This window comes from Callorhinchus milii, unplaced genomic scaffold, assembly GCF_018977255.1.
Source record: "Callorhinchus milii isolate IMCB2004 unplaced genomic scaffold, IMCB_Cmil_1.0 Scaffold3, whole genome shotgun sequence".
Classification (NCBI taxonomy): domain Eukaryota; kingdom Metazoa; phylum Chordata; class Chondrichthyes; order Chimaeriformes; family Callorhinchidae; genus Callorhinchus; species Callorhinchus milii.
The window spans coordinates 57,384,662-57,493,913 of record NW_024704744.1 but is presented as its reverse complement, the minus strand read 5'-3'; the positions used below and the strand labels follow the sequence as shown (position 1 = coordinate 57,493,913).

At 41.4% G+C, this 109,252-nt stretch overlaps 2 protein-coding genes and 1 long non-coding RNA gene across 3 annotated transcripts; 2 read left to right on the top strand and 1 right to left on the bottom strand.

Moving 5' to 3' along the window:
• Window positions 1-887: 887 nt before the first annotated feature.
• gtf2h5 (general transcription factor IIH, polypeptide 5) lies at window positions 888-1,252 on the top strand (the record flags this gene model as incomplete). Its single annotated transcript, XM_007893875.2, is given in 1 exon segment — window positions 888-1,252. A coding segment is annotated over 1 exon segment (182 nt), but the record flags the coding sequence as incomplete, so codon positions are not given.
• A 16,445-nt stretch (window positions 1,253-17,697) lies between these two features.
• LOC121848586 lies at window positions 17,698-33,083 on the bottom strand. Its single transcript, XR_006084969.1, has 3 exons — window positions 32,977-33,083; window positions 29,870-29,997; window positions 17,698-17,722 (listed from the first exon to the last, which is right to left on the bottom strand). It is a non-coding gene; the product is annotated as an uncharacterized LOC121848586 (long non-coding RNA).
• Window positions 33,084-33,850: 767 nt separating this feature from the next.
• On the top strand, window positions 33,851-85,038 carry tulp4a (TUB like protein 4a). The gene is made up of 14 exons (XM_007893876.2): window positions 33,851-34,102; window positions 55,789-55,917; window positions 57,220-57,381; window positions 59,428-59,608; window positions 61,181-61,315; window positions 63,812-63,978; window positions 64,418-64,642; window positions 68,553-68,787; window positions 69,968-70,112; window positions 71,145-71,289; window positions 72,506-72,599; window positions 73,627-73,770; window positions 77,511-80,005; window positions 81,691-85,038. The coding sequence occupies exons 1-14, from the start codon at window positions 33,851-33,853 to the stop codon at window positions 81,805-81,807; spliced, it is 4,626 nt and encodes a 1,541-aa protein (XP_007892067.2). The 3' UTR covers window positions 81,808-85,038.
• The last annotated feature ends 24,214 nt before the right edge of the window (window positions 85,039-109,252 follow it).

Below are 109,252 nucleotides of genomic sequence, written 5' to 3'. Positions count from 1 at the left end.
CCCACACACACACACTGCCCCCCCCCCACCCACACACACACACTGCCCCCCCTCCCCCCCCACACACACTCACACTGCCCCCCTCCCCCCCACACACACACACTGCCCCACAATGGAACACACTATCCACAATACACACACACAGCTCCAGCACTGACCCTCAAACACACAAAACCTCACACCAGGTCCAGTACAGACTATTCTTCCCACACACACGCAGTTCCAACATGTTCCTCACCCGCATACACACAACCAGGAGCGGCTGCAACATTTAACCTCATTTAACATTTAACCTCCATCCATCCATCCATCCGACTGTTGGGTCTTCAGGCAATCTTTCTCCGATATAGTGATTTCTGCCTAAACATGTCCTCTATCCCATTAATAATCCCCCCCCCACCCCAAGACTATAAGATAAAGTCTCGGTATTGCATTGCAATGTTGTCCTGATGAAAATCGAATCCAGTCTCTCACTTGCGAAGCGAGTGCTCCAACCACTGAGCTACAGGACTCCGAAATGCCACAATCCACATGACAGATGATTCCAGGAATTCTTTCTAACAACCTTATCTCAATCTCCATTCCCACGCTGAGGTAAAACCAGGAATATGGTCAAAGTTTTACTAAAGGAGATATTAATTATTTTAACAAGAGAAATCTGTTGATTACTGATTGTGCTTTGTAATTCATTTATAGTTCATGCAACATTTATTCACAGTAAAATAAATTTACATATTAGACTACATTGGAAAGAACGACAACCCATCTACCAAGGCTGACTATATGAATAACAGTTTGTACTATTTAAGAATGTTTGTTGGCTGCACTTAGAGTGGCATATTATGAGTGAACTCCAAATATAACACTTTCTTCTAACCCTTTGTCTAGTGACCCAGCCATGAAGCAGTTTCTCCTCTACTTGGATGATACGAATGCTTTGGGGAAAAAATTCATAATTCAGGACCTGGATGAAACCCATCTTTTTGTCTTGGCTGAGGTGGTTCAGATTTTACAAGAAAAAGTAGGGGACTTAATGGACCAAAACTCCTTTCCATTAACACAGAAGTAAATAAAGATTTTAAATGGATGAGTTAAATCCCACAGACTTCAACCATGAGACTTCACAAAGATAAATCTTTACTTTGACAAAGTGCTAAACAAATGAGCTGTGAAAGAAATGGACGATATCACGTGTTCTAAGCAACTCTTCTAGTTGAAAGCACTTACAATAAAGCTACTTTTGATATTTAAACGTGCGCCTCATAACTTCTTTTTGGCTATGGTATATTATTACTCTGTGCTATTTTTACATTATGTCAATGATAATATGACAATGTTTGCACTTGAAGTTATTTGCAGTGAAGTTCATATTTTAAGATTGGCTTAGAATATTGATGCATTTTACTGTGGGCTCACTTACATAAGAATATTGTATTCATTTACATTATAATGTTAAAAAAAGTATGGAGGAAGAATATTACTTCTCCCAATCAAGCCGATAACTCTCACAGCCTATCATGCAATCTGTCCTATCATGGGGAAACATGTCATATACATACTCCCTGAAGTCCAAAGGAGTGAAGCAAAACACAAGAATACGTCTTTGAATTACAGTATTCATCTGCTGTCCTCCACAGATTGCAAACCTGACATCAACAGCACAGAAATTATCTATGGAGTATTTGATTTGAATTTACCTGTCCATACAATCACCAATCCCTGCTCCTGTTCCAGATATTTATTCAACTTTTTGAACCAATGTTAAGTGCCTTTTCCTGTAGAAATTCGTTCTACATATCAACTACTGTGGGGAAACATTCTTGTCTCCATTGAGGCTCGTGAATTTTAAATGTGCCCTTGCATCATCCTGCTTTGGCCATGCCTCTTGATTCTTGCCACAATGTAAGAAGTGACCTTGGAAGGTTGATTGTGTGGGAAAAAATCAGTTGCAATTTGGAATTTGAGTAACACAGGATTTTTCTGTCCAGAGCAAGGTTTCGAGGAGATTGGTGAGAAGTAGTAAATAAGAACATTCATTTTTTTAAAATCCTGAACAACAACTTGCAATTATAATAGTGCCCTTCACATGGATAGTGTCTTGAAGTGCTTAAAAGCAGTGAGGTTTAATGCCGAGTCGGAAAGGGGAGGGAGGTGACCGAAGGCAAATTCTGCAAATACAACAATGTCCAATTCCTCCAGTTTGGAAGCATTTTAGTTTAGTAAAGAAACCTCACACTGCAAAGTTACAGTGTTAAGGCAGCAGCTGGAATTAGTGCTGGGAACTTCACTCAGGAGGAAAAGGTAGCCATAATGAGGTAAAATGCAAAATTCTGCAGATACTGGAAATCTGAAACAAAAACAGAAGTCGCTGTGAACACTCAGCAGGTTAGGCAGCATCGATGGAGAAAGGAAAGTGAGTCAATGTTTTGGGTCCACGACCCTTCGTCAGAAGTGAGGCATTTTGGGAGTGAGAGGCTTTTAAGGGCTAAACAGAGAGTGGGGAGGCAGGGCAAGGAAGGCAAAGGCGCTGACAGCATCACGATCCATGGCTGCACACTCCATATCGCTAAGCTGGGCCGGAACTTTGGCGTCTTGTTTGACCCTCAACTATCCTTTCTACCCCACATCTGCACCATGACCCGCTCTGCCTTCCCCCAACAACGCCCGGCTCCAACACTGTCTCACACTGCAGGCCTCCTAAACCCTCATACATGCTTTCATTACATCGAGGCTCGACTATGTAAACTCATTGCTTGTCGGCCTCCCCAACTCCTCCCTCCATAGGCTGCAGATCATCCAGAACTCTGCAGCCCACGTCCTCTCCCACACCAGGCTCCATGACCCTATCACCGACTCCACTGACCCATCACACAGAGGATACTGTTCAAGATCCTGGTCCTCACCTTCAAAGCCCTCCATGGCCTTGCTCCCCCCTACCTCTACAACCACCTAAACTCTACCATCCTGTTCACTCCCTCTGCTCAGTGGATTCCGGCCTGTCCCCCGCCTCACCTGCCCTACCATTGGCAAGTGGGCCTTCCGCCACTCTGCCCCCACCTCTGGAACTCCATCCCGCAGTTCCTCCACCCTTGCCACCTTCAAGACCCATTTCAAGACCCTCCTCTTCGACTGCTTTCAATCTCCCTGCTTCCCCCCACCTGTTCTCCACCCTCCCCGAACCCGACCCCCAGCTCAGGTCCGAATCTCTGTCTGTCCAGTGCCTTGGCGTGAAAGGTGCTATACAAATGTAATTTTGTTGTATGATGCAAAACAAAGGGGTGGGGGGGGATTGCAACAAAACAGGGGAATATAGGTGTTAATAATGCAAAAAAAGGGGGAGAAATTGCCACAAAATAGGCAGACCAGAGAGAGAAAAGGTGTGTCTGGGTCCCAGATGATATGGTAATAGTCACAGAAGAGGGGGAAGGCGAACAGCTCACCATTGCATTTGCCAAGCAGCATTGTGATGTTCGTGTTGAAGCATTGCCTGTGGTCATTACGCACTGCACCACTAGATTTATGGACTGTTCTCTTTCATAATCTGCATTAAATCGGTCAGCCATTTCCCAGCTCAGTATGCTCAGTTTTGAAGATACTGCCTCATTGGCTGTAATTTTATCCTGTAAGTTATTAGATTTCTCATTCTCTGACTCATGTAATTTCATTTTTTAACTTCTATACCATAAAACTTCCAAACTTCTTTACGCTTCACAATTTACTGTTCTTCACGCCTGAGGCCAGAACAGCAGGTATGGACTAAGATGCAGATGGACAAAATGTTCTTTTTCAAACATAAGATTGGGGCCATCAATTCCAGAACACTCTTAAGGTTTTGAACAGTCCTTTCTTAATTGAATTTCATTCCAATTGACTTCATTACAAAATCTGTGATGTTACTGTGTAGTTATGTAAAAAAAATAGGAATATTACATTTGTATAGCGCCTTTCAAATTCGGAGGATCTCCTAAGGCGTTGGACAGTCGGGGGTCTTCATCTGAGCTGGTGGTTGGGATTGGGCGGGGTGGAGCGTGGGTAGGGGTAGGAGGGTGACTGAAGGCAATAAAGCATGAATCAATCAAATCAATCAATAAGTAAATAAATAAATACACAAATAAATTAAAATAAAGAGGTGAAATGTAATAAAGAGGTCAAATGTAATTTGTTCTTATTGTGATGTTGAAAAGACACATGGATCAGTGGACCCCTGACCTTTGCCAGTTAGTGGAATACCTTTTTTTGTTGACTAAAGTAGTTCACATTGAATCTGCCTGTACTAAGTAGTTACATCAGTAAATTGCAGTGAAGCAATCTTTGAAATGCTCCTGTACTTTACATGGTAGCCAACTGTAAATATATTAATAATTGATACAGAAATTGTCTGTATGAATACTGTGAAATACAAACACAATTTACACTTATATGATGCCTTTCACACAAGGGAGGACGTTCCAAAGCACTTGACAGTACTGGCTGGGTGACCAAACTGAGGGTGTGAGTTGAGGAGCGCGAGGAGGGCAAATACAATAACTGCTTTGCACGTTCACGTTACAACTCCCCGACCCTCTTTGACAATCTGCACTTGAAAAATGTCAATGATAAATCATAATAATGTCCACCAGAAACAAAATCTGCCTTGTACCCTTGACACAAAGATCTGACAAAGGACTGATTGTAATATTGCAACTTGCCATCCCTATTCAGTATTTAACAGAACAAGAGATGTATTCCATTAAAAAGAAACAAAAACTTACGTTCTTCTGCCAGCTTCACGTCAACTTCTCAAATCATTTGAAAAGTAATTACTGTTAGTGACTAGTTTTGTAGGCCAAAGTGGCAGGAATTTATGCACTCAAGACAATGCAAACAGCCAAGAGATGAATGACCAATTAATTTGTGGGATTGTTGGCCAGGACACTGAGAAAAACTCACTTATTTTTGAATATTCTCATGAGATTGCTAACGTCCAGCTGAGCAGGCTAATTGTTAAATCCACTGCTTAATATATCATTTGAAAGATTGAATACAATATTTTCTGGTGAAATGAAAAATAGTGGAGAGCTAGATTGTAAGATAAATATTACATATAATAAATTATATATATATATCACATATATATTATTATCTTGAAGTCCAGGATTACAGCAAGCATCATGGAGTGAAGAATAAAAAGGAGCTGGTAAATTCCTACTCTCTACCATGCAAGTAAGGAAAATAAAAGAAAAGGTTGCAAAAGTGATTTTACCCCTATTCTCTAGCGACAAGTGCATCCTGCATTATTTGGTGCCTATAGGGCAAATATATGCATCATGCAATATATGCTCTGGACGTGTTTTCTTGTTACCAACATGTATACAATACAATTTACATTTTTATGGTGTGACTATTATCTTGTGGGCGAACGAAACAGCCAATTTCTGCACATCAACGTTTTATCATCTCATCTGGAGGATGAAACCTCTGACAATGCAACACCCCCCCCCCCCAATACTGCATTGGAGTGCAAGCATAGACCATATTTGTTCCAAATCCTGACATGGGGCTTGAACCCACAACCTTCTGACTCTGAAGCAAGAATGTGACTAATAGACAACTGAACAGAGAGACAGTTTTTGTCTTTTTGTTCTCAAATGCACTGTGCTGTGAAGCGCTGGGAGACAGGTCTATTCCCACACTTCTGTATAGAACACAATTGTGATGTCGGCCATAACCTTGAGGAGAGGCGGTGAGTGGTGCGCTCCCCTCAGGGAAGAAGGGAGAAGTAGTGAATGAGAAATCAAACATTACTCGAACCATCTGAACAGAAGAGCTGAATAATCAATCCCTGAGTTTTAAGAGTTTGAATAGCTTCATAAGGTTGAAAATATTAGCATAAGGTACACACCACTATTCTACAGTCTTATGGTGTTATTAGGCTCCCAGCCCTCCAAATATTATCACAATATCATTAAACAAATATGTCAATAAAGTTTCAATGGATGCACATTGATTCTCTTCTCAGTTGTTTTGTCATTGGGAGCTATTTTCGGAACACCACAATTGAATTGTAAGCAGCTGAAATAGGTGACTAAATATAGCAGAATAGCATATAAATTACTCTTTCATAAATATTTTTATGTTGTACTGTTGAACTGTGATAAAATATTTTCCCATTATGTATTTAGTATAACAAATTTAATCTTCCCCATAAACATTTCACTTTGTACATTATTCGCTTTGTACTCCACGTATGATATCCAATTATCCTAGTTACACGACATGCCAGACATTACCCGGTTTACATTGCACCATATCCATCATATAATGATATAGTGCTAGATCTTTGCCTACAAAATACATAGTCATTACACCTTACACTATATCTTGTGAAGTATTTTGAAACATACTCCCTAACTGAAAGGCGCTATCTTAAATGCAAGAATATAATAATCCTTGCATTTAATATAGCAGCATGTCATGTCCTCGAAATTGTCTCAAAGTGCTTCACGGGATTTACTGTAGGAGTCATTGTATTTTTAGGTGAACACAGCTACCAATTTGCACATCACAATATCTCAAAAAAAACTATGAAGTGAATGACCAATTATATTCGGAGGGATTATTGGCCAGGATACAAGAAGAAACTCCCTTCTCTCTTCAAGAAGTGCCATGAAATGTTTAACTTTCGCCTGAACAGGAGGACAAAACCTCAGCATAACATGTCATCTAAGCAATGGGATCTCCGACAATGCATTCCCCCCAGTATTGTGTTTGCAATAGACTTGGATTTGAATTTAAAAGTCTTATTGTCATGGACTTCAAACTATCACAACAATTTACACTTATGTAGCACTTTCACATCAGGAGGATGTTTGATAGTGCTAAACACAGCCGGGTATGGATTAGATATATAAGTGCCCCATGAATGGCTCCTGATGGAGCACAAGGAGTAGCATGGAGCTGCTTCATGCCTCCTGCTTGCTCCATCCTACCATTGGTGAACCAGCCTTCAGCCTCTTTAATTCCTCCCACTTGAACTCTTTCCTGAAATCCCTCCACCTTGAACAGTCCCATGGGATCTTTAACAACCACCTGAACAGGCAAGATCTCTCAGTTTAACATATCACCTGGAGGACAGTAAATACAAAATGTGGTGCACCTCCACCTTCACTGGAGCATCAGCCTGGACTATGAATGACAAAGCATTTCAATTGGAGAATGCTAGATGGCCCAGGGAGGTCAAAAGTGACCACATAAAGCATATTGTTTTAAGTACTAAGTCATAAATATATTATGTTACAACATTCTCAATATTAAAGGAGCTATATAAAATGCAAAGATTGGTATTATTGACCTCAGTGTCCAGGCAATGAGATGGAAACTAGCCAGAGGTTCCTGCTCGCTATCTAGAGACGCTCTGCTAAAATTAAACCATGTTAGTAGATGTCAGGTGAGGATAGGATCAGACTCAGCTGAATAACCTCCAGTCAAATAACCTGTAAGAATCACATGAATAATGGCCATTGGCTGAATATGACTATTCGTAACAGAAAGAAAAAAAGCAGAGAAACCCTGAAATGGAAAGAAAATTGGCAGAGAAAATAAAATATGAAGGAAAGTGCAGAGATTTTATTCTGTCAAATGTAAGGCATTAAGTGTCAACTCAGTAATCATACAATTGTTGGTACTTTATTTCTGTATTTGAAAGGAATTCTGAAATTGTGTTGTCATGTTTCTTCTTTTCATGAATTTCATCCTTAATGGAATGTGCTCTAACACACTGATACAGAATAAAGGGATGTGGGGTTGCCTCTGGGATTTCCCATTGATGTCCTTAAGTGTTCCATTAACAACACTGATCCTGTACGCTGTTGACCTGCTGTCTTAGTATATCTGAAATAATTATTCTGGGAATACTTTCCCTGAACCATTAAGTATCTTATATATTACTCCCATTATAATACTCACTTGTTCACGGTTCTTCAACATACAGTATGTCTATGGTTTCCACGGGCAATCACAATGAGGTATTTTTTTTCAAAGCTGAAGAATTGTCATTAAGGAGAACCCAAGAATACAGGTCTAGTATTTCTCAAAGCTTTGAGAGAGTTCATTTCGACCAGAGGTTACAGTGGGCTGCTCCTGTGCTTCTCCTAACAGTCAGCATTGATAAAGTCCTGGGGCAATGTTGCCTTTACACCCTCTTCAAGACAAAAGGTTCATATGGAATGGAAACTTAAAGAATAGGGAGAAAATAAAACACAGATACACTGAAAACGAGAGAAAAATAAGCCATAAAGTCACTGATCACTGGGGACAGCAATTCCAATTAGTAATTACTCTCAATACATTCTACGGTCTGGTGGGACAATATTATTTTATATAAGATGTTAATGGAGATTGCATTTAGGTGATTACAATTTACTTATGCAATTTATGGGGTTCTCAATATTGTCGAGTACTTGGTTAGACAGGAAGATGCAGGAAATGAAGACAGGTTGTGAAATATCAGTGTTATATATGTGCTGTGCTGGTGTATTTACGGGCAAATACAGATGTCAATTAACTCAGTGACCCACCTGAAAAGTAATAGATATAGACACTATTATTGACAGCATAACCACAGGGATGGAACAGAGTGTACAGATAAAAGGTGTTTACAAGTACTAAGATGCTAGTTCCTGTATAATTACAGTGTACTTTCAGAATTAGCATAAATGCAGAGCTGAACTTACAAGATTACATAATACTGATTATTTGGGACAAGTTTCCAGTAGTTTTCAGTTTTATTCATTTATTAAATTTGGGTCACATTCCACTAGTCAATGGGTCTGTCTATCTGTCTGTCAGTCTGCTGAAAGATTATCCCAAACTGTGCCTCAGTGTTATTCCAATTGTTAGTACAGTATCATGCAATTTTCCACATTGTGAGTTCTCAGATTCACTGGAGAGGGCCACAGAGTGAGGGCAAGATGAATATTTATATATATAACAATAATAAATATATTTACATTTGTTATAGAACCTTTCACATCGGAAGGACATCCCAAAGCGCTTCACAGCATATACTGTAAAGTGCAGTGACTATGTATTTGTGGACACATGTCTTCAATTGGGAGGGGTGGGGGGGCATTACATCACTTCTTGGTATATAGCACATTTTGTAATCACTATTTTATACTCTCATCCTTTCTGTACATTATAGGAGACATCCCAAAGTTAATTGTACTTGTCTGCCCCCTCATTCACATCATCTGCTTCAAGAGGTGAATATAAATAAATAGCCTCTGAGACAATGGTGGCATGTACTAAACCACCATTACCAATGGTAAATGGTTACAGACCCACTGATGTGTGCTACATACAGGACAAATGTGAACAGCTAGCAGTGGGGTGGGTGGGAGAGGGGAAACCCAATAATAATAATAATAATAATAATAATCCTCGCATTTGATATAGCGCTTTTCACGTCGGGAGGACGTCCCAAAGCGCTTCACAGAACACACTGTAAAGTGAATTGACTGTATATTTGTGGGCGAACGCGGCAGCCAATTGGGCACAGCAATGTCCCACAAACAGTCGTAGATTGAAAATGACCAATTTATTATTGTTTTTGGTTTTGGAGGGATTATTATTAGGCACTGTGTGGAGTAAGGAAACTTGCCCAAGGTTTCGCCCTCTGCCTGGAATTGAACTCAGGTCTCTCACTTGCAAAGCGAGTGCTCTAACCACTGAGCTACAGGACTCCACTGACAGACAGTCCAGTAATTTGCTTCACTGTTGTAAGTCTTCATCTTTTGTGGAGTCCTGTAGCTCAGTGGTTAGGGCACTCACCTTGCAAGCAAGAGACCTGGGTTTGATTCCTGGCAGGGTGGAATATTGGGCAAGTTTCCTTACTCCACATGCCTCTGTTTACCTAGAGTAAGTAGGAACCCAGTTGTTAGTCGATTGGCTGATTGCTTTTCTGGGATAATAATCCTTCAAAAAAATCAATAATAATTTGGTCCCTCAATCCATGACTGTTTGTGGGCCACTGCTGTGCGCAATTGACTTCTGCGTTTCACCCACAAACATACACTTTACAGTATATTCTGTGAAGCGCTTTGAGATGTCTAGAAGAAGTGAAAAGCGCTATATCAGATGCAATGATTATTATTAATATCTTCAGATGCATGAAACAACATTATGAAAAGAAAGGAAAAGGTTAAAGCTCTGCCCTTTTTCTCAGATAAGCTGCCTCTGGCAATACGCTCAGGACTGGCTGCTTCTTGCAATATTTATGCAGAATAGAAACTGCCTCATTTACAAGGAAAAAATACTTACTAAATGCAAATAAATGGGCAATGTATATTTCAAATTCTTTTGAAAATAACATTGATTTTGCAGCATCTCAAAGCCTGAAGCCTAACATTGGAGATGGAGATGGAGGGTAACAGGCAGGAGCTGGTTAGTCACGTGCCAGCATGTGCAGGCAGGTCCAGGCTGAGGTTTCTGTGTGTGTGAGACGGAGAGGGAATGAGAACTGGGAATTGTATGTGAAGCAGGGCTGATGACAAAGCCAGCACTCTATGAGAAGCACTTGCTTGAGTGACCAAAGCAGTTTCTCTTCCATTTCCAGCAGGTTTTCGTCAATTGTTATTCAGGAACATCTGGAGAATTTCTAGCAGAAGCACAGTCAATGGAAAACAGCTTTATTGGGAAACAGAAAAACAACAACAACTTGCACGTATATAGTGCCATTCACATGGGTACTATCTCAGAGCACTTAACAGTGTGGCTTGACATCAAGTTGGAAAGGAAGGGAATGTATCCGAAGGCACAGTCAAAGAGGAAAGTCTTCAGGTCTAATTTGAAGACAGGTAAAGGGGGGGAAAGACAGGGATCGAGGCAAGAAGTTCCAGAGATTTGGGGTATGAAAGCACAGCTATCAATTGTGGAGGAGAGGGGTTGAAAGACATGAGAAGACATGAGTCAGCTGGGTGAAGCAGCAGTTAGTGGAGTGGGGTGTGACCAAATCAGAGAGGTGGGAATGCCAGAGTGTGAAGAGAATTGAAAGTGAGAGTGAAAATCTTGATATCAATCCATTCTGCAACAGGGAGCCAGTGAAACCTGGCAAGAACTCGGGTGATGGGAGTACGGAGCCAGGTATGGGTGAGGACATGGGCTGCAGAGTTTTGAATCATTTGGACCTTGTTAATAGTGAGCTAGTGAGACCGTCGAGAAATGCATTGGAAAAGTCGAGCGGGAGGTGAAGGCATGAATGACAGTTTCAGCAGAGTTTGAATTTAAAATCTTTCATGCACACTTAGGCAGAATGATAGACCAGGGAGGCATGCAAACCATTAATTTCTGAATACCAAGCGTAGTTCAAGGTGAATTATCTGTGAATTAGATGTATTTGCTTTGTTGCATTAAATGAGACATAAGTGTTAATTACAGAATTAGGAAACCTGCAGTTCAATCCTAACTTGTATAGGTTTGATCTCCACCCACCACTTATACAGTCTGCCTTAGTTGGTAGCACTCTCAGCTCTGAGTCAGAAGGTTGTGGGTTCAAGCCACACATTGGGACTTTGAACTCACAAAGTGCAGGCTGGCACTCCAGTGCAGTGCTGGGGGAGTGCTGTATTAACAAAGTGCCATTCTACAGAAGATACATTAAACCAAGGTCCCAGCTGCCTGTTCAAGTGGATATTAAAGATCCCATGGTACTATTCACTTAGAGAAGGGCATGAGGGTTAGGTCAACAAATCTCCCAGATAAAATTGGTCATTCACTTCATGGCTGTTTGCAGTCCATTGCTACGCACAAATGAGCGATTGTGTTTGCCTGCAAACTACACAGTCACTACACTTCAGTAAATTCTGTGAAGCACTTTGAAACATCCTCCTGATGTGAAAAGCGCTGTATCAAACGCATGGCTTATTATTGTTATATATATTTATATAGTGTGGGTTCCTGTAGCAGAGACGAAAACTTTACCTGAGACGGCAGAATTATTAGCAGTATAAAATTCCTTTTGCAACCAACAAGAGAAAAATTAAACTGAAGTAAATTGCATCAGCCGGAAACAGCAAAGGGAATTTATTTGATTCATGGAGCTTGAATTGATTTTGTTATTATTCCATTTGTGTGCCTATTTTAAGTCAATGTTGTGCTTCTGGCTGTTTTAAATCATGTGTAGCTGATGTGCTGAAGTGAATAATGAAATGCATGAAGTTTAGTAAATATAGAATATTTAAATTTTATCATTGCATGAGGGATTTTAAATTCAATTTTAAGTACTTCATCTCTTTCATTACCTCCCAGATTGCATGTCATGTACTTATGAATACATCTCAAACCCAGGCCTCTGAGTGAGACAGCAAGCAGGCAGACAGCCACAGGTACCTCTTCGCCACAGTAGAAGCCAAATTAGTCTACATGTTTTTAAACCAAAATTGACCTCACCTAACCAATTCACCTTCTTTTACTCTACTCAGCCTTGGTGGTGATCTGGTCAGGTTGGACCTTTTCTCCCGGAAGATGAGAGGATTGAGACAGGATCTGATGGAGGTGTTTGATTATGAAGGGGTTTGTTCAGGTGATGATCTGTTTCCACTTTTTGGTGAACACAAATGAGGGAGCATACATATAAGATAGTTGCAAAACAAAATCTTTGCATTTGATTATTATTATCAAATGCAAGGATTATTATTATTATTGATACAGTAATCCATGCATTTGCATTCTTGATATGCTGGCTTTTAAGATAGGGAGGGCATCTCAAAGCAGCTCACAGGATTTATTGTGAAGTGCAGTGACTGTTATTCTCTAGGCAAATGAGGCAGTCAATTTGCACATATCAATGTCCCACAAATAGCCATGAAGTGAATGATCAATTCCACTGTTACCTTTTCTCTTTCCGTTTCTCAATTTATTCTGATCTTGCAGTTTCCTTCTTGCTGTCTCTTTGGTATCAGTCACTGATGGCAGAGGCTCTTCCCACTCAGCTCCCATTAAATTTAAGCCCAAACTCTAACGGGTAGGGGATCTCCTAACTGGTCAAGCAGTGGGAAGGCTTGCCAGACAATGCTTTCAATGGCAACCTATGCACTTTTCACTTAGATTCCAGCAGTACCCCAACGCACACTCTGGGGTCCCCAAACCTTGGCTCTTGCCAACCTTTGTCTGATAGTCTCTGTATTTAGGTAATCAGGATGCATCCCTCCAGGAAGAGAGTGCATATTCCATTACAATAGATTGCATGTGAATTTCCATGGATAGGTAATAATAAAATTGAATTTTATTTGGTTTGGATACTCTTAAGCCTGGTGATGGGTTTTCATATGTGTCAGTTACCTGGCTGACCAAAAAAAAAGTCCCACAGTTTTATCTGGGTGATTGTTGGGCAGGTCACCAGGAAAAACTCCCTTGTTTTTGAAGTAGTGCCATGGGACTTTAAGGACCACCTGAACAGGCAGATGAGACCTTGTTTTAACATTTCTTCCGAAGGACATGATAATGCAACTTCCCCAGCATTGAATTCGAGTGTCGGCCTAACCCTAGACTATTTGAGTTCAAGCTTTATATTGGTCTGTGGAGCTAATTGGGGATTTGGGGGAGGGGGGGGGGTTGTATGGGATTGGGACAATAATGTATTATTTATGATCTAGAAGCTATACAGAGGGGAGTTGAGCTGTGTGCTATAAATACATAAACTGTCTAAGTTTGTTTCTACCATCCAGATTCTGTCTGTCATTCAATTTCTGATCAAATGCAATCCCGCTCGGCAATGCATTTGGCCCAGAGAGTCACTGAGTTACATTTAGCTGGTTTGCTGGCTAGCCTTGCAGGACTAGAACATTCAATCTCAGAGAAGGCAGAAAAAATGTCTAAAATAGGAAAAAATATTACAAAAAGATCTCTAGGAAAACGGTGCAGTCATGTAAATATTCTCCACAAACATGGTTTCAATTCATAAAGCCATTTGGAGGTATTGGGAAGCTGCTGTCAGATAATCAGACTGATGGGAACTGTAATTCTGCATCTCTTCTGAAACATTTAATAGATTGTTGCTCATCCTTTTACCACCTAGTCATGGTGTACCAAGGCTAAATAGCACTAGTGACATGATTCACGGTGATAATGACAGTACTTAACAATCTGCAAACTGTGTGTTGTATTTCTCACTCTGAATTCAGAACGACACAAATTATCTCCAGTGAACTATGACAGAAGGGAAAAAGGCTGCCAATATTGTATCCTGACTCAGCTGCTAGCACTCTTGCCTCTGAGTCAGAAGATTCAAACCCCACGTCAGGACTTAGAACCATAGAAATTAACAACAAAGGAAGCCATTTGGCCCATCATGTCAGAAATATGTCAGACCAATATGAAGCTTGAATGATCTTCCATCTTTTTAACCCTAATTTTAATATTGTGCCTTGTAATACTTTTCTATACTATCAAAACAACAATGTCTGTCTGTCTGTCTGTCTGTCTGTCTGTCTGTCTGTCTGTCTGTCTGTCTGTCTGTCTGTCTGTCTGACTGTCGGTCAGTGTATCTGACAATCACGCAATAACCGATTGACGTAGGGACATGATTTATACCTCATCGGAAAGGCCTTGCCTCTGGCAGTGTCCATGGGTATATATTTGGAGCGGGGGGAGGGGGAGGGGGGAATCGCCTCTCGTTGATGAACTTTATTAAACGTTAAGCCCCAAAACACGAGGCGTCCAAATCATCTCTATGTCAATCGGTTGTGACATCCTCCAGTGTGACATGTCCGTTGTGATAATACAGTATAATAATGGCTTGCAGACAAAAAACCAGTGACTGTGAGAGAGAATATAAAGTGTAGTGACTGTGTGCTTTTTGGGAAAGAGAGAGAGACTGAGAGACAGAGAGAGAGACAGGCAGAGACTGAGAGAGAGAGAGAGAGAGAGGGGGAGACTGAGAGGCAGAGAGAGGGACTGAGAGAGGAAATATATTATAGGAGTCCTCCTAGTTGAGTATAGATAAAGATGAAATGTCTGTCTGTGTATCAATCTACATTCCACATTGGATCCTTTGGTTGCAGGTGAAGCCGCAACAGGTACAGCTAGTTTGATAATAAGCAGGTATAGAAGTTAAAAATTTAAGGCAGGAAATCTTCCTTACCCTTGCTGGCATGCTATTTGGGACATTTTACACGGTCCGTCTCAGTATTTTTCTACAGATCAGGAGTGAAGGGGGGGGAGAGAGGCAAAGGAAACAGTGTGTCAGCAGCGAGTGGGGGGAAAAATCCCTGTACGCAAGCTCAACAGGTTTATTGAGTGAGTTTTACAGACCAGGGAGGTTTCATGTTCAATTCCCAGTGTGTTAGATGATCTTAGTAAGGGCAGTAAGGTGCTATAATGGTCGTGATGAATTCTGTATTAGGTTCACATTCCTGACAGCTGTCCAGAGGAGGCTCCCAGCTGGAGTTGCAGGACTGTGGATATGGAGTGAGAAAAGGATCATGCTCAGCTGTCATGCACTCATAACCTGCCAACACTCACTGTTGAGTCTCACACATGATAATGGCCACTTGCTCAATACACTGTTAAGACAATTTGGTGACAGTGGAACTGTAATACTGTATCACAATAAAAGAGGAAAATAATCAAAAGTCTTCAGAAAAGAAGTGAAAATCAGTAAGAGAAAACACTTAAGTGTACATGCGCTGGATTTATTTTGTAAGAAGCTTGTGCTTGTGTTGTAATCTCTGATCATAAGAGCACCAAAATGTACTTTCTATGACCACCATTGCTGTATTGTTCAGTACATGAAGACATAATGCAGGTTTCAGGTTCTCTCAGACTTTTCCTATCACGTGAGGAAATACTTCGCTCAGAGGTAAGGCAGAGGGATTGAGGAAGAGAGTTCCATAGCTTTGGGATGTAGTGGCAATTTCAGGACAGATAGCAGGAAGTTTTTCTTTACCAGATGATAATTAACCACTAAAACAGATTGCCAGGAAAGGTGGTAGAAGCCAGGATGCTGGACTAATTTAAAAAATCAGCTTGATTCAGTGATGGGGGGGATGGTAGGGTGGGTGTTCTGGAGAGATGAGATCAGATGGGTTGAAGGGCCTTCTTCATCCAGATCAATCTTGTGATCTTGTGTGATATTTGGTACACAAGCTTTCATGTCAAGAGGACAACTCAAAATACTGTTTCATATTTGTTTTCAACCTTCAAATAAATACACAAAATAAACAAAATCCATGTTATCAGCTGGCACACTTTTAAAGATTTTCTGTGTGTGGATACATGTGTATGTGTACTTGCATGAGAGAGTGTGGCCTCTGGCATAACGCCTTCTGATTTTGTATGACTGAGTTAACCAACAACTACATTGGTTGGATAATTTTAATAAAACATCTGGGGTATAGCAATCATACAAGTGTTTAGTAGGAAATCACATTATTTTATGTTTCATGCTGTATCTCTAGAAGTAGTAAGTGTTGTTTTAAATGACTATAATAAAAAAAACAATCCGTACATTTTATATATATATATATATTGCTTTTCATGTTGGGAGGATCGGCAATAGTCTGTTGTCAGATATTGGTATTTGTAATTTGTTGTTCCCAGTTATTCTGCATTAGTACTGTTCCTAATCAATATGTTACTGGAAAATGTTTTTTTTGTATCTGATCACTGCATTGTGTGGAACCCATTATCCCTGCACATTTGTATTAATCTATTGCTTTTTCATTTTGTGACTTCTGCTTCAATACAACACCTAGATACTTTCTCCTTGGTCAAATTGCAATGGATATTAACCTGGCTGGCTGTCAAATGTTGGTATGTTAGATCTGAAATTCTCCCAAAATTAGCCTTTGGACCATTTTATTGTAAAATTTAATAACATTCAGAAATGTACAAAATCATTAACCCAGTTTCAATTTTGGAAGCTCTTTTTGCAGTTTTTTTTTAAAAAACCTGCCAAATTAAGATTGAAATTGGAAAATTTCCACAATCCTGCACACCCCATGCCTCTTAAACATCATGTGTTAGATGTCTCCACTTTATTCAACTCATTTGAAGTGCACAAAACAGAAACCATCATATGAAGCTCCTGCTAACACTCCTTGCCTCTGGCTTTCATTAGCTCAGTCTTTTTGACTGCTCGCTCCACCTCACTGAGCTTATGTACAACCTTGCTGTTCTATTTGACCTTGAGATCTTTCTTTCCTTACATTCAGTCCCAGGTCAAGCATACCTGTCTTCATCTTCGCCATATTGACTGCATCTGTTTCTATCTCATGCCTAATCTGGTCAAAATGTTTCCATGCCCTTATAATCTCCAGACTGGACTTCTTCAATGCCCTTCTCGGTAGCACGACTAATCGTAAAACACACAAGCTCCAGCTCATCAACAGTTATGCCACCCATATACTTATCTGCACTAATTGTTGCTTGCTGGTCATCCCGGGCTCCCTGTGGATTGATGTCAAGATGTTCACATACACCTACAAATCCATAATGCCCTTCCAGTTTCTTACCTCTGTGACCTTCTCCAGCCTCCCTCTCCTGCTTATCCCCGCCACTCAACAAACTCAGACATGCTTCACGTTCCTTGCCCCTGTGCCCCATCAATGGCAAAGCTGAACTCACAGATCCAACCTGACACTCCAATTCAGGGGGTGTTCCATTGTTGGAGGTATTGTCCTTTAGGTGACACATCAAACCAAGGTCCTGTCTGCTTGTCCAGGTCCATGTTAAAGATCCCATGGCACTATTTGTAAAGAGAAAGGAGTGTTTCATGATATCCTGGCCAACAATTCCCCAAATAAAATTAATTACTCACTTCATGGCTGTTTGTGGGACATTGCCTTGTGCTGTGTTCACCTACAAAATGAACAGTCACTACATTTTGCAGTATATTCTGTGAAGCATTTTTAGATGACCTCCCAGCATGCAAGTGGATATCAAATTATTAAGGATTATTAAAAAATATACTCCTAGGATGCCGTGTTTCATTAAGGAGAATGTGACGTACACTATTATTAAATAATCATTAAATAAATTACCATGCCTGTCCACAGATGTTTCACAACTGCACAGATCTACTTTGCTTCACTGCAGTATGACAATATGTGCTCCTGGGTATTTGGGAAAATTAGCATCTAAGGATATAAGGATGTGTTGTTCACATCTAGGCTCAACTTAGCCAACTCCCTGCTTATCGGCCTTCCTAACTATTCCCTCCACAAGCTGCAGATCATCCAGGACTCTGCAGCTTGTGTCCTCTCCTGCACCAGGCTCCATGACCCTATCACCCCTATCCTTGCCAGGCTCCACTGGCTCCCCATCCCCCAGAGAATAGAGTTCAAAATTCTTTAAGGCCCTCCAGGACCTTGCTCCTTCCTACCTCCGTGACCTGCTAACCCCATATCAAACTGTCTGCTCCTCCACTCATCAGGCTGCGGCTTGCGGCACATCCCCTGCTCGGCCTGCCCCGCCATTGCTTTTCGGGCCTTCAGCCTCTCTGCCCCCACCATTTGGAACTCCACCCACATTCCCTTTGCTTCCCCCCCTCCCTTGCCTCCTTCAAGGCACATCTCAAGACCCTCCTCTTCAGCTGTGCCTTCAGCCACCCTCCTACCCTACCTAATCCCAACCCCCATGCTCGGTCCAAATCCCTGATAGTCTAGCGCCTTGGGATGTCCTCCCTCACAATGTAATTTTGTATTTTATTTGTAGTGCTAGTAATGCTCGGCAAAGATCCTGAAACAAGTAAAATTGGGCCCAACACCACTAATAAACAGGGAACCTGGTCATAAGACTTGGAGATCTCCTGTACGATCTCAACCCAAATCTTTCAACCAGCTACCTAACTTGAATGTTTGAATAGAGAAACTTCTAAATAATGTTATTGGAAAGATAGAAGTATTTGAGTTATTGGTGGTTGCTAGAAGTAATTTCCCCTATAAGGATTTACCTGGTCTTGTTGCCTCCATTAGTAGAAATGAACATAAATCTTATGGCACAATTCTACCATGCTGTTAATGACTTTAGTGTTTTTATTGTGTTGCTAATGCTATCCAGTGACATCAATAATGTGGTCATATTATTGTTTTTTTCAATTATGTGATCAAATCAAGCAAAGGTTTGATATTACAAAAAGGTTTTTGTCATTTACAAATTAAAGAAATGTTGTCTGTAACTCATCTATAAAAGGATTATTCACCAGAAAGCATTAAATGTACTGGCAATCTACAAATTGAAATACTCATGTTAAAATAGGCAGAATTATTTCTATTAACAAATTTGATATTTTTATAGAAAATTATTAATTAAGTATGATATAATAGAGAAGTGGGAATGTTACTGTCTTGAAATTCATTCATAGTCATTTGTTCTTTATTCTGTGTGCAAAGGCAAAATAATTACCAGATGATGAAATTCAGAAGTGTGGGAGGTAATAGAGCAGAGTAATAATTGTTGGATCTGAAATTCAATTGCAAATGTAGCACACAACGCAAACTTCAAGAGATTTTCCTCCTGTTCGTAAAATGATGACATGCAGAACGACTACAGAAAGATGGATGTATTTCATGAGTTAAAAAATAAGGATGTCATTTTCCATCGAATGGTACACATGACTAACAGAGGTTAGCGAAGATGTGAAAATACATTGAAGTCACTTAATTGATCCTAGGAGCTGATTAAGTTGGGAAATATACAATTTTCATGCAACATTAATCATGATCTGAGTAGGTGTAATGTCTTGGTGCAGCATACTGCAGCTTTATCAGAGTACAAGCACCTAGACTAGAATGGCAGAAATATATCTCTTTGGGGAGCAGTATACCAGTATGTTCACAAAGCATTCCAGAAATGTCTTGCAATCACCTACAAAGTAGTCATTGGTGACTTCTGGTAAAGATAACCCCTCATCTGCTAAAGTAGTGCCTGCAGAACTGACACCACCTGCATTTACACCTGCTCGTATCTTCCTTCCTCTGACTTTCCATCGTGATTTACTATCCAGTAAGGAACTATTAGGTCTGGTTACATACCAGCTGCAAGGAGCATGTGTGTGGGAAGGAACATTTGACATATTTTCTGATTTTTGTGTAGAAATAGTGTTTAGTGAAACAGTAAACTTGCTTGTGCTGGCATAATAAAAGAGTGTGCCATTTGAATAGGTTTGCAATCTCTTGTAAGCAAGGCAGAAATATGATAAATAATTCTGTCAGCTACATTTATAAATGTCCTCTTGCCAGCTGGTCAGGATCAGACCTTTCTTCCTCCTCTATTACATCCCTTTGCTCCACAAGTTCTTGAATCTGTCTTATCAATGGCCACATGGTTTCTTCTTTCAGTTGCCATTTTGTGAGGAATACAGCAAAAAGCATCAATTTTTCCAATTTGATTTGGTAATCAGTAGAAAGCTTCCTAGAACAGTCACCCTAACCCTAACCTCAATTTTAAAAATCTAAACGTTTCCTCTATTATCCTTGTGTGCAACTCATCATCTGATTAAAAGCTATATCTGTTTATGCTCCTGAAGTGGATTATAGTTGCAGTGGAAAACAATACAAATCCTTCCACACCCTCCATATGCTGCTGCAGTGAGCCTCACTCTTCTGTTTGCCCCTTCACTCGGCCACCTTAGACCTGCTGTGCATCCTTCACCTCCTCTGCCACACCATTGGCAGAAAAGCCTTCAGTTTCTATGCCCCTACCCTCTGGAATGTCTTTCCCAAATCCTCCACCTCTCCATCCATCTTTAAAAACCTTCAGAAAACTTACCTCTTTGACTTTCCCTACGTCACCTCTCTCTTCCTCCCTCCCTAACTTCTCCCCCACTCCCCGGTCAGTTTCCAGGAATGACTTGGTGAAGCACTTCAAGTTCTAAACAAAATCCAAGCCAATTCTAAACATCCCAAACAAACATAACTTGAAATATAACTGTTAAACATTGTGGATCCGAATCACCAGATCTCTTTGCTGGAACACTTTCTTACTAAAAATAAAGAACTTTATGAATGTTTAAGAATTAAAATGATTGAAAAACACACATAATTGAGGCTTATAGTACTTTTTAAAAAGAAACATTCTACTTTAATAGTAATAGTGCGGTAGGATAATCTTACCAAGAGTTAACTGTGCAAGAATTCCAGAGATTGTAACAAATCTGGCACATACAAGGCTCAGAGAATGAAAGCATTATTCCCCTGAATATTTGGCATTGATATATTTTATCCTCTGGCGATAGTGACAGATCATTTGGACATTAAAAGAATGAAATTCTTCTTCATATGCCATTTGGATTCCTATAGCACAATGTACTGGAATTGTGCTCTTGTTAAACACTTTGGCACATCCTCCCAACGTGAAAGGTGCCATATAGATGTAACCTTGGCGGCTTGTTTGACCCTCAACTATTCTTTCCACCCCACATCTGTGCCATGACCTGCTCTGCCTTCCCCCACCTCCGCAACATCGCCTGGCTCTGCCACAGTCTCGCACCGCAAGCCGCCAAGACCCTCATACATGCATTCATAATATAGAGGCTTGACTATGCAAACTCCTTGTTGTTGGCCTCCCCAATTCCTCCTTCCATAGGATGCAGATCATCCAAACTCGGCAACCCGTATCCTCTTCCGCACCAGGCTCCGTGATTCTATCACCCCCATCCTTGCCTGACTCCTCTAACTTCCCATCACAGAGAGGATACAGTTCAAGATCCTGGTCCTCACCTTTAAAGCCCTCCATGATCTTGCTGCCCCCTACCTCTGTGACCTCCTAACCACCTACCATCATGCCGGCTCCCTCTGCTCAGCATGTCCCCCGCCTCGTCTGCTTTACCATTGGAGGGTGGGACTTTAGCCACTCTGCCCCACCCTCTGGAACTCAACAACAACAACAAGATTGCATTTATAGAGCGACTTTCACATCGGGAGGACGTCCCAAGGCGCTGGACAGTTGGGTCGGGACCCGACCAGGGGGGAAATGGTCAGGGTGAGCGGAGGGAAGGGAGGGAGCGAGGAGGGAGTAGAGAGTCGAGAGAGAAGGTGAAGGCATGGTTGAAGAGAAAGGTCTTGAGACCGGCCTTGAAGGAGGAAAGGGAGGAAGCAAGGTGAAGGCACTGGGGGATAGAGTTCCAGAGCTTAGGGGCTGAAAGGTTGAAAGCCCGGCTACTGATGGTAGGGCGGTTAGGGCGGGGGGTGTGGAGCAGACAGGAGCCAGAGGAACGGAGGGTACGGGCAGGTAAGTAGGGGGATAGTAGGCCGGAGAGGTAGGAGGGAGCAAGGCCGTAAATGGCCTTGTAGGTGAGGATGAGGATCTTGAATTCGATCCTCTGGGGGATGGGGAGCCAGTGGAGGTGAGCGAGGATGGGAGTGATGTGGTCGCGAAGCCTGGTGCGGGACAGTACATGAGCTGCAGAGTTCTGAATGACCTGCAGCTTGTGGAGGGAGGTGCCGGGAAGGCCGATGTAGTCCAGCCTTGAGGTGATAAAGGCGTGGACCAGTGTTTCATCAGTGTGAGGGGTGAGGTAGTGCCGTAGTCTGGCGATATTCCGGAGGTGGTGGAAGGCGGTGCCAGTTGTGGCGCGGATGTGGGGAAGAAAGGACAGCTCAGGGTCGAACAAAACACCGAGGTTCCTGATTGGCTTTGAGAGGTGGAGAGTGCAGCTTTGGAGGCTGATGCTGTCCATCCCGCAGTCCCTCCGCCTCGCCCCCTCTCTTGCCTCCTTCAAGACCCATCTCAAGACCCTCCTCTTGTACCGTGCTTTCGATCACTCTGCTTCCCCCCCTGCCCTCCACCCTCCCCAATCCCAACCCCCAGCTCGGTTCCGAAACACTGACTGTCCAGCGCCTTGGACCACCTCCCAATGTGCAAGGTGCTATACAAAAGTAATTTTGTTGTTGTTGTAAATTTGTATTGTATACACCCTACTCCTTAAAAAAACCTACCCTCAATCCCTCCAACCTCGGCCACTACCGCCCTATCTCAAACCTGCCAAAGCTCTAGAACTCGTTGTTGCCAACCAACTTGATGCACACCTCTACCTCCACACACTACTTGAACCCCTCCAGTCTGATTTCTGCCCTGCCCATAGTACAGAGACGGCGTTCGTGAAAGTCACAAATGATATCCTCTTTATCTGTGACCAGGGCTCCTTCTGCCTCCTCGTCCTCCTGGACCTCTCTGCCGCATTCGACACAGTCGATCACGCCATCCTCCTCTACCGCCTTTCCTCCATCATCCACCTCAGTGGGATCGCACTCGCTTGGTTCGAGTCCTACCTTACAAATTGCCAGCACTACATTTCTGCAATTGGCTTTCCTTCTCGCTTCCACCCGGTCACCTGCCGGGTACCCCAAGGATCTATCTTTGGCCCCCTTCTCTTCCTCATTTATATGCTCCTTCTTGGTGATGTCATCTGCAGACACGGGGTTAACTTCCACATGTATGCGGATGACACACAACTCTACTTTTCCACCTCCGGCTGCGACCCCCAGTCCTTTGATGTTCTGTGAGCTTGTCTGTTGGACATCAAGAGCTGGATGAGCACAAATTTTCTGCAGTTAAACGTCAACAAGATGGAAGCTATAGCCTTTGGCTCCCGTCGATGTCTTCTGTCCCATGGTTTTGACCTCCTCATCCTACCCGACCTGTCCTTAAACTCTCCAAACCCGTGCGCAACTTAGGCATCAGGTTCGATCCCCAATTATCCATCCTTTCCCACATCCGGTCCCTGACCAGCACCACTTCCTTCCACCTCCTCCACATTGCCCGTCTCCGGCAATACCTCACCCCAAAAGCTGCTGAAACTCTTGTCCACGCCTTTGTCACCTCTCGGCTGGACTACTCTAATGCTCTCCTCGCTGATCTCCCCTCCTCCACTATTCACAAAATTCAGCTCATTCAAAACTCTGCCGCCCACATTCTCACCCGCATCAAACTTCGTACCCTGATTACTCCAGTCCTCGCCAAACTCCACTGGCTCACTGTCACAGAACGGATCGACTTCAAGATCCTCACTCTAGTGTTTAAATCCCTCCATTCCTTGGCACCCCCCGTATCTCTCTTACCTCCTCTCTCCCCAAAGCAGTACCCGCTGCCTCCGCTCTACTGGGTCCGGCCTCCTCCCCAAATCCTCCGCTCCACCATTGGCGGCCATGCCTTCAGCCACTACACCCTGAAAATTTGGAACTCCCTCCCTCAACCCCTTAGCCACATCGCCCCCTTCTTCCCCATTTTCAGGTCGCACCTGAAGATCTTCCTCTCCAACCGTCCTACGGTCACCTATCCCCTCCCTGGCTCAGCGTCAGGCTTCGCCATTATTAAGCGCTCTGAGATGCCGCCCAGCGTGGAGGACGCTATATAAATGCTAGTTGTTGTTATAATAATAATCCTTGCATTTGATAGAGTGCCTTATCACATTATCGAAACATTATCACGTTATTGAAACATCTCAAAATGCTTCACAGGAGTAAATGTAATGTAAAGTGCAGTGACTATGTGTTTGCAGGCAAATTTGTCAGTTAATTTGACCACAGCAATGTCCCACAAATAGCCTTGAAGGATGACAATTTGAAAGCTGAATCTATCACCTATTGCACCTGGGTATGGCAGCTATTAAGTTGTTGCTGCCGCTCCATTATTTCTGCTAATTTCTGCCAAAACAGATGAATCTGGCTTCGGTTCTGAACAACTGTCTCGCTAATCTGTTCAATGAACCAGCAAGCTGGTGCCTGGTTAACAGTCAGAGTTCTCAGCTGGTGCTAGGAATGGCTCGGTGGCATAAAATGAAAGGTTGAAGCTATTCACAAAGCTTCTGGCAGCACCATTGTCATTTAGTAGTCCTTAGCTAAATCATTGCTAATTAAATTACTTATGTCTGGACGCCTAAAATGGTGCATGCGCATGCGCCTTAGTTATAGAAGTGATTGACACCCATGTCTGTAAATTCCAAGCCCAAGGAGCCTACGCCAACAATCTGTCTATTCTCCTCTCCTTTTCCTTTAGGAGATTCAAGCCACTAACATTGCTCCCAAAATGTGTGTGAAAAGCAAAGTAATCACAGAATGAAAAATGCACCCAAATCAAATAGGAATTCAAATACTTTATCAGTTTTGAACCACCCTTCTGTGATACATCACAGCAATACAACTGCAGAGAAAACGTTTAAACATATCCTAGAAAAGACATTTGGTAGTAATAGGGAATTCAATCATTAACAAACACTTGGCAATTAAAATGCAATTAACGGGTTTAATTCCCTTTTCAATGCACAGCGGCACTTCCCATTTTAAAGTTCCTTGTTCTTGGACAGAGAATTGGGAGTTACACTCAGAAGTTTCAACCTGTTTCTCTCTCTTATTTAAGTCTGCTGAGGTCCTTAACACTAGTGCTATACAGAGAATGCTACCTGATGGTCCCGTATTGACTTCATCCTTTAATGGTAAGTCATTCATTTCAGTCGGCAATTCTTTCTGGAGGGTAATCTAGTCCTGGATGTTGACAGGTTAACTTTTATAGCTCAAGGATATACTTGTATTTGATGATAGGCTGGGTAAATTTATGTTGTACATTGTCACTGACATTAATTTCTTACTCAAAGGGGATTTGTGTATTGTGGTGGATATCTAATGTCATTGTCATGTAGAATTCAACCCTCAGACGGTACCAGATATACTAAATAACCCTTTTAAATGAACAAGAGAGTACGCCTTCTTGATTATTTGACTACTTCATCCCAAGGATAGTATATTTTGATTTGCACCCTATTTCTACTCTTCCAGTTTTTTTTTGTTATCCTTCCTGTTCTTAGTTCATATATCAGTGACAATTTAAACAGTCCCTGTCTCTGATCATAACATCCCTGCCTCTGTCATAATAATAAGTTTCGCCCACAAAGTATACAGTCAATTCACTTTAGGGTGCATTCTGTGAAGCACTTTGAAACGTCTTAGCAATGTGATAACAACAAGATTACAATTGTATAGCGCCTTTCACATCGGGAGGATGTCCTAAGGTGCTGGATAAGGCGCTATATCAAATGAAAGGATGAGTATTATCATTATCTCATGTTCTTGATCATACATTTTTGTCTCTGTCATAATCGCCTGTTCCTTAGGTCATCCAAAGCCAAAATGTTGAAGCTGAATTTTGAACTGAAGGATAATAAATTGATGGATTTACTGAGATGACAGACTTATAGTTGTTTTAATGTAGTTTGGAAATAGTCTGCTCTTCAACGCAATTTTGGAAACTCTAAATTTACCCAAACTAAGTTTGGATAAATTGTTAACTTCACATTGAGGAAAAAAAGTAACTAGAACTGAATGGTTAAGAGCAATAGTAAAAGAGGTGAGAATGGTGCAGACACACAGGGCATGGTGAACCTGATTTTATTGCATATGGATCTGTTAAAGCTAAAGTTAATTTACGAAGCCATGATTCAGGAGGTAAAATTCCATTTTGCAAAGTCTGACAAAAAGGTTTTGGCCATAAGGATTATGTAAGTACAATCCTAGGTTTTATAAACAGGGGAAAATAATATACATTAAAGAAATAATGTTAAATTTGTATAAATTATTAGTTAAGACTACAGTGAGAATATTGTGTCCCGTTTCGGTCACCCACTTTAGAAAAGTGGTCGAGGCAGTATTGCAGGAGAGGTTTATTAGGATGATACCAGGGATCAGTAGTTTAGTCTATGAGCAGAGACTGGAGGAACTGGGACGTTTTGGTTGGAACAAAGAAGGTTGAGGGGTGACTTGATAGAGGTCATTAAAATTAAGCAAATGGGGAGGTTTGTAGAATTTTTTTTCTTGAATAGTTGGATAATAACACGCCTAATAATAATCCCTCCAAAAACAAAACAATAATAAATTGGTCATTTTCAATCTACGACTGTTTGTGGGACATTGCTGTGCGCAATTGGCTGCCGCGTTCGCCCACAAATATACAGTCAATTCACTTTACAGTGTGTTCTGTGAAGCGCTTTGGGACGTCCTCCCGACGTGAAAAGCGCTATATCAAATGCAAGGATTATTATTATTATTATTATTATTATTATAATGGATGCCCTGCCAGGAGTGGTGGTTGAGGTGAAATCCGTATTATCTTTTAAAAGTGAATGAGATAAATACCTAAAAGGGAGTAAGCTACAGGGGTATGGGGGAAAGTCACGTAGGTAAGACTGAAAGGATTGCTCAGTCGTTAACCTAGTTTCCTTTAGTGATTACATCAACCGTTAATGTTATTTCTGCTCCCTCATAATATGGGATTACTAACTCCTGGATCAGTTTTGGCTATTACATCACCAACTAACATAAAAAGACATGTAGATTTGTGATGGTTTGATCATTGAAAGGAGTGCTTTTCGAGTTATTATAATTAGTTCACCTCAGTGAGACACACAACTGTAAAATCCTTCAAGATCAATGCTCCATCAAAAACTTTTTGTGAAAATGTGTGTGCAACGTTAAAGCTTACAGATGCCTGGCATGTTTGCTGCATGGGCAGCACACTCAGATGTGCACTAGTACTCTGTCCCTGCCTTTGATATAGGTGTCTTCAGGTCTTTCAAGTAGAACCTTTGAGACATTTTAATTACCAGTCCCCAAAGAAATGTTAATTTGTATACTAAAAGTAAACTTTCAGAGATAGAGTTAAAGGTATACATGAGCTACAGCCAGAATAAAGTTTTTTTAAACTTCTTTTATTTTAGTCTATGATCAAAACAAAACTGTTAGTCATTTGTATTTTATGGGTTAGTACTTGTATGGATAAATACAATGGTTATTCATTGTTAAATTCTCTTCATTGACTTTTAAGCTGCATTGGTTAATGAGGAAAATACTGCATATCTATAACCACATTGTACTTGAATACCATATAAGAAACTTTGAGGCTTTTTAAAGTATTTGAAGCTATGAAAGGAAGCCATTATTGAGTTTGTGATCTTAACCATCATGAACCCAAAACATGCAGTACTATAACACAGGCCATGACATACTGGAGCAATGAACTTTAATGTGCATGATTAATTTCAGGACCCCATAGATGATAGGTGTGGGTTAGACATTTTTCCCAATTCATGCCATTCAATAAGTTATCAATGCTTTGCATATCTGATAAATTGAACCCTCTCTCAGGTAAAATGGAAACAAAAGGATTTAAAATTGCAGGATTTTCTTTACTGAAAGAAGTCATTGACTGCAATCAGTGTGCCGAATTGCAATCTAATAGAAAAGCTGAACAGAAAAAGGTTTTACTCTGTGAATGTAAAATTTTATATGAATTTGAAGACAAGCTTTTACATGTTAATTGCTGCTATCCTTGTTCCATATCTGCATTGTACGTTAGTGTTTGGTTGTGTTGCTTAGATCACACAAGCTTTGCTTTACAACATCACCTCAACACACTCAGTAAAATATATATCATAATGTAAGCAGCATAACATTATCAATTGTAAAGGCCTGGATTCGATGATCAGCAATACAAATGTTAGTTGTACAGGGTTAAATGGGTAATCATGACCATCAGTCTGAGGGTGATCACATAGCATGTTGTCAGGCAAACAAATACAGAAACAAAAACAGAAGTCGCTGGGAACACTCAGCAGGTCAGGCAGCATCTGTGGAGAAAGGAAAGTGAGTCAACGTTTCTGCCGAAGGGTTTTGGACCCGACACATTGATTCACTTTCCTTTCTCCATAAATACTACCTGACCTGCTGGGTGTTCCCAGCGAGTTCTGTTTTTGTTTCAGATTTCCAGCATCTGAGTATTTGAGTTTTGTTTAAACAAATACATTTATCAGCTTTATGTGCCAATTGTTTGCTCACTTTATGTTAGTCTATGTTGACATTTCTAATTTATAACCTAATTTCGATGCTTCTCTCCTCTCCCTCATTATTTTGCATCTCTATTGGTGTATTGAGTTATTTCTTAGAGAAAAGCAATAAATTGGTGATGATACTGGTATCCAGTGATGAAAATGAGATTTATTGTTTCCAATGTTAATGTGTAATCACAGTATGTTATTGTTTTTGTTTTCTTATCTCCAACTGTGTGATATACTTGTGTTTAGTTTACTACCTTGTGCTCCCTTAGGATTCTGCAACATACTTGGGAAGTTTGATAATCTTCCCAGATTTGGTAGAAGCAATTCTTTCTTCACAACTTAACTTACTTCGGTGGTCAACCTCTGATGATTCTGGCACAAAAGTCAGAGTGTTTTTTATGCTTTGAGAAGGCAACAGCAGTAGCACCCCTGTATCTCTCCAAACTGCTGTCTCTGTACACTGCTACCCGCTGCCTCCACTCAACTATCTCCGGCCTCCTCCTTGTCTTCCAGACCTTGCAATCCACCAGCTTCAGCCATTCTTTCAGCTACTACGCCCCGAAGCTATGGAACTCTTCTTCAATCCCTTTGCCTTGCCCCTCTTTTCTCCATTTTTAGTTTGCGCTATATAAATGCAAGTTGCTCTTGTTGTAGGATCATCTGCAAATTATATTTTTTAAATTTTGCAAGTGTGGATGCTTGTGACATTTAGGGGGAAGAGTTTAATGTGGAGCACCCCCCACCCCCTCAAAGTCCTCTGGGACGCTACACTACGTGAGGGGCGCTTTATAAGTGCAAATTGTTGTTGTGTTTGGAGCACCTCCATTAAACTGTACTATTGTATATAATTCCCTAAAGGGGGCCTTGATTGTACCAGTGGGCCTCAGAACAACTGAGACATACGCTGTTGTGCTGTATAAATTTTAAGAATTGGACTAGTGCATGGTTGTGGGAAGAGAAAATTGCCAAGGGAAATCTATCCTAATCCATAAAATGCATATTCATTATTAATAATATTAAGAGTTTTTTCAGTGAGGCCAGCCAGATCTTGTCTACACTCAAAACACTTACTGCCAACAGGTACTGAAACAAGCCGAGATGTGATGCTGTTGGTTACAACTCTGCTTGCTGGGTTGAGACTGCCTTTCACTCTGCATACTCTTCAAAATGTGTCCCTCCAGCTGAGAAGCAATATCATACTGGTGAGAACACAGCAGGGAAGAAAAAAGGCAAAAATTAGACATAGAATGTACTGGCAAGGAGTGTCCACTAATTGAATGTAATACTTGGCAGAGATGAGAAATGCAGAATGCTGATATTTGTAACTGAGTTCAGAGACAGACTAAAATGGTATATAATTGGGAAATACTACAACAGGAAGGATCTAATTTACCTTGTCGTCTTTTGGGGTAGTCAAATGAATAGTTGTTGCTAGAGTGACAAGCTGTCTACGCCACTCCCAAACATGTTACAAGTTTTCTTTTCATCTCTCATTTCATTGGGGAGTTTTTTAAAAAAAGTGACAGTGGAAAAACCACTTCATTAACTTGCCTTCGCTTGCCCAATCAGTTTAGTAGACAAGACAAAGAAAAAAAGTTACTGCTATCAAGGCTACCTGAATAGATTTTTGGCTACTCATTATTAATATTGAATTGAATACAATTATTCCATTATTAATAATGCAGCTGTCAAGTCTGACTCATTTTAAAAATGAACTCAGGTCTATATGTTGAAATGGATCTACAAGGTTCGTCACACTCACCGATCATAAATGTTACCTCTTCAGCTACAATAGTTTACATTTATATAGCACTTTTGACATTGGGAAAACATCTCAAAGCGCTTCACATAATTGACTCAGAGCCTGAGCTGGGGAAGGGAGAGGTGGCCAAAAGCATGGTTGAATAGAAAGGTTTAAGTCTTGTTTTGAAGGTGGAGAGTACAAGGCGGAAGGACTCTAAGATGAGGTTCTTATGGGAGTAGGAAAGCTGAATGCTCACCGACTGATGGTAGTTAAATGACATGAAACAGGTAGGTGTTAATAATAATAATAATTCTTGCACCTTTTACATTAGAAGAACATCTCAAAGTCCGTCACAGGATTTCAATAAGAACAATCCTTAAAATGCTTCCATTGGATATAGCATCTTTGACATTGGGAGGATGTTCCAAAGTACTGCACAGGATATACTGTGAAGTGGAGTGACTGTGTGTTTTGTGGACGAACATAGCATCCAATTGGAACTTTTATTTTAAAGTGTAGTGACTGTGTATTTTGTAGGCAAACACGGCAGCCAATTTGTGCATATTAATATCCCACAAACAACCAAGAAATGAATGACTGGTATTATTTGGTGATTGATGGCCAGGAAACTAGGATACACATAGTGCTATGGGAACTTGAAAGTCTACCTGAACAGACAAACAGGACCTTAATATCTCCTCTGAAGGACGGGACCTCCAACAGTGCACCACACCTTAAGCCCTGCACTGGACTAGTCCACAGAGTCCTAAGGTGGACCTTGAACCCACAACCATCTACCAGGACTGTGGAGTCCTTTAGCTCAGTGGTTAGAGCACTCGCTTTGCAAGTGAGAGACCTGAGTTCAATTCCAGGCAGAGGGCGAAACCTTGGGCAAGTTTCCTTACTCCACACAGAGCCTAATAATAATCCCTCCAAAACAAAAACAATAATAAATTGGTCATTTTCAATCTACGACTGTTTGTGGGACATTGCTGTGCGCAATTGGCTGCCGCGTTCGCCCACAAATATACAGTCAATTCACTTTACAGTGCGTTCTGTGAAGCGCTTTGGGACGTCCTCCCGACGTGAAAAGCGCTATATCAAATGTAAGGATTATTATTATTATTACCAACAACGCTAATGTTTGCCTCAGTGCAGTAGTAAAATACAAGTCAGTGAAAAAATCCGAGCCAGTGAAATAAACTAGGTTGTGCTAGAGTATTAAGACCAGCATCACAAAATCCACACGACGTTCATTCATAAGGCCTTCAAATACATATTTTACCCTCCGACATGGATTGACCTGGGAGGAAAACCTTTTCCTTTTTTTAGAATCAAAATGTCAAATCAAGAATTGTATTTTCTTCGATCCAATCAAACAGTCCCTTTTATATATATATATATATATAAAACAGGCAATGCTTAGCATCAGCCCAATCTGCTGCCGGTCTCCCGAGGCGATCCCTTCGACAGGAGAACAGCAGCCCCTGAGGCTGCGGTGGGTAAAATAAAGTGGGCGGCTTTTGTTTCAGAAATCAACACAAACGGCCACCGGAAAACTTCTGTCCCGATATCGACAGTAGCACTGATGTCGTCGACCCCGCCTCGATATCACTGTCTTCGTCCTCCCTCCTCCTCCTCCTCCTTCCATCTTCCTCCTCCTCTCTGTCTCGCTCTCTCCACCTTATTAACACGCGCCCCATCTCCTCTCCCCCACTCCATTCACCATTACACTCCTCCCTCCCTCCCTCCCTCTCTCTCTCTCACCCCCTTTCCTCCTCTTGCCCCCCCCCCCCCCCCAGCTGTATATGCACAGAAACCTGAGCCCATCCTCACTGAAGTACACACAGGGTTTTTGTCAGGTTTCTGGCCCAAAGTCAACCGAATGCTCGCCCAAAAGTAGCCCAATATTATGCGCTCCTCCTACAGATTTAGGTCAGTGCTTTGGAAACTTGTGGGTTTTTTTTTAAAAAAAAGGCCTTCAAAGGGGTGGGCGGGTGTGGGGGTGGGGGGGCACGTTTTACGGGTTTAAATTAATTTTTTTTAAAATGAAGCAGCCCCCCCCCCGTCCGTCCGGAGCCGTTTTTTCCCCCCCCCACCCCGCCCAATACAACGCAAAACACGCCCAATTGGGCGGGAACCAGCCCCAACCCGGCAACACTGAGGGCAGGAGCCAATCACGGTGGTCCTTCCCTCCAGCCTCATGACGTCTGGCCCAGACGGGGAGGCTGCGCGCGCACCACCGGTTGCTGCCAAGTGTGGGAGCCGGATTCCGGAGCGGCGTTTCCCAGTCCCCCCTCTCCCCCTCCCTCCCTCCCTCCCTCCCGCCTCTCTCTCTCTCTCCTCTCTCCCCCACCGCCCCGAGCGCTGCTTTCGTGACAGGTTTGACAAGTCCGTTCAGAATAAAGCGGCGGCAACAATAACAACTACTGACCGCAACCAACACCGCCGCTGAGCCGAGGCTCTTTCACGGAGGTGCTGACAGCTAAAAGCCGTTGTGGGCACAGCAGTACACAGAGGGTGTTTATTCCTCTCTCTCTCTCTCTCGCTGTGAGGAGGAGGCGGTGCTTGTGGAGTACCGGAGGCGACTGGGACGGACGGACGGACGGGGGGTGGGGGAGAGAGGACCGGTGCGGTCGGCGAGCGCCGGCTGAGGGAGACGGTTGGCGGCGCGCGCAGGCTGGGCTGGGCTGGGCTGGGCTGCCCAGGGTTCCCGCCTCGCCTCTGCCGGCGGCTCGAGCGGAGCCCGGGGTAACGGGCAGCGGCGGCTCGAGCGGAGCCCGGGGTAACGGGCAGCGGCGGCTCGAGCGTTTGCTCCCGGCGGCGGCGGCGGCGGCTTCGCATGGAGGCGCGCTTCAGTTCAGCATAAACCGCCTTCCCGTCTGTACACCCAACCACCGTCAGCTACACACTCTCCCCCCTCACCCTCACCCTCCCTCCCTCCTCACCCTCCCCCCCCCCCCGCCCGCCGGGGCTGTACGAGCCCCGGAGAAACTGCTGAGCGGCGAGCTGACAGCTGGACGGAGACCCAAAGCGCCTTCGCTCACTCCCCCCCCCCCCCCCCCGCACCTCACAGCCCTCCCTCTCTCCCTCCCTCCCGCCCGCCCGCCCGCCCGCCCCTGGTGTCCCGGCTACAGGTGTGAGAGTTAGTCGCCGCTTCCCCGCCGCCGCCTCCCTTCCCCTGGTCTCGGCCCCCGATGGTTTCGCCCGTGTGAGCCCGCGGTCGCCTCCTCGGGAAGGCGCCCCCGGACGCGTGTTTGATGTCCGGCCGCCCCCCCGCGCGCCCGCCGGGCCGCGGCCCCACAGGGATGTTCGCGGCGGCGGAGCAGGGCCCTGTGCTGTGCAGCGACTCCAACATCCTCTGCCTGTCCTGGAAGGGCCGAGTGCCCAAGAGCGAGAAGGAAAAGCCCGTCTGCCGGCGCCGTTACTACGAGGAAGGCTGGCTGGCTACCGGCAACGGCAGAGGGGTGGTCGGCGTGACTTTCACCGCCAGTCACTGCAGGAGAGAGCGCAGCACTCCGCAGAGGATCAACTTCAACCTCCGAGGCCACAACAGCGAGGTGAGACTCGGGCTTCAAAACGCTCTGCTGCCGGAGTCGGTGGTGGGGGGTAAACGTTGCACGGCCCTGACTTTTGGACCATCAGCGGTGGGCGGTGGGGGGTTCACAAACAGCAGCGGCGGCTTTCACGTTAGATAGCGTTGCCCCCAATCGTCAGCGGGTGAGAGGCATTGACTCAACCGATGGTGAAGAAGCCCGAAAGCTGCCGTGTCACCGGCACAAACGTTAACATTTCTAACCTTTGCATCCTAACAAAACCGTTATATTTCCACATTTCTTGCCCCCCTCCCCTCCCCTCCCCCCAGAAATCCAGTCCTTTTTTGTAAAAACAAGTCTTTGGTGGTTTGGGTGCTGGTGGCTCCTCTTGTTAAACAAACCAGGTGCGTCTTCTTTCCGACTTTACATGTAGATATCTACCACAACTGTAAATTGTCTTATCTGCTACTACAAAGCAGATCCTACAGTAATTCTGAACCGATAAACTTTCGTTTAAAATAATGTTTCTTATCCAATGCTGCCTGGTACTATCTTACAAAAATGATTATTCCCAGGATAGTTGTCATTTGAAGACATTTTTTAGATATTGCTCAGCCATTAATTCAACCTCTGAGATTGGACGACAACACTGTCAAAACTGCTTGAATGTTTGGTTGTTTTTCTGTTTTGTGGCGCTTTTTGAAACTTCTCCATTCAGTTTCTACTTTCAAAATTCACTTTGAAGAATCAATTATCTTCTATCATTCTTGTTTTTACCTTTTGCTTGTTATTTTGACTTCATAGGTGTTAAAGTGCAAGTCCTTACCAATAGTGCATTTAAGTAAATGAATCCCAGTATGACATTGGTTATTCAGTTAGCTACACGTGTAGAATCTTGTACGGTATCATAATAATCCTTACATTTGATATAACGTCTTTCATGTCATTGAGACGCCTCAAAGTGCTTCACACGATATAGTGTAAAGTGGATTGACTATGTATTTTATGGACAAAACGTGGCAACGTTGACACAGCAAATTCACACAAACAGCCATGGAGTGAGTGACCAATTTTATTTGGGGACTTGTTGGCCAGGACACCGGGAGAAATGCCCTTCTCTTTTAGAATAGTGCTATGGGAGCTTTAACGTCCACCTGAACAGGCAGCTGGTACTTCGGTTTAACAAATCACTCAAAGGACGTCACCTCCAACAATGCAGTACCCCCAGCACTGCATTGGAGCGTGAGCTTAGACCATATGATTCCAAGTCTCGACATGGAGCTTGACTCAGAGGCAAGAGTGCGCCAGACTGACATATAAATTATGGCCATATAATTGAACCCCATGTTGGTTCAACCACTGTCACAAATATCTGAGACAATAAACAAGAAATGAAAGAGCTGTTTATTGATGAAGATGACACAGACAGAAAGGTTACTGCGATTATATAGTGGATGAATTTCATGGAAATTTACAATGACATGATGTTTGGGGCTGCAATGTTTGCTATCATCATGGTATATCTGTACTTTCAAGTACATAAATCATTTTGCAGAAGCCTAAAAAGATGAAAATTGAATGATGACATAGCAATATAAATGCATCAAACAGATCAAGCAGCAGTCGCAGAGATCTGGAGAAGGTTTCCCATTTCCACTTGTGTCTGGGAAGTGAAAGAAGCTGAAGTGTCTTGTTTGGAAATATTGACTAATATTGAATGGATAACGACATTGGTAAACTCTGCCATTATTTGTTTACACAAGTTAAAATGTTTGTGGTGAGACCATAATCCATTGGTTACTTAATTTTGCAAATTCAGGATTTAAATTTCATTAAAATGGTCTGTTTTTCCAAACATAAATTGTATAAGAAACACTGACTGTCCAGCGCCTCGGGACGTCCTCCCTACGTGAAAGGCGCTATACAAATGTAATTTTGTTGTTGTTATAAAGAGACATGACATCTATCACTTTTTGCATAAACTTTCTTTTGCCAAATATTTTCATTTTTGTATGTGATATGTTTTTATTGAAATTGGGGTCTCAAGACAGAGATGTGTAATATGTGTGTGCATTGCATGCAAACATTTTAGCAAAAATGGATTTCACACTTAGTTTCTCATTAAAACTTAGTAAAAGCTGAGATGTGTTATAATGAAAAATATTCAAACAACAACAAATTACAGTTGTATAGCGCCTTTCACGTCAGGAGGACGTCCCAAGGCGCTGGGCAGTCAGGGATTTGGACCCGAGCAGGGAGTTGGGATCAGGAGGTGTGGAGGATAGGGGTAGGTAGGTGACTGAAGGTATGGTCAACTAGGAGAGCAAGGCAAGAAGACTGTGGGATGGAGTTCCAAAGAGTGGGGGCAAAAAGACAGAAGGCCTGACCGCCGATGGTCGGGCGGGCCGGGTACGGGACGTGGAACAGGCTGGCTGGAGCCTGCTGAGCAGAGGGAGTGGCAGGTTGATTTGGTGTTAGCAGGTCACAGAGCAAGGAAGGAGCAAGGCCATGGAGGGCTTTGAACAAGAGGTCGAGGATTTTGAACTCCATCCTCTGGGCATGGGGAGCCAGTGGAACCGGGCGAGAGTGGAGGCGATAGGTTCACAGAGCCTGTGCGGGAGAGGACGTGAGCTTCAGAGTTCTGGATGATCTGCAACTTGTGGAGAGAAGAGTTGGCAAGGCCGACAAGCAGGGAGTTGGCGGAGTCGAGCCTAGATGTAATAAATGTGTGGATGAGGACTTTGGCGGCTGAGGGGAGAGGCAGTAGTGGAGTTGGGCAATATTGTGGAGGAACTTGAAAAGGATGAGAATTGCATTTGTGGGAGCTTCAAAGTACTGTAATTAAAACTGGAAACTTTTTGCTTGCTTGGGTTGTAAATTTTTACTCATTTTCCAAATGGCTATTTTGTTTAGCCTGATTGTTTTTGGTTAGCCAGGTGTCTGACCCATGCCGAAACTCATCGCCATGCTTAAAGAATACCCGAACCAGACTGAGAGTACTGTGCCTGCATCCACCTGTGGAAATTCTCATGTCTGGAATGGAATACATGCTCTCTCCCCAAAGGGATGTACCTACCTTGAGGTTGGCAAAAGCCAAGACTTGGGGAACCGAGATTGTGTGTTCCAGTGTCTGGAGTTGTCAACTTTTTTTCCTTATTTTCCAGATGGCTATCTTGTTTATTGTGATTGATGTTGCAAAATTGTTTGAAGTAATTGGTGGTTTGAATGTATTATGAGGTTGATAGGAGTGTTTTAACTCTTCACCTTTCTACTTTATTAATGCCCATGATACTTCATTACAACAAAATCTAACTCGCCTATGAATATAATATATAGGGTGACTCTGTTTTGTCATCCTGTCAAATCTGGCTACATGTACTTTTTTTAAAAAAAATTAACCTCACCACAATTCCTGGTACTGGGAGTACTCGAGAAGCTTGGTAGATTAACGGCTGTGTTTCTATGATGAGTTATTTATTTTAGTTTTTATTGTTGCTCAGTTTGTTGCTGAACTCAAAACCAGGCAAACTTGTCCAGGGTCACAATAACTCATCCCGGGACTGTCTGCGGTAATCAGGGATGTATGGTCATCCTACTTATGGAGCCAGTAGCTCAATTCCGTTTTTCAGACCAGATACAATGGTGCACATACAACTTAGGCAATTATGATTTATAACGGGACGACTTGGGCGGTGTAACTAAGACTTGGCTTTCAAGCACGCTTGTTAATTTTTGTTTGCCAGAATATATTGAAATAGGATAGAAAAACAACATGGCAAGAATAGTTAGTAAAAGCTTTGGGACTATTAGAAAATTGCCCTGTATGTAAACTAATTTGTGTTGGATAATATCTGTATGATAAATTTAATATTGGGTGACTGTTTGTTTGGATATAACAAGTTCTTTGCTTGCTGCTGTATATTTTTGTAGTAATAAACAAAATTTCAATAGCAGAGAAAAGTAATGGATGTGTGCTTGTAATTTTGAAGTGCAATGTTATTTGGGGGCTTAAACTGTTCTTAGATTAAATATTTAAACTCTTGATGAGTCTTTGATGAAATTACTGTTTCTCGATGTGTATTACTATTTCTTGTATTTTGCTGCCACAAAATAAATGTCCTCATATACATCAGTACTACAGGTAAATTCACATAAATCGTATCAGTTGACTTAACACAACTTGCGCGGAGTTGTGTAAAGTTTGCCTTTTGTGGTACCATGATGGTGCTTTCAGAGCCAGTGCCTCTTTTAGATTTCTATTTAAATTTCTACATTATTACAGACATCCACTTGACATTTTTAAGCAAAGAATAAATCCAGTACCTCGAGCTGTCTTTGGGCCTTTACATTGTACAGTACCATGATGACGGGTCATGACCTCATTTCCCGCTCTTGTTTCAATGCAGCACTGCACCTATGGTACATCATCAATGCAGCTTGTAAGTGCAGTAGTGACAATATGAGTTGGGAGACGATTTGCATTACAATTTAGGATTAATTGGGACCAAAAAAACCTTATAATTAGCTGTTTATCCAACTTGTAAAATACAACTAGTGCAAAAAATCTATTTATGTGTTTTTTGGTAGGAAAATGAATGGGACTTGGGTGCACGTACAACTTCGGCAATTATATGATTTATAACGAGGCGACTTGTGCGGATTTATCTGGATTTAAAAGATGAATTATGAGTGGGTCACTTGTCTGCATTACATTGTCAACCAAGTTCATTTAATAGCACTTTCGCTTCTCAATCAGAAAGTTGTGGTTTGAAGCCCCGAGTTGGGACTTGAACTGACACTCAAGTGCAGTGCTGGTGGAGCACTGCCCAGAGGTGACGTTCTTCAGATAAGATGTTAAATTGAGGTAATCTTTGATGTCCGCTTGATTGTTCAAGTGGCCGTTAAAGGTCCTCCATGATGTAATGTCACCCTTTCAGGACTGCCAGATTGATCTGGATGAAAAAAGCAGTTCAGCTCATTTGATCTCATTCCTCCGGATCACCCACCCTATGGTCCCTTCATTACTGCATTAAGATGGCTTTTAAATAAGTCTCTACCACTTCTCCTGGCAATGTGTTCCAGTTATTATTATTATTACATAAAGAAAAACATTCTGGTATTTTTTCTGAAATTGCCTTTTGCAACTCTAAACCTTTGTCATCTTGTTTTACTGTCTTGATACATCCTAAACTGTTCTTCTATTTTTTTTCAACCTCATTTAAAATTTGTAATAGCTCTATGAGGTCTTCTTTGAGTCTTCTTAAAACTGAAGAGTCCGAGCTTGTCTCATTATATCTTGATGTAAAAAGCGTATCAAATACAAGGATTGTTACATTACGGAGTCCTGTACTTTAGTGGTTAGAGCACTCGCTTCGCAAGCGAGAGGATCTGGGTTTGATTCCCAAGCAGAGTAAAATGTTGGGCAAGTTTCCTTACTTGGTTTACCTAGCAGTAAGTAGGAACCCGGTCTTTAGTCAATTGGCAGATTGCTTTTCTGGGGGTTTAAAAAATGTGGTCACTCATTCCACAACTATTTGTGGGACACAGATGGCTGCCCCGTTTCACCCACAAAATATACAGGCAATTCACTTTACTGTATATTCTATGAAGCACTTTGAAGACATGATGATAATAATAATATAATCCTTGAATTTGATAAAGGGCCTTATCACGTCTTCAAGGTACGCTTTGTCAAATATAAGTATTATTTATTATTATCATCACATGGATCATTGGCAAGCTTTACTTCTCAGCAGATGAAGAATACTATTACGAAAAAAATGCTAGTATGGTATCACAGTACAGCTATATGTTTTGGTAGATGAGCACTACATCGTATGTGTAACGTATAACAAAATATTGTTATTAGTGAGAGTTGAGTCAGTAATTTAAGATGTGGTTTCCGTTATTGAAAAGCCAAACTCTCTTGGTTTGTTTATAATACCCCTTGATTCAATTACTGCTTATGTATTACTGCAGGCCAACCACAGTATTCTCTATGGATCCCTTGGTATGGATACTTATAGGTATCCCTTGTCCTCAATGTAAAGAGTTATGAAGCAGATTTTTCCAGAAATAATTAGTTAATTTTTTCACTACTACTGTGACATTTTTTTAATTGAAAAGTTGTCGTGTGTGTGTAGGAGGGGTGTATAGGTATGTGTAAATGACATTTGGCACAGTGGGGTGAGGTCAACACTTAAGTGGGCAATGTTCAGAGATGGAAAAAAAGTGATGTTAGCAATGTTTGTGGGACATTGCTATGCGCAATTGGCTGCCGCGTTTTGTCCACAAAATACATGGTTAATCCACTTTACAGTATATTCTGTGAAGCGCTTTGAGATGTCCCAACGCTATATAAAAAATGCAAAGATTATTATTCTCCTATGCATAATCAGGCATGTACCCATATCCATTGAGGGTTGGTTCCAACAGTTGGAGATGAAGTAGTAGCCTTATACAAATCAGCCCTGAACATCTCTTCATAAACCCAGACTCCAGGTATGGTGGGATTAGAAGTACGTACAGCTGATTAAACAATAAGATAAGAGAGAAATATTCTAATTTTCTAATATCCAAAGTAAAGCACAAGGTTATTTTTTAAAAACAAATATACGAAGATTGCGGTGGACCATATTATAGAATATAAAATCTGTTATAATAATAATAATCCTTGCATTTGAGATAGGGCTTCATCGCGTCTTCGAGATGTCTCAAAGTGCTTCACAGGATATACGTAATTTAAAGTGGATTGACTGTATATTTTGTGCGCAAAACGTGGACAATTGCACACAGCATTGTCCCACAGTCGTGGATTGAGTGACCAAATTTTTTTTGAAGGGATTATTACCCCCGGAAAAACGATCCGGCAATCAACTAACAACAAGGTTCATACTTACTGCAAGGTGAACAGAGGCGTATGGAGTAAGGAAACTTGCCTAAGGTTTCGTCCTGCTCGGGAATCGCATTAACATTAAAATAATGAGAATAGCATTCACAAAATATTTTATAATAATAATAATCCTTGCATTTGATATAGCGCTTTTCACGTCGGGAGGGCGTCCCAAAGTGCTTCACAGAACACACTGTAAAGTGAATTGACTGTATATTTGTATATTGGAAGAAGTTACCCCCACAATCCCTAACCGATGCCTTGGAGTCCTCTGAACTCCTCTCCCTCTGGCCTTCAACCCTCACTGACCCCTCTTCTCCTCTCTCCCTCCTCCACAATACCCTCTCCTCCACACTCGATACTCTTGCCCCCATCACTTCCCGCACTGTCTCCTACTCCCGCTCCTCCCCCTGGTACACCACCCACCTCCGCTCACTGAAAAGCCAGGTGCGGGCTGCTGAACGCACCTGTGTCAAATCTGGCCTAACGGTCCACCGACAAATCTGGCTGGACCTCCTCAAAATTTACCGCTCCACTCTAGCCTCGGCCAAGTCGTCCTTCTACTCTCCTGGAGGCGAAGAACAACCCCAGGCTACTGTTTTCCACCACAACCCGACTCCTCCGTCCCCCCCGCCACCCCGCGCAGGTCATCTCCTCCAACCTTCACTGCGAGGAGATGCTGGATTTCCTTGAATCCAAGATCAAGGGAATCCGCTCCGCGGTCACTTCCCCTCCAACTTCCACCCACCACCCACCCCTTCCCTCCCACACTCCGACTCCTACCCATCCTCCCCTACACACCTTCGTACCCGTTTCCCCACCCTCTGTCACTGAACTCATCCTATCCCTAAAACCAACCACCTGCTCCCTTGACCCCATCCCCACTCCACTCCTTATCTCCCAGCTCCACTTTCTTGCCCCACATATCACTGACATCATCAACCTGTCCCTCTCCTCTGGCTCTGTCCCCATTCCATTAAAAACTGCCATCATCACGCCCACCCTGAAAAAACCCTCCCTTGATGCGTCGCAGCTATCAAGCTACCGGCCCATCTCCAACCTCCCCTTTCTCTCCAAGGTCTTGGAAAGAGTTGTCGCCTCCCAACTGCGCTCTTTCCTTTCCACCCATTCTCTTTTCGAACCCCTTCAGTCAGGTTTCCGTGCTGCCCATAGCACAGAAACTGCCCTGGTCAAGGTCACCAATGATATCCTGACCATCTGTGACCAGGGCTCCCTCTGTCTCCTCGTCCTCCTCGACCTATCGGCAGCATTCGATACGGTCGACCACGCTATCCTACTCCACCGCTTGTCCTCCCACCTCAACCTTCAAGGCACTGTCCTTGAATGGTTTAGGTCGTACCTTTCTCACCGTCTTCACTTTGTCTCAACGAATGGCTTCTCCTCCACCCCCCGTACTGTCTCATGTGGTGTCCCTCAGGGCTCTGTCCTCGGTCCCCTCCTCTTCACCCTCTATATGCTCCCCCTCGGTGACATCATCCGCAAACATGGGGTTAACTTCCACGTCCCCCGCCCCAACCGCCCTACCATCGGTGGTCGGGCCTTCAGCCTCTCAGCCCCGAGGCTCTGGAACTCCATCCCCCAGTGCCTTTGCCGCCTCCTCCCTTTCCTCCTTCAAGGCCGGTCTCAAAACCTTTCTCTTTGACCGTGCCTTCAGCTCCCCTCTCGACTCTCTTCCTCCTCCTCGCTCCCTCCCTTCCCTCCCTCACCCTGACCATTTCCCCCCTGCTCGGGTCATGACCCAACTGTGCAGCGCCTTGGGACGTCCTCCTGACGTGAAAGGCGCTTTATAAATGGAATCTTGTTGTTGTTGTTGTTGTATTTGTGGGCGAACGCGGCAGCCAATTGCGCACAGCAATGTCCCACAAACAGTCGTAGATTGAAAATGACCAATTTATTATTGTTTTGTTTTGGAGGGATTATTATTAGGCTCTGTGTGGAGTAAGGAAACTTGCCCAAGGTTTCGCCCTCTGCCTGGAATTGAACTCGGGTCTCTCGCTTGCAAAGCGAGTGCTCTAACCACTGAGCTACAGGACTCCACGTATGGAGTCATTTTACTTGAAAGTTTGATTTTCGTCTGCTCTATTCAGGTGGAATACAATACAAAATTACATTTGCATAGTGCCTTTCACATCAGGAGGACTTCCCAAGGTGCTGTTTTTGAAGGAGTAAAGTGCTTCAAAATATCATTGAACATGCCAAATCTTGAGTCTGTTAGGCAGCTGAAGCTTTTGTACAGTACCTGGAAAAACAGGAACATAATGTTCATTCTAAGTGAGTAGGAAGTAGCAGGCAGCTGCATATTCAATGGCTATCTAGTGATGTGCTAACTTTTGTCTACTTTTTTCTGTTACATTCTTACTTTTCCTTATCAAAAGGCTTGACATCTTTTCTTTGTGTTTTAACAAGAAGCTATGCATGATGTGCATGTCCAGAATATATTATGTTTTAGTGATGAGAGATAAAGGAATACAGTTGAAGATTCTGATTTAAGCAATCTCAAACAATTCTCAATGTCAACAGACCCCCCACCCCCCCAAGATTCAACTGTTGGCTTGCATCTCAGATATTTGTTAATAACTACCAAGTAGAAATTCTGCAACTAGAGCTCCCGCTGACTCCTTGTCCTCCTTGACCTCTCTGCTGCTTTTGACATCATCGACCACTCTATCCTCATCCACTGCCTCTCTTACCTCAACCTCCACGACGCTGACCTTGACTGATTCAGATCGTACCTCTCACACCGCCTGCACTTCATCTCCTCAAACAGCTTCTCCTCTAGCCCCCGGACTGTCCCGGGCGGCGTTCCTCAGGGCTCTGTCCTTGGTCCCCTCCTCTTCAACATCTATATGCTCCCTCTTGGTGATGACATCATCCGCAGACATGGGGTCAACTTGCACATGTATGAGGATGACACCCAACTGTACCTCTCTGCCTCCACCCTTGACTCCAGGACCACTGCTGTAATGACAGAATGTCTGACAGACATCAAGTCCTGGATAAGAGCCAACTTTCTTCAGTTGAACGTTCTCCTGATTGATTCCCGTCAGCGCCTCCTCACCTCAGGCGCTGACAGCATCACCATCCATGGCTGCACACTCCACCTCACTGAGCCAGTCCGGAACCTTGGGGTCTTGTTTGACTCTCAACTATCCTTTCTACTCCACACCTGCGCCATGACCCGCTCTGCCTTCCCCCACCTCTGCAACGTCGCTGGCTCCGACACTGTCTCACATTGCAGGCAGCCGAAGTCCTCATACATGCCTTCATTACATTGAGGCTCGACTATGCAAACACATTGCTTGTCGGCCTCCCCAACTCCTCCTCCACAGGCTGCAGATCATCCAGAACTCTGCAGCCCGTGTCCTCTCCCGCACTAGGCTCCCCGACCCTATCACCCCCATCCTTGCCCAATTCCACTGGCTTCCCATCACACAGAGGATACAGTTCAAGAACCTGGCCCTCATCTTCAAAGTCCTTCCCAGTCTTGCTAGCCCCTACCTTGCTGACCTCCTAACCCCCTACCATCCTGATCGCTCCATCCACTCAATGGGCTCCGGCCTGCTTCATGTCCCCCGCCTCGCTCGCCCCACTATTGGCGGGTGGGCCTTTTCGCCGCTCTGCTCCCACCCTCCGGAACTCCATCCAGCAGTTCCTCCATCTCGCCCCCTCCCTCGCCACCTTCAAGACCCACCTCAAGACACTCCTTTTTGACCGTGTTTTCGAACTCCCTGCTTCATCTGGAACCCACAACCTGAATCTCGCTGCCTTGCTCCTTCCTTGTCGGTCTGACATGTAATAATAATAATAATAATAATAATCCTTGCATTTGATATAGCGCTTTTCACGTCGGGAGGACGTCCCAAAGCGCTTCACAGAACACACTGTAAAGTGAATTGACTATATTTGTGGGCGAACGCGGCAGCCAATTGCGCACAGCAATGTCCCACAAACAGTCGTAGATTGAAAATGACCAATTTATTATTGTTTTTGGTTTTGGAGGGATTATTATTAGGCTCTGTGTGGAGTAAGGAAACTTGCCCAAGGTTTCGCCCTCTGCCTGGAATTGAACTGAGGTCTCTCACTTGCAAAGCGAGTGTTCTAACCACTGAGCTACAGGACTCCACTGGTTGATCTGTGCCTCAACTGTATCTCTGATTGAGAAAGCCCTTTGAATTATGGCATTCTCGTTGGATGCCATTCGTACTTGTCAAGTTCTGATATACAATTTACATAGTTCCAGCTACCCTCTCATTTTTGCTTTGAATAGTTTTAACCTTAAAAAAGATGTCATTCAGTTACATTTTTTTTAAACTGAATGTTAATGCAAAAGTGATGGTAATTTTGTGGACAAGAATATTTTAATGTCTCCTGGCAAAAAAAAAACCTTAAACATTCCTAGTTACAGATTGTCATTTCTAGCATTTCACATGAATCTGTTCAAAATTAGATGCTTCAGGAATGCACTCTTTATGTGCTACCTGGAACATTTAGAAATCAGCTAACAGGTTATCTTTTTAACTACTGTCTTGAGGCCTTCACTAGGGAAATACTTCCTGGGGAATTTCTGAAATTAGCTTAGATATTCACATTTTAATTGGTTGTTACTTGAGTGTGTTTATGTGTAATTAATTGTTGTATTCAATGTGAGGGTCTCAGTGGTGGGTGGTATGTATTATAAGATTCAGAAATGCAAGGAAATGATGCAGGATTTATGATATTTTCCTCAACTTTTCTGAATAGTATGACAATGTAACATTACAAAGTGCCATACTGGAGAATGCAGCACATGCTGCATCTGTTTATTCAGATCAATTCCACAGTGATTCGAAACTTCATGAGAGAAACCCTCCAAACCATTCTTAACAATTAGTTCTGCAGCTGCTTAATGAGCCAGAACATTTAGTGCAGCAACAGGACAGGAGCAATTAACTATTCACAGAAGTTGTGTTTTCCTTCTCTTTAACTTTGTATTTCTGCTTGTAGCGTTATAGTACAGTGGGATTCCCATTTCAGCATCAAATCTTAACTACTGTAGGCAAAAAATAGAACAAGATCTTCCTTCATATGGTTCCTTAACCTCAGAGTCCTCAGTGAATATTTTTTTTTCCATTTCTCCCTCAAGGCATCATCATGTTCTCTCTGAAAGATTGCCATTGTGTGCCAAATTATGACTCTTTTGTACTGTTCGCTGATGTCAACTAGCATTGGGATTGAGACTGTTCAGGCTTTTTTGGGCTGATTCGATATATGACAGGAATAGTAGAATAATCCTACTATAATCATTCAGTTTACAAGGTTAAAATAAGAAATTGTTTTGGAAAGCAGTGGGTACAGCTAAAATATTTGTAAGTTTAATTTTTCATTCAATTTATATCTGATCAAGTGATCATCTGATCTGATTATATGATGAGTACGTGAGTTTCCATTCTGAAAACTATTACTTGAATTCTGTGAGACCCCTATAGTCCTATTGTTCTGAATCTATGTACTGAGGGCTAAATTTAATCGAATGAGGGAATTAACATGGAATGTAATATTTGTATGTTTAACTACAATAACAACAACTAGCACTTGTATAGCACCCTTCACACGGGGTAGCATCCGGGAGTGCTTCACAGTGGCGGAGTCTGACAACAACTCAAGGAGAGAGGGAGGTGGGAGGTGACTGTGAGCACAATCAACAAGGATGATCTTTAGGATTGCAGGAGTTAATACAGGATGACTGCTTTAAAGAACAGAGTTTTGGTTCCATATTGTATTATGCGGCTGTGGNAAAAATAGCTGCAGTTTTTAGGTCACCACAAACATCACTTCTGGTGCAGACTGACTGGCTTCCTGTGTATATACATTGCTGCACACAAAGCTATTGAGCTCTGGAAATGATTAGGAGAGCGGTTGCAGTGAACTAATCAATCCTTGCCAGAAGGCCACTCTTCCAGTAACCATGGGTCCACAGGACATTCGAATCATAAGTGAACTGTGGGGGGCCCCCCTGTAAATCCAAGGTGAAATGCAATCGCACGTTATTTCATGGCTTTACTAGCATTGTTTCACAGCCAGATAATAAAAATCACTTTGTGTTACAACTTCATTATAGAACGGGTTGAAAAGCCTGTTTATGTATGAAACTTTTATCACTTTATTATGTAAATATATTTTATGCTTTCCCATTTTAAACCATAATTGTTTTGTATTTGTATTATTGGTAGACATGGGGTCAACTTCCATATGGATGCGGATGACACCCAAATCTACTGCTCCTCCCCCTCCACCTGTGACTCCCAGTCCACTGATGTCCTGTCAGCTTGTTTGACGGTCGTCAAGGCCTGGATGAGTGCATATTTTCTGCAGCTGAATATCGGCAAGACGGAAGCCATACTCTTTTGCTCCCGTCAACATCATCTCACCTGTGGGTCTGAACTCAACCTCTATGGGCGCTCCCTCAGACTTTCCGGACCTGTGCGCAACTTAGGCATTGGGTTCGATTCCCAGCTTTCATTTCTACCACACATCGGTTCCCGGACCAGGACCGCTTTTATCCATTTCTGTCACATTGCCGGCCTCCGTCCGTACCTCAACCGAAGCAGCTGAAACCCTTGTCCACGTCACTTCCTGGCTGGACTTTTCCAATGCCCTTCTCGGTGGTTTCCCCAGCTTCACCACACACAAAATCCAATTAATGCAAACCTTCATCACCGGGATACTCAACTGCACAAACTCCATACCCCCATCACACCAGTCCTTGCCGGGCTCCACTGGCTCTCAATTGCCAAACGGATCTATTTCAAGATCCTCTCATACCCTGGCACCTCCCTATCTATCCGATCTGTTTACCCCCCAGTCCACCACCCCATACCTCTGCTGTGCTGGCTCCAGCCTCCGGTTTGTCCCTCTTTGTCTCCGTTCTACCATCAGTGACTGTGCCTTCAGCCACTACGCCATGAATTCTGGAACCCTCTCCATCAACCCCTCTGCCTTCCCCTCTCCCTCCCCACCTTCAAATCCCACCTAAAACGCTTGCTTTTTGATCATGCTTACAGTCCCCTACCCCTATGGTTTGACATCCGAATCTGCCACTGTCAAGCGCTCCGGGACGCTAACCCCGTGTGAAGGGTGCTATATAAATTCAAGTTGTTGTAGTAAGAACTCATTACTGAGTTTTACTGATAAAAATCACAACATGTTTAAGATGAAGAATGCCCTTAGGAAAATTTGACTTCATCCTTCCAGAAACCGAATCTACCATCTTTGTGTGACAGCATCAGAGCTTTTCAGATCTTCTTTGCCCTTTGAACAAACACTTCCTGGTGTCTGTCATAAAATTGACCCTCACCTTGAATTACCCTGTGCTTTGGCGTATCCGAAGATCTCAGAAGACGTTTTAGTGGCATATGCTAAATAATAATAATAATCCTTGCATTTGATATAGCGCTTTTCACGTCGGGAGGACATCCCAAAGCGCTTCACAGAACACACTGCAAAGTGAATTGACTGTATATTTGTGGGGGAACGCGGCAGCCAATTGTGCACAGCAATGTCCCACAAACAGTCGTAGATTGAAAATGACCAATTTATTATTGTTTTTGGTTTTGGAGGGATTATTATTAGGCTCTGTGTGGAGTAAGGAAACTTGCCCAAGGTTTCGCCCTCAGCCTGGAATTGAACTCGGGTCTCTCGCTTGCAAAGCGAATAGAGAAAGTAAATCCCTGACAGGTGATGTGCGTTATTTATTTTCCTATCCTATTAAATGTATGCCTCTAAAAGGCCATTTTTTGAGTCTTTCAAGGTTGAGTGCCATACTTTATCATGGATCAACCCTCGAACAATGAGAGCAGCCATCAAATCAAAACATGTATCTTTAACATTGACACTCTGCTCAGCTGTCAGTGAAATGTTGTGTCCAATGAATTTCCTGTCCGTGTAAACAGTTTTGTATAATGAGTTCTCCTGTAGTCTGTTAAAATCCGAATACTCCAGGTTTTGTTGCATGATCTAATATACCTTCAGATCTATGACACTAGTAATATTTTGAGTAATGCTTCATGATGTTTCTCTGAAATTTACCTTGGACACTCTGTCAATCAAAAGGAAGTGAGAAATTTGTATTAATAGTAGGAAAAGGAAGGTGGTTCTTAGTCCTGATTAATTTGGAATTAAGTAATTGTATGACATTTCTTTAGTTTTTGGTTCATGTAACATTTCATATATAAAGATTCAGCAAAACTAATTTCATAATTGTGAGTGAGTATCAATTTGGCATAGTGAATTATAATTTATTGAGTTTATATAATCAATATGCTTCAAGTGCTGTTGCCAAGTGGGATCTAACAATGTATGAGCCATCGGTTCATTGGCCAGCAGGTGAAATGTATTACACAGGAGAAACAGAAAAGCAGCAAGAGACTCAAATCACACTGCTTACTGCATGTTGGCCTGCTCTGATTTACTGCTGTTTTTTAAAGTAGAAATGTGTGGTGTACGTTTTGTCCCACAGCAGGAATTTGCAGCAGTGAATGTGAAGTGAGAACAGCTGTTAATTTGGCACAAATAGAGTTAGCAACTTGTATAGAGGCAGGCACAATTTGTATAGCAGTGTGACTTCTTGTCCGTAACTGCATTACTATTGTTGTATTAATCTTTTTGAACCATCTTCCAGTTCAGCAGGTTTGAAGGCCAACCCTTTGAAGATGCAGTATACTTCCTAGCACAGCATAGCACTTTTCTAGATAGAAAACATTTGGTACTGTGGCAAATCTGTAGAGGAACAATTAAAAACTTTATTTAAAATTACTTATTCCAAACAATCTTTCACTTAATTGTCTTTGTCCAAGATGGAAATGTCAGAGATGGCAGCATCTTGGGCAAAGACGTTTTTGACCCTTCTTAATTTCACTCAGAACTGTCCTCCAAATTCCTGCCCAGTGGCCCTCAGTCCACTGTGACCTTATGTCCTCCATCGACCTGCACAACACCCTCGCCACCATCCTCAACATCCTCATTCCTATGACATCTGGGACCACCTATTTCCTCTGCACATTCCCCCATGTAGGGCAGTCACCTCCACTCTATAAAGACGAAGGCCTGTGTTACTGTAATCTGACCTCCTAGTGCATCTTCTGATTTGACTACACCAAAGTCTACCATTGTGCTCTCACCTCACACAAATCAACTTTCAGCTCCAATATCATCAACAATTAAAAACTTGCATTTATTAAAGGAGTCTTCGTGTGGAATAGTATCTTCGAGTGCTTGAATATTATCCTGGAATCTAAAGATAACCCTAGGCTACTCTTCTCCACCATCAACCTCCTGCTCTATTCACCCTTGCATGCTCGCTATACCCTTGAGTCCAATTCCAAATGTGAGTAGTTGATGGGTTCCCTTGAGCCCATAATCAAAGGATTCACTCAGCTGTACCTCTGCCACCGGCGTCCACTCATCCATCCTTGGCAGCTCCCTCCACTGTTTCTTCATCGCTGTCTAACCCACTCCACCAGATGGGCAAGCTTGCAGCCATTCTGTCTGCTCTGGAATGCCAGTCCCTGTGCCTTGTCTCCGTGCCTTAATCCTGCCTTCAAAACCAAACACCCTTGTTTTTGGCTATCTTTCTCCCACCTCGAAAAGTTGGGCTCCCAGTGTAGTGACTATTTTGTAGCCGAATGCAACAGCCAATTTGTGGACATCAATGTCCTGCGTATAGCAGTATTCAACAGACAGCTGTGAAGTGTGTCAGGTTCGCTCAGTTGGTAGCGCTCTCGACTCAGAGTAAGCAATTTGTGGGTTCCAACCCCACATCAGGACTTGGAACTCGTACAATCTAAATTGATACTAGTGCAGTGTTGGGGGGTTTGCTGCATTGTTGGAGGTGCCATCCTTCAGATGAGCCTGAGACTGCCTATTGAGGGGGGACATTAAAGATTTGTTTTCTAACAGTGCCATGAGAACGAAGTTTCTCAGTGTCCTGACCGACAGTTCCGCTTAAAAAAAGGTCATTCGCAAAAAATTGGTAGATGCTTCTGGTACAGGATAAAACACACTTTACTACACACACAATACAACCCCTCCCGAGTACTGAATTACGGTCACTTATGTGCTGTTGCTGAATTCTCAAAACTGGAACCCACACAACTTGCAGAGAGGAACTTTCTTCCATAAATCTAGGCTCGATTCATAGCCATATACCAAGAAGAAATAAAAGCCTAGTGTTCTAATTCACTGACATTGTTTTTATAGGACAATGTGTTTCCAATGGATTATTGATTTTAAAAAAATTGATAGAATCATAAGGCACGACCTTAGCCATGGGTTTTGATAAATGACTGCGTGATGATGGCAGTTGGTGAATCATGAGTACTGAGAAGCTATCACACACATGAAAAGAACATTGCAATGCTTTTGGACAAACCTTTATTTGGATATTATTTTACTTTGATATAAAATTTGCTATTAGAATAGATCATAAAGCAGTTCCCCAACATTGCACTGTCGCAAACTAGTTTAAATTTATAATTCCGTGACCAATTATTTAAATGTGTAAAATATAAATATAAAAATTAAGGCTTGTGAGCCTTAATTACAACCTGCTTCAGTTGTGATATGCACAATTTGGCACAAACCTGTTTGGAGTTTCCAGGTTTGACTAATTCATCAGTGTTTTTTTTAAAAAGAGGGCCTTTAAGTTGAACATTGATGACTTTTATTACCTTTTTGGCAGCAATCGGTGGTTTAATTTGATATCTCAACCGATAAACGACACATCTGTTATTATCCAGAAAGAACTTTCACAGTACTGTATTAGCCACTGGAAAAAAATAAATTCAATTCCTGTAATAATAATTTGCAACCCAATCCACAAAAATGCCACACAGGGTGTTTTAAGTACCCAAAGATGTGGATTAAGTGGTAAGCCTAGTTTGTGGTATTGGACTTGGACCTCCAACATCAACGTGGCTGGTAATAATAATAAATAATTCTTGCATTTGATATAGCGCTTTTCATGTCTTCGAGACGTCTCAAAGCGCTTCACAGAGTATACTGTAAAGTGAATTGATTGTATATTCGTGGGCGAACTGCAGCAGCCATTTGCGCACAGCAGTGTCCCACAAACAGTCATGGATTGGAGTGACCAATTTATTATTGTTTTTTTTCTTGAGGGATTATTATCAGGCGTGTGCCCAAGGTTTCACTCTGCCGGGAATCAAACCCAGGTCTCTTACTTGCAAGGGTAGTGCTCTAACCACTGAGCGACTGAACTCCACAAGTCCTATCCTGTAAAGATCCTACCACCATACTGAAGGCAGATATTTGTTGAATAGCTGATGAGGAAATTCAGACTGGAACGACAGTGCTGGAAAACATTACTATCCTCCTTGGGGAGGGCATGGTTCTAAGTGGGGTCTCCTTGGAGCTGAACTGGCTCCAAGGTGACATGCCTGGCAGTGGAATGTTGGAATGAAGCCAACCCTCTGTGGCGGTCTCGCTAGTCCGATTCCTGAGCCAGACGGGTCCGCAGTATTCCAGGGCACTGCTGATGACAGCACAACCAGCCTGGCTCATCGGCAGGGCCCGGTAGGACAGGCCGGTCAGGGAGTCATCATGCTGAGCTCCTGTTAATCCTGAAAGCCAAAGCTCTAACGGGTAGGGTGGTCCCAGCTGGACAAGCAACGGGAAAGCTTGATGGACAGCAATATCAATGGTTGCAGCTGGTCAGATTCCAGCAGAACCCCAACCCACACTCTGGGGTCCCCAAGCCTTGGCTCTTGCCAACCTGTACCTAATACTTTCCAGAATTAGGTCAACAGGATTCATCCCTCCAGGGAGAGAGCGTGCAATCCAATCCAACAATCTATCTCTGGGATTTCCATGTGAGATCCATGGAAATCTCAGCGTGATTTGGATACTCTTAAGCATGGTGATGGGTTTCCGCATGTGCCAGACACTGGGCTGACCAAAAAAATCGCATTACTTGGAGTCCGAGTTTGTGAACACACTCATATCCAACTCTTGGTATTCACTTATATTGGAAAGCAGCTGATACTCAAGTTCTGCAACTGGTGGAACAATCACTCAATGGGTAGGGATGTGTATCTGACCTGTGAACAAGAGGATGGTTATGATGCTCTTATACATTTCATTCTGAGGAACACACTTTAGAAAACTTACAGGAAATTCTTGGTACCTGCTATCTATGTAGTAAGGGCTCAAACCTGCACGTGTTGGATGTCAAATGACGAACTAATGACCGTTCTCCATGGGGGTTAGATAAGTGTGGTCTCCTTGTAGCTGAGTTGTCTCGGGGTGATGCTCTTGGCAACAGAATGTTTGAATCAAGTCGTACCGCATTTGCAGTATATTGTGGCCTTTCACGGAAGATAGTGTCTCGGTGAGAGAACTATTATTACAAGGATTGAATTTTGTAGCAATAAATGTCCCTAGTCCTTTTTCTTAATTGACAAAATCAGTTGGAACGGAAATATTTTGCTGTTGAGTAAATGAAGTTACTAAGCATAATAATAATCCTTGCCTTTGATATAGCGCTTTATCACGTCTTTGAGATGTCTCAAAGCGCTTCACAGAATATACTGTAAAGTGAATTGACTGTATATTTTTGTGGGCGAAATGCGGCAGCCAATTGCGCACAGCAGTGTCCCATAAAAAGTCAGGGATTGAATGAGCCCTTTTTTTTAAGAATGATTGTAAAGTGCAAATTTTCATGACTTGCATAATCATTACTTTTTTTTTTACCCGGATTTTCTGATTGTGCTCAAATGGATTTCTTACTTCAAGAAACTGTTTTGAACATGACTGTAGCTCTAGCAGCACACACCTCTACATTTATGACTATGTATGTATGTGTATTTCTAGCAGTAAGGTTCTTGTACAAATTAATTACCATTTATGACCCTGAGTGCACTGTACAGTTGTTTTTCTGCCCTCTGCAGTGACATTCAGACAAACGGTCAGTTATGCTGCTGGTATTTTCTGTACAGTGCTACAAACAGCTGATTCCAGAGCTTTAAAGCAGCTGATAATCAGTACTGCTGGGCGTGGAGCAAGGAAAACTCATGAATTGTTTCCATGTGATGTAGTATCAGACTCTTACAAATAAATGCAACTTTACCTCAAGTTTTACCTTTAACTCTCTCCCTCTGATCAGTGTGTGAATACACTGCACTACTCAGGTCCTCCTCCTGTCATTTATTAGTGTTCTTCTTGATGCTTTGGTAAAATTGTGATTTTAGTTATCCAGTTTGTGCTACAATTGGACTTGTGTTTCTATGTCTGATACTTCATATTGGACATCAGACACATTTAGACATTTAGTACTGCAGCTTAAAGCCCTAAACAAAGAAAATGTACTTAAATAATACAGGTATCCAAACCATATGAACCTATAAACAGACACATTTGAAAGAGAGCAAATGATTAATGTTACAAAGTCTTATCTTCTCATAGTCAAAGTCCAAAGTAATTATTTTTAGGCTATTGGTTTACTGCAGCTTTATTTGAATACTACAGAATCCTGCAGCCCTCTTATACTCTCACTCAAGAGTCCCCGAAGCTCTGGTACAGTGTATTTGTGTCTCTATTAATCTCTAAAGTTCAGCTACACAAACGCTTTCTCACTCAGCAGACAAGGCCTCTTTGTACAATGGATCTCCTTCCTTGAGTCCCATAGCAAAGATACTTGGGGGTGAATTGGCTTATAACGTTATATCCCATCCACTCCCCTAGATTAACTTGTTTGGTCAGCCCAGGTGTCTGACACATACAGAAACCCATCACCATGCTTGAATGTCCAAACCAGAATGAAAGAGTTCCAATTGAGTGGGTAAATATCTGCTCACGTTGAGCCCTCACTAGGTGGATAGGAGGTACCAGGAGATCTCTGAAATTCCTGGTGAGCAGCACAGCTCAGCAAATGAAATGTGTGACGATCACCATCCTCCTGCCGCACACTTCCCTACCCACTGAGTGACAGTTCTACATATTGGAGGTACGGAGCTTGTGTAACTCTGTTTACCTCTCCACATTCCAGTCATGCTGAGAACCAAGCTTTGGACATATGAGTACATGTTCATATGTACTGGGAGGAGCGGTTGACTGGAGGAGCAGTTGACTGTCACAAGACTGTGTCCGACACCCATCTGACCAAATCAAATCTCTCGGCTTTCAAAATCTTTCTTAACGAAACTTTCAACTTCAGTCACCTCCATTTCGCATCCTAGTCAGGAGTTACACTCCTCTGTAAAGCGCTTTGAATGCAAAAGGTGTTGTATAAATACAAGCTGTTGTATGGAGTGTTATGTTGACTTAGATGTTGAAGAGTACAATTGGGACTGATTCAGATGAGGACCTTCCTGTAAATCTGCCTTAAAAAAGCATGACAGTTGGGTTGGGGGGGAGAAGACCTAGAACAAAACCCAGCAGGGCTCACAGTTGGTGCCTGCCACCCCTCTTACAAACCTATGCACTTGTAATGCCCCTCTTAGTCTGCTCTTACTGTTAACCAACCTCGGGCCAGCCACATGGCCTCCGCCTCATGCTTCCTGGCCCTGAGTCAGCCAGGGTTTCCACAACTTTCTTAGCCCAGAACGCAAGAGACATGGAATGTCATCACTCCTGAAGAAGGTACAGGCTCCACACCTTGAGCGTTTTTGCCCTGCGGTCCTAGTACCCGATACAATAATTTAAAATCTCTAAAGCTTTTTGCTAATTTTTTATTTCAGATTCAGTTCTGATTATTGCAAACTGTCATTTTCCCCTGTCATTTTTACTGTTACCGTCTTGTTTTCAGGTAGTACTTGTACGATGGAATGAACCCTTTCAAAAACTAGCGACATGTGATGCAGATGGAGGAATCTTTGTGTGGATCCAGTATGAAGGCAGATGGTCTGTTGAGCTGGTGAATGATCGTGGAGCCCAGGTAATTTTTAAAATTTAATCAAAATAACAAAATTCAAAATGAGTGGCTTGTGTTGGTTGTAATTTCGAAAGCGACACATATCAAAAATCAGCTTTCTTCAAAAATGTTCTTTTGAAGAAGGCTGGTCAAATATATATATCATCTGACAGATTATTGTGTCAGACGATATGTTTATTGGGATTCTTGAATTTGTGCAGGAAATAATGCAATTTTATGGAGTTGACTCAACAACAACAAAATTACATTTGAGTGGAGTCCAGTAGAGTCGAGCAAGGATGGGGGTGACAGGGTCATGGAACCTGGTGAGGGAGAGGACACAGGCTGTAGAGTTCTGGGTGATCCGCAGCTTATGGAGGGAGGAGTTGGACAGGCCGACAAGCAGGGATTTCGCATAATTGAGCCTGGATGTTATGAATGCATGTATGAGATTTTCGGCGGCCTGCGGTGTGACGTGGCGGTGCCAGGTCATGACACGGATGTGATGTAGAAAGGATAATTGAAGGTCAAACAAGATGCCAAGGTTCAAGACTGGCTCAGTGAGGTGGAGTGTGCGTTCTTGGAATATGATGCTGCCAGTGCCTGAGGAGTGGAGGAGCCAATCAGGAAAGCCTCAGTCGTGTTGATGTTCAACTGAAGAGGAGAGGACCAAGGACAGAGCCCTGAGGAACGGCGCATGAGACGGAGAAACCCTTAGTGGGGATGAAGTGGAGGCGGTGTGAGGGGTACAATCCGAACCATTTAAGGACAGAACCATGAAGGTTGAGGTGAGGCAGTGGAGGAGGATAGAGTGGTTAATGGTATTGAAGGCAGCAGAGAGATCAAGGAGAACGAGGCAGCAAAGGGAGCCCTGGTTGCAGATGGACAAAATAATTTGTCACTGCCCAAAGCTGTTTCTGTGCTGTGGCGGCACGGAAACCCGATTGGAGGGGTTCATGAAGAGAGTGGCAGGAGAGGAAGGAGTGAAGCTGGGAAGCAATGACTCGTTCTGGGACCTTGGAAAGGAAACGGATCGTAGAGATGGTGCAGTAATTTGAAAACAGGGATGGGTCCAGGGAGGGTTTTATAAGGATAGAAGTGATGACAGCCGTTTTTAAAGGGGTGGGAATGGTGCCAGTGGACTGGGAGAGGTTTATGATGTCTGAGTAGAGGGGTAAGGAGGTGGACTGGGAGGCAAGGAGAGGGGTAGGGATGGGATTGAGGGAGCAGGTCAAACCATAATTGTGCAAATAAAATTCGGATTTGGCAACAAAATACTTAAGGAAATAATATTCTAACTGGAAATTTTTATATTTTTTCATTTAGGTAAGTGACTTTACCTGGAGCCATGATGGAACGCAAGCACTCATATCTTATCGAGATGGATTTGTGTTGGTTGGATCCGTCAGTGGACAGCGACACTGGTCCTCTGAGATTAACTTGGACAGCCAGATCACCTGTGGAATATGGACACCTGATGATCAACAGGTACTATTATATCATCTATGGTCCTGTAGCTCAGTGGTTAGAGCACTCGCCTTGCAAGTGAGAGACCTGGGTTCTATTCCCGGCAGGGCAAAATGTTAGGCAAGTTTCCTTACTCCACGCCTGTTTACCTAGCAGTAAGTATGAACCTGGTTGTTATTCGATTGGCGGATGGCTTTTCCTGATATAATAATCACTCAAGAAAAAAATACAATAATAATTTGGTCACTCAATCCACAACTGTTTGTGGGACACTGCTGTGCGCTGCTGCGTTTTTCCCACAAATATACAGTCAATTCATTTTACAGTATATTCTGTGAAGCGCTTTTAAAACGTTTAGAAGATGTGAAAAGCACTATATCAAATGCAAGGATTATTATTATTATTATCTGTTAATGTCTAATATTGCCTGTCAACAAGAGAACCAAAAAATTACTTCATGGGATATTTTGACTTTGAGGGAATTAAAATTTAAAAAATTACCATATGAGCTGTGTCACTTTATTATATATTTGAAATTCATTCGTTTTAAAAACAACTTTAAAGAATGGTCTCAGCTACAGTTCTCGTAGCACATTGTAATACATCATAAACATTCATCATGTTTTGGAGTAGTATAATTGTGAAAGTGTGCTGTTCCCCATACTGTGTTCCTGGATATTTTCTGGTAGAGTTTGAGTACCACTATGAACTTGCAACCCAGGCTGACACCAGTGCAGTTCTCTGGGTGTCCTGCATTGTCCTTCGGATGAGACATTAAACCAAAATCCGGTCTGCCTGTTCAGGTGGATATTAAAGATCCTATGATACTATTGGAAAAAAGAAGGGATTTTCTCCTGCTGCCCTGTCCAACAATTCTCTCAGATAAAATTTGTCATTCGCTTTATGGCTGTTTGTGGGACATTGCTGTGTGTGATAGTCTGCTATTTTTGCTTATAACCTGGGCCAATAGAAAAGCGCAGAAATATTTGCCAAAAATTACAGGACATTTGACAAATTTTGCGGAACATTTTGGAGGGTTGATTAGTGCTATTGAGAGACTCATTTTGTGAAACAACCCAGATTAAATCTATAGACATATATTTCCTGAACATGTAGTTATGTTTAAAATTAAAATGTTAATTTGAATAGTACAATACTTCCGAAGAATTCACCGCAGGAGCTCAGTTTAGCTCATGTTATACCAAATGTAATTTTTATACATGATGGCTGTTTGCAACTTTTATGATGAAACCAAATACTTTACTCCACGGATGCCATTTGTTTGCTGAATTGTGGAGTGGATATGCATTGAATCTGTGTAGAGCATCAGCAAGTAGCCATGTGGAGGCAGGAGGAGAAGCTGTTAGAAGAGATATAGTGAAACAGTTGGGATAGACAAGAATGGAACCTTGAAAATGCGGAGCTGCAAGTGGTGGACCAGGGAGGAAAGATGGTAGAGAGGAATGGAGGGATTGAAGGCTTTAGAGGGGTCAATGAGGACAGGGACACATTGACAGCCCTGGGTACAGACAGGGGAGAATAAAATCAATCATTGGTGTTTTTTGGCCAAGGCTATTTTGTTTGACACCCAGATGGGAGGGACATCTCCAGGGAAAGGTAGGAGTGGATTGATTACAGCTGAGAGGGGAAAGTCAGGTAATTGGGAAAGTCTGGGTTCATTGTTTAACTTAAACCCTTGCATAAAATCAACTCCTCTCACAAATGTCAAATGAATTGAGGTCCAATTGAATACTTTTCTTTCAAATGTTTTCCCCTCGCTTGACTTGGGTCGCACACACATCCACGGTTAAAAAAGATGTGGAATTACTTTCTTTCACATTCTTGTGCTGTTCTGAATCTGCTATGATAGTATCTGGAGGTAACATGTCTATGATCTTTTCCCTCTAATCCTGCTTAGTTTGTGGGGTTGTGCCTGGCTCACTCCCAGCACCTACCTGCAATGATGTGGTTTTGTTCCAAACCGATTATCTCAAACTTGCTTTGTAATAAAACTTCCAGTATGTACTTTCATTTTCTTACCTTAGTTACTATTTATTTCTTTTGCAGGTACTTTTTGGTACAGCTGATGGCCAAGTGATAGTGATGGATTGCCATGGACGTATGTTGGCTCACGTGTTACTTCATGAATCTGATGGTATCCTGGGAATGTCTTGGAACTATCCAAGTTTTCTGGTGGAAGACAGCAGTGAGAGTGATACTGACTCAGATGACTATTCTCCGCCACAAGGTATTCATACATGTATAGAAAATGACATTCGTAATCTGACAGCTGTTCACAGTTGCTATATTTTCTGTCAACACTGAACATTTGCCGGATTGCTGTATTCCTATATTTATAGTTGTGCCTGTTGTATAGGAATAAATGGAACTTTTTGTTCTGTACCTTGAATCTGTACCGTGTTAAATTGTAAGAAAAACATTAGATACTATAGAATTGCACATTGCATCCTGGTTATCTACATGGCCATTTATCTTCATCTGGCTCAATGTGGATAAGCTGCGATGTTGGCAAAAGATTTAGTTGCATACAAGGTTACCAAATTGGTGATTTATCTGAGCAAAACTGAAATTTGAAGGTAGGGAGATCCATTCCAATTCAGTACAGGATTAAGGAGACACAAATACACAGTCATAGAGAGAGAGACACACACAGCGCACATATGTGTAAACCCACATTGACTTTATCTGCACTGTTTTCATATCCATAATTCGGCCAGTTCCAATTTATGTGGATATTGTGAGGGGGATATCAAAGAGTTACCCATGCTTCCTGATTAGTACAGGTCTCCATCTGACGGAGTTGGTGGTACAGTAATCTCTGGTTGAGAAAGGGTTCAAATCCCATGTTATGGTGGATGGTATTGTTTAAGTTTTTTGGGGCATATTGCTGTTTGTAAAATAACTGCCATGTTTGCCTGCAAAAGTAACAATATATATCCTTTGGCTCATTCATCAGCCTTGAAAAGAGATCTTGGGAGTGAAACTTTTATTGGGGTAAATAAATGTTAAATGAGAGGCAAATTAAACCCTGAACACTATTTTCAGATATGCAAAGGCAGCAAGAGAAGAGGGCACCGAGTTTTGAAGGACAATTTTAGAACAGACAACAGGAATATTTTACACAAAGGATACCAGAAAGATTGGTTGACCCTGGACATTGTGTCATTATTTTTGCTGTTACCCACGTTCAATGCATGGAGTCCTGTAGCTTTGTGGTGAGAGAACTCACCTCACAAGCGAGATGACCTGGGTTCGATTCCAAGGCAGGGCGAAACGTTAGGCAAGTTTCCTTACTCCACACTCCTCTGTTTACCTAGCTGTAAGTAGGAACCCGGTTGTTAGACAATTGGCAGATCGCTTTTCCGGGGGTAATAAACCCTTTGATAATAATAATAATAATAATTTGGTAATTTAATCCACGGCTATTTGTGGAACACTGCTGTGTGTAATTGGCTGCCGTGGTTTGCCCCCAAAGCATACAGTCAATTCACTTAACAGTATATTCTGTGAAGCACTTTGAGACGTCGAGAAGATGTGATAAGGTGCTACATCAAATGTAAGGATTATTATCATTTCACAACACATAGGAAATAATAGGACAATAAGCAATCTACAAATTGATCTTCCTCCTCAGTGTAAATTTTATTTCATACTTTTAAAATGTTTGAAATCATTCTACTGGTTTAATCAGGTTTTTGATCAATGCCATTTGGAGTAGTTGAACATGAAATTTGGAAACCAGCCTAAAAATCTATTTTAAATTAAAATTGATGTGTGTTTGGTGCTTATTTTGTTCCAGATGGTCCAACAGTATACACATTGCCAATTCAAAACAGAAAACCACTCCTAACTGTCAGCTTCACATCTGGGGATATCAGTATGATGAACAACTATGATGACTTGTTGCCCACTGTTATCCACTCAGGTTTAAAAGGTGAGCACTTCAGTTTTAGTAAAATTAGATAAGGCAACTGGCATAATCCTCTTAGTGGTATCACCTCCATGAAATGCTAAAAATCGCTTTGAGGAACAACGTAACACTTGTGATAATCATGCATGCAGTTGGTAGTGCTCTCGTCTGAGTCGGATGGCTGTGGGTTCAAGCCCACGTCAAGTCTTTGATGTGACATAGTATAGGCTGAAACTCCAATGCTGTGCAGGGGGGAGTGCTGCACTGTGCTTTGATGAGACATTGAACCAAAGTCTTGTTGTTACCTGTTCAGGTGAACTTAAAGAAATGATGGCACAATTTGAAAAGAAACTATGCCCATTGAACTGAAAGGCACTGTGATCAGTTGCAAGGATTATTATTATATTTTTCCATTCCAAACTATTTTTGTGACATAATGTCCTTTTGAAACATAGAATCATAGAAAATTAAAGCACAGAAGTAGCCCATTCAGCACATCGTGCCTGTGCTGGCTCTTTGGAAGAGCTACCCAATCAGTTCCACTCCCCTGCTTTCCCCATATCCTTGCAATGTTTTCCTTTTCAAATACCTATCCAATCCACTTTTGAAAGTTGTTATTGAGCTTGTTTCCACCAACCTTTCAGGCAATGCATTCCAGACCGTAACAACTCTTTGTGTAAAACAAAAAAACAATTTCTCCTCATTTACACTTCTGGTTCTTTGCCAATTATCTTGAATCGTTGTCCCTGGTTACCCACCCACCTGCCAGTGGAAACAGTTTCTCCCTATCTATTCAATCAAAACCCCTCATAATTTTGAACACCTCTATTAAATCTCCCCTTAACCTTCTCTGCTCTCAGAAGAACAATCCCAGCTTCTCCAGTCTCTCCACATAACTAAAGTCCCTCATTCATGGTACCATTCTAGTCATTCTCATCTGCACCCTCTCCAAGGCCTTAATATTCTTCCTAAAGTATGGTGCCCAGAATTCAGCACAATACCCCAGTTGAGGCCTAACCAGGGACTTATCAAGGTTTAGCAGAACTTCCTTCCTTTTGTACTCTATGCCTCTATTTATAAAGCCAAGGATCCCATATGCTTTTATAACAGCTCTATCAAACTGTCCTGCCATCTTCAAAGACCTGTATATGTGAACCCCCAGAACTCCTGAACCCCCCTTTAAAACTGTACCATTTAGTATATATTACCTCTCATTCTTTCTCCCAAAATGCAACACCTCACACTTCTCTGCATTAAACTTCATCTGCCATGTGTCTGCCCATTTGACCAGTCTGTCTATGTCCTCCTGCAGTCTGCTACCATCCTGCTCACTGTTTACTACTTTCCTAAGTTTTGTGCCACCTGCATCTAAAATTTTGTTCTCTATACCCAAGTCCAAGCCATTTATGTATATCAAATAGAGCAGTGGACCTAATACCGACCCCTTCAGTCTGAAAAACAGCCATTCACCAATACCCTCTGCTTTCTGTCTCCCAGCCAATTTTGTATCCATGCTATATATACATCATGTAAGTATATTAAAATAGTCCTAAAACATGATGTGATTTAAATCTTGTTCAACATTCTCTAAACAATGGTAAAATATTTTAATTGATAGTAACATAATAATCTATAAAGGGAATTTGAAATACTGAATAGTGAGCAACTGGTTCCTCTGGCAAGAGAATTGAGGACTATAGGCCATTGTCTTAAACTTGAGGCTAAAGTTGTTTAAAAGTGAAATAAGGAAACATTTCTTCACACAGCGGGTGGTAGGAGTATACCTCTTTAACAGTGCTTTCAGATTGTAATATTGTATTATATGAAGTTCAGTAGTGAGTGGAAATACTGTACCTTATTGTTGAAGCTTGTTAACAGCAGAACTTACCTAATTATTGAGTGATTCATGTATTTTGTTTCCTCAGGCCTAGAATGATTTAATGGCAATTTTCAATACTTACTGCAATATGTCGATTACCTACCATTGGCATGTTTAACTACAATTTGTTACTTTCCAGTTAATAGCTGATGTATTTTAAGCAGAAATCATAATGAATGTTTATTGTTTGATTCATGAAAAAAATCCTAAAAATGTTTCTATTTTGCTTCATCTTAAATGTAGTTGTTTAACAAAACGTCTCACTTGTAATGCACTCAATGTATACAACATTTTTTCTTTTTTAAATTTACAATGTGCACTTTTTTACTGTGGCTGTGAAGCAAAATCAAATCCAAAGTTAACCATATCCATTATATATGGTTAAAAATTAATTGTTTCCATATATTGTAATGTGCATTCACATGTGCAGTTTTCAGGCCAATTATTTATAGTAAATGTATTTGCATTAGGTCTAAATAATCATCATTAAAGTCTGCATAAGACTTTAACTTTATACCTTTTTCTAGAAATATTCTAAATTTTCAAACGGTAATGTAAGAATATTTCTACATAAACATTTTATTCTTGTTTCATGATGGCTGATTACCTGCTCTGACGTGTTGTTTGTGCCTTATGTTAAGATGTGGTCGTACAGTGGAGCACCCAGGGGGATTTGTTAGCAGTAGCAGGCATGGAAAGACAGACTCAATCTTGTGAACCAGGAAATGTTCCTATAATGAGGAATGGTGTTGTTAAATTCTACAATATTCATGGGGAGCACATTTACAGACTGGAAAGTCCTACGCAGGTAGGAAAGTGTATCAGTGTTTAGCAGTCATTGTGTTATGAATATGGTAATAAAACTGATTTAAAGAACTCTATCGTCATTTTGCAGAAAATTGGTGTTTAATGCACTACTTTATACATGTTTTGCCTCTTTCTCATGAGATTTTGTCAAGGGAAGTATGGTAACTTGTGGTTTGTCTTTGCAGCTTCTGATAGTAAATGATATGTTTGCTTTAAGCAGAAAAGGGGGTCAAATGGTCTAAATTAATTAATTTAGTTTCAGCTGTCAGGAATGGGATTCGTACTTGAATATTTCTTCATTCTCAATGAAGACGATTTTATTTCGTCCTTTGGACTAACTTGTGTGCCATGCACTTCTGAATGAAGTAATAACTATATTTTATAAGTTCTATTGAATATGTAAAGTGGTGCCACAATAATGTATGTTTATATCTTCACAGCGTCACATTACAGCTATTTGCTGGGGCCATCGTGACTCGCGTCTGTTTCTTGCCTCTGGAACTGCATTATATGTTGTTCGAGTGGAGCACAGGATCGCCAGCTTGCAATTGCTATGTCAACAGGCTATAGCTGTAGTTCTGCGGGATGACAAAGACTTTAGTAAATTAACGTTGCCACCTCGCCTTTGCTCATACCTCACTGCTGCCTTTGTATCAACAATTAAGGTAATTTGGGTTTTTCCCTCCCTGAAAAGCATAAAGATCCAAGAACTTTTATTCAAGAGCTGAATATTTCAGAAAATATCAACAGTTCCGTCCTTAAGGCAGGCGTGATGTGAGATTAGCTCATTGTATTTATTCTTCCTATATATACAACTAAGATAATGCCCATTTTCCAAAGGTCAGAATTGTGGAGACATCCTTCTTAAGACCTTCTCAATCTCTTTTGTGGGAAGATTCTATACACACTGTAAGAGATTAGGATGGAGACGACCAATATGGTTGTGTAATAATCCAAGGTTTTTTAAGTAATCCAAATAGCTTAACTTTATTCTTAAAACTGAGACCATAGATACAGTAGAATCAATATTGATTCCCCTGGGAAGTGCACTGACCCTCTACGATAACTCCAACTTTTCAAAGTTACATCTTTTATGTGTTTCTAACTCCGCCTCCCTTGTCTTAGAGATAGCCCCCACCCTTTGCAGGTAGCTAGTGATCTTTGAGCGGGCTCTTTTGCATGGGAAAAAAATTGATAAGAAGAAAGAGACATGGACAGCTAATTGTGAGGATTCCTGTTTCTTAGTCTTGAGCTAATCAGATGTCTAAGAGTGAGCTTTTCTCTCTGATCCCCCTTGTTTTCACATTTGTGCTCAAGGGCATGATTACTCAATTCTTAGATGGGAGGATGACAATGGGACCCAGGCACCGAGCAAGGAAAAATTATCAGAGCCTGAACTCAGCCGGGGTCAAGCCAATATATCTTTAACTTTGCTAACGCTAATTGGCACATGTACCCTCTCAGGAGCCCTAAGTTAGTTGCTAAAAACCCATAGCCTTGTCTGTGCCCTAATAAGTAAGGAATGCTATACTAAATGGATTATAAGTGTTTGGTTATATTTTGTTAAAGTATACTAATTAAAAATCTTAAAAACAGGAATCACAAATATAATCTCACAATCCTCCAGAATAGCATCACTTCCTCCCCAATGCTATATTAGGCTACACCTCTGCAGCTTTCAGAGTTGATGGAATTGGGCTTAATTGATCCCATTTTTTAAATGAATGTTATTTTCATCTTCAGTATTTTATAATGAGACAAATTCAAGCTCTGTACCAAGGCGAACCTAGATAGCTTCTGTACTCTCAGTGATGATTCTCACTCTGTATACTTCCTCCATAAAAACAATACATTGTCATACACATTTCCTGCTGTAACCTTTGGCCACTAACACAGTCAGATTGTCTCATTGCATGGGCAGCCATTTTTAACAATACGTTGTTGATCTAATATTAAAAATATAAATCCAAGAAAACTCATTAATTGAGGTCACTGGAAAAACAAATTGAGAGAACTTCAGTATATTGTAATTACAGGATCTTACTGTGAAGGAGTCTTTTTCAGTGCACTGATAATTATACAGCTTCCACGCAGCAGCAATGCGCTGTGTGTGTATCTGATAGCCGTATGAACAGCCAAATCACAGACAACAACAAATTACATTTATATAGCACCTTTTACTTTGGGAGGATGTCCCAAGGTGCTGGACAGCAGAGGGTTTACAGTGAGGTAGCGGGTTGGATTCAGGAGGGGTAGGGCCCAGGGGGTGAGGGGCGGAGGTGGGAAGACGAACAGGAAGGTCTTGAGACAGACCTAGAAGGAGGCGAGGGTAGGGATGAGGCAAAGGGACTGCGGGATGGAGTTCCAGAGAATGAGGGAAAATAGGCTGAAGGCCTGACCACCAACAGTGGGATGGGAAGGGCAGGGATATGAAGCAGGCCAGTGCCTGCAGAGCAGAGGAGCAGCTAGTTGGGAGGGTTTGAGGGAGTCGCAGAGATAGGGTGGGACAAGACGCATGGAGGTCTAAAATGTAAGGACAAAGATCTTGAATTCGACATTCATTTGCTGTCATTTTTCTGGCTTTGGATTTCATGCTTACATGAGAAACTTTAGAGTTGTCTTTATAACAATGGCTAATTATTTGGTGATAAAATGGAAGAAATTTAGGAACCCAGCATTCTGTCAGGGTGCAAGTACAGCTTCTGTTTAATGAAATGAACAACAAAATGAATCCACACCCAAATTATACTTCAAATATGCTGGAACCACCTGAGATTTATACAAACCTGTGTAACCAGGACTTGCACAAATGTGAGTTCCATTTGCTGCTTGTTAGTATATTGTCGGGTTATTCAGTTCCTGGTGATGGACTGACACTACTTCCTGTGGCAGGCTATTTGAAGATTGCAGCTTTATGAACATCATTCAAGTTCTGTTTGTCTCAAGGTTCCCTTATTTTGCTGTCATCTCGCTCTTTGGAGATGAAGATGGATTTTTATTGTGTTGACGTTGATTAGTTATGGGTTTTTTCTGTAAAGGTAGTCAAGGACTTCTGTAAACTAGACAATTATTTTGTTTTTTATGAAAGTCACACATTAGTTATCTATCGCTGAATAGATATAAATTACTAAATCTATTCTCAGTTGCTATCAATTGATGGAAAGAAAACCATCTCAGCTATTTGTTTATTCTATCAATGTTTCACGTTGTGAGGTCTTCCCAAAGTATTTACATTTTGTATCTTGATATGTTATTTCTCAAGAGAATGGCTGATTCATTGAACTTTTGTCACTTTTCTGTGCTGTAAAAGGAAAAAGCTGTGGGATTGATCATAGAATCAAAAAACATTTTCAGCACAGAAGAAAGTCACTTACCGCGTCATGCCTATTCTAGCACTTTGTAAGAGCTGTCTCTTTATTCCCACTCCCCTACTTTCTTTCCATGTTGATATCTTAAATATTTGCAATTTTTACTTTAACCTGAGATCATCCGAGTGGTATGTGAAAGATACCTTCTGTTAAAGGAAGGAAGAAAACTCAACTAGATGAGTAATCCAACCCACAATCAATATTTTTACAAACAAAATATTATGTAGATAATTTTATACATTAAGGCTTTACCTAATAATACTAATTATTGCTAATGACCATTTATGAAATTGTTATTGCAAGGAGATACTGCATTTGTACACGCTTTATTTTGTCATATTGCATCAATGCAATGAATTTAAACTATTGTTTAAAATTGCAGCTAATCTTTAACATGTTCCCTAAATTTGGATTGCTATTTTCATTCCTGTTTAATTTGAATTTGACAATAATTATGCCTTTTAATTTTTCAAGCTTTGTTGGATTGATACAGTACCACTTAGTTTGAAGTAAAAATGAACAAAAAAAATCTAGCTGTAATAAGGAGCTGAATTTCAAATTCTCAAGCAATTTACACAAGTTTACTTAATGAACCAATTTGAATTAACAGTGTGGAGAAAAAAAGCCCATATATTGCTGTCAGTACATATGTTTTTTGTAGTAGTTGCCACATGTTAGAAATAACTTATGGGACTTCATCCCAGTGCCATTGGAGTGAATAAGGAAATGAACCTATTATAAAACTACCTTTTTTTAATGAGTAGGTCAACACCAGTTTTAGAGGCTGGGTTTGGATACATCCCAAACATGTGGGATGAAATTCTTTTTTTCTCTGATACTTTAATCATCCTATAAAAAGTTGCACTTTGGTACCTGTATTCGAGTTTGGTGGGCATGGGGCCTTAGTGTTTAATGCTGAAACTGCATCATATATATGGAAAATGGCTTCACACTGGCATTCCTCATAGAATTACATAGACTGTCACATCACATGAACTGGGCATTCATCTAAACCATGCTGGTATTTATACACCACATGAGCCTAGAACCCTCCTAATCCCCTTTCCCGTACCCCTCTCCCCCATGTAGGCATTTTGACGAGCACAAACCAATCCTTCAAGTGTTTTAACTTTGATGCATCAACTAAATATGGGTATTAATAGTACATGATACTTGTGAATTAAGTACTGCCTATATCTTTATTTAGCCTCCCATCCCGGATCCAAATAACATGCGGGACTTTGTCAGTTACCCGACAGCAGGAAATGAAAGACTACACTGCACCATGAAACGTACAGAAGATGACCCTGAAGTAGGAGGCCCGTGCTACACACTGTATCTGGAATACTTAGGTGGTTTAGTGCCAATTTTAAAAGGAAGGAGGATAAGCAAACTTCGACCTGAATTTGTCATCATGGATCCTAAAACTGACGGTAAAGCAGGTATGAACCTTTTCAGATAATATGATTTAAAATTGACAGCATCTTGAGATTTGAACTATTGTCTGTTTTGCACTTCACCCATAATTTACTCTTAAATAATATGTTCAGAATAGATTTTTTTTAAGTGTATGTTATAAGTGATGTTCTTGCTTCAGGCTTCTTCTACACACACTACTAAGTTCTAGCAGCAATGAGTAAATTCTTGATGAGAGAAAAATCACAAGAGATGATGTGCCTTTGACAATTAGCATTGAATTTTGGAATGTCACTTTTGTGATCTTTATTCTCCTCACTCTATTTAAAAGGCATCCCACCTCTCTTCTCCTGTGAGTTGTTGGTTTGTATGTTACTTTCTCTTTCTCCTCTCTCCCCCGCCATCCCATTCAGACTTAAATAGCATAATCAAGTCTGTTTTTGTGAGCAAAATTGTCCCTACTCACTTCCCACTAAGCTGAATTAAATCGAATCATGCTCCTCAGACAGGAACATAGGTTTCCCCCCAGGCAAGCGTTTTCCCCCAAATTTGGGTCTAAAGACATTCCGGACTTGATTCCTTGCTCACAACCACTCGAATTAGTCAAGTGACTGGATTGCCTCTGGGCCAGACGAGTCTAGCCTGAGCCTGGTGACCAAAGGTCTGAGCCTGGTGTGAGGGCAAATCAAACTCCTCAGGTGTTCTGATCCTGATCCCTGCCAACAGGGCCGAAGGCATAGCTTTCCTAGCTGTAGCTCCCCTCCCCACAAATAAATCACGGGGACGTTTGGGTTGTGCCATCTCTACCTGGGAGAGCCCTGCCAAGTGCACAGCCTGAGGTGTAACTAATAAGAGTACACTTGGTCTTATCCAAAAGAGAATCAATTCTCTAGTCTGTGTAGTTGCTACATCTACCTTTTAACTGTCTCTGATAGCTTTTCTTTCTCTCATTACTCTCCTCCTTCCCCCCATTCTTTAACATATTTTCTTTCTCATAGTCTTTGATCCCAAGATGAGCAACATATTCTACAGTAAAATAATGTTGAGCTTCTTGGAGAATATAAGCAATTTCACAATTGTTTCCAAGTATTTTTGAGAATCATAGTTGTTATTTTCATAGTTTGTATTGTTCCTGAAAATTCTACTATGGACAGTTTTTGAATTAAAGATTGTTTTCTGTCTCAATTGTTTTCATGTTTCTGTTAGATGAAGTATATGGAAACAGCTTGATTTCCACAGTTATTGACAGCTGTAACTGCTCGGACTCCAGTGACATAGAATTGAGCGATGACTGGGTTGGCAAGAAATCTCCAAAGATCTCCCGAGCAAGCAAGTCCCCCAAATTGCCCAGGTACACAAACTACTCCAAAGTGCAGGGTTTGACAGTCGATGAGAAGAAATGTTGATGAAAAGAAATTAGGTTTCAAAAGTTCTTATATCTTATTGATGGTAGTGTTGCTTATATAACTGTAAAATCTAATGCTTTGCATTCCTGTTTAAATTCCTTCAACCCAATCATCTAAAACGATCAATTCGTGCTTTTGATACCAATTGTATGTTTATCCTCATCTAGTCTTTGATTGGCTTCTGAACCATGAACTGCACAAAGGAGTAGATGTTTGTACAATATCCATTAATGGGTGCCTAATAACAGCTGTTGAAGTTCAGCTCAAGGCAGTACTCTGCTTATCTTTATTTATTTCCTTCTCATTGCATAGTGAGTCTGCTCTCAACAATGTGCCAGAAAATCTTTACATGATGAGCAGCTTGCTGTCAGCAGGAAGCTGTTCACATTAGTTTGATTGAAATATTTGAAGCACTGAATACTGTATTTACTCAAATCTGAAATACACAATTTTTCATTAGATGATGCCTCCAAAAGCAGGGTGCAACTTAAAATCGATGGAATCTTAGAACTGAAGTAAAGTTTATTTTTGCCCTAAACCCTCAAAAATCTGCCTGCATTTTGGATTCAAGTAAATAGAATAATGACTTTCAGAGTCGACTTGGGCCTAGCAATATGTTATAACGCAGAAGTATAACTGAAGACTATTTGAAGTGTTTTAAATAATGGTGAGCATTTGACTTAATGTCCCAGTACTACTGAGTACCATCCCATTTCCATTTAAAAATGAGTGTCCATTCATTCTCTCAAATATTGCATTCATTATTTCAACTTTCTTGAAACAAACTGAAAAATGATTGTCTTTAATGAAACAAATGTAAGTACATGGAAACAACACAAGGCACAATTTTTTGAACAAGGTATGTCAAAGGTTTCCACTGTTTATTTAAAATGGAGAACACTGGAGATATTGTAACGTTTTCATTGTATTCGCCCATTTGGCTAAACAGCTTACTAATCCATGACCTTTTTCACCAGAATTAATCTTGATGCTAGAAAATCACCCAAACTTTCTCGTGCTAGCCAGGAGATATCCAGGTCTCCACGTTTACCAATTAGGAAGCCTTCCATTGGTTCTCCAAGCCTGACTCGCAAAGAGTTTCCTTTAGAAGATATCACACAGGTATGCAGCTATTTGGGTTGTCTTTACTGACTGACTGGTTTGAAATAAAATGTTTAATGCAATATCTTTTCACAAAATTGTGCAGTCTTAGATTTAGTAATTCCATTGCCTTTATATCAAACACCTGATACAATGGTGTTTTCAAAAAAATTTAATTTTTAAAAATATTAACTACATGACTGAAAGCTCTTAACCTTTGCAGTGAGTTTTTTTTGTTAAAGATGATAGATGTCAATGTTAGGGAATGCATCATTTCATCACCTTTTAATCTAGTGTCAGAGATTGAGTTAGAGCACTTGTTAGATATTTGAGTAACTTATGCCTTTTAAAGAAAGTATCTTTAATCCTAACCTTCAGAGAATACCCAGGAGTCTGGGTTCATGAGCACGATTGTACAGTAAAACTCGCATAAATCATATCAGTCAGGACCATGACATTTAATGACTTATGTGAAGTATGAGTTACAGGCAGACTTGTATAAGTCATATTTTATACGACTAACACATAACAGTAAACAAGTACTATACCTCGTTTTTTGTGCTTGTTTCAACGGAGTACACAGTTGGGAAGTGAGGGGGGGAAGATAAGTGGTGTCTTCGGTGGGCTGAGCTGACTCTTCCAGAAAATCGGAATGTCAACCCTCTTGCTGATTTCAGTAACCAGTTCCTGAACCAAATGGATCTGCAGTACTCCAAGGCATTGTTGATAACCGATCACTGAGCCTGGTTCGCCAGGAATACTTGGAAGGGCAAGCTGGTCATAGGAGGCAGGGATTCTGCTCTGTTGTCTCCTTTCCACTTTGCTTTTTGCTGTTAACCCAGCAAGCCAAAGCCTTAATGGGCAGATTGGTCCGAGCTGGACAAGCAAGGCAGTAAGGCAAAGAATGCAGTTGTAGCTGGTTAAACTCCAACACATGCAGGAGTCAGCAAGCCAAGCCTGCACCTAATAATTTCTGGAAATAGGTAAGGAGGGTATGCCCCTCCAGGGAGAAAGTGTGCAATCTATTTCAGACACCAGAGAAATTTCTGTGCGTAGGTGAAGTATGTATGTGTAATTTTGTTTGGCTTGGATACTCGTAAGCATGGTGATCGTTTTCCACATATTTCAGACCAAAAGAAAACAAAAACTTTGTGCTGCATTAGTGTGAAATAAACTAGTAAAGTACATTATATCTTAAAATAATATTTTATAACTAAGCAAATGTGTTCTGTTTCAGCACAACTATCTTGCTCAGGTTACTTCTAATATCTGGGGGACAAAGTTCAAGATTGTGGGTCTGGCTTCATTTCTACCAAATAATCTTGGTGCAGGTATGAATTCAGGAATTTCCATTATCTCTACTATCCCATGTATTAGTGGGTTAATGTATACAATTGAAATGGATTTTNAAAAAATTCTCACTTCCATGACATTCACAATGTCTCATCTTAAAATATCTTTACTCTAGTAGCAAGGTGGGTCAAACTTCTAATGTCCTATGTGAATATTTTTATGGAATTAATCCACTCAAATCATTCCACTCTAGTGCAATTTCATCAAGTCTAAAATATTCAACATCATTTATATGGGGCTTTGTTGTCTTAATCATAGTGGCATAAATAAGGATAATTGATTTCAATTTGCATTACATTCTTCACGTTAGGATTGCTGGATGACTGACAGTTCATCACAAGACAATCTAGTTTTGTCTTTCTGATGATGACAGTAATGAGAATAAAGCTTGAAATGGTTCATTCATTAACTGAGCTGCAGATTCAGAATAATAATGTTGTCTTGCTCTTCGGTACTTTCTCTCAATCGTGTAAACCTGCAGAGACTGTTAGGTCATCCCTTTTCCAATACTCCAAGGATACTCAGCTACTTACTTGTTTTAAAGCTAAAAATGTGTTTCTGTTTAGACCTTGAGATTTTTATGTGTCTGGGAGCATTGAGTTTTCACAAGTATTTTTTTAAATAATAAATTATTCAAATGTAATATATGTGGATTCAGAATTTGCTCCACATTTGTATTTTTTTTAAAAAATCATTCATATTTAAATCATGTTAGGCTTTCCTGGAATGATGCTCAGTTCAATCTCAGAACAAGGTCTCCGTGACATTCCCAATGGTATAAATCACAATTTCTTTCAATTGATGGAATTTGTTTGGTTAATGATGTATGTTGCATTTTTTGTGTGTAGTATCCTTTAAAAAGCATTTACTTTTGCTTCCTGGTTTGGTATTTATTGCCTCCTGCAACATAACACCTACTTAATTGTTGGCTATAGCCTCAGTGTTGTTTTCCAGGATGTTACTAGTGCAGATTATAAATAATGATCCTCATCTTATCATTTTCAGTAATTTATAAAACCAGCTTGCTCCATCTTCAGCCCAGGCAAATGACTATTTACCTACCAGAGGTACGCAAACTTTCAATGGACTTCATCAACATGTCTATATTCAACCCTAATGTTTTCAGTGAAGATGAAGATGATCTAGCAGGTGAGCTTGGACTCTGGTTCATAATATGTTTGCAAAATAAGTTGATGTAAAGAACTAAAGTATATAATCAGCATAATTTGTTCCCTGTCCATTTTGGTAATGCTTTTATGGACCTGCATTAGACCATTCAGCTTTTCTGGTTAACTTATGATACCTAGATTTGCTTTTTTACTTTGGACAAGACAATACAATTTACATTTATATAGGGCCTTCACATTGGGAGGACATCTCAACCCTTGATTCCAGATCTTTTAGCGGTATGTTGGCTCTCTGTTGGACATTGAGGCCTCCTCAACCTCCCTGGCCTTTCAAACCCATCGAGTAATCCATAACCTTGTTTTTTTTCAGTTCAGTCTCCACTGTCATTTCTTAATAATGTTCAATTTCTGCACAAGATCACTTTTTTCACTTTCCCCATATTGCCCCCCTCTCTCCGTTTCACACAAAAGACCACCAAAACCCTCATTCAGGTTTTCCTTGCATCCAGACTCGACTCCTCATCGGTCTTCCTAGTTCCATCATGCACACGCTCCACCTCTACAATCTCTTGTGATCTTACTCCCCTGCGCACCCCCAACATTGATATACAAGTCCCCACTCTTTAGGATTCTTCTGAAATCTCAACTTTGCTCCCCTTCCCCAGCTGATTTCAAAACCCACCTAAAATTATCTTCGACTGTGCCTTCAGCCACTTTCTCACTAGCTCCGTCCAAGCTCAGACTTGTAAAGCATGTTGAGATGTTCTCCTACATGTAAGGTACTATATAACTGTAAATTTATTGGCTTGCATCATGTATGTTTGGCAAATCTTACGCATTTCTTGTTGTGGATTTGCCCACTATGCAAAATTGTCTACCTACTTAAAAGACAACTGACCTAGGAATGCTTGATGCTGGCATTGGATGGCTGAAATAGGAAAGTGAATATCTCGGTGTACACTCTTCACACCTTATTAAGTATACATTCATTAAAACTACTGTACAAAGAGTCATATCCCTAGATTTTTTCTGTTAAGATAAGGGGTCAATTCATTTATACATGGAGGAGGATAACGGTGATCTGAAGTGGATAATCTAGCCATCGTATGTACCCTAAAATCCTAATTTGAATGAAGGGAATGATTTGCCTATAATAATTTTATTAAAAGGAGCGATTTCCATAAAAACACATAAAACTGTTTTCTCTTGAGAAACTTTCAAGATTTGGAAGAAAAGTGATAACTTGCAATGAAGCATTCTATTTATAGAATTTAAGTCTTTATTGTCGCAAGAAGTCCAATTTAAAAGCTCTTGACATGCACACACACAATGGGGCTAAATTAAATTGTCTAGATTATCTGTCTGTCTGTCTATCTATCTAAATGAAATTGCCTTTTTGGGTGATTATTTTGCCTTATATGATGTATGAATCATTGAGACATTGATCTGATGCACCATCATCCATTTTAACAATTGTAATTTCAAACAATCTATAGCAAGCTATTGTAAAGTAATGTCTAAGCAGTGTGCTAGCACCAGTGAACCTTTTTACACAGAGCTAATGTATTGTGGATGTAGCTAAAGACCACTTCTAGGTTCTATAATGATTTGTGTCACTTATTGCTAAGTGGGCTCTGTCACAATATTTCCTCTTTCATAGTTCCTAATGGAGCCGTATTTGTTTAGTCAATTGACCAACACTAATAGTAGGCGTGTCACTTCAATTGATTCATTTTACATCAATTGAGACCCCAACTCAGAGTGTTTCGTACTTCAGGTGGGTTCATGGTACTAACGCCGATACTATTTATTCTCTGTGTTTTATTGTAGCAGAACTCGAGCAGACTTTATAGAAATTCAGAAGTAGTTTTCATTAATGCCCTTGCCCTGGCTTAACTCAATCGCGATAACATAAATAAACTGTTGCAAAATTCAACAGTAAAAATTTCTATCTAAGAACTAATATAACACGCTCTGGGACGCTATCCTGTGTGAAGGGCACTATATAAATGCAAATTGTTATTGTAACTCTATACTCAAGACTAGCAGCAATTCCCAAAATAATAATTAAAAGAAACCAATCTTAACTGGGAGTTACTTCCCAAGTCAAGCATACACTTTAATCTCGATGTCAGCAGATGGAAATGACCAAAAAGAATCAGCAACCTTGATCCCTTCCAATCCACCTAATTTATACCCCTTTAGTCCCCTCCCTCTTTTGGCTTTTTCCACACCAAAAAGACTTCAGACTCCCAACTGTCTGCTTAATGTATCGTTAGACAAAGCCCTGGCCGGAATCACATGTCTTCCCCTTGCTTTTTGTATCGATTTTACTTAGACGGTTCCTGCCTTATTGACACCAAGATTCCATCTAGTTTTGACCCACTCTAATTCTCAATTCCCGCTCGATTCAAGTCTTTCCTGCAATTCACAGCAACCAATCCATATATATTTATATGGTCTCGGGACTGAAAGCAAAACTGCTGCGCAATATCGCTTCAAGTATTCCACCGCGCCACAGCTTTTCCTGCAGTTAGAATCAATCAGGGACTGTAACCATAACAGAATCAATATTTACACTGCAAATTGTAACACGAAACACATGATAGGTTAGTGTGATCCGTCACAGTTCCCACACAACACATTTGTTCACAGTTTTCACAGGTCATAATAGAACAGATGAAAGTTGTTAAACACTAGTTATAAAACCGATACCACCAATCTGTCAGGGGAGAAAATTAAAGGAAAAGTCAATAAACTTGGATTTATTTAAAATGTCCGTCAATCCTTTCTTTCTACCTCCAAGTCTAAGACTTCTTTCTGATTGCTATCCTTTCTCACACTAACATTTTACGGTCATCTTTGCTTCAATATATCTTGTGCGCGCTTTATTCTTTGTTTCGCTCACAAAATATACAGTCACTTCACTCTACAGTATATTCTGTGAAGCAATTTGAGACGTCTCGAAGACATGATAAGATGCTATATCAAATGCAAGGATTATTATTTATTATACTTTCCTTCACGCACTGTTATCTGATTGAGACTCTGATCAACTTGCACTTTTTTCCATAAGCGTTGATGTCCTTCTACACCTCACATCCAGGTGCCTCGTGATCAAGATAAATTATCAAAATTATAAATAGAATGCTTTAAGGGTCTAATGTTTGAACAACTCTTACTTAATTCTACATATAACACTTGCAATTTTGAACACTGCCACACATGCTTGTTTAGTCAGATCGACTCATTGATACAAACATCGGCGGGATCTGTGTGATAATATAGTAGTACAATTAGAAATGTTTGTCAGCCCAGTTTGTTAAATTTAAATGCAGGTTTGACACTCTCCCTCAATCTCTTCGCCTTGCTCCTTCTCTCTCCTATTTCAAGTCCTGCCTGAAAACCTTCCTTTTGACCGTGCTTACTGTCACTCCCCCGCCCACCCCCCCCGGCTTGGAGTCAGGCTCCGCCACTATTGGGATGTCCTCCCAAAGTGAAAAATGCCATACAAATTGACTTTTGTTGTTGTGGTTAAGTGCTTAAGTGCAACGTGTTGTCTTTTCAATATTCAATGATATTTTAATCCTATTTTAGTCTAGAAATATGTCCAAGGTTTGTTTTAAACTTTGAAACATTTTTTACAAAAGTGAACTCAAGATCGAAGTTTCACTTAATTTTTTTTGTGTGAAAATTGTAATCCTTGTTTTTGTGTGTTTGTTTTTAAGGACTTTTTTTTCTCTCCCCCCCCCACAGTAACAGGTCCATCTGGGGCTCCTGAAAACAACCCTCCTTGCACTGTTAATATTCCTATTGCACCAATTCACAGCTCTGCTCAAGCAATGTCTCCCACTCAGAGCATTGGGCTTGTCCAGTCTTTGCTTGCCAATCAAAATGTCCAGCTTGATGTTTTGACTAATCAAACAGCTGTTGTGGGAGTTGTGGAGCACAGTGGAGATGGTGCCGGCCAATATGCAGCCCCCAGCAGGTATTCTAATCCAGGACAGGTTATTTTTGGCAGTGTGGAACCTGGACGTATGACTAGTGGATCACAGCAGCCATCACAGCAGATCCAAATTGTCCATTTGCCTGTGGAGCATGTTGAAAGGGACACTGAACACCCTCAAAAAATCAAACCTTTACGGCCAGTGCCACAGTTGGCTGAAGGGGATGCAGTAGTTTTCTGTACAACTCCTGAAGTGCAGTTGACTAAATTAAGTGGACATCCACCTCCTCCATACCCAGGGACTACAGCAGTAACAACTTCTGCAGCCACATCTGCTCCTGCTACACCAGTAGATATTTGTCTGAAAAAATCAGATTTCTCCCTTTTTCCTGCTGGACACTTTCAAACCCCATTGGGTTATGAAAGAATTACAACATTTGACAGCAGTGGAAATGTAGAGGAAGTGTGCAGGCCCCGTATGAGAATGATGAGTAGCCCAAATATGTATACACTTCCAGGTCCAGGGCAATCACAAACGTTGTTACGGTTGCCTTCAGCGGATGTTAAGAAGGTTCAACAGGCATATGGTACACTGAGTAGACTAAATGTTGCTCACTGTGTTATTCCAAGTGGGGATCCTCCACCTTATCCAGATGCAACTAATAGAACTCTAAGTCAACGTACTGACATTAACTCTATCCAAGTACCATTGCGAAGAGATAGCAGGGATTCCACAGCGAAGTTGGCTCAACTTTTGGACTCCCAAAGAGTTAATGTTCAGCATGGTCACAAACCCAAACACAATCCAGTATCTGCACAGTACCAGCAAACCTCTCTCAGATCTCCTCCTGCACTCTATACCTGCAGTCAGTGTATCAGCAATGGAAACAACATTAACATTAGTATGAGATCTGAATTAGCAACTGCAACTAGCTCTCAGCATAGCACTGTCATTGTCCATTCAGCTAGTACCTCGCCACTCTCCTCTCAGTCTTCTTATAATCTGCTGAGCCCACCTGACAGCTGTCATGACAGGACTGAATACATCAACTCTGGTTTCACCGAGGATGAGGCTGTTTTACAACACTGCCAGATTGAGAAATCAGTCAGACATGTTGCTTTAAGTAATGAAATTAACATTAATGTGAAACGGCCACCTCCATATCAATGGGACCCTACAGGAAGTGAGGAGATTTGGATTCCACAGGAAAGACCAGCTCATATTTCTATAACGGGGAGTCATAAACCACCGCCTCTTATCCTTGAACAGTCACAACATGTGGAAATGTCTCGTATGCCATTTCTTCCTATGAAATCTCCTACTAGTCCGACAGCTAATTTCCAGTCAAACTATGGGCTAGGTTTACCTTATCCGATGAGTTACGGTGGACCTTCTGTTGCTGGTTTACAAGCTCAATTTCCTCTTCCAGAAGTTATAGGTCCACCACCATATCCACAACAGGACCCTGCTGTGGTACTCCAAGCTGGGTATCCTGCAAATATCACTTGCTGTCCATTGCCACCAATGTATCCAAGCAGTAGCACATGTTCAAGTTTACAACTTCCCCAGATTACATTGCACCAATGGAATGCTTATAGTGCATGTTCTCCAATGCATGGCTCACAGGGAACATTGAGCTCAAAACCACACTTTGTTGAAAAGACTGGGATGCCTCCAAATCCACCAGAGCTTCAGGATCACACAGGAACTGAAGTGATTGTGGAAACAGCAGAGAACTTCCAAGAGGTTCTCTCTTTGACAGAGAGCCCTATACCCCAGCGAACTGATAAATTCAGCAAGAAAAGCCGTAAACGATTAGACAGCAGACCAGAAGAGGGTAACATGCAAGCCGTCACTGAGGGGAAGATCAAAAAGGAGACAAAAGCCCTTACAGACTTCAACTCTCTCATTTCCAGCCCCAGATTAGGAAGAGAAAAGAAAAAAATTAAAAGCCAAAAGGATCAGGTAAAATCAAAAAAACTGAACAAGATGAGTGAGTTTCAAGACAGTTCGGAGAGTGAGCCAGAATTATTTATTAGTGGAGACGAGCTGATGAATCAGAGCCAGAGCACCAAAAAAGTTTGGAAAACTAAAAGAAACCTAAGGACAGCAAATGAAAATGATGAGATGAAATGTCGACGAGCGAATGACAAAGAGGATGGAAAGTTGGGAAATCAAGGGTTTGTGTATGTAATGGCTAACAAGCAACCCCTATGGAATGAGGCAACACAAGTGTATCAGTTGGATTTTGGAGGAAGAGTAACACAGGAGTCGGCAAAAAATTTCCAGATTGAATTGGAAGGGCGACAGGTATTGTAAAGTATTAAATATGTGCATACAGTATTTATACACATGCAGATAAGATTGATACTGAATGTGGATTTGTAAGTTTTTATGAGTGATATAGCCATAGAAGTCACATTGCATGTAGGTATATTCCCATTCTCAGATTAATATATATGTAGAAAACATCTTTTAATAATAAATAATCTTTGCATTTGATGTAGCGCCTTCTCATGTCTTCGAGACGTCTCCAAGCGCTTCACAGAATATATTGTACAGTTAATTGACTGTATATTTTGTGGGCGAGCAATCTTTTGAGGGCCTTCAAATATTTATGATGAATGGAACTAATCTCAGTCCAAATGATATAGACTGAAATAAACCAAATGAATGATAAAATTTGTTACATTATTTTAATTGCTTTTTTTTTTGAAAAGGGTGTAATTTAAAGTTCTATCTTTCTACTTTAACTTTTGAATGATTAGGTAGTTTTATCATGAATCTTCTAATTGACTAAATTGACTGTCTACTTAAAACCTCCCATATGATGAGCATTTTTACAACAATAATTTTACATTTCTGTGGCTAAAATTCACTTGTGCTTAAAATTTCTGAACTTGGTGGGGTACAAATATTTATGGAATTTTTTCATAATATATGCATCTAACAAAGTATGGTAAACATAATCACATATGGAAAATAATTGCTACTAACTCTTGATTTTCATGGTTTGTATGTTTAGTAATTATGTCCTTACTGCTCCTGCTTCTATGACCAGGCTGGGCTCCCTCTGCCTCACTATCCTCCTAGACCTCAACGCTGCTTTTGACACAGTGGACTGTGTTATCCTCCTCGACTGCCTCTCCTCCCTCATTCACCTCAGTAAACTGCCCTCTCCTGGTTCAAGTTCTACTTAACCCACCACCTCTATTTTGTCTCCTCTAATAGTTTTTTCTCCCGCCCCCACAAAATTATATGTAGTGTACCACCAGGCTCTATTCTCGTGCCTCTCCTTTTCTCATTTGCATGCTCCCTCTTGGTTATCTCATCCACAGAAATGGAGTCGATGTTCATATGTACGTGGATGATACCCAAATCTATTTTTCCTCCTTTAGTCATGACCCGAGTCTGATGTTCTGACTGCCTGCCTGTCTGACATCAAGGCCTCGATGAGCGCCAACTTTTGCAGCTGAACATGGACAAGAGAGAATCAATCCTCATGCCAGGGAGGAGTAGAGATGGGCGGAGTGAGGGAGGGGAGACTGAGGGGGGAGGGGAGAAGGTGGCAAATGACATTACAGGCATACGCAGATGTCTTGGCATCATTACTTATCGCTGTGATATCGAGTTGTTTGAATTGGATTGCTGCCTAAATAATGGTAGCGGGAACTGTATATGTCTGAATATCAAGTGACTACTCTTTGCTTTTATCATGAATTTGCAACTGTTTAGCAACCTTGCTGTATTTGTATTGTCCCTTTGTGCAGTCTAAATTGCATGTTAGACTTTAAAACAGTCCCTTTAAACAACAACAACAACAACAACAAGATTCCATTTATAGAGCGCCTTTCACGTCAGGAGGACGTCCCAAGGCGCTGCACAGTTGGGTCATGACCCGAGCAGGTGTATTTTGGGAACTTTGATCCGTATGCTTCAAATAACTTTGGATCAAACAATATTTGAATTATAATTCTTTGATTTTTCATTTTTAGGTGATGCAGTTTGGGAGGATTGATGGAAATGCATACATTCTGGATTTTCAATATCCTTTCTCTGCAGTGCAGGCCTTTGCTGTTGCTTTGGCAAATGTTACACAGCGACTGAAATAAAGGTGAAGAACCAAAGTGCTTTCTGGATATGAGGAGCAAACAATGCCAGGAATGCACATGAAGTGCACTGTGACTGAATTGGCCTGGGCAGCTATACAGTGCTGCCTTTCACTTCAGAGGATCACAGTTCACCTGTTTAGAGTGGAAGTAATAAGAAGGGCAAAGAGCATGCCTCTTGGATGCATGCTAGGATAATTGCAGTTCAGAGAGACAGCTTGCTGCACTGCAGTAATTTACAGCGGCAAACGTGCAGTTCCTTGCTAACCGAATAACCCTGTAGAATAAGTTTACCCGTTGACTAGACTGCCTTATATTAGTGTTTTTGTGTTGTTTTTTCACAGAAACTTGTTTTCTGTTCAGTTTTGATAACACTAATAATACTTGAATAATACACTAGATTCTCGGCACCATAATGGAATGGTGACTCTTGGACATGTTCTTGATAGCTAGTTAGGTTATATAGATCCTGTTGAACACTGGAACACAGTTTGAGGAACGTGTAAGGTAAAGACTACAAGACTAAGGTCTTCAAAACAGTGTTTGTAAAGCAGTATGTTTTAATCATCGCTTTGGATTTAATTTTTCGTGTGTTAAGACACCAATTTTAGTGGTAGTTATAAAAAAACAACATCACTGAATGGGCCAGTTTGTCTTCATTTGTTATACTTTTGTTGAAGTTGTTGAGTATAACTATTTCTTGTGATGGGTTGAATGCATATATATCCATAATATCAGATTTTTTTTACATTAAGTCTGCCAATATTGGGTGTGTCAAGTAGACAGAACTAAATGAACCTATGTTTTCATGGTACACAACATTAGGCCACATTCCTTTTCTGGTTTTGTTGCATAGTTTGTTTGGGGGAGGCATGGTTTAGAGAATGGTGCAGGGTGGGGACTTAATGATGCGAGCTATGATATTTGCTATGTATGGACTTAGGAAGACATTAAAAGGTGATTAAAGTAGAATGCATTCAAAGCCGATAAAGATTTAAAATTTAATTTTGAAAAATAACTTGCTGATGGTTATTCAGACACTGAAAAAAATATTTGGGAAGGCAGAGTAATATGAGGTATTACATAAAGTAATTTATTTAAAATTTTATGTTTTGTTATTATGGTTAAGGAACTTGATTTTTCCTCTCAACAATGAATAATTTTTTTTAAAAAAATTTAATAACCACTCATGTTTTTTGACAATTTTAAAAGAAGGGTCTGCATATTTGCAGCTTATACAAGTTGGAAAAAATGGGGAAGGTTGTAGAAAATAATTCCCAGTTATCTCCTTATCAAAAACAAATCAGCTGCTTTTCCCCTGTCTCTCAATTCCTTCCTCTATACTGAATACTGTTTCCCAGGATATATTAAATGCATATATCCTGAAACACAAACTATGAGGCAAAGTAGATTAGGCTAATTCTTCTGATCTTAGTTGTGATTAAGAGTAATCACCTTTGGGCTGATATGTTCCGAAAACATATTTTGTTTGAATTCGCCATTTCTTTACCATCATCTTTAGTCTTAAGGTGTCCCATAGTGATAGACAAAGTTTGTGTTCCATTTCTTCTAATTAACTGCATCTAACAACAAGAAAAATCAAATCAGGAAAATCTTTTTGCGAGGAACATGTGTTCAGGTAGGCAAAAGAAAGGGGAACAGTAGGGGGGAAAGAGAAAGTGTTAACATAACCTGAAAAGAAGAGAGATAGATGACTGTACATATCTAATTTTTGGAAATCTATGAGGAATTGTGCATGTTTATACTCTTAATTTAAACCCCAGTGAACATGTCCAATTTCTTACTGAACTGAAGGTCTTGCCAAAGATCTACTAAGAGTTATTTTAACGTGTCAACAAATAGCAAGTGAAAAAGTTTTAAGTTCTGGTAACCTAAAGATAATATATCCCTTACCTACAGTGAGTGCACATGGAAGGTCAGTGGTTATATCATGCTCCCTGCGTTGCTTTCAGGTAATTAGCTGCAGAATACCAATTAATACATTTCTAGTAGTTACAGCATAACCATTAATCCTTGAATGAAGACAACAACAACAACTAGATTACATTTGTATAGCGCCTTTCACGTCGGGAGGACGTCCCACATGTCACATGAAGACAGCACTACATGTCACATGAAAGAAGTGTACTGGCTGTTGATGGTGATTATAATTGCTATTGGCAAAAAAAAGTGTAAAACTGAAATAAATACCCCAAAACTACTCCACAGTGTTCTCATGAAAACTACATGAAAGTTTGAGACTTTTTGGAACCAGTAATATTGTGTGTTTATGACTTCATCTGAACTCCTCGATGAGATTATTGCCTTGTAAGATGGTGTAACCATTATTTGAGATGCAATAATCTGCAGTGCTGCTATCGTACGGAAGTATTCACTCTCAAAATACATATGTATTACTACAGAAAATACAATGGAGTAGAGAGGGACATGGTTTTTATAGTGATGAGTGACTTCACTTCTCAATCAAACAAACCATTTTGTAATGTAGACGAGATGGTCATTTGAACAATTTTTCTAACATTAAAATTGTTCACTGCCTGCTTGATTAACGAGATTGAAGAGATCAAACGAGAGCAGGAGAAAAATAATATGTTTACAAAATTAATTACTATCCACCTAAAAACGAACTTGGAAGCATTCTTTTTGTACCCGATTTACTCTAATACGTAAGGTTGTTATCTATCAGGTTGCCCTCTTGGCCTCACTTTATAAATATATTTATTGAAACATAGTTTCTAGAAACTCAGCTTTCGTCAAATGTACGTATTTAGATTTTTAGCAACCTTTAGTTTTATAAAAAATTGGGACTAGATGAATGAAGGAAAGTTAATTGAAATGCGGGAATGCTACTTTTCTTTTGGGGTTAAAATGTTCACATTCAACTTACTCCAAAACAGAGCACTAAATATGCACATAGTTTCTGAAGTCTCCTAAAATAAAATAAATATTAGTTCTGTTCACTGTTACGTTGAATCTTTCTGTGCTTTAATTGAACCACGGGAATGCTACTTTTCTTTTGGGGTTAAAATGTTCATATTCAACTTACTCCAAAACAGAGCACTAAATATGCACATAGTTTCTGAAGTCTCCTAAAATAAAATAAATAATAGTTCTGTTCACTGTTACATTGAATCTTTCTGTGTGAGGATGTAAATATTCTATATCATGGAGAAATTAAATTTAATGTTTTTATTTTAGATGAATATTCCACCACCAAATTATCTTAAAATGTAGTAAAAGTTAAATTAAAAGTCAGAGAAAGACACAAATTAGCTGCTTAAGAATAGTAGCTAAATAAACTAAGATTTGCTTCAAAGATTTAATCTGAACATTTTAAAAATAATAAGTTTACCATTAGTACACATCATTATAAATAATAATGCATATGAAGAAATGAGCAGCTACAAGGCTATTAAGTACTTGAAAATGTTTGCTGTAAATGAGAAATCTCTTGCAGTGAATCACATTGGCTTCTCCGGCTACCTTTACATTTTATCTTTTGGAGATTTGTTACCTTAAAGATAGGGGTGTAATGAAGAGCAATATTGCAGGTTGCTGATTTACAAAAGCAAAGTTGAAATTTATGCTTCAGAAAACTAGTTAAGGCCTTTTTTGCTATGTGAAAATCTTCAAGCAGCAGTTTAAAGTAGAATAAAGAGTTCAAGACCCTGTACGTTTCTTGTGTGCTGGGGTCAGAAGCAAAGCAAGGATCAGGGATGTTTCTCTGATGTGGTGGTTTATATAAAAGGAAACATGAAATTCAAAAAAAGTACTTTAGAAGCTGCAGAATTTGAAGGACCCCCTAAAACTATGAACAAGCTATTATTAGCTGAGTAACAGGCTGAGCTGTGTGTGTTAATAGACTTTGAAAAGTATTCTGTCAAATCAGGGCTGGCACAAATTTATCTCAGTAAACGTGCACTAAAATTGAATATCAGGATGGTGCTACTAGAACTTTTAGATTCACTACACTTTATTATTCAACACCATGTTTTTCAACTGGTCTCCTTTGTTGATGTGATGATTGGTTACCACGGGTCATGTATTTATTTTTGTTTTGTTAGAAATATTGCACCCCCACCTTCAAATTATATTCTCTATTTTTTACAGTGTTTTATGGGCACTGAATCCTGTGGCAAGTGAGGATAGGAATATAAAGATCAGGCCACACGTTTTACAAATAAATTATTAGCTATCAAAGTGAGAAGTTGAGAATAAACTCACTGAATTTGCTTTCAGGTGGTAAATGAAGACAGAATATGGTTATCTGTTAGCTGCTTACAATGGTTCAATGCCTACAATGGTGTTATGCTAAAGATTATTTTTTTCATAGCTTTGGCTATCATGGTGAATTTAAAGTTGTGTAACATTGATCATTGTAGAGAGAAAATTTGTTTTGACTCTCAAACTATCAAAAATCAAACTTGCTTCGCTTTCTGACTTGAGTAATTGAAGTAAATACTAAGTCTCCAACTTGAAAGGATTTTTTTTAAACTTGCAATTTTGGAATGAATGAGGGCCAGAGAACACTTAAAGGCTCTCATAGACAATTTTTGATGGTCTTAAATGGGTCCATTAAGCTTAATAAAATGTATTGTTACACAACTTTTCTGAGAATGCTTTGATGGGTTGTTTGCTTTTATTTAGGTGTGCAATAACTTTAAACCTAGTTTATTTTCTCATTTAAATGCACAGTTCGTAACATCTAAAGATAAACTTTAGTTTGCTTACAGTAAGTGGTTAAGGGATTTTTTACATTACTATATATTGGTGGATTTTATATACAGTTTCTGTATTTTATTATTTATAAAGAATGTTTGTGTAACTGAAGTTGGCTAGAGATTTTTGGGAATTCTTTACATTTGTTCTTGTTAACGCTTTGTTTAAAAATACTGTAAACTGAAGGGTTATTTGCTACAAAGATGCAGAATGCATTGGCATTCCTAGAAAATATAATACTGCTTATGTAGTATGTTAGAATAGAATTGTAAAGGTTGGTTGACTATTATTTGTGTGGGTCTCGACATTTTCATTTGTTTTTGTTCTCCCATCCTTCATTTTATTGTTCAGTAATTTCGCTATTGCTTTCAAAAACTGCTTGAGTCATTTATTTTACTTTTGTGTCCGGTCAGTTGCTTACTTTCTGTGACGTTTATCAGTATTTTTAGTTTGTGCGTTTTGTTTTCTGGACATTGATTTAAAACATTTCGATGGTTTGCTTTTACAGTACAGTTTTCACAGTTTGTCCAGAGACATCAGATTTAAGACACTGCAGCGCATGCTGGAAATAAACAAAAAGAAAATATGAATTGGTTACTGTACATTTAAAGATTCTTATTTAATTCAACATACTTCTTTTTAGTTATAAAATGTGCAGCCATGATAGACATAGAAATTTTATGTTGGAATATTGCCTTGCTATTGGCAAGTTCTGGAGCTCTCCCTATAAATGATGTTTTAAATGCAGTTGTTGGAAATATGTACCCCACATAAGTGCATGCCCATGCAATGGGCATTACTTCTACCAGATTTATGAGGTACTGTATTAGCAAATACAATAAACTGCCCTATTTTTTTCACAAACATTTTTTGAATTGTATAAGAGTTGTACACCAGATGTTTACTTGTTGCTTATTAATTAAAATATCAAACTTGGATGTAAAATATTGTTTTCTTTACTGAGTTTGTGAAGAAAACTAGTTGTATTTAACAACTTTCCCTTGTGTGCATGTTTAATTTTTATGTTCTCGAAAGACCCTCTGTAAGGATCCGATGAATAAATGATGTGTTTCTAACTGGCATACGTTTACAGTGTATTTGTATTTCAACATAGTTGAATACTGTAATATCTTTTATACCCCACACATTGTCTTCAACTCCATTGGATTACATTTTGCAGTAACTATTAAACAGAGGTGAGCGAGTCAGGATTTTTAAGGTATATTCAAAACTGACTTTATTTGAGCCAAACCCACAGTCCAACCTCATTAGCCATAATAATATGAAGCTTAGAAAAGATGGGAGAGGAACTGGACATTGAATTGTACTCTAATTTTGAGTGCTAAAGGAATGTTTTACCTTTTAAAATGGATCCTTTAAAATGGATGTTATTATTATCCACCTGCAAAAATACATTTGTGCACTTCAAATTAATATTGCAAAGTAGGATTAAGGAATTCTAGAAATGCAGAATATTTATTGATTCTCAATCTTAGTAAATATAAACAATTACTTTTAAATAAATGCTTTTTATATGATAGTTTCTTTTAAAAATGAAAGGTACTGTCTTTTCCTAGGGATTTCAATTCTAAACCCCCCCACTCTCAACATAGACTCCCAGTCAGCTGTGTCCTCCAAATGTGAAAGGCAATATATAAATGAAAATTGTTGTTATTATATTTGAAATGAAATCTCACTATTAGAATTGATTTTTCTTCATGTCTCGAAAACTGGAACATTTTGCTTATTAAATTTTCCTCCTAAAATCTACGGATTTCTAAAACTACTTCCTCTGTTCACTACTATCTCTTGTGGTTTCAAGCGACATGCTTAATACTGAAGTAAGACAAACTGGTTTATAGTTAACACCCATTTTTCAGTAAATAACAAAGCAGTTCCCTTGATATTTTCAACCTTGTTTTGCACAATGGCTGAATGTTGGAATCGAGCCAGCCCTCTGTGGTCCTGGTCCTGAGCCAGGCAAGTCTGCAATATTCCAGGGCACTGCTGATGACAGCACAGCCAGCCTGGCTCATCGGCAGGACTTGAAAGGGTAGACCAGTCACCAGTCAGGGAGTCATCCCATTCAGCTCCTGTTAACCCTGTAAGCAAAGCCGTAACAGGTAGGGTGGTCCTAGCATGACAAACAGTGGGAAAGCTTGCCAGACAGCAATATCAATGGCAAACTGTTTTTAGCTGGTCAGACTCCAGCAGACCTGTGCCAAATACTTACCGGAAATTAGGTAAGCAAGATGCCTCCCTCCAGGGAGAGAAAGTGCATTCCATTCCAATAATCTATCTGGGATTTCCATGTGTAGGTGGGATACATGGAATTCTCAGCTTGGTTTGGATACTCTTAATCATGGTGATGGGTTTCTGCATGTGTCAGACACCCGGCCTACCCAAAGAAAAAAGACGTTACTTTTGAGTCCGAGTCTGAAGATTGAAGATAATTCTGCATAATACTAATTCTTACATCTGGTATTCGACTTTTCATGTCAGAAGAACGTCTCAAAGCGTTTCACAGCATTTATTGTAAAGTACAGTGAATTCATGTTTTGTGAGCAAATACAGCAAGCAGTTTATTGCACAGTAATGTCCCACAAACAGCAATGGAGTGAACGAGCAATGGAGTGAAAGACCAATTTTATCTGGGGGATTGTTGGTCAGGACACTGAGAACCTGCCCTCTCTTTTTGAGTAGTGCCACAGAATCTTTAATATCCACCTGAACAGGTAGACAAGACCTTTGTTTATCATCTCATCCAAAAGATGGCACCTCCAACAATGCTGTGAACTCCAGCACTGAATTCCAGTGCCAGCCTAGACTATATGAGTTCAAAGTCCTCGACGTAGGGCTTGAACCTACAACATTCTGACTCGAGGCGAAAGTGCTACCAACTGAACCAGGCTGACGCACTTCTGTGCATTATCCAAAATTACTGAAATGTTAGATTACCATACTAAGAGGTGAATGTTGGTAACTTTGATGTAAAGACCGGTGGCTATAATTGCAGTCAACATTGAATTATTGATAAGTTATTAATAATTTAAGTTAGAGTTATCAGTTCTGACGAAGGGTAGTGGACCCGAAACCTTGACTCACTTTCCTTTCTCCATAGATGCTGCCAAACCTGCTGAGTGTTCCCAGCAACTTGTGTTTTCGTTATTGAATTATTGATTTCAACTTCAATCCTGGTTAATTTATCATTATTCGTTCACTTCTCAATTCCGTCTCCATCTAATTTTCCGATAGGGAGATGATCTTTAGTAGGTAAGGTCATCTTCATAATTTTCACATAATATTTTAGTGACAGCTTGTTATTTGATGGTAACTTGACCTCAAAATAATTTCTTTAACTTGTAATACTCCCTTCCATGATTTGAAGTTGAGTAATGGAGCATTAATCCTTATAATTTCTAGAGTTTTCAATGCAGTATGACATCCTGACCTCTTGTGGCATATCAGATAATTTACTTAACTGGATGAGTATAGGATCCTGCTCACTTGTGGCATATAAAGTGAGCCACTGAACAATGTATACAGGACACAACACATCAGGATAGTACAGTGAAACTAGCATATGTCTGATCTGTATAAATCGTATAATTGGCTAAGTCGTACATCTGCCCAAGTACCGCTGAATTTCCTATTAAATCCACTTTAATTTATCCGACTAGTATTAACAACTGCACAACTCATAACTGCTGTCACACTTTGCCGCTATTGAACTTACAAGCTGCTGGATCTAAATTTTATTTCCCGCGCCAAACCTCAAACAGAACAGCGCTCACACGCTTTCCGCGTTCCTCCCTACCAGAACATAACATCAACATAATCGTGCATGGCAGCGTTGGGCTGGGAGGCTGAGAGAGCAAAGAGCGTCACTTGATCGCATGGAGAGGGGCGAGAAATGTCTGATCACGTGGATTGAAGGGGATCCTTAACCACATGCCCACTTATTGGTCTTGAAGCAGCATGCGCAATGCTCCATGTGAGACGATCAAAGGAACCTAAGCAATACACAATTACCGGCTGCAACAGGACCTAAGGACAGTGAATAAATATGAAAGATGAGGTTTTGACCAGCTATCATGGCATCAGGCAATGCATTCGCCCAACTACCCGCAAATTAGTGTCTAGGACCTATCTAGAGAAATACCCGCAAAACGCAAAATACTCCAGATGCTGGAAATCTGAAACAAAAACAGAAGTCGCCGGGAACACTCAGCAGGTCAGGCAGCATCTATGGAGAAAGGAAAGTGAGTCAACGTTCCCAGTCCACGACCCTTTCTCAAAACTGACCTACACGTTGTGACAAAGGGTCGTGGACCCGAAACGTTGACTCACTTTCCTTTCTCCATAGATGCTGCCAGGAGAAGTACCAGATTCGATTCTCTAATTTTGCGAGGCAAATCCTGAAATGAAAAAGGACATTGCCTCCAAATTTGATTTGAAGCCACAGATTTTGAATGGGGAGATTAGGCAGAATTAATTGAAGGTCTGATTTAACATTTACTTAAAAAGTGGTTGAAACTGGGAATTCTTGGTTGAAAGTGGTTGAATTTGCCTGTGGTTGAAATTGAGGGCAGAATATTTTTTCTGCTTTAATTTCTGGCTTCAATCTTCACAGTATCCTTAATACCCTTACGTCAAGTATCTAATAAAAATCCTTGCGTTTTATACAAGTCGGGGATCATCTCAAAGCACCTCATAAGATTTTCTGTAATGTTTAGTGACTGTATTTTATAATGTAATAAAAGAGATGGTTGCATGTCCAGGGTAGTGCATACCAAAAGTCAATGAGTTCTTTAGATTTGATTGAAGGTGATGTTGAGAGGCAAGTGAAAATTGGTCTCCCCATCCCAAATCATCCTATACTCCCTATACATTCCCTACACTGTATTGCTGAGAATAAAGCTGTATATATACACCATGAACAACAACAACAAAATTACATTTCCATAGCGCCTTTCATGTCGGGAGGACATCTCAAGGTGCTGGACAGACAAAGTTTTGGACCCAAGCTGGGGGTCTGGGTCAAGGAAGGTGGAGGGCATGGAGGGAAGGAGGGTGATCGAAAACATGTTTGAAGAGGAGGGTCTTGAGATGGGTCTTGAGGGAGGCAAGGGAGGGGGCGAGGCGGAGGGACTGCAGGATGGAGTTCCAGAGGGTGAGGGCAGAATGGCAGAAGGCCCGCCCGCCAGCCAATAGTGGGGCAAGTGAGGCAGGGGACGTGAAGCAGGCCGTAGTCTGCTGAGCGGAGGGAGTGACCAGGATGGTAGGAGGTTAGGTCAAAGAGGTAGGGGGAGCAAGGCCATGGAGGGCTTTGAAGGTGAGGACCAGAATCTTGAACTGTATCCTCTGTGTGATGGGAAGCCAATGGAGTCAGGCAAGGATTGGGGTGACAGGGTCACAGAGCCTGGTGCGGGGGAGGATGCAGGTTGCGCAGTTCCGGATGATCTGCAGCCTATAGAGGGAAGAGTTGGGGAGGCCGACAAGCAAAGAGTTTGCATAGTAAAGCCTCGATGTAATGATTACGTGTATGAGGGTTTCGGCAGCCTGCGATGTGAGACAGTGGCAGAGCCGGGCAATGTTGCGGAGGTGGGGGAAGGCAGAGTGGGTCATGGCACAGATATGGGGTAGAAAAGATAGTTGAGGGTCAAACAACTGGGCTTAGCAAGGTGGAGTGTGCAACCATGGATGGTGATGCTGTCAGTGCCATCAGCTGATGAAAAGGATTAGTTGAGGGATTGCTAGAAACCATTTGGCAGGACTACCACTTCTGAGTCAGAATGTTGTGGGTTCAAGCTCCAGTTTGCACTTGCAGTCTTAGCTGACACGCCAATGCAGTGTTATGGGAGTGTGCCATTGTCAAAGGGGCCGTCTTTCAAAACAGACAACAAACTGAGGTCCATCTTGCCTTATCACCTGTACGTTAAAATCCCCATGGCACTATTCGAAAAGAGAAAGATGTTTCTCTCCGTGTCCTGGGCAACAATACCACAGATAAAATTGGTTGTTGACTTGATGACTGTTCGAGGGACAAGGTTAGAGCACTCGCTTCGCAAATGAGAGGACCTTGGTTCGATTCCTGGCCAAGGCAAAATTTTGGGCAAGTTTCCTTACTCCACACGCCTCTGTTCACCTCGCAGTAAGTAATTACCTGGCTGTTAGTCAATAAGTTTTTCTGGGGGTAATAATCCCTTTTTAAAAAAATTGTTCACTCAATCCTCGACTGTTTGTGGGACACTGTTGTGAGCAATTGGTTGCCGCATTTCGTCCATAAAACATAGTCACTTCACTTTAGAGTATATTTTGTGAAGCGCTTTGAGACGTCTCAAAGAAGTGATAAGTCGCTATATCAAATGCAAGGATCATTATTGTTATTACTTTGCTATGTTCAAATCCTATGAAGGGCTTTGAGTCCTGTAGCTCAGTGGTTAGAGCACTCGCTTTGCAAGCGAGAGACCTGAGTTCAATTCCAGGCAGAGGGCGAAACCTTGGGCAAGTTTCCTTACTCCACACAGAGCCCTAATAATAATCCCTCCAAAACCAAAAACAATAATAAATTGGTCATATTCAATCTACGACTGTTTGTGGGACATTGCTGTGCGCAATTGGCTGCCGCGTTCGCCCACAAATATACAGTCAATTCACTTTACAGTGTGTTCTGTGAAGCGCTTTGGGACGTCCTCCCGACGTGAAAAGCGCTATATCAAATGCAAGGATTATTATTATTATTATTATTGAGACGTGCTATATCAAATGTAGGTTTATTATTATTAAAATATGCAGCGGATGTTAGGAATCTGCAACTAGTAGTGCATTCATCTAATTATTTTGCAGTTGGTAATCAAACCAGTTGCCCCAGCAGGTGTGAAACTTGTACAACAACAACAACAAGATTACATTTGTATAGCGCCTTTAATGTCGGGAGGATGTCCCAAGGTGTACAGTCTACAGCATTTCAGACCTGAGCTGGGGTCAGGGGGGGAGAAGGGAGGGGAGGAGAAGGGGGGTGACCGATTGCATGGTCAAAAAGGTGAGTCTTGAGGCAGGACTTGAAGGAGGCTAAGGAGGGGGCGAGGGGGAGTGATTGGGGATGGGATTCCAGAGGTTGGGGACAGAGTGGCTGAAGGCTCTCCTGCCAATGGTGGGCGGGGGGGGGGGGGGGGTCAGGGGACGTGAAGCAGGACAGAGACGGCTGAGCAGAGGTTGGTAGGGGGTTAGGAGGTCGCAGAGATAGGGTGGGCCGAAGCTTTGAATGTGAGAACCAGTATGTAGATATTAAAGAGGAGAGGGCCAATGACAGAGCCTTGGGGGACGCCAGATATGACAGTGCGGGGGCTAGAGGAGAAACAGTTAGAGCAACAAAGTGGAGGGAGACGGTGAGGGAGATAGGAATTGAACCAGGCAAGGGCAAGTCCGTGAAGATTGAGTAAAGCGGAAGGGCGGTGTATGAGGATGGAGTGGTCAACAGTGTCGAAGGCAGCAGAGAGGTCGAGGAGGACAAGGAGGCAGAGGGAGCCCTGATCACAGATGCTTAGAATGTCATTAGTGACTTTAACCAGGGCTGTTCCTGTGCTGTGGTCAGCGCGGAAGTCGGATTGGAGGGGTTCAAAGAGGGAATGGCGAGAAAGAAAGGAGTGGAGCTGGGACATGATGACTCGTTCCAGGTCCTTGGAGAGGATTGGGAGGTTAGAGATGAGGCGGTAGCTGGAGAGGAGGGATGGATCCAGGGAAGGTTTTTTCAGGGTGAGGGTGATGATGGCTGCTTTTAGGGGGTGGGAACTGAACCGTTGGACAAGGAGAGGCTGATGACATCGGACAGGAGAGGGGCCAGAAGGTGGAGCTGGGAGATGAGGAGAGTAGTGGGGATGGGATCGAGGGAGCAGGTGGTGGGCTTGAGTTTGCGGACAGTCGAGGTGAGGGAGGAGGGAGAGATAGGGTCGAAGGAGTATAGGGGGGGATGGGTGGTGGGTGGGTCATGAGGGAGAGGTGATGTGAGGGTAGCTGTGGACGGGGCAGCGGTGGCTGAACGTATCCCCTCGATTTTGGATTCAAGGAAGTCCAGCATCTCCTCACAGTTGGAATTTGAGGAGAGGATGGGCGAGGCGTGGGATGGTGGACAGAGGAGATGGTTTGTGATGGAAAAGAGAAGCCTCCAAGATAACCTTGGAGTAGAAGGAGGATTTGGCGGAGGCAAGAGTGCAGCAGTAAGTCTTGGTGTGTTGAAGCCAAATCTGCCGATGGACCGTTAGTTTGGATTTGGTCCAGGCGTGTTCGGCAGCTCGCACTTGTGCCTTGAGGGAACGGTGATGGCTGGTGTACAGTCAAAGATGAACATGCTGTGGCTACACAACAGCACTCATTTCAAACAAAGGATAAGTGTCTGGAAGATAAGAAATATACGGTTTAGAAATCTTTGGATCGGAACATAGCAAAGTGAGGTGTGAGAAAGAAAATGAGTAGAAGAAATCATTGCATGCTCATTGTTGGTATAAGATTCACACAAAGCCTTACTAGCATCCATTTTTGTGCTTTATGTTTCCTCCTACACCACCAATGCCCCATGTATCTCTGTAATTTAGTGATCAGATCTCTGGGAGGCAGAATACTGCTCCTGCAGTCTAAATGCATAAATATAATAAATATATAATAATGCAGATGTATACATAATAAAATTGAAATGTTATAAGAAATAGGATTTAAGAATATTTTCAGTGAGAAAGGCCCCTGGATGAATGAGACTGCTCGTGTCTGTTTGATGGGTAAGGTTACAGTGACTGTCCTCCGGCGGTTTGTGAAGTGAAGGGTTTGGATCAATGTAATCAGATGGAGGGATGTGATACCTCTGATTGCGTGCAGCTCCTTGAGTAGCTGGTTTGCAGCAGCACCTCCCTCCCTCCCTCCCTCCCCTGTGCACAGATGGCTGTATGTGTTTCACTGACAAATATCCTCCTAATCATCCCCCAACAAAAGCGCATCTGATGGGTTTTCATAATGAAAGGTAGAGACAACGTTTGCTCATGTTATTAAACGAAAATAGTGGATTATAGTCATTCCATGAACGTCCTTTGCAGAGGCACTAATTACTGTAACGAGTAAAGACTGTCGGATGCATTAGGAAGCCATGGATTCGGAATATCCATTCTTCGAAAATCCTCTTTACCTAGAACTGAAATATTTCTACAAAAAAATGAAAGAAGCTTACATGGATTTAAAGGAAGATCTGACTCCATACAAAGATGATCGCTATTACAGGTAAAAAAAATTTTTTTATTAATAATCAACTGTTTTCTATTTCAAACAGAAACAAAATGGAATGCACACAGTAAATTGTTTAATATATTTTCTACATCTTGCCTTAATCGATTTATTATTGTAGAAATAATCCCAAAGCTTGTTGCAGGAATAGGTTTCTCAGACAGAGTGAATAACCATGAGAGATGATATTAATATTTCATTACAGTGCCTTTAGATTAGAAGCTTTCAGCTGGAATTCAGATTCAGAACATCTCTCTGTAAATCTGACATTGCAGTGTTTATAGAGGATGAATGATCAGGGGAAATCAGGTTTGTCTCCTAGTTCCTCCTCATGTATTGAAATTGTCAATTGATTGCATTTGACAGATTTACTTTCGATTGTGAATTGTAAGTGAAATTGAATTGAGATTTACGTTTATGTCTGTGATGCCAAAATGCGGCCTGCAATGGTTTCTATGGAAAGACTCCTATAAATAACCTTTAACAACAACAACAAAATTGCTTCTGTATAGCGCCATTGCAGTCAGCAGTTAACATGAAATGCCGCAAAAACTATTAACTCATGATTCACTTGAAAGATCTCAAAGACTTGACACAACACTGTGTATACTGATAATTATTCTATATAATCACATCTAATAATGCACAGATAATACATGATCATATAACCTTCAATATTATAGCAACACAACATTAGGTGGAATGAACTGACTAAAATAATAGCAAAATACAATGTTCAGGATTAATGTATATATTTTAGAAAATAGAACTGTAATCTGAATAGTGAGGGGTGATTCACATATTTCCAGCATTAAATCTTCAATAAATATGTAACAGAAATACTGCAAATTCATGGCAGTCTAATCTGAAAAGAAAAGTAGGTTATTGTTTCAGGTGTGCTCTGATGAAGGGTCATACTTGAAACAACCTATATTTCTGTTCCAGATATGGATTAACCCTGCTGTGGATTTATCTCCAGCATTTTCTGGTACTCTAATATTTTGCTGCACTTCTCGTGTTTCTCATTTTAGATCATATGCATTTTCTAGTTTTATTTCAGATTTCTGACATTTAGTTTTCCTTTTATGTACAATTTAAATGACAATCCAATCTGAATTGACTACTTTAATCAGAATAGTATCTTAACTGTGTATTTTACTGAAATCTAACCTTTTGTCTTAAAATTTAAAATTGCACAGAATTTTGGAAAATTCTTATGTTCAGTATTAATTGGAAGCTGATTTCCTGAATTCTTAAAAAGAAACCAGCTTCCAATTTAAGACCAAATTGAAGAATTTTCCACAATTCTTGAAAATCTGAATTTTCAAGACAAAAATGGTTTGCAGGCTAAGACTAGGTAGAATTTCAGGCCTCCAGACTCTGTTGGTCTGCTTTTTCTAGACTCTTGAGCAGGGGTGGGCAATTATTTTAGCTGGCGGGCCACTTCACGAGTTTTGGTAAGCTTCGCGGGCCACACACTTAATATAGACGCAAATGCTTAATAATAGCTCAAACTGAAGTCTTACACTTGTACATGCATAAAATAAAGTCTATATAATTGACATTCATTAAAATTAGGTTAAATAAAAACAACTCATTGAGCAGACATTTATTCGATGTTTATTCATTCATGTTGATGAGAATGTGAGATGCTCACTCAACAACAATAACAACAACAACACTCAATGGGAAGAATGAAAGCACTGATTGTGCGTTAACCAAACAATTGAAGTCAGGCATCGTCTCCATTGTTGCAATGAGGAGTACTGCTGCAAGGTGGTCATCAGTCATCGCAGATCTATGTTTTGAGTCATTGAATTTCATCACAGAAACTGTCTCCTCGCATATGTATGTTGATCCAAACAGCATAAGCATCCTCCGGGCATGAGCCTTTATTTTTGAAAGGTATATTCATTAAGAGAGGCATAAAAACTGGGAAGCGGCACTGATTTGAATTGCTCCGCAAGCAATGGATCATATTGCTGGTCAATAAGGTCAAGTAGTGACAAAGTATAATTTTTAAGGCTTTGATCGAAAACGGTAATCTGCTGCAAAGTTGGAAATTGGGAGAACAGCCTGTTTCCTATCTGACGCGATAAAATAAATAATTTTGTCATAAATGACTTGACACTGCAATACAAATCGTGCACACAGGCCCCCTTCCGTTGCAGTTTTGAATTCAGTTAATTTATGTGGCCCAAGATATCAACGGCAAATGCGAAATCAGAGAGCCAATTCATATCATTCAGCTGTGGGAAATCCGAATCTTTTTGTTTCATGTCCAAAAATAAATCAATCTCAGTTCTCAGTTCCCACACTCTTTTCAAGACCTTTCCTAAACTAAGCCATTTTACATTTGTGTGATACAGAACATCCATGTGCTCGGATTCCAATTCCTCAACCAGAGTTACAAATTGCCTGTGGTTTAAACCTCTTGCTCGAATGTAGTTGACCACTTTCGTAACTGTGTCCATGACATTGCTTAGTTTTAGAACACTCTTACAGAGGACCTCTTGGTGGATAATGCAATGTAGAAAAATAATATTCTGTTCTTGATTTGTTTCTTTGACTTGATCTTGAATTCTTTTCAGTAACCCAACATTTTGCCTGTCAGATTTGGGCTTCCATTGGTGGTCACATTCACCAATTTTTTCCACACCACTCCTAATTTTAAGATACACTTATTTACTGCCTCCAAAAGTCTTCTCCAGTTGTTGTACCTTTCATTGACTGCATTGATGGCAATTCTTCTGTGAGCTCAAACTGTTTGGTGATACCTTGAATAAAAATTATCAACTGGGCTGTGTCTTTGACATCACAACTTTCATCGAGTGCCAGTGAAGAACATGCAAAATTGCTTACTTTATTTTGTAACTGCTCACTGTTTTTATTTTCTTTATTTATTTTATTTTTTAATTTATTTTCATTTTTATTTTATTTATTTTATTTGTTTTATTTTCCACCCTTACTGGTAAAAAAAAATTTAGAAGTCTATTCTTTGTTGAATATTCGGCCTTCGGCGTCCACTTTCCACGTCTTTGATAAACTCATTTTAAATTAACGTCCTCTTCAGTGAAAAGTATTGCCGCGGTTGCCACGCACGTGTTTGAAAATTTGCCGATCCGTATATTTCTGACGTCAGCCTGATTCAACACTTAAGGGAGTGTGCGCACAACTAAGCAGTGTGATTGTCTGATATTCCCAGTCTGATTCAAATGCAAAATTTGTGCGACCTTCTGGAACTGAAAAAACTATAATTTTTTCTATTGCTAGGCACAATGACCAGCCGGATAGAATTATTTGGCGAGCCGGATATGGCCCGCGGGCCGTATTTTGCCCACCCCTGCTCCAGATTATGTTTTCAGATTTTTTTCACTTGTGAAGTCTCATTTTGTGCATATTTCCTAATTGTATTTAAGCTGATTTCCCCAATTTCTCTTTAACTTTTTTCCTTTCATCATCTTTTTCCTCAAAGTCAAACTGCAATGTGCAAGTTTAAATATCCTAAATTATCAAACAACTGTACATTCCCTTAGGCAACCTGACCTACTAAACTGGTTTAAGGTTACCATTTTCAATTAGAATTGCAATAGAGTCCAATATCCACAGTTCCCTATAGAACTCCAGCCCACATTCACTTTGCTTTGCCCCCTCCCCTGCCGCCTTCAAGGCGTGTCTCAAAAACCCTCCTCTTTGACTGAGCCTTCGGCCACCCTCCTACCCTTTCCGATCCCGACCCCCAGCTCAGGTCCAAATCTCTGACTGTCCAGTGCCTTTGTGAACGTCCTCCTGTCGTGAAAGGCACTATACAAATGTAATTTTTTATTGTATTGTATTGTAATGGGGACCAGCACCGTTAATATGAAAACAGTGCTGATATCAGGTCATTCATCTCTCGGTCAAGGTCTGTACTCGCCTTTTTCTCTCTCTCTGCCTCCAGTTCCATCCTTTCTCTTTCTCTCTCTGTTAAACCCTGCATTGGATCTCTGTGAACAAACAAGATTAAAAAAATCCACTATGGGTTAAATGCCCATATGTTAAAAATACGTGGATTAAATTTTCAGCCATAAAATGGCAATAAAGGGGATTGACAATGAAATGGAACTGCTCCTTCACTCCAGATTAATCTGGGCGTGATGGGGTCACGGAGCCTGGTGCAGTAGAGGACAGGAGCTGCAGAATTTTGGATGATTGTGGAGGGAAGAGTTGGGAAGGCCGACAAGCAGGAAGTTGGCAAAGTCGAGCCTGGTTGTAATAAAAGCATGTATGAGGGTTTTGGCGGGCTGAGGAGTGAGGCAGTGGCGGAGTCAGGCAATACTGCGCAAGTGGGGGAAGACAGAGCGGGTCATGGCATGGATGTGGGGGAGAAAGGACAGTTGAGGGTTGAACAAGATGCCTAGGTTCCTGACTTGCTTGGTGAGGTGGAGTGTGCTTCTGTATCTGCTGATGCTGCCAGTGCCTGAGGTGTGGAGGCGCTGACAGGAGTCAATCAGGAGAGCCTCAGTCTTGCTGACATTCAACTGTAGAAAGATAGCTCTCATCCAGGACTTGATGTCTGACAGGTCCTGGGGTCGAAAGTTGAGGCAGAGAGGTAGAGTTGGGTGTCATCCGAGTACTTGTGGAAGTTGACCCCTTGTTTGAAGACAATGTCACCAAGAGACAGCATGTGCAGGTTGAAGAGGGGAGGACCAAGTACAGAACCCTGAGGAACACTGCACAAGATGGTGCGGGGGCAGGAGGAGAAATCATTTGTAAAGACAAAGTGGAGTCGGTGTGAGCGAATAGGATCTGAGCCATTCAAGGACAGAACCTTGAAGGTTAATGTGAGAGGAAAGGCCGTGGAGGAGGACAGAGTGGTCCACAGTGCCAAAGGCAGCAGAGAGGTCAAGGAGGACGAGGAGGCAGAGGGAGCCCTGGTCACAGATGGACAGAATATCATTTGTCATCTTGACCAGGGCTGCTCGGTGCAGTGGGCAACACCAAAACCCGATTGGAGGCATTCGTAAACGGAATGGCAGGAGAGGAAGCAGTGAAGCTGGGAAGCCACAACTCTTTCAAGGACCTTGGAAAGGAAAGTGAGGTTGGAGATGGGGCAGTAGTTAGTGAGCAGGGATGGGTCCAAGGAAGATTTTTTTAGGATAGGAGTGATGACAGTTTTTAGGGGGGTGGAATGACAGAGAGAGGTTTATGATGTCTGTGAATAAAGGGGCGATGAGGTGGAGCTGGGAGGTAAGGAGAGGGATAGAATGGGGTTGAGGGAGCAGATTATAGTGGTGGTGAGAGAGAAGGGGGAGATGGGTTTAAAGGTGTGAAGGAAGGGATGGGTAGGGGCTGGAGTGTGAGGGAGAGATGGGGAGGGGGCGGCCTTTGGGAGGGCGGAGGTGGCTGAATGGATACCCTTGAATGGTTATTGAAATCCAGTATCTCCTCGCAGTTGGCGTTGGAGGAAAGGATGGGCGAGGCATGAGTGGGTGGACGGAGGAGCCGGTTGGTGGTGGAGAAGAGAAGCCTGGGGTTGTCCTTAACCTCCAAGATTACCTTGGAATAGAAGGACGATTTATCAGTTCCGAGGGCGGAGCAGTAAGTTTTTATGTGGTGCAGCCAGATCTGCCAGTGGACCGTTAAATCAGATTTGACGGATCACTCTCAGAAAAAAACATACATAACTAGCAGCTCTTTGCAACCTAATTCCTAATCCAGGGAATGAGTAAAACAGGCAGTAAATTTACAAAGCTGCCTGTCATTCCAGCTCATTTAGCATTATTTTTCTAGTTTAAAAATAATTCTTGAGTGCAGAGTATACTGTACACTCCGTTGCTGAATAGTAATTTTCAGTATTATTTAAAGAACAACAAGTCACAATCTCCTTTTGCCTAGCTTTTCAAAAAGCAAAGGCAGAGTCTGACTAATTGGTGAGCAATCAGTCAATATTCAATTGACTGGAAGGAAATTGACAGAAAGGCACTCTGTGTCCATGGGTAATGAAAGCCACTTTTGTGATGGCTTGTTTGGTTAGTAAAGCATATGGCATCTGGGATTAGTAGACAATACAGGCTTACACTATAATTTTGATTGTATATGAACAGAGCTCAATGCGCTTAGTTAGAGCCTACATAATTAACCATGCCATTAAGCTTTAACTGCACTATAATATGTGAATGATCATTTTTAAAGATGTTGCTGGAATATGGAATACTATACCATGAAAATCTGTTGAAGCTCAGTCCACAACATAATACTATAAATTATAATCCTTAATTTGATACAGTGCCTTATCACGTTGTCAGAACTTTCCAAAGTGTTTCACAGGATATACTGTAAAGTGGATTGACTATTTTGTTTGTCAAACGCAACAGCCAGTTTGCACACAGCAATGTTCCAAGAACAACCATGGAGTGAGTGACCAATTTTATTTGGGGAATTTGTTGGCCAGAACACTGAGAGAAACTCCCTTCTCTTTTCAAATAGTGTCATGGGATCTTTATGTCCACCTGAATAGGTTAACTTGGTTTATCCGTCTTATCCGAAGGACAGAACCTCCAAAAATGCAACATACCCCAAGCACTGAATTAGGGTGTCATCTTAGACTATGTGATTCAAAGTCACGATGTGGGACTTGAACCCACAGCCTTCTGACTCAGAGGTGAGAAAATATCACTGAGGCAGGGTACACAGGATTTAAAAGAGAAGTCGATTTTTAAAAAATGAAAGAAAGGGTATGGGGAAAGAGCTGGTGAATGGGATTAGAGTAGGTAGCTCTAGTGGAGGAGCCAGTGTTAACACAAAACACAACAGACTGAATGGCTGTCTTTTGGGCTGTAAACACTCTTGGACTGGGTGACAGTAACACACACTCTGAATGATGTGTCACTCATCAGTTTTCCATTGTGACATCCCAGCAACCAATGTTTCATTCACTCATTTATCATATGCTTCTTCCAGCATATGATAAATACTGGCAAACTCTTCATATATAGGCATAAAATTTAGCTTCTTTTAAACAATTGGAGAGAAAAAGCAACTGTTGAGAACTGTCTGACACTTCTTTCCATGGTTCTTCACAGTAAAGGACTATGGGTCAGAATTTTTATTTCCCCCTGAAACAGTGGTAAACATAATAATAATAATAAACCTGGCATTTGATATAGCAGTTTATCACGTTGTTGAGACCTCTCAAAATGCTTCACAGATTATGGTGTAAATTGAATTAACTGTATATTTTGTGGGTGCAATGCAGCAGACAATTGCACACCACAGTGTCCCACAAACAGTCGTGGATTGAGTGGCCAAATTATTACTATCATTTTTTGAAGGGATTATTCCCCTGGAAAGCGATCCATCAATCGACTTTCAATCAGGTTCCTATCTACTGCTAGTAAGTAAGATACAAAGACGTGAGTGGAGTAGGGAAACTTGCCTAAGGTTTCGCCCTGTCTAGGAATCAAACCCAGGTCCCCTGGCTTGCGAGGCAAGTGCTCTAACCACTGGAGCTACTGGACTCCACACATCTCACAAGTTACAAAAGGGAATGGTGTCCGAGGCTGAGACTGTGGGTTGGTGTGGAATTCCAGGCCTGAGCTGCATTGTGGGTGATGACATGAGCAACAGAGACCCAACAAAAACAGTCGATCAGCGCCTTGGGATGCCCTCCTTCCGTGAAAGACGCTATACAAATGTAATTTTATTGATGGTACATCAATTAAATGTATTCGAAAAAGAACTGCATAAGTATCTGTGTGAGAATGTACAGATACATGCAGACTGAAATTAACAACTACCATATTACTATATTAAACGATGATTCTGTGTTATTAGTCTACAGATTGGGGCAGAGCAGGAGTTGCATGTGAGGAATCTTGGTTACACAGCAGGGATGTGTGTGGGTGGAGGGGTAAATATTCTGGAGTTTTTATTGCCTCTGGAGTTCAATGAGTATTTGTGCAGTGCAGGAGTGGGTGGGGTGAGATTAATTAGGTGTTTGTTTTTTGTGGGTAAGGAAGGAGTGGGCATGTTGATTGGAACAACATGCTATTGTTGGTGGACGTTTCGAATTAAGCTTTAACTACACTATAATTTGTGAATGACATATCCAAAAATGCACACTTTGACTTGCTGCATTTTCCACTTTTTTTAAAAATGAAGCAGATAATCAATGATTGTAACTTGAAATTGTGTAAATATATCATCTTAACTACTCAGAAATCAATTACTTCCTTAAAAACTAGGAGCACAAATGTAAACGACTACACAACTCGGCCCACCTAATCCTGTGCATTGAAGAAGCTGCACATCATGTGTGGCCAGTATAACCCGTCTGCCTGATTGAGACAACGTGATTCAACTGTAAGTAAGGCGGAACAAATGATGAGACAGGTCTTGAAGAAGGCAAGGGATGGGACGAAGTGGAGAGACTGTGGGATAGAGTTCCAGAGGGTGGGGGCAAAATGGCAGAAGGCCCGCCAGACAATAGTGGGGCAAGCGAGGCAGGGGACGTGAAGCAGGCCGGAGCCCGCTGAGCAGAGGGAGCGGGCAGGTTGGTAGGGGGTTTGGAGGTCACAGAGGTAGGAGGGAGCAAGGCCATGGAGGGCTTTGAAGGTGAGGACCAGGATCTTGAATTGTATCCTCTGTGTGATGGGAAACCAGTGGAGTCGGGTAAGGATGGGGGTGATAGGATTGCAGAGCCTGGTGCAGGAGAGGACACGGGCTGCAGAGGTCTGGATGATCTGCAATGTATGGAGGCAGGAGATGGGGAGGCCGACAAGCACGGAGATTGTGAGGTTGAGTCTGGATGTTATGAATGCATCTATGAGGGTCTCGGCGGCCTGCAGTGTTAGACAGTGGCGGAGCTGGGTGATGTTGTGGAGGTGGGGGAAGGCAAAGCTGGTCATGGCATGGATATGAGGTAGAAAGGATAGTTGAGGGTCAATCAAGATGCCTAGGTTCGAACTGGTAGTAAGGTGGAGTGTGCATCCATGGACCAAACCGTCTCATATGGTGTCCCTCAGGGTTCTCTCCTCGGTCCCCTCCTCTTCACCCTCTACATGCTCCCCTTTGGTGACATCATCCGCAGACATGGGGTAAATTTCTATATGTATGTGGATGTCACGCAACTCTATCTCTCTGCCTCCACCCTCAACTCCAGGATCACTGGCGTCTTGACCGACTGCCTGTCCAACATCAAGTCCTGGACGAGCGACAACTTTCTCCAACTGAACATCAGTAAGACTGAGGCCCTTCTGATTGGCTCGCCCAGCGCCTCCGCACCTCGGGTCTTTTCCCCCCACATCCACGCCATGGCCGGCACTGCCTACCACTGTCTTCCCAACATTGCCAGACTCTGCCACTGCCTCACCCCTCAGGCTGCCGAAACTTCACCCACACATTCATCACATCAAGGTTCGATTATGGAAAATCCCTCCTCATCGGCCTTCCCAACTCTTCCCTTCACAACCTGCAGATCATCCAAAACTGTGCAGCTCGTGTACTCTCGCGCATCAGGCTTTGTGACCCCATCACTCTCACCCTCGCCCGACTCCACTGGCTCCCCATCCCTCAGAGGATCGAATTCAAGATCCTCATCCTCACTTTCAAGACCATCCATGGCCTTGCCACTTCCTACCTCTCTGACCTGCTGACTCCCTACCAACCTGCCCGCTCCCTCCGTTCGGTGGGCTCCGGCCTGCTCCATGTCTCCTGCCCGACCCGCCCTATCATCAGTGGCCGGGCTTTCAGCCTCTCCGGAACTCCATCCCACAGTCCCTTCGCCTCACTTCCTCCCTTGCTTCCTTCAAGGCTGGTCTCAAGACCCTCCACTTCGATTGTGCCTTCAGTCACCCTCCCACCTCTTTGCCTTCCCTCACCCCTACCCCACCCCTCCCCCATGCTCGGGTCCTGATCCCTGACTGTCCAGTGCCTTGGGACATCCTCCCGATGTGAAAGGCACTCTATAAATATAATTTTGTTGTTGTTGTTGTTGGATGGTGATGCTGTCAGCACCTGAGGTGTGGAGGCGCCGACGGGACCCAATCAGGAGGGCCTTGGTTTTGTTGATGTTCAAGGAATTGCATACAAAACATTGGGTTAAAACCGTGGAATTTGCTATCTCGATTTACTGATGGGAATTCCAAGTTGTAAATCGTAACTCCTGCCAATAACCCGAAGTTACTTACTCCAACCAGCAGGAACTTCACTCCAGGTAGCTGGAAGTAGATTCTGGAGTTGACGTGACAGAGTCACTAATAGGGAATCCTAGTGGTAAAAACACATTTTCAATCCTCAGCTGTGTGATCATTAGACTCCCCACGCCTCCCCTCTCCCCTCCCCCCCATCATATATATATATAAATTATGTTTGGGGGCTATCATGCTGTTTCTGACTTATCATGTCATTGAGACTTCTCAAAGCGCTTTGATGTGCCTTGAGACGTTTTAATGACGGCTAAGTTTCAAATGGATGATAATATCAAATGCAGGGTTATTACAGTACTGGTGTACTGTAGTGGATAGAGCTGCAAATTACAGACCAATGGCTCTCTAGTTTGAACCATGCTGAGTTTGCTGGTTTCAGCCAGGACAGTATGCCGAGTTGAATTGGCCCTGACCTTCCTCGGGTTAGAGAGGCTAAAATCAGATGGGCTTTCTACTTTTCTTCCCTCTGCAGCACCCTCTAGTAATAGTGGTAATTATTAAGAATTCTGGTAATAATAAGAATTTATACCTTTGGTAATGCATGTAGGTAGCAGGGTGGGGCGAGGTCAGATTTGGCTGTGATGCCCTCTACAGTCAAATGGCCTGCTGATACTTATTCCCTAGCCTTGAATATGAAGAATGGTCATTTATAATAAATAAAATAATCCTTGCATTTGATATAACGCTTTTCATGTTTTCTAGACGTCTCAAAGCGCTTCACAGAATATACTGTAAAGTGAATTGACTGTAATTTTGTGGGCGAAACGCGGCAGCCAATTGCGCGCAGCAGTGTCCCACAAACAGCCGTGGATTGAGTGACCAAATTATTATTGTTTTTTTTTCTTGAGAGATTATTATTAGGCATGTGGAGTAAGGAAACTTGCCCAAGGTTTCGCCCTGCTGGGCATCCAACCGAGGTCTCTCGCTTTCAAGGCGAGTGCTGTCACCACTGAGCTACAGGACTCCACTTGGTACCAGAGAGCAGTCAGTTACCATGGAACCACACCCCAGCATGAGTACACTGGGAACCAAGAACACAAAGGCATATATGCCAATGAGGAGAAGTTCAGAGAAAAAAGGTCCTTTTTAAAAAAATATATATAATGAGCTTAGATAAAAAAAAGAGCTTAGATAATGGAGATAATACGTATGTATTTCAGGACATATGTGAATATGACTGCCAGGAAGGTGGAAATTAACTAGATGGCCCTTGGTCTTTTTTTCGTCTAGGGTTTCTTAGGTTCTCATGAGATAGGGCTGCAGATGAAACCTTTTCCAGCTTATTAATTACAGAGGAAATGCTGAAGATTGGAAACTGCCAATTTTCCAATTGTTTTTAAAGGTCAGAAACCTGTTCCAGGGAAATGTAGGCACTTTAGACTGATATTTGCAGCAGGAAAAATGTTGCAGCCTATTAAAAATATTGCTCCTGGTCCTTGGTGAATTTGGCATTATTGAATAAATTTGACAGGCACATTGAGGGATACAATAAGGATATTAAAGGCCTCCACCTTCATAATAATTACATAATTAAAAACAGGCAAACACATATAAATGCAACTTTAATCCCTTATGTTGTTTGTCCACTGTATAGGCTGCAGTAACCACTGATTAATTATAATAACAATACTTGCAATTGCTGTAGGACCTTTCATGTCAGGAGGAAGCCTCGAAGCGCTTCACAGATTTGACTGTAAAGTATAGTGACTGTAGTTTATAGGTGAATAGTGTAGACACCGTATGCACAACAAGGTCCCACTGACAGTCATGACAGTAATGATCAATTTGATCTCAGGGTTTGTTGGCCAGGATACCGGGAGAAACTTCCTTCTCTAATAATGTCATGGGATCTTTAATGTCCAACCTGAACAAACGACAATGCAGCACACCCTCAGCACTGCATTAGAGTGTCAGCCTAGACTGCATGAGTTTAAAGTACTGACTTACTAAAGTGCTCTGAGACACCGTTCGGTGTGCAGTGCGCTATATAAATGCTGTTGTTGTTGACGTAGTGTTTGAACCCACAACCTTCTGAGTCAGAGGCAAATGTGCTTCCAACTGAGCCAGGCTGACACAATTGGGAAGCTTTTTCAAATGACAAGGACTCCCACAGCTACATGTAGGTCTTTGTTCTCTTGCCTTCATCACGCCTTCTCCTCACATTTCCAAGATTTCTATGAGCAGTTGATTATGTCTTATTCTTTTTGATTCATCCACTAATAGAGATTACTCACCAGTAAGCTGAAAAAATTGAATAAAATAGGGCATTTTTTCTAACGTCTCCTAGCTAAAAAGTCTCTCTAAATGCAGGACTGACTCTAGAAGACAAAGTGACACCAAAAATTTGATGAATTGGACAAATCACAATGACTGATGGCTCGCCACTGAGAATGCAGAGAGAAATCAATGAGAAAAATTTGGTGAAAACTCATTTTAAAGTGATTCATTATGTAGTGTAACTTTGCTTATAACTTGGTTGCACTGCGGATTCCATTCACTATGCTTCCATGTTTTCTGTTGTGCTGGCTAGATTTTTGCACTACAATTGTTATTGGATCTACCGTAAGTATAAATTTCCCAAATTCCTCCTGTGTGTACGTTGGTGCGTGGGGAAGGGGGTCAGGGAGGTTGAGGGTAGTTGCAATTATCACCTACAAATACAGTCACTACATGTTACAATAATTCCTGTGAAGTGCTATGAGACACCCTCAACAACAACAACAACAGGATTCCATTTATAAAGCGCCTTTCACGTCAGGAGGACGTCCCAAGGCGCTGAAAGGTGTTATATCAAATGCGAATATTATTTATTAATTATAGTCCTTCCACTGTTGAACATTATTTATTGGGGTTTGTTTTGGTCAGTATCCATTAGTATCAAACCAGACTCAGTTCCACATATGTACATACCTGCTGCACATGGAAATTTTGCTATGAGCGGAATCGAATGCGCACTCTTTCCCTACAGAGACGCACTCTGCTTATTTAACTATAGAGTACTAGCTATACCCGTTGCAGCTACGCTTGCAACCAGTTTCATTTAATCGGCTTTTTCTCTGTCGTCTGGCGTTTTTATTTGTCCTGGAAAGGCTTTATCTACGCTTCTGAGGTATCTTTATCCCTTAAGATTAAGAAAATGTGGGGTGAACCCGCCCAGTCTAACAGCATTGGGGACAAGCCCAGCAACGCCCCCCCCCCCCCCCGCTCACGTGACAATTGTGCGCCGCCCGTGGAACCGCAGCGCAGCCTCG

Coding starts and splice junctions, on each gene's coding strand:
- tulp4a (XM_007893876.2), top strand. CDS start 33,851: ATGTTCGCGGCGGCGGAGCAGGGCCCTGTGCTGTGCAGCGACTCCAAC. Junction 61,316..63,811: donor TATCCACTCAGGTTTAAAAG/GTGAGCACTTCA, acceptor CCTTATGTTAAG/ATGTGGTCGTACAGTGGAGC. Junction 68,788..69,967: donor TAAAACTGACGGTAAAGCAG/GTATGAACCTTT, acceptor TGTTTCTGTTAG/ATGAAGTATATGGAAACAGC.